The sequence below is a fragment of the Mastacembelus armatus genome, chromosome 23 (genome assembly GCF_900324485.2).
Source record: "Mastacembelus armatus chromosome 23, fMasArm1.2, whole genome shotgun sequence".
Taxonomy (NCBI): Eukaryota; Metazoa; Chordata; class Actinopteri; order Synbranchiformes; family Mastacembelidae; genus Mastacembelus; species Mastacembelus armatus.
In genome coordinates this window covers 5,120,050-5,259,297 of record NC_046655.1, presented here as the reverse complement: position 1 = coordinate 5,259,297, position 139,248 = coordinate 5,120,050, and the positions used below count along the sequence as shown (strand labels likewise).

Genomic DNA, 139,248 nt, shown 5'->3' with positions numbered 1-139,248 from the left:
CCCCATCTTTTCATGCTGCTACATACACTACACTGTACGTATACTTCCTCCACCCGTTTCCATCTCTATTTTTAAAGTGATTTGCCATCTTTTAAAGTCAAATATTGCAACAGCTATGTTACTAAAAGCCTCCATGTAGCGAAAGAACGCTTGCGGCGTGGTTCTCAATTTAATAACAATACATCACTTCCCTTTGTCAAAACAGAGGAGACACAGGAGGAAATGGGGGGAGAGAAGATGGGGTGGGGGTCCTCCTGATGAATTTTAATCCTGACCTCAAAGAAAAAAAGAAAAAAAAAGACAACAGCGATGAAGGGGGTTGGTATGTTGGTTTCATTCTATTTTTTATCCTCTGTGTATTCTCCTAAGCTTCTATATGACTGTGTTGGAGCAAGACAATGTCAGGACAAGCCACTTAAGCCCATTAGTCTAATAATTCATACGTCTTGGCAGTGCAATCCTCAGGCTCAGCCAAAGTCGGCAGAAAGACTCAGAGGAAGAGGAAAATATAGATCATTAGATAAATGCTTAGAGAGAGGAGAGAAGAAGTTAGGGATAAAGACTAAAAAAAACTGAAAGACAAGGAGACCCAATGTACTTAGCACATTGTGTGTACAAAGTGTGCACTTTGTACTAAGTACGTACTTAAGCTTTTATGAAGTACAGTGATGGAGTGAATCCTGGTAAAAACTTAACTGGTACTGGTGTTCCTCTGAATTTATATCAATCCTTTTAACAAGCTTGGGGTGGGCTAAACAAAACAGGCTGCAAATCTGTGAGTGTAGGTGTCTAAAAACAGGATTCTACAATTTTATTATAACAAAACATAATCCAATTATCACAATATTATTTTCTGAAAAGTCAAACACCAAGTGCTGCCCCTCACGGATCAGCCCTTGATCAATTATGCATTTACACTACACTTCACAGAGGTCATATTGGATTTAAATATTTTTTCACAACAGCCAACTGTTTAGCAGGTGGATTGTGTAAAATCCTCTAAAATGATTCAACCAATGTAGTTTTGACAGCTGTTTATTGCTTCTTCTCCGCTTACCACTTCAAGTGTACCAGCACCTCTGCAGCACCGGAGAACTGTTTCAATTTTCACTCAGCTGTTAGATTTCATTACGCCATAAGTCAAGCATACATACTTTGATAGAGAGAGAAGAAGAGAGGGATATGCTCCAGCAAGCCGCCACATGTTGGGGGATTTGTTTACTGCTTCCTTTCTTGTATGAGATCAACACCCTGTTAAAGCAGTCACACTCACAGAGGTACAGCTTTCTCACCTGAGCCCTCCCCTATGTGTGTGTGTGTGTGAGTGAAAGAGAGAGAGAGAGAGAGAGAAAGCACCTCATCAGTCGCATTGAGAAGACACCACTCAGAGACTGACAGATGTCTCTCTCTGTCTCACTCTTACCTGCATCTAACAATCCGCCTCGCTCTGTGGGCCCCGGTACATGCGTAGGAGCACTGCATACACACGCCCATGTAACAAACAAACCTTGTGCGTTTGTTGTGTGTACAGTACATGTTTGTGTTTTCATCACTGTCTAAAACAGGGCGGAAACCAATCCCTGATGTTACGGCCTGATAACAATACCCACCGCTGCCAAGCTCGTCCAGCCACAATAACAAACAGAGGGGAGCAGAAAGTGATACAGTCTGACTGTAAATGTCACGCTTCACATTCAGTGTAAATACAGCAGGACTCAGCAATGACCACATCTCTTCAAATACAGAACAGAAATACTAAAAAAGAGCAGGGAAAGAATAAAATCCATAGTGATATGTCAGAAATAGATAATGGATTTGACCAAATTGGTCAAATTGCAGAACATTATAACCACACTAGTCCACACACTAGTCCAGACCCTCTTGGGAAACCCCTGGTACTGTCATATAGCTAATCTGGATAAAACTAACAGTGATTAACCAGTTTATTTAGGTTTTACCAGAATGACCAGTTGCTGTACAGCAGAGATCTATGACTCTGAAAACAGTATCAGACTGTCCAAGTCAGATAACAACACTTCCCAAGTAAGTTGTGGTTTTGAACAGGTAACATTAGGAAACATAACTTGACCTAACATGGTTTTGTAAAATCTTAAAGTAACAGTGTGAGTGGCTTTGATTTAAGGATATACTATTCAAACTAACATCACAAAAACTAACATGCATGACTGAGGATTTCACAAACTTCAGAACTTCCAAATGTGACAAGTGTTGGAACAAACAATCAGTTTGTGCGCCACAGTCAAACAGTAACTTTAAAACGACTCAGTGGTCTAAAACCTGCAATTACTCTTATAGTCCTTTAATCAGTTAGGCATACGGCACTGTACCACACACAAAGTTCCTATATGACTATTAAAGAGACATTTATGTCATGTCTCACAGAGAACTATCTTTCCACTGCCTCTCCATATCTCTCTCTCCTTTAGTCTCTCCTGCTTTCTGAGAGGCAGGCTGGTGATTGGCGGAAAAAAGCTTCCCTCAATCCAATCCCTAATCCCCTGCAGGCTTTAAAACATATGAATGAAGGACGGCTGGAGGCGGCTCTCTCGCTGTCCTGTTCTGTGCTGAGCCTTATTTTTTCTTTGCTGCAGCAGCGGTGACAGCAGCAGGAGCGGAGAGGAGCTGGTGTACTAGGAAAGCAGAAAAAGGCACTCAGCCACGACTGTCTGCCCTGCTCTGTGCGCCGTGCGCCTTGGAGAGCCGAGTCACACTGCCAACGCGCCCTTTGCTGTCATCGCTTCCACAACTTGAGTATGGTGGGAGGCATTTGTATCTCTATAACGACTTACCAGATGCCGCTTGGTCGAGGAGATTGTTTTTCTTCCCTGTGACTCTTGTCTCTGTCGGTCTCTCCCAAGGAAAGGCAGAGGGGTGATGGAGGTCGGGGGAGGCTGCTGCTGCTGCTGCTGCTGTTGCTGGTGATGGTGGTTTGGGTGCTCACATTGATTTGTGTCACTTCTCTGTCTCTCTCGCCACTCCACCTCTTTCCTGCTCTCTCTTCACTTCACTTCACTTCACATTACACACGCACGCACGCAGACGAACACAGACACACGCACATACACCAAGGTTTGGACAAATTACACAAGGTTGAGGCACAAAGGGGAGGAAACGTCAATTTGTTTCCTTTCCAGACCAGGCATCGCCACTGAGCCAGAACAGCAGGCCAGGAAAGATCTCCAAACTCCCCAAAACTTCTTGGTCAACTTCTAACCCACAGTGTATCACATGATGGCTTCAACATAAATCTAACACATTTTCTTTGTGAGGGATAATAATGACAAGAATTAACATTACAGCCTATAGCAGCCCTGCTGGCTCTGTAACACAGCTGGGCAGCCTTATTCTTTTGAAAAAATAGTGGGCGAATTGTGCCCTGAAGCAAGATGCAGCTGGAGTCTGTCAACTTATAATGTGCTAATATAAGGAGCTGTCATGCATGTCAGCTCCACACAAAGCTTATTATTATCCATTTAACACAGCTGCCTAAGCCAGCCAGGTTGGAGCTGGTCACAGTGACGGACTGAGCCTTTACAGCCGCACTAATCAATATTCATATTAGCAGTGGGTCAAATGGTATAGGGCTCCTCTGCAGTAACACACTCACAGTCAATCAAGCTTAGCAATTAGCACCAGCTTGCTACATAACCAACATGTGTTTTCAGGGTCAGGGTTGGCACATTAAAGTGCAATGAGCACAACGTGGCTGAGCTGCAGCTTGTACTTTTAGCTATTAGTGCAACTGCAGTTTAATGGTAAAATATTCAGTTTTCACACAGAATAACCATCGTTTATAAAATGGTTGGTGCTAAAATTGAATTTGAACTTGATAACCAGTCACTGTTAACTAATTGGGGAATCAGTGAAGTGTTTACAATCCAGCGCAGTGGACATTTTAGGTCCAACCCGGTTGGTAATGGACTGTTTTCAACACATTTACTGGTAAGTTTAAAAACATGCACTCACCCGTCTGTTTGCAGGCCTGTCTAACTTGTTTAATTCAAACCGCAGAGCCCGCCTCCTGCTTCTCCATTGGTCCTTTCTTCTCCCTCCGAGCTCCCTCATTGGCTGACCTAAGCCTGCACTTAAAGTAGTAAAATTGATTGAACAGAATTATATTCAAAGTCTGTTTTGACTATGGTGTTTTGTTTAATGAGTCATTTGCCACAGTCACAGTAAAAAAGTGTCTATAAATGGGACACAAACATTTGTAGTGCATGTCCTAGAATTTAAAAAAATGGTTCCTGTAATCTAAACCAAGCCAAATACAAAACACTGATTTATCTGGCCAAGTTATCAAAAATCTGCCTTCCTATAGCTGCTGGTTATAATGGCAGTAATCTAAACTCTTCTGCTGCTTTCTCACTAAACCAGCACACACATCGTGTCTTAACAGCCCCCTATCACAGTCTAATTGTTTGATATACTGTGTAATAAGTTATAGTCCTCAGCTGAACAAAAGTCTAACACGCCAGTGGTGAAACTATTCTAGGGGATCACCAGTTCTCAAATCTCACACCTAATGGGGATTTTGGACTCGCCATTATCAATAAATGAAATGAAGGGATATATTTAGGAGTTTAGCCATACAAGAAACACCAAAAGAAGGAATAGGCTATACAGCACTTGTTACGTCTCTTGAAATACTACCATTCAGGTCTGTTCACAGACATTATTATTCTTGCATTTTTGTCAATAGCACCAGTATGCTGACACTCAGGGTCTTGTTGGTCTGCTTTTTGCACTACAACTTTTAACTCTTGCTGGCTGTTGTTGTCTTTCATTAAAACAGAAAATATCAGAATGGAAAAAGAAATTTTGTGAATTCTTACCCCCCTTATTTGTGAGTTCCAGTGAGTCGTACAAGGAGCACTAACGCTACTGTGAATGTACAGCATCTTAAGGAGGCACATTCTGTTAGATTTTACTTTCTCAGCCATCATTTTATGTAAAAGTAAAAATCCTGACTGAGATTCTATTATCTTAGATTTAGGAATAGAGAGTGAATAACATGAAATACATTTTTATGGTAGTATTAGAGTAATGCCATGTATACAAATAGGACTTTATTCATTGTACTCACTGATGTTTTCCTTACCATCTACAAATTATTGTTTATGAAGCCTTTAATTTAAACTACAGTTTTTATCAGTTTTTCTTTAACCAAATAAAATGATTCACCCATCCCTCACCCCGTACCCCTCTCTTTTCCTCTCTGTCCATGTGTGCTTACTTGTTTCTAATGTGTGTTTTGCTGCCCACTGTACCTTGTAAATGCCACAGTATGCCCGTGCAGAGGAGAAAAAGGGCTCAGGGGCAATCAGCAAACGTGCGGGGGCAAAGCGGATGCGCTTCAGAGGCTGTCAAAACTATATTATATGGTTGATCCCTGTCCAATTCAGTTTCACAGTTCAACAGTTACTGTATGTTAAAGCTGGAGAAACAAAGGCACTCACTGGAGTATCTTCATTCTAAAGTTAGATCATACAAGAGGCTTTGTCTTCTTGTGTTTGTGTGTGTGTGTGCGTGTGTGCGTGTGTGCGTGTGTGTGTGTGTGTGTGTGTGTGTGTGTGTGTGTGTGTGTGTGTGTGTGTGTGTGTGTGTGTGTGTGTGTGTGTGTGTGTGTGTGTGTGTGTGTGTACGTGTGTGAAATGAAGGGGAGGATGGGACGGTCGGTCAAACAAGGGAACGTCTAAATAGAGTGACCACATAGGTCAGGTTTGACACACTTCATTATTCATTCACTGTCTGTCCTCAGCTGTGCTTAGCTCATCAGCGCACACACTCACACACACACACACACACACACAGACAACCTCCCCTAGGTGCAGCTTTTACTGCGCATATGCGCCTGGACGATGCACAAATGTCAAGAGCAGTAACTGGGATGTCACTCCAAATTCATTCGCCTCTCTTCAGTGTTTAGCAGCTAGGTAGCTGAGGGAACAAACTCTATCCATCTATCTATGTTAGTCTTTTCTCTATCTTTCAATATTCTTGTTAGACTGTGTAATATCTGGACTGTAAACACGGATGCTTGTGAGAGAGAAGGTTTGATACATCAACTGATATACCTTGATCCACCACTTGTTTCGTGTTTTCCTCATCTTAGGATATATGTTTTGTGTACTGTTTTATGAGTTATAAAGTCATTTACTCTTTATTCTGCTATTTGACTTTATTATTATTAATGATAGTGTCACTTTAGCTGAGTCTGTGATGTAAACAGGAAGACTTTCCCCCCATGAAACATTGGGATCAACATTGAATATGAAACAAATATGTTGCCAATACAAAAATAAAACAGACTTTGCCATAAAACTGTTTAAAAAAACTGTACTGATGCCTCGACATTTAGACTCTGTATTTTAATTTGGTAACTCAGGCCAACAAATAAAAAATACATTAATAATTAATAATTCAGTATTTATCCACCACTGAAACAAGCATTTAGTTTTAAAATAGAACAATAAAATGTTATTTTAAGGGTGTGTAATTTCCTACTAAATTCCCATGTAATCAGATTTTTAACTTTACTATACTAGAAAATTAAAAACAAAATTTAGAGTGTTCTGTTTAAGGGAACACAAAAAAATGACCTCTGTATTCTTATATCCTAACTTCAGCCCTGTTTCTTGTCAGACTGTGCAACAAAGACATGCATATGTCACTTCATGCTAATATGACATACTAATATGTTTGAAGTTTTCATGTTTGGTTTTGGGAATGTTTCTAAAATCAGCATTTTTTTTTTGGTCTTTTGTAATCTGGGCATTGGAAATGGCCTAATTTGTTTGAAGCTGCTCCAAATCAAAATCAAGTCTAGCCCTCTTTCTGTCTCTCCTTCTCCATACAGCTTCATGGACATTGCCATGTGTGTGGGAGAGATGGGAAACAGGAAGCCGGGACTATAACATGAGCATAACCTTCAAGGCTCAGCCTGAGAAGGATCTTACTGCCAATTTCTTCTCTTTTCTCGGAGCTCAAAGTTGTCTTTGACCTCTCAGTCAATTTCACAGATTTTTTTAAAGTTATGTGATACCATATAACTCTTATCATCCATTTCAAATCAGGAACAAAAGGTTTGTCCCTTTGAGACAAATTGACATTACATATATAACCATTAATTATTGTTCCATATTAGAGAAAAAATGCTGTTGTATTCAGTCTTAAGGGCTAAGCATGATTTTCTCGAGCAAATATGTGGCATAATAAATGACTGTCTGTGATAATAATGTGATCAATAAGAACCAAGGGAGCAGACATACACAAACACCCTGAGCACACTTTGCCTGTAACACACTTTGAGAAGCCTGCAGTATGGCTACCTTCTCCGAATTTGGCAGCCTGTGCCAGACCCCTGGGGCCTGACACGTACGAGCCTGGCCAAATGACACCCCACTGAGGCAACAAAAAAAAGGTCCTCCCCCACCCTCATGGAACAGTAGCACCCCCCCCCTATAAACAACTTTTTTTTTAAACAAGACAGGGCACCCATGATCAAACCAATAGCACTAGGTGGCCTGTGATAGCTCACATCAGTCCTCTGTTGGCAGTCTGTCGGTTCATTACCAAAACCTTTTTTCTCACAAAGTCTGTCCATTTCTTGCTTGATTTTCCATCTTCCACCTTATGTTTACTATGCTTAAGCAATATTGTCTGTGTAGTTGATACTTGAGTACAACAAACCCTGTTATATAACAACTGCTGATTACTGTGGTTGTTGCTCTGATATTATCTGAAGCCAACCTCTGTCATCTAAAAGCACTACAAATTAACTCAGCATCACTGTTCTGTTGGTCTCATAGATCTGATCATGACATAATTACAATTTAAACACAACATTTAGAGGTTTTCTGTATGCTTTGATTTACTTATTAATTCATTCAATATTGTGGTTGATCATTCTAGACTGATATTCTGTGAGAATATCTCACGGTGACCCTCACAAGTGGATTTATGTCACTTCAAGTACCTGCAGAGACACTGAACTCTTTCTCTTACTTCAAGTCTAATATTACAGGATGTCTGTTAATTAACCTGTAGAGATGGTAAAGATATTTATCATAAGCTCTGCTTCGTACCCGCTGCTCTTTCTGGAACGTCAGGATGTCAAGATGACAACACATTTGTTGGCACATATACACACAATCATGCAAATGCCATTCGTATTGTAGGCTGTTTAATTAATATCATCTTCAGTTTTCTATGATTCATAAGCAAACTTAAAATGTGCTGAATAGAAATATAACATTACAAAAATGTAATAGCAGATTGCTGTTAAAGATATTTAAATGATGAAATATTTTGAATGTGTTGTCATATGTACAAACATGTATATATCCAATCATCTATATTTCAGAAAATGCTAAGCTGGAATGCACGTATAGTTCATACAGAGGAGAGAAACATCAGTAATCTTACCTCCTGTCATTTACTGGATCTCCACAGTGGTCTTGCTCACATAGCTCAAGCTTAACCACCCTCTAGTGACTGGAAACCAACATTACAATTACACCAATGCCAATCTCCAGTTATTAGGAAGCAGCTCTCCTTTCAGCTTACATTGCTATTTCTACACGTACATGCTCTGCCAGACAAATATATCATGGTATATCCATCCTCCAGCCGTGCTATTCCAAGCCTGAGAAATGACAGAGAAATGCAGGAAGTCGTTGGAACATAAACAAGGCGCAATGAAGGAAGCAAGGGTCAAGGCAGCACTTCCTGTTCCAAAACCACCCCTGTGAGCCTTCAAGCAGTCACCAGGCAGCAGGGACACGGACGTACTAAACTCCAGTTGTTATTTCTTCAGGCTCCTTCATCTAAATAAGATACAATATACAGTACTTTTTTTTTCTCAAGTTCAAACCGAAAACTAGCATTTTGTATAGTTAAATAACAATCTCTTTATCAGACTTCGGTTTGAGTAAGTGAATTATTTTATTAAGTTTCAATTTAACAAAATAAAACAATGAAAAATACCAACAATGATTGTAAAAAAAAAAGCAAGTACATTTTTAAGGGTGTAACCACAATATTATTCTTAATACATGATCTCTTTTTTGCTTTTTTGTTTGTTTTTTTTTGCACTACCTCCCGTCTGACATAGCTTTATATATTATTTTCAAAAACATGGTACAAATTATGAACATCTAGTGGCAAACAGTGAACACCTAAGATATGATAGTTACTAAAACACAGAAATAACCTGTAATTGGGGTTTCTTTTTTTCACCTGTAATCATGCAGCAGCCATCTTTGATTTCCTGTGTTATTTCAGCACCTACTTAGTATTTTTGCAAGTGAATACAACCTAAAACCTTTTCAAAGTCATTTGGGGGTTATGGAACCGTCCATTGTCAGATGTCCAGTTTGGATTAGATTCATTTGCAGGCCACACAAAACAGCAGCATCTGGCCAGCATTATTAGAGAATACCATAATGAATTCATAATCTGGCTTTATTAAAGCATTTGGTATTATTCTCAGACTCAATTACAGTAATAGGAGAATACTGATTTTAGAGAGTTTACATTTTGGGCGGCAGAGAGGATGTAACCTCTCTGGTTCCCATTCTCACATGCTGACAGATTACCCCCACAACTCCAAAAGTTCACCTCACTTTCCATTTTGATGGCAAATCACTACTCAAAATAATCTTTTTCTTTTTCTTTTTAAAATGGACTCGCTCAGTCTGTTTCTTTCATTTCGCTTTTTCTTTGCAGTCAGTCCAGCGCTGCAGCCCACACAAGGCTTTGGACCACAATGCTTTGCTATATTCCACTCAAATGTCTTATCAGTACTTCAGAGAAAAAGCAGTGTATCAAATTTTTAAGGGAAGACATATGGTGTACATAAGAATTATCTCAACCGACTTAGTGTAGTGTGTACAGCAATAGCATCTGTATCTTAATAGTCTATCAGCAGTGGTGAAGGGAGAATGTGAAAGCTCTGAGGGATTTGGGAGAAAGGATATGATTGCATTTATGTCCCATCAAGCAGCTTGCTCGATCCAGGGGAATGCCTAATATATGTCTGTATTTGGTCGCCAGCTTACATCTGTCTGCTTATGGATTTATGACTTCAAAACTATTTGGGAAAAAAAAAGGCGCCTCTCGACAAAGCCAGTGACTAATAACTAAAGCTGACAGGGATGGCAGGCAAACACACACACACACACACACACACACACACACACACACGGATAGACGTAACGACAAGGCTCGGCGACAGGGAACAAAGGAGTCGAAATCTGACACATTCTCTCTGACAGTGGGATAAAACTCACTCACCCCTCGAGCCACGCTTACACACGCGCACACATTCACACACGCACACGCAATTTACTTCTTTTTCTGTCACACAGAGTTTTGCTCACAAACATGCACATTATGTTTTCACACATAAAAATGGTCCCATCCGCATACTACTAAACCTCTAAAAACGAAACCTCTCACAGTAAGTACTTTTTTTTTTTTTTCAATTTAATCTCATCACAAATACAGTACATAACACCATAACTTATATCTGGAAAACTTAAGTACTGCAATGTATTGAGTAGATGAATGTCAATATTTGAGTTATTAATGACTTATTGTATGGTGTTTATTAAAGCTGTTGAAAGCTAATCTCACTAATGGATTTGCAAGGATTTGGGTTTGATAGTGGCTGTGGATTTTGTCACATATTGAACCCAAGCGCATAGTCAGACATAATCGGTAAAAGACCAGAAAGTGTGCAAATTGTGCAAAAAAGTGTGCAAAAAAATTTAAATTAAATCGGTAGTAGTAGTTTTGTCACAGCTGTCTTACTGCTGGCCACATCTGAGAAGGGGGTAAATGAGAGTGAACCAAAGAGTGAACTCAAAGATGTTGAGAAGAAGATGTAAATTCATAGTCAGGTGATAGTCACAGTCATGGGCAAGTTATGCATCACACATCTGACCCACTGATAAATGCACCTTTAAAGCTCTAATCCTCAGGCCCACATCTGCAATAATTGTGGACTGGGACTTTAAAGTATGAGGGAGGAGGCAAATGAGAGGGTCGGCACTGGAAACAAGATGAATAAAAGGAGATAAAGTGAAAATTAGAGGGAAGAATGGAAGGAGGTGGAAAGGTGAAGAAGATGTGAATGGGCACAAGGGGAAGGGAGGCTGCGTTTAATCCCCAGAAGCATCCTGATGGCAGCTGCTCTGTACAGATGGGGATGAAGGGATGCTGTGAACACACATACACTGTGTCACTAAGGAAAAAAAAAAGTTATATTTTGAAGCCCTTTCCTACTGTAATTCCCTTGAGGATCATGCGAAACATAAGGTGAGGGAGCTTGGTTGTGTTCCATTATTTCTGGCTCTGGTATGACCACTGAGGCTGTGTCATCAGCTGATTAATGAACACAGTCCTGTTTCGGTCTCTGTCCCTCTCTCAATATGTTACCTAAAGTTTTTCTATCTATTTTATGCCACAGCACAGAAGTATGTCTGGGGAAGCAAATGTTACGTCTGGTTCATTCCTTCAGTGTGTCTACATGTACGCAGGCTCCATATGAACGCGCTACATCACGATCATATTCCTGAAACCTGGAGATTGTGACTAGTCCGGCAGGGAAACGCCAGATGGTTTCTGCTGCTGTTAGGGTTCACACCGTTTTTTTATGCAGACAAATTTGACCTTCGCTGTTAAGACACATAATCAGCCAATGCTGATATGACTTCTTCTACATTCTTCTACCATAGGTACCTCACATGTTGTTCTGCAGAGCTGCCCAGAAGGCTAGTACCAGAGGTTGTACAACACCGGAAACATAATCACTCATGTCCCGTTTACTAGGAAACACTGCACACATGCCCAATATCAGCATAATACTAACCAATCAGGTTCACTCTAATTTCCAGACCTGATTCCCTGTAAAGAAACAAACTAGTCTTCAGGGGGTGCAAACTACAGACTTAAAAGATTTGGGTAAAACAGCAGATTAAGCTATAAAAGTCACTGCTCAGCCTGTTTAGCACTTGGTAGCTACTGTAGCTCATGCAAACACGCAAATATCCTAAATATTCCAAGAAATAATTAATCTTAAATCCTCAAATATTGATAAGAGCATGAATGAAGTATGAATCTCAAAATCACAAAATGTAATAAAACAAACTCATGAAATCAGATGTGGGAAAAAAATGCATCTCTGCTTGCATGTTTGCCCCAATCTTACATATCTGACCAAATTTAACCCTGCTGCTGTTCTTTCTGCATTCGGCGCCATTACCTTGTTAATCTATCATCACTTGTTCCGGTTAAAGGTGGAGGATTTATTCTCAGCCTAGACGTGGAGGTGAGGTCACGGCATATCAGAGTGGCGCGACCTGCGACAATACTCATTGTTCCTGGGACCAGTAGGAAGTGTCTGCATGGGACTTCCTGCTGCAGATAGTGTACCTCTGGAGGGCAGAGAGGTGTGTGATTGTGCATGGGTTCATGTGCGTGTCACTCTGATGATTATGTCTTTGTTTCTTTAGCTGAGGTCATCTATTGTTTTGTCTCTGACATATCTTCATCTGAGTCCCACCTCTGCATAATGGTGCTCTTTCAGTTATTCCCTCATTGTTAATTGAAAAATAAAATTAGGTGCTTTCACGGTTAACACGATCAGGAATTGGCCTTTTTATTATTTTAACCTCCATTCATCCCCAACTTAGTTTGAAACACCAGTTCGAGTACATCTAAAGGAAAACAGGATGGAGGAATTTATAGACAACCATTGTTTGAATAGCATTTAAATGACTATATTTCAACATGGAGAAGGTGAATATGCATATTTGCAAACCTCAAAGTAGGAAAGTGCAACATACTCACATAAAGGAGGATTTATGTGACCGTGATCAGGTCCATGAGTCCCCTCCACCGGCTGAAGTCACTAAAAAAGCACAGAAATTGCATCACTTTGCAAGAAAAACAAATCTGCTTGCACCCAACAAAATTGCCACTTAACTGCTACAATATCACAGTGTTTGATATGTGCGGACTCAACAATAGGACCTTTCGTACTTCTTTCTTTCTCAGTGTTTCCCTCTGTAAAATTATAGGCACGATCAATTTTGATAATGCAAGGGAGCAGCGGTATCTGCCGGAAAAATAACCATCTTGATTATTCCTCCTCACTGAGAATATTTTTTTTCCTATTCTGTACTCTTTTTGCCTTTCCAAGGTAATGGTAACAATTTTCTCTTTTCACTCTCACTCGAGGCCTCTTTCTCTCACTCATCGGTGAAATGTGGCGCCGTTGTTTTTTTTTGTTTTTTTTTCCTCTCTCTCTGTATTTTGCTGCAATGCTGAAAGCCTTTTGACCTACAAAGTAGGGTTTTGTTGACAGATTGATGCTTTCACACAGTGACATTAACTGAATCGTCGGTGTTCAGAGGCCCGCAGTGCCACTCTGGAACAAATGCCCTGGAATTTTCCCAAATAATCCCCCTGTGTTCCTGTCTGTGTGTGGTACAGCGTTGATCTCTGGGGAAAATGGAAAGCATCTATCTATATACTGTATCTGTCTCTTTGTCAGTCTCTGGCTGCCTTTTACTAATCGTTGTCTTTATCGAAGGGGATGGAGGGATAGTAACCTTTGACGTGAGCAGCTGAAGGGAGATATAGATGAGTATAGGTAGGAGGGAGAGGGGCAGGAGACATGGGATTTTGTGATGACAGCTCAGGTATTAACACTTGGTGACACTAGTGAAACCTGGCATTACACCTTGACAGCAAGAGGAGAGCAGGAGAGAGGGAAACGGAGCGAGACGTGACAAAAGAACAAATGGAGAAAAGATGGAGACATTTTTTTTTCATGCCTTAGGAATAAGTCATTCATACATTGACTCCTCCTCAGCGCTCAGCAGAGTTCACCAGCCTGATGCTAACTTTATCCATCTGCAGTTTAAGGTTGGGCACAAAAAATAAAACAATAAAAACAGCTGCCTGAGAGCATGAAGCGTAAAACAATCTGCAAGTGGTCGTGTTTCATAATACACATAGTCACGTTATAAAGTAATATAAAATGTTGATTGGTGCAGCTTTAGTGGTCTGGTAATTTAAACAGAATGTGCCTCTCATTTGGTCTTGCAAGTTACACAATTCTACACTTTCAGCACTACCTTCTAATTTACTTTGTATGTCTCAAACCACTTTATTGGCTTTTCTTTGTCCCTAATGATAACACACCGCCTCATACAGTAAATGTTTATGGCATATGAGTCCTGTTTTTACTCCATTTATCATTATTGTTCCTGGCTTCTAACTCAACGTGAAAACCTCAGTGCTGAAATTCAATATGTTCTTGAAATTTTAGTTATGTTTTTCAGAGTTGTTGAATCGGGATTTTGGGAAATGGATTAAAATACTACCTCAAGAGGAATCAGGCTTCTGCAACACACTCAAACACACTGAACTCGTGTCATCATTATGTTGTTAAAGTAGCATGAAGACAGAGATTTTAGTGTCTTTAGTGGTGGACCATGGCCAGTGGCCAGTAATGTTGTCTCTACATACACATACAAGCACTGTCAGGCCTTAGTAGCAGTGGGTCACAGCTGAGGGGAGTTCAGAGGGTCCAAGACTAGCACCTCCAACCCCCCTCTGCCCAAACACACACACACACACACACACACACACACACACACACACACACACACACACACACACACACACATTACCTTGTCAAAGGATCTTTTGTGCACAGTTGTTTTTTCAGTTGAAATAGTCTCTTTATTTGTCTGTGGGGAATATAAAGCAGTGATCAACTAATCACACTCGCTGAGAAACCCAGTCAAACCTACTACACACACACTCAGACACACACTAACAAAACCTGCACCAAAGTCACACATAATGCAGAAACATATACTGTGTGCATACACATTTGTAAATGACCACACATTTGTTACACAGTTAGAGACGTGAGTACGAGCAAACACACACACACACACACACACACAAACTCACAATAGGTCGTTTATGTCCCTCTGTGCACTCCACATCCATACTTGGCAGTTGGGTGAGGCCTCTGTTGTTTCAGTGACCTGAAGGAGAAATTATATGTGGTTAATTTATACATCAGGAAACACACCTCGCTCCCTCTCTGTCCCAATCACACACACACACACACACACACAAACACACACACATTACTCTCTTTTAGTTAAAACTGTGTTATACACTATTACAAACAATTAAAGATTAACATAAAAACTGATTTTGGCAAAACAAATGAGAATAAACTTTATTTTGAGAAGAAACAAAAAGAGAAAAACTGAGCAAGGGTTGAACTAACCCAGAAACCTTCAGCTGCCTTCAGGGCAGACTGTAATATTGATGATGGTTGCAAGACCTCAGCTCCGGAAACACACACACAGACAGACTTGTGTGGCAGTACCACATATATTCTGGATTAAACCTTAAAAAAATAACAAGACAGAAGAGGTACTGTTGAAAATGAAATCAACAAAATAAGATGTGAATGTATGCGTTTGTCTGTGTGTGTGTGTGTGTGTGTGTGTGTGTGTGTGTGTGTGTGTGTGTGCATGTGTGTGTGGAAGGGGGTACCCGTTGAGCGCAGCGCTCTCCCGTGGGAATGCCAGCACAGCTGAGAGTAAATGGCAATTACTGTGTTTAAGTGTTTTATCTGCGCTCAGAGGCAACCATACATCGACAATTCCACAGAACATCATTAAAACACACTTATACACACACACACACTGCCACGTTATGTCTGGTGGGTTAGCCATGCCTGTCACATCGTCATTTACTCAACCATGATGAAGTGATACAAATACCGGCAGACATTTTTCAATATTCTGCTGGAGCAAATTGCGATATCTGATTAGCAAATGATGGAAAAGGGCATCTCTCGCTCTTTCTCTCTCTCTCACACACACACACTCTCTCTTTCTCTCTCTCTCAGACACATTTATATAGCTCATACTAAATGCAGGACGTATTGTGCAATTGACAGCTAGACTCATGGTTTAACTGTGTGATGATGTGGCACTATGATGATCTGTGCCGTTGATGAGGAGGTTCCTGTGGAATGATACAGTGTTGCCTGCAAGAATTCAGTTTTAATTCTTTTTATCATGAACCTAATTTGGTTTACACGCTGGCATTAGATCAAGAATCTAAACCTTTGTTTTAATAAACTATTTTAAAAAATAAAGAGGCTTCCTCTAAAATGCATTTATGACTTTTGCAGCCAGATCTCTAAATGTCCTATAAACAGCCTGTGATTAGTACACTGTATTTACCATTTAGTACACTGACAAATGTTGTAGATGAATGCCCATCCTTCCTTAAAAAAAGTAAGAAATTTAACTGCTTAACAAATAAAAAAATCCTACAGCTGCATTGCTTGTGGCCACAGATGACAAATATATATATTAAATATGTATTACTCTATTACCGTAGATGTAAATATATGTTTTCACTGTTGTGTAATAGCAACATTGCCTTGATTTGATACTGTTTACCTCTAATATTTCTACAGTAAAGCATGAATTTGAATTTTGAGAGACTGCATACACACATAGAGAGAGAAAGGTACCTTCTCTCCACCTTAATGTGTGTTGGCATGTGACAGGGATGTGTCAGACTTGTGTGAGTAATGAGAGAGAATGGGTATGTTTGTGTGTGTGTGTGTGTGTGTGTGTTAGATCCAGAGAGAGCACAAGCAGATTCAGAGGGAACCTCACTCTAGCTGCTGTGGTGGTATGTGCTGCTGCTCTACACACAGACAGACCGACAGACAGACAGACAGACAGTTGTTTACTGGCCAGTTGGCTGCCATGGTCACTGGGCTGGCACTTGGAGGTGGTCAGCACGAAATGGGTGGCACTGCCTGTGTGTGTGTGTGTGTGTGTGTGTGTGTGTGTGTGTGTGTGTGTGTGTGTGTGTGTGTGTGTGTGTGTGTGTGTGTGTGTGTGTGTGTGTGTGTGTGTGCGTGTGTGACTCACTCCCACCTGCAGGGAGACAGAGCAGTGCCAGCCAGCCGCCAGGCCTGGAGAACATTACTCACCGTCAGGGCCGACATCTCCTTTTGGTACACACACACACACACACACACACACACACACACACACACACACACACAAATATTCAGCATGCCACTGAATAATAAGTAGGTGTTCTGCATTCTAACACAAAATGTGCCCACCTGTGAAAAAAGTACACACTTCACCCGTAGATACTGAAAAGGCAAAAGCACAGAGAGATTTGAATGCTAACTGTTTGAAATTTCAAGTTTTGAGACATTGTCACAATGACCAGAAATGGATGACAGCATTGGCAAGACGATTGGCAGCATTTTATGTTGTGAGTCATTGTGTCTAATTTTACAAAATATCTGTTCGGTTGCTTTATGGCACAGAATAATAGGATGCTAATCTTGTGCAGCAAGGGCATATCAGGAAATTTCATGTTTCACTTTCTTTTAAAAAAGTAATGTCCTCCCCAACATTATTAATATTCTTTGAGGAATATTACAAGGAAACTTGCAACATGATTCCAAAGACCAAACCATCAACTAAAGCAGCCAGCATTCAATGTCCAAAGATTTGCCCACCGGAAGAAGGATGCATGATACAATCAGATGCAGTTGGGAATGGGGGAATGAAGTGAAAACCGGAGCAGGAAAATGGCATCTCTTTTTTCTTCTCCTGCACAAAATGAGACTTCAAGTGCTGTGACAGAGGACCTACTCCATTACAACGCTGATGAGAAATAAAACAGTTTTTTACCACAAAGCAAATCAGGCTTTGGCGCCAAAGCCGTGAGAGTGACACTGATCTGTCTGTGCATGTGTGTGTGTGCGTGCCTGATCTTCATCCATCCATCTATCCATCCATCCGTCCATTTACTCTAAGCTTTTAAGCAGTGCTGCTGTTAAAAAGTCCCCTAAAACTCTAAGCCAAGAGCGATAACATGAGCGGCAGGAGGATAATGTTGATGTAATGTCAGACGTGCACAACTGACACCCAGTGTTACTCTCGTGTTAACAAAACCCATCACAGTCTGTCTGTCCGTCTGAAGGCATGCACTAATCTGCTCTTAATCATCAGCTCTTATTTACAAAAAATACATTTTTTGTATTAATACAGCGGAGGGGGAGGGGAGGATGATGGTGATCGTGGTGATGGTGGTGATGATGATGATGATTTTGTGATTAAATGATGCCATCGTTGTGTTGGTGGATTAGGACAGGCATGGAAATAGATTAGTTCTGCAGTGGTTTTTCATCATGATTGGCAGGCCTCCAAAAACTCACTCCATGCAATCCCCTCTCCCTTTCTGCTTCTCCCTTTCTCCAGCAGAGCCATGGAAAGGTTTACTGTTTGTAGGCTGCTAGCACCACCCGCTGGTACAGACAGAAACAACATCACATTTCTCCCTCCAATCCACATCACTCCACTTTAAACCAAAACCAAGATTGTGCAGTGGTTAGGCAGGAGAGGTCACTAATTATTAATGAATCTAGAGCCTTCACACCTGAAACTCTGACTGACTTGTCAACATTATTCCAAACATAAGTGATCACCACATGGCACTGTAGTTTCCACATTGCCTGCATTTCCGAAGCTCTATGCAGTGCTTGTATTGCACTAGTCTCTATGCTTCTTGTGTTTCTGCTTGTGTAGCAGATGAACATCCGTGTGCATCTCAAAGAAAACGCTCGATGACTTTACCACCACTGTGACCTGAAGTGACCGTCAATATGTTATTGTGCAAGTGTGAACTCACGTGTTGCACCTTCAGCCACTGGAAAAGCAAGGTGTAAAGTGTTAAAGTATAAAGTGTTAAAGATGGGCTTTTCTGAGTGAGAAGTAAATGTGTGAAGTTCTGGAAAAACAGGCTGACCACTCCTCTGCCCTTCAGCATCAGCTCTCAGCAGCCATTGCTCCTCTTTCTGCTTCCTCATTAGGAATCTGAGAATAGAGACAGGCAGACATACACACATGTATGAATGTATTTACAGAACACACACACACACACACACACACACACACACACACACACACATACACATTTGACTGTAATTGGGTGACCCAAAGCCACCGATATCATCTGCTATGGTGTGAGACGACAATCTCACCCAAAGCGATCTGCGGCCTCTGCAGTCACACTGCCTCCGAAGAAGACTGGGGGAGTGAGGGAAGTAGGAAGAGTAAAGAAAAGACGAATAGAAGACAAACTGGCCTAAGAAGAGAAAAGAGAAGAAGAAGCAGTGCACAACAACAAAAATACAAAGTGGCGCTGAGTTCATTAATTAGAATTTTAAATTGGACAAACTCAAGATGACAGTGTTGCGCTTGTCAAATCAGATCATGCCCCGGTGAGGTGAGAGAGAGGGAAGGGAGTAAAGGAGGCACACTGCTCAGAGCCAAACACCACTCTTAGTAGCTGAATGGGTGCCATCTCTCTCTCTCGCTCTCTTTCCTCTCTCTGTCTTTCTCTCCATTTCCTCTGATTACACCGACCTCCTCCCCTCTGTCCCTGCGTGAATGTCATGGCCGCCTTAACAAGAAGTGACAATTAAAGCATCATCTGTGTCTCGGGGCTGAGCGGGAGCGGCCTGCCGGGGTCCCTGCTCTCTGTGAGGGAGGGAGAAAAGGAAGGAGAAGGAGAGAGAATAAAGGAGATAGTAGAGCTGGAGGGATGAGATGAGAGGAACAGAGAGTGAGATACTCTGGAAACATGTCTGAACTCTTAATGCCAACAAGCTCAATAAATTGAACTGGGAGGAGTGATATATGGAGATTTGGATGCGTATGCATAAAGGATGAAACAAAGATATCAATGATCTGATATATTGAGATGTTTAATGTTTTTGTTTCCTTTACTCTACTTACAAAACCACGGCTCTGTGATAAATCTGTTCTCTATGAAGCATATAATAGTGTAATGGGTTTTACTGATGCTGTGTTAGTGGTTTCCAAAGTAGATGTTGCTAATGTTGCACCCTCTCTTATGCATGCAAATAGATATACCAGTCTGAAATCAGTCTGTGTTAAATCAGCCCCTTGCTCATGTTATACCATCAGTTTAACACTTTTACAAACTAACTGCTGCCTCAAGAGAGTCAACGGCTCTCTGACCTGACTGTCCGATCATCACCTGTCAACTCGCAGTAAATTTCAAAAAAGTAAGAACTCTAATTGGATCTGTACTTTTCTTCTGAAACCACTCTGAGTGTGTTCTCACCCTTCCAGATGTCATTTAGATTAGATATAATTTTAATAATCCGTAGGGGCAAATAATGAAGCAAAGGGCCTGAGAAACCAATTTAAAATCATTATTACCAATTCATAATGATTGAACCATGTGAGTGTTTTAGTGCAAAGGAAGATAAACAATAGAAATGAAGGAAAACGGGGATTCACTCAAGGGTAAGACACTGAGATATGAGCTGTGGTAATTTCACCAGTGGCCTACATTAAGCAGGCTAGATGGTCTTTGGCATTTTGAAGCACATGATGTGTGTGTATGTGTGTATATACAAGTACACTCGGGCTCTACACCAGCTGTGCCACTGCACACAAGAAAAGAAATGCCGCCAAATGAGCAAAGGCACACACACACACACACACACACACACTATATGTCCATCTGTGGCAGATATACAGACGAGATCGTAGTTAACAAGGTAAGAATTTGGTAGTGACACAACTTACATCTTGAGTTTTCATTTTTCATTTATATCCTAAATATGTTGTGTGTGTGTGTGTGTGTGTGTGTGTGTGTGTGTGTAAAGCCAAACAGCCAAGTGCTCTCCAGTTTGATGGCTTTCTGTTATGTCTCCATTATGCTGATGGCTTTGGTTCTGTTCCAGGATCTCTGTGCCTCTCTCTCAGTGTGTGTTTGTGTGTATGTGTGCAAGATGGCAGAAATACTGCACAGCAGCATCAACAAGGATTGTGGAACCTGGCTCTGACTCCTGAGAACACTCCAGACACTTCCTTCTCCTGTCCAGAATTCCACTTTGCTTCCCCTCTCTGTCTCATCTACAGAAGAAAGTGGACGGCACCAGACTACTGGTAAATAAAGGTAGGCAAGGGTGGGCATGAAAGCCATATAGGACATAATTAAAACTACACATATCAGAACAAAACATCCCACTATTCATAAAAAGTTGACAAGGCCCATTTTAAAGGAACAATTCATCATTTAGGTAAATGCATTTCTTCCCAATACAATAGAAAAACAGGGAGAGATTGGACAAACCTGATCAAGAGAGCCAGCTCTGTACTGGGAAGTCTCCTAGACCCAGTGCAGGCAGTGAGAGACAGGAGGATGTTGGCCAAGTTAACATCCCTGCTGGAGAATGACTCTCACCCGATGCATGAGACTCTGGCAGCACTGGGCTGCTCTGTTAGTGACAGACTGATCCATCCCAAGTGTGTGACAAAGCCGTTCCGCGGGTCCTTCCTTCCTGTTGCTGTCAGACTGTACGACAGGCCCTGCTACTAATGGACCCCCAGCTGACCTCATCACCTATAGACTTTAAAAACCTGTACAATACAATATACCAGAGTGCAATATTGTCTTATTTTGCTTTGTATATTTTCTTTCATTTTTAATATATTTTTATTAATACCTTGTTTTTTTTCCTATTCTGCTCTTATTTTTTATTCTGGAGTTTACTTGTTGCTCCGACGATGTAAATTTCCCCACTGTGGGACCAAGAAAGGTTCTTCTTCTCTTATCTTAAAAGACTGATATCACTCTCTTTTTTGTAGATTGAAGCTTTTAAACCAGCACATTCCACAAAAAGTGTTATTACCATGTCTTTCAGGCATTTGAAACTAGTACTTTTTATGTTAATCAATCAAATATATAAACACCCATACTTGATCATCCAAGAATGTGGACCAAAGTGTAGTTTTACAGATCAAGTATATTTTCCTGCATTTTACAGTCTGAGCACTTCCAAATGTGTGTGATGTACAACTTTAGGTCATTTCACAGCTCAACTTGTCTTTTAATAATACCAGGACTGTGAATACTATTTTGTCCAGAATAACTGCCTTAATATGATGGTAAAATATACAGCATCTCCATTATACTTAGACATGGCTGACTATATGTAACAAAATGAGAAATTACCATGAACTTAAAAAAAAACTTAAGAAAACTTAAAAAAGTAATTTCAAGATATGAGATAGTTGGAAAAGAAGCAGGACAGTGGCCCTTGAGGACTGGAGTTAGAGACCCCTGACGTATAATATACTGTACAGAACAAACTAAAACCACAGTAAAAAAAAAAAAAAGCCTTTATATAACATTAAAAAAACTTTGAGAAAGCAAAATAGCTGCTTTGTAACTCACATAACAAGTAGCAGAACAAGCGATGGTGGGGTAGAATAGTAAGTTATTGTGCAGTATTGCATGGGACGTTAGCCCACTTCTGATAATTATCTTGGACAGTTGTGTGTTTTTCATTAATAGAAGTTTTGAAGTGGTATGACACTTGCAGCAAAGCCATTCTGGCATATTGCACTTAGATTCAAAATATTGCACATTACTGTACATATAGAGCATGTCTTTGGCTTTACCTACACTGGTCATTCTGTGCATGTGTGTGTTGCTGTGTGTGCATCCATACTGTAAGAGAACAAAGGTCAAAAATAGGTCAAACGACAGCGTTTGGTCCTCCGGGGCCCGAGCAGTGAAAAAAAAAAACCAACCCTCATGTCACGAAGCACAAAACTTCTCTCGTTTGCAACTGGTTAATTGGGAGCAAAGCACAAATCAAAACATGAAATCAAATATCCGTAAGCAAATCTGCAAACGCAGACACCAAGAGAACACAACACAACAGAGAAAAGGAACTATAATAAAAATCAAAACAAAATGTTCCCCAATCCGTGACAGCCGAGGAGACAAATCCAATTATTTGTGTCTCATGTTGCAAATTTGTTCTAATGGTCGAAGTGAGAAAGTAAATAAACGCCTGCGAAGGGGAAACAAAAGAATGTGATTTCTAATTAACGTGAAAGAGGAACAGCAGGGCGACTTAGTAAGCCCATCTTTCATCTGCTGCCTCAGACCACTCGTTTGTTTGTTGCACAGTGTTGTCTTGAAGAGGGGCGGGAGGAGGAGTGTGTGGAAGGGATAACACTGTACTGCGTCCCTCCAAATGAAATGTCAACAGATTTAACGGCGCTGCAAAAGGAGTGCAACGATTTCCAGCTTTTTTGTCGATTTTATTGTTCATTAAGCTTTGCTGCCGCCCATTCCCCTCCTCTAAATGGTCTTCCTCCTCTCACACTTGTTCGAGGCTTTATTTGCAGCCTCTTGGCTTTGAAGATCACAAAGGGCTGAGGCAATAATTGGGTTTGTGCAATTACAGCAAGCTTAACGAGAGAACGCAGGAGTTTGTCTTGTCCCTATCTCCAACTCGCCACACTCAGCCTTTGGGACAGCAACTGGTTTTCCCTTTCGCGATCTTTCTACGAAGGAAGATGCTATCACACAGAAGATGTGGTCAACACGTTCATTACACACTTGATGTATGCATCCGAGGTCTAATAACTATTAACTGGAAAGACAAACAACACAAACACGGAAATTAAAAAGAAGAAGTAAAAATGGAAGCCAAGCCATGCAACATCCTGCAAGTAGAAATTACAGCTGATTTTACTGATTCAAATCATTCAGGCCAGTCTAGTTCAAAGATTCAATGAGTACTGAGATTAAACAAAGCTGTAAATTGGGTTCTTGATATGTCTTCCCATTTTTATAGTCACACCTTTCTCCTGGCTGCTGTCCACACAACAGACATCCATATTTTCCCCCCTGACAATGGCTTTTGCACAAAATGTGTCCTGTACCATGCTTCTCATTTCTGAGATGAAGATTTGATCTGTGCTGTACCAAGAACCATCTTAGTCTAATACTGATCTCAACCATGTTGGATCCAGTAAAAGTGAGCCAGTCAATCTACTAACTTTTAGTAGCAATAACTAACTACTAACTATAGCCTCATTACATAGCACAACTACAGAAAGTCAGCGATATATAACACACTCATTAACACAAATCAGGCAAAGAACATTATGAATCTGTTTAAACCTGCAGGGCTGCATAGACTGTAGAGGTGGTGTGCTTGTAGGCCATATTACCACATCATTAGTCATTACCCAATAAGATATCTCACTTATTGTGCACTTACAGGCAAAATAGGGCATGCAACGGGCGTACAACGAATAAGGGCCAATGGGAGTTGACTAAAAAAATAACTGGTAATTTTATCTCAGTTACATAATAACCACTTAGTAACAGTCCTGCAGTGCAATTATGGAGATGCAAGATAAGTTAATATTTGGATAGAATATTTGTTTTGTTAGATTTTGCCTTTCATCACCACATATTGTGTCAGTGAGAACCAATTACTTTTTTCAGTTTAACAGCTTTCTTGTTGATTACTCAGTATGAGAGCACTAACAAGCATGACAGGAGACACCAAGCTTTTATTTGTAGGATGCTGGTTTTCCACAAACCTTTCTGCTACATTTAAATCACTGAAGGCTACATGAAAACACAGTCCTGGGGGTGACAGGGGTCTGAAGAACACAGACCTTCAACCAGCTGTTACTGAGCTAGAGGAAACATCTGCGGGATGTGTGTGTATCCACCAACTTGTATATCTGTGAGGTCCTTGGCTAGCTGTGATGTCAACTTGATAGTGGATGTCCAAACTCTAAAAAAAACACCCATTTTTAATAAGTTAATCAGCTCTGTTAGGTGAACATACAGAATATTACAAATTTTCTTACAAGCAGCCACAGACTGCTTTCATTTTTTTCTTCATATATAAAAAAACTAAGAAAAAAAGACAGTATGTTTTTTATTTGTGTTAGCATAAAGCAGGAGATTAGAGGGCCAGATGGAAAGACTTCAAATTTTGACATTTTTGGAAATTTGCTATACCGCTCTTATGTCTGTCCCTTCAATAAAGGTCACATTCAGCAGCTGGTTCGCTCAGCTTAGCATAAAGACTATATACATGGGGAAACAACAAGTCTGGCTCCATCTGAAAATAATATCTGCTTCCCAGCATCTCTGAAACATTGATTCTCCCCAAATATAATACAAAAGAGGCTTAATTACATCAAAGGCAAATAATCTTGAAACCCAAAATAACTGATAAGAACATACAGATCCTGCTGTACTCCATTCTGACAGTCACTGTTTTGTGATCATGTAGATGTCGGTGGTAACCCATACCCAGTTTTTATTTTCATTTAAATGTGATAGAATTAAATATAATTGGCTGCTCTGCTCTTCTTTCTTACCTCTCCTTGTTATATGTGGCAGATCATGCATCTCTTTGATCAGCTGCTTCTTCAGAGCAGAGCACAGCTGGCCCATGGTCAGGTCACGCTCTGTCACCTTAAACTCACCCTGGTAGAAGGAAGCGACAGAGAGGCCATTGTAAAGCCAAATGTAAAATCCATGAATGTTGATCTTTAAGGTTTTGTCACTAGCATTAATTTATCACTGTATTACTATTACAAAAAGTGAGTTTTACTTCACATCACAAACAAAAATAATAACAGCTATATTTTTTTGTCCAGTCATTTGTAAAAAAGGCTCATGTTTATTTCTGACTAAGAGAGACTATTGTCAATCATCTCTAGTAAAGTCGGTCAAATGTCAACTAAACTTCTATGTAAGACTGTTTGGACGTTATTAAAAACAACACTTTCTTTTCAATTGTAACAACTTATACAGGTGAGCCTGGCTCTGTCTGTGTGGATCTTATTCACCCATTTCCTAGTTAGATACACCTGGCAGGAAGATCCCATCCAGAGGATGAAACATATGAAACAATAGGACAATTTAAAGGAAAATAGAAATGAGATCCATTATGTCCTGAAATTGTAATGAAGTTGTTCTGCCAGTAGAGGGCATATGTACAATGCTTTATGGCCCAATGTAGTAACACAGAGATACTTATATTGACATTGGATAGTTGCATTAAACACAGAAAAAAATTATTGTACATCTACATCCTACACATACTGTAGAAATCTACTCAAACCACACATTCAGGTAATTTGACTAAACTCCATCCTCATTGATCCAGTGGAGGAAGACATTCATCGTCCCTGCCGCATGCAGCAACAGAACCTGACACCCATAATCCACTGCTTCGTACTGGGCAAACAAAGCACATTCATAATTCCTTAAAAAATCTAAAGCAACAATTGCAATTACTTTTGTTACTTTACTCAAAAGGTTCCTTTAGATCTTACAGTGCTGCATGAAACTATAATGCTGCAGTTAGATTAGTTTTATGCAGCAATACTTGGTGTTTTTATTAGGTGCAAAACTGCACACCTACCATGATGATTAAGTATTTGCTGTAAAGCTAAGCAGTGAGTAAAAGTGGCCAAAAACCAAAAAATGGATACAATGTGTGCCCACACATCATCACATCTTGCAGTCTGCAGTTCCTCCTTTCCAGACTTGTGTGTATTTTGAGTCGGGCCACGAAGAGAAGGCCTCTGTCTTACTGTTGAAGTAAGAGCCTGCTTGACACAAGATCACATACGGCAAAGCACAGGCAAACTTCTTTACTCCCAGAGAGGACTGTGTCACATACACACAGGGACATTTTTTTATTAAGAACTTTCTTCACTTTTCCAATCTGATCAAATGTGAAAACAAGTCATTATTTTGCACATAACTTTATGTCCCTGTTAGACAAAGCATAATAAAACAAAAACAGTTATATTCATCTGCTGTCTCTCTCATCTGGTCCATTTAGAGATCAAAGTCCAGGATTAGATACCGAATTAAAAAGCATCACATTAGCACTGAAGGGGTTTGCATCCAGCCTGAAACTCCACTGTGTCCCCATACCACCAACAGCAGGTTGAGAGAGATGTGTCACATTTCTCAAAAATGGCGAGAAGAAGGACAGTTGGTAGTGCTGTTCTTTCCTGCTGTTCTGCAAGACTGAGTTATCTGATACTTTTTTAAAGAGACACCCCTTCTTGGCTCGCCGTTCAGTTAGTTATCAGTTCCAACTGGCTGGGATTAGACTTCCCCTCTCATCCCCTTCCTCGTGGTGCACAAGGCCACTAAGGCTACTTGTACCATAATCCCAGATTACAGGGACATGGCAAGTAACCACAGCACATCACTGTGTGAAAGTGGTCTTAGTATTCAATGTTATTTTTATTCAAATACACACTGCTTGATTTATTTCGTTTTCCTTTTTAACACTTCATCTTCTCTGCTCCTGCTTATTTGTATTTCTCCTTTAAAAGAACCAAACATAAGGATTTCTACCCTATCTTTAGGCAGCTATTTAGACATCTCACGAGAGAACACCATCCCTCAGTTCACACACGTCATAGTCTAGCCAGTGTTTGCTCAGGATTAAGTGGCTATCAGCTGTGCACTGTGTAAGAGACCAGTGAAGGGAAGAAATAGGAAGCACAGGGTTTCAGACTATTCAAATATAATTTTTCAGTGATCAGTCTATCTGACATAATACACCTGTCAGAGTACAAAAAAAAATGCAAAAATACAAACCAAATATGGTAAATTTACAGTTTCACTTTCTTTCAAAGTAAAAGTTGGCACACATCGAAGCCAACAGTAAATCCTTGCGAGTGTGTGTGCTTGTGTGTGTCTGCACATGTCCACCCTAATCTCTACCTGAGCCTGCCTGCCATCTACTGCTCAGGTGTCCAGGGTCAGAAAACAAGCAAAGCCTCAGCTACTTAGCATGAGCTGTGAAAGTGGATTCTGCTGAGCTGCACTGGGAGAGAAAGCACAGAAATGAACACATTGTCCTTCTCTCAAAAAATGGAGACAACATGGACATTACTCTGTTTTTATGGAAGCTGAGAGCTCACTACAGTGGCCTTAGGAAAGTGAGACTTTTGTAGGATTTGTTGTTTATACTTTCACTGCTGGAAAGAGGATGCTGTTGAATGACTGGGGCTCTCAAGGCCATTGACTGCTGCTCTCAGCAACATGATTACAAGAAGCAGTGCTGTAACACCTTCCATGGGAGATCTTTAAGTGTCAGGAAGCCAAGGAATCATCAAGATGCTGCAGCTGGAGCAGCTGCTGAGGGTAGGTGTAATTACATCAAAGTCATCTTTGAATCAATACGGTCTATTAGAACCAGTCAACACATGCAAATGTTCAACACACCTGAAAGCTTGGGATGCTGTTGTCAGCCATTAGAGCAGTACACATGTAGCTGCTTCCTGTAAACAATCTAAACAATACAAAAATAGGACAAAATCATCTTGCAATGTGCAGTTCTACTTGGGTTTGTACAGCCTGGGTTGTAGTAATGGTATGGAAACATCAAACTTTTATGTTCATCATTACATTGTATAATGAATACTGAAATGTAGAGTTGATCAAATACCTTTTTAAATGCAAGTGTCAGCTGATAGAATGAATGTATATCCTTGGCCTTCACAAACTACTACAGTGTATTTACACTCATCAGTACAAACTGCACCAACAGTAAAACATTCAGGCCGGCTGTGGAGCAGTCAGCACTGTCAGATAGTTTACCAGCAGAGCAGCAAAGATGACTGACAAAATGAAACACATTTACATTCTCCCTGCTAAACGGCTTACTGCCTGTTCAGGTTGACACCAGTACCATTATCATGGTGCAGTGACTCCAGACGTCCAGAGTCGTACCCTTGAACTTGAGTGGCACAATTTAACATTAGATAATTTAACAGATATTTGCGTTTTGCCTAAAATGATAAGTAATTGCATTAGGCTATGTAAGACATATGTACATGAACGTTTTCTCGTGGTGATTAAATAGTAAAGTGTACTATTGAGTTGGTGGTGCAGCGTGTTGTGCCGGGTGCTGTGTGGCCGTCACGCCGCGGGGAGGAGGTGCTGCCTCGCTTTTACACCCACTCCGTTTGAACTCTCTCTGTGTCTCGAGCGCTCAGCTTCAAACTACCTGCGCGCGTGCTCTCGGTGAGCACCTGGACTTTTAGCGAGACGTTTCGTCGTGGACACCGACTCTACCGACCACTGCAAGGTAATAAATCCGTCTGTTCTGCTGTTTGAGAGGGTGTCACAAGGCGGTGAGGACTGTAGCCTTTAGGCGCTCAGGTGCAACGTCATATGTCGGACATATAGATTAGTGCTAAATATGAAACTGTCCTGTAGCTTTGCTGTCGCTGCCGGACACTTCTGTCGAGGCCTACCTTTGTCTTGTTTGTTCAGTAATATATTATTTATTTAGATTTTTTCTGTCAATACGACCATTTTATTTTAATAAAAAATAACCAGTTTTAAAATGTTTTTTTTCAGCAGGTGAGAGCTGTATTAGAGTAAATTGAGTGAATGCTGTCGTTAAATGTTGCTACGGAAGCTGCTGAATTAATGAGCTCGTTTGCACACCTGGAGCTAATGATGCTTCGAATGAATTTGCTTTCATATTCCCATAGTTGGATGCTAAAATGACGGTGGCTGAGTGGTTAGCACTGTTGCCTCACAGATACTGTCCACAACAAGAAGGTCCTGGGTTCGCAACCAATGTCTGTGTGGAGTCTGCATGTTCTCCCTGTGCTTGTGTGGGTTTTCTCCAGGTACTCTGGTTTCCTCCCACAGTCCAAAAACATGTATGTCAGGTTGATTGGTGACTCTAAATTGCCCATAGGAGTGAGTGTGAGTGTGTGAGGTTGTTTGTCTCTATGTGGCCCTGTGATGGACTGGTGACCTGTCCAGGGTGGACCCCTGCCTTTCACCCAAAGAGAGCTGGGATAGGCTCCAGCAGATCCCTGGGACTCTGGTTAGGAATAAGAGGATATAGATAATGGATGCATGGAAGCTAAAATATAAACCCTGAAAGCTTGTGGACTAGGTTGTACGTACAGTAACTTCTGTGTGGACCCTCAATTTGTTTGCATTGCTGTCTATCCCTTTCTTTCCTAATTTCACCTACTTGTCCACAAGAGCTCTGTGATCAGAGATATGTATTGTATGCCAGGGGTGTGTTGTATTTTCCAAACTGCAGCCGTAGCTGTAGCTGTAGCTGTAGCTGACCTTGGAGGTAATCTAACTAGGGAAAAATAGCCATTTGCAGACTGCATGTTCCACTTATCTAGTTCTGCTGCACAGTGTTGGTCAATTAACAGGATAATCCTGTTTTTTACTGTTTTAATATTGTTGTGTTGCCTTGTTTCCCTTTTACCAACTCCCCACAACAAATGAATTTTCCTGCTCATCTCCCCCCAGCCTTCAGCACTACAGCCTTGCCACCAGCAGCATGGACTATTATACACCCCAGGCAAATCGTCGCCACAACCCCGTGGATAGTATCTGTCGGAAACTGCAGACTATTCAGTGGCGAGGTGACCGAGAGCCCAATTCACCTTTCCAGATTCCTAAGCTTTCCTCGAGCAGTTACGACAGCCCCCAGTGTGGCCTCAGGCACAACCTGGAAGCCATCCTGAAGAAAAGAGCCGTGCACACAGACGAGGGGGAGAGGGGGGAGGAGACGGGGAGAAGGATGGGGATGCCAAGCTCTGCAGCTTCCCAGAGGAACAACCTCAGTACCTCTGTCGCCCCGTCCACCCCTTCCACCCCATACAGCTCCTCTATGCCAAGTAATGTCACATACACCATCACTAGCACTTTGGGAGAGAGGAGAGGTGCTGAGGGGAGTGATTTAAGGCAAGTGAAGACATGGCAGTGGAATTGTTCGACACCCACATGCCAGTCCAAGGACACCCCTTACTTTACATTCACACGAGAACCTCAGTCGTTGCTCCCTGAGAGCAAGAGGCCAAGCAGGAGCTCACCTTTGTCCCGTACCTTCACCCCGAGCCACAACACCCTCTCCTACAACCTCAACTTCTGCTCCACCGACACGACAAACATGACGGAGTGTGAGCTGCCCTACCCAGCTCTGGTGGTGAAAAGACTGTCCATGGGAGATAGAGGTAGGGATTTCATTATTTCATTATTTTCAGCTTTGTGCTTTTATAATTAAATACTCCTGAATTAAAACTTGTTAGCAATAGCAGTCCTGGGCTGAGGTTGAATTCCAGAAAAAGAAAAATTTGCGTATTGCACAGGAAAGTAGTTGCTTTATCCAACTTTGAAAGGGTAATTTGTCTGTTAATAGTTGTTGCTGTGCCTGAAGACAGAAATATCATGTGCTTGCTTTGCTACGCAGCTCAATAATGTTTGTGTGTGTGTGTGTGTGTGTGTGTGTGTGTGTGTGTGTGTGTGTGTGTGTGTGTGTGTGTGTGTGTGTGTGTGTGTGTGTGTGTGTGTGTGTGTGTGTTGGATATTCATGCTCAGGTACCCCAGTCGCCTCTGAAAACAGAAAGGAAAACATGGCAGAAATCAGCCTCATCTGTGAGGAGAATCTGCTTGATACCATCTTCCATGCCTGTGACACTCAGCGTCGAGGTACATACACACCCACACACACTCACACACATATACACACATGCACACACATACACATACAGTCGTTAATGCTTGGGTCATGCATTAGAGTCTAGCAGCAAGTTGAATACAACAGCCTAAAGATAAATTCTAACTTGACATCGAGTAAACTGTTTTCCTGCGTTGAAGGTGGAAGTCACACACTGTTAGTTGTCTGATTCTTCTTTTGCCTGCTGGCTTTGGCAGTCAGGGCCACTGTGTTTTCTCTGTATTTTTAAACCTTGTGTACATTTAAACATTGTGTGGAGTGTGAAATCTTAGTTGATGTTCAGGACTTATCTTCCCCATCATGTGTGAAGGGGCAAAATTACCTAAATTCTTTTTTTTTTTTTTTTAACCTCTGGCTTTCATTGTGTCCTGCGTCACTGACTCTTTTGTTGTTTGTGCTAGTTGTGTATCTGTATGAAGTCCACACTGAGAAAGACATGAAACCAAAAAATAAGTTAACTGTGATTCTTACTGTTGCTATGGTTACTACTTCTGCTGCCTACACCTCTAACCCACTTCTGAAGTTATGGCATATTAAAACTTTCTGGGTGTCTAAGTATTAAAATGGGGGGGAAACAAATCAGTAGTAGAGGCAGAAAAGGAGCTTGTGGAAAAGTGTGTATCCTGCAAAAGTTCATTACAACAAAAAGTCAAAATCTGTACAGAATGTTGCAGTTGATGTTTTAACAGCATATCCAGAGATGCATTTTTCTGAAATGTCCAATTCTCATCTTCCAGGTAAGGTCTACGTGTCACACATTGTGGACTACTTGCGGCACACCACCAGTCGCAGCTTAGAAGACAGTGGATTGGAGGAGCTTTGCAACATGCTTGACCCAGAACACAAAGATGTCTCCATCGACCTGGACACCTACCACGCCGTCATGAGGGAGTGGATTGATGACTGCCGCAACAACGGGTACAAGACATCAGTCATGGATTTTAACCCCAGGACGTTCATTGTTTATGCACTTAACATAATTTAATTTGATCTTTCTAAAATTTTCCAATCCAGATCATTACTGATCCTGTGCTTTTATAGAGACAGACATATATTCTCTGAGTTCTGCAAGTAGATGGAGCCATGTGGGCGGTTTGTGTATCAGATGAGAGATTACTGATAATAGTTTCCACATAGATTGAGCTGTGTGTGCCTTTTGTCTCTGAGGCAGTTTCACAATGTCAGTGCCAGGTCTACACAGAATGTGTATTTACACCTCTGGTTTGGTTTGACACAACAATAATTCAATACAACATGCCTTCCTTGTTTCACTGCAGTAAGGCCAGGGTCTGTTTGTACAGAGTTCAGGCGGCCTTTCAAACTGAGCGGACTGCTACATTTCAAACATGTTTTCATTTCTGCAAACTGTGCAGATTGTTGCATGACTGCTTCTTAGAATCTTAGAAAAAAATTATATAAATATCTAAATGTTTTGATGTTTGGTGTTTTGGGGTTTCAGGGAAGACCCAACTGATGATGTCAGTCAGGACAATGTTAAACTCAGAGACAGCCTGTCTGGTGAGTGTGTATGTAAACTTTGTTTGCTTTTTATTTCCTTTTGTTGTACTCACATTCAATTTTAATGATACCTGGTTCTTTAATAATTAATTTTGTGTGTTTTGAATCTGTGTGTGCTTTAGCCAAAAGGTCCATGCTTTTCAATATGACCTCAGGAAGCCTGGAGGCCTTTGGAGGGGAGGCATCCAGAGCAGAATTGTAAGTGATGTGTGTGTGCACGTGTGTGAATTAGTGATACTATTTGTTTGTGTAAAAGGCAACACCATGCCTTTATTTTGTGTGTATGACCACCCACACATGCGTTAAAGCTTAGTTACATTATGTGTGTTTGCACGTTTCCTCTCTCAGTGAGACATCGGAGCTGGTTTATTGTGTTGCTGACCTTCAGATGAGCAACCAAAAACTCCAGGAGGAGGTGAAGAAGCTGAAGCAGGTGGTGGAGGCCATGGAGGACAGCAACCAGAAGCTGGCAGAGGAGAACGAGGACCTACGCAACCAGGCCAGAATGTAATATACTGTTGTGTATATATGCACATACTGTACACTGGACATATTTACTGTAGATGGGGGTTAATTGACTGTTGCTCCTCCACAGTAACCAGCAGCTGGCCCAGAAGGAGAAAATGCTGAAGGAGGAGGTGGAGGAGATGAAGGCCACTCTGAGCTGTACGGAGGAAGGCAGAGCTCGCGCCTCCGCACACAGCAAACATGTGGTCAGTCAAACTCAGGCGGTGCATGGAGGATCTATAAAAAGAACATTGTGTTTGAATTCTAGGAGATGACAAATCCTTTGTGCGGATATAAGGGGTTGATTCTTACTCTGTGTGCAGACATTTGCAGCTTCAATGCATTACAGACCACAAATCACAGCATGAGCTGTTGTTGGCCCTATTTAGAATAAAAATATTAATGTTTGGCATGCTGCTCTCCCTTGTGATGTTCTGATTGCTCATTTTGTGTTTCATTGTGGCATTTCTAAGACAATTACACCACCTTCTAAACCAGACCATGCATTTGAAATCCATGAATTTTTGTGACAGGTGTACAGTTTGCATATGTTTGCAACATGCAAAATTGAAGACTAAGCATGTTTTCATAGTTCTTATTTTTTTCCTACTTTTTAGGAGAAAGAAAACCAGGCTCTCATTGCCAAGATTGCTTCTCTTCAGGAAGAGGTACTTCACTATAAATTCCTTTTGTCAAAGTAGTTAAAGGGTAAATTAGTGGCCTGGTTTTATAGGGCCCCCATTCATAGAGAACTTACAGAGAATATAGTTTGTTCATGAAAGGATATGAGCAGCTGCTCTGTCTCCACTCTCATGGCTCCCCAGAACTTTAAGGTCACCATGGAGACAGATGAGCTTCAGAGGAGAATAGCAGAGCTGTGTGACATTAACGCTGACCTTCAGGTACCTTTGTAATCCATCCAAAATGATTTTTATGATGCCTGCAGGCCTTAGCTCGCCTTCCCTCACAAAATGACCAGTGAAATGTAAATCTGGTTCATGCACATTAAAAAGCTGTTGTACTGCCACTCCAAGTTGTACTGTGCATCCTTTTATACAGCTGTCCTTTCTCTATACACAGGTGCAAATTCACTCTTTTGATGCTGTTGTTAGTGATAAGGAAGCAGTGATTCTGGAGGTCAGTGCTTTAACTTGTTTTATTATCCACTTTGACCATTCTGGTCAGCCTTAACCTAAAATTGCTTGAATCCACTCAGCAAACTCTGGTTCAGGCAAAAACCTCTAAAATCCGAATCACTATAGCTGCAAATTTTAGAGCTGATAAGTGAAAATAATCTAATTTCAAGGCCAAAGCAGTGTTGTTGTTGTTGTGTTGTCCTTTCTTCAAAGCCCAAACTGATCCTGTGACATTTCACAGAAAAGCAGACAGATAGATGAGCTGAAGGCAGCTGTGGAAGAATACTCCTCCATCACAGAGGTCAGTCATCATCATATTGTTTTTTCAGCTTCTGTGCACTGACAACTCCCACTAGTTTCTTGAAGATTACTTTCACTTGTTCCTGATCTCTTGGTGTGTTTTTGCTTCATTCCTAAAACAATTGCTCAGTATTTTTACTATGCAGAGAGGTTTTTATGTCCTGTGTGATGGTACAGCTATCAACAGTGTCTATAGCAGGTAGTGGCCAGCTGTGGGATTTAAGTGACTTCTTCATGGGTCTTGTAGTTGACAGATTTGTTGCTGTGCAGAAAGAGTAGGTTCATGTTTGTAACTGACCTCTTAATGTCTTAATGGGATGGACTGAGTCATGGTTGGTTCTTCTGTTGTTGACTCAAGTTGCTGAGGGCAGATAAGAGCAAGCTGGAGAACCAGATGCAGATGATGCACCCAGACCTGGTTGGGTAAGTGAACCAAGAAATGGTTGTGAATGGAACATTTCGACATGTTGATACTGAGCATCAAGGCAGTTAGGAGCTTTTCTTTTAAAGAAACAAAAAGTTTTAGTGTTTGCACTAGGAAAATGTGTCCTGTCCTACCTTTTTTTTTTTTTTTAAATTAATATCTCTGTTTGTAACGTGTTTGCACACCATGTCTTCACCTCCATGCTCTTGTCTCACACAGGGCTGGTCTGTCCCTGTCAGTGGCCTACAGGTTGAACCAGAGCACCTCAGGATCCCTACAGACAGAACTTGCTCTGGCACAGTCACCACTGGAGGTCAGCACTCCCCTATTCAGGCTGCCTCTCACGTTTGCTCTGTTTTTTTTTTTTTCTCTATATATTCTGACATGCATTATAGTTTGCTACACAATGTTTTCAGTCTCTTGTTGTTTTATTTCTGACAGAATTCATGGCTATTGCATTTCCTGGATATGCTCTTTGCAACAGCCAAAATGTGACACACACAAACTTGAATGCAAGCCTAAACACCACATTTACACCGAACAACTACTACAGACAAAGCCAGTATTGGTGATGTTATAAGCTGCTGTTCTGAGAAGTTTTCTGCCTACGGCTGTGTGATTAATCTCTGAAGATTTTTCTTCTACCAAAAATGGAGCTTTTCACATATTCTTCACACAATACAAAGCATGGTCTCAGTGTTAATGCTTTTCTTCACATACCACAAACTTGGCATGATACAGCCTTTTCAGCAATAAATACCACTTGCTCCTTCATATAACAGTATTGCTGTCTTTCCCAGACTCCCCATGGAGTTGATCATTTGTCCACCACTATGAGTTTTGCAACCCCTCTGGATGAGACACTGGACAGGGAGGTGTTGCTCTTGCTGCAGGGTCCCAATCCTGAACACATGGCTCTGGAGTTCAAGAGTCTCCTGAACAAACTGGTAACTGAGTATAATTGATCCATGTGTGACTAAGTAAAGGCATTGCCTGTTTGAATCAGTTATTCAATGTAATGTTTGCAATGTTATGTGTTTGTAAATTTTACTTGTTCTTTTTTAGTGCATCTCTTTCACAATATGCTTCCCCTTTATGTCTCTCAGAAAAAGGATTTCAGAGAAGAAACCGACGCTGTCTTGTCTAGAGTTAGAGGCTTGTTGGACGCACAGGCAGGGGGAAACGTGGATGCTGGTCTTCAGGTTGGATACACTGACACACTTCTACACACCCATAAAGATTAAAATAAACAAAAGCGTACACTAATGGAAAAAGTTACAGACTGAGTTTCTGCGTGCATTGCTGTGTTTTTGCATATGCATGCAGGTTGATGTAAGGCTGGAAAGGACTGTCTCATTACTTTCCTTTTTGTATGAATCATAAAGTTATATAATGTGATCTTTAGCTTCCTCTCCCTCCACCTGTTGTACTCATCTATCACTGCCTATCTGCTCTTTCTCTCCTTCCCACCCACTCTCTCTCCTCTAGAGATCTCTCACTTATATAACTCTCCAACAGGCCCCATCCAAGCAGTGCTATTTAGTCAGTGTGTTGTACCGTGAACACAGCCCACTCCCCTCCTCCCTCACTCTGACTCTCTGTATCCGTCTCTCGTTCTCTCTCTTTCCCCCATCTTTCTGCATTGTTGCCATTCTGCATTCATTAGCCATGTACTGCCTTACAGCAGTAAATATTCCAAATGAGACAGAAATCATTAGTAGAGTACAGTTATACTAGATGAAGTCTGTCTTCTGTCAGTGTGCTGGCGTTAGGTGTCAGAACGTTTTGGAGGTGTAAAAGACGCCCAGCTATTTAGGCTGTGTGACAGCCTGCGGCCTTTCACCCACACCCCTCGGCCTCATCTTCCCATAGGCGGTGCAGGGCGACCTGGATGTGAGGAGGGCAGAGTGGGCCCTTAGCCTGGACCAGCTGGCCCAGTACACAGAATCGCTGGAGAAGGAGCTGGTCAAAATGGCCAGTAACATGAGGAGATCCCGCACAGAGATCCTCCACCTTTCAGTCAGGTGAGTACATTTTTGTTGTTTTGTGTGACTGTGTGTGAGGAGGTGGGTGATGTGAGCTGCTGAATGCAGTGTGTCTATTTGAGAATTTGTCATGAAAGCAGAGAAAAATGAAGGTGAAATACCCGAGGATCATGGAAGGCAACAGAATTGCAGTGATGCCTGTGCTGGCTAATAAAGTCATCTTGACTTGTCATAGTTGCTCGTAGCAGCAGTGATCTCATCAAATGAGTTAAAACTTGTAGGCATCGCTAAGAAATTCATTTTTTTGGCTAAATAAGGCAATACTGATCCACTGAAGAAGACACTAGCAAGAGAGCGTGAGGCTGATTAAATCTAGCAGCGCAGTTAGAGTAAAAACGTTAACTGACAAAAAGCTTGTCTGTACATAATGAGATATAAAAGTTAGCTGGTTAGCCTAGCTCACCTTTCCAAGTCAGTACAAGCCTATAGCTGCCTTCATAAACTTGTTAGGTAAGGTTTTAAAATAACCAGCCAGTCAAATCTGTAAAGACATTTGGAAACCCTTCTCAACAAACTTCCTTCACATGAACAAGACCACATATACTACTTAATGCCAGATGCCTACTGGTGTCTCTGGGTTGGTTATCTCTACACTGTCTCAGTTGGCCAGTCACTTCTACTGAATGGGGGAAAAGACCTGTCAATCATCCTGACCTCAATGACCTCCAAGGGTCTGCCTCACTAGGTCTGGGTCTGAGCCATTTCTGGACTTCAGTCTCACTGTGCTGTGTGTGTATCCGTTTGTCTGTGTGTTCATGGAGATGGCCATCCCCTTCAGATATATAACAGAGCTAGCGTGGTATCAGAGCAGAGAGGGGGAGCTGGACAGGCTGGAATTTACTGGTGCTAGGTTGTCAGGGTGAACTCAAAAACATAAATTTTGTTTGAGAGGAGAAAAACTGAAGAGTGTTTGCTGTAAATATAGCTCTACCTGCTGCTCTGGACTGTTTTTGTATCAGAGTTGGGGCTTGGCCTGTAGGACAGTGCCAGATTTAGGACTTTTCATGAGGCATTTTAAATTTTTTTTGCATTAGCTGGGACTGGATCTAAGAAACCGTGAAGTGAAGTTAGCATTACTGGGCCAGTTAGAGCACCGGCTCTGGTCACCCTGGGCAACAGAATGGGACACTGCATGGGCCTGCGGATTGGGTACAGTATGTCCACTGTACTATCTTCTAGGATCTCTGAGCATGTGCTCCTCCAACTCTGTGGACAGTTAAGAAATAGCTTGTCTCATGCACATTTTTTTTTTTTTCAAGTAATGCCTCAGTTGTTTTGTGTGATGGCCACACAGGGTACAGGAGCAGGAGAACCACAAGCGGCAGCTGTGTGAGGAGCTGGAGCAGCTGAAGACACCCCAGGACAGCAGAGAGGCCTCATGCCAGACACCTGCACCAGAGGAGGAGGTTAGAAAAAGAATGTCATCAATCAGTAAACCTGTATTTATTAAATGACAGCAACCATTTCCTCCAACCATTTTCAGAAGCAGTCTTTTCATCTTAATGTGTAGTTAGTTGGTACTGTTTTTACGGTAAACCTCAACAGGTGTCACCTGCAGTGTTTTAATGTTCACTGGCATGAAAGTCAAATTTGGGTTGGAATAGCTTCAGCTTTATTAATTTACATGTTTTTGTTTTTGTGATTAACATCCAGTTACCACAGTAGAAGGATGTTTGCTTGGAGGGTAGTGACAGAGCTCATTTTGCATTCAGACAGATGGAGCAGCTGAAAGATGAGAGCTGAGTGTGAGTTGGTGGACATGTGCGCCCCCTCCTCTCACTCACAAACACACACACACACACACACTTAATCAGTTGCAGCCAAACACCCACACGCCACTCTTAGGTGACGCATGCTTGTACATTTCCATCACAGTGGCAATGTTTTTACTGCAAAACATAATGAGCTTGGTTTGGAGGTGCACAGATTTACATAGAGTAACCATGTTGTCCTTTATACATAATGCAGTTCTCAGCTTGATAGGATTTACTAAATGTAGTTCTGCAATAGGGAAAATCCAAACCTACAAAAGTTAATGAAAGAGTGGTTTGAGGAAGTGTATTTTTTATAATAGTGGTCTCTACAGTTTTTGTGACAAAATATAATGATACAGTACTAACGTACCTTCACAAACAGATTTTCCCACAGTGGACTTTCTTGCAGTAAAGCTTTGTCAAAGTATTTCCTTCTCACCTGTGTCTTAATGTTGTTGGTCCTTTTCTTTCTATGTTTATTTTTTTAAAGCCTGAAGATGATTTGGACTGGGATGAGGAGTTTGCCCTCCAAGACTTCCTGAAGAACGAGCTGGCGGAGAGGAACTGCCGGCTTCAGGGAGGGCGAACAGAGATCAGGCCTGGGGGCATAACAGATAAATTAACAGACAGAGGTGAAGAGGAGGAGGGAGAGGAGAGGTGGATGGTTGTGGACACAGGGGGAGAGGGGGAGGTCAGGGACACATCAACTCCTCTGCCAGCCCTTTCTGGGGAGGCCCAACCTGGACAGGGCACAGAAGAAGAGGGTGATGGTGAGTAGGAACCGAGAAACACACATAACAACCATCATCTCAACACTTCAGCCGTTACTTGACAAATATAATAAATCTTTCTGATAATATATACAGTGCATTCAGAAAGTATTCAAGTGATATTTCAGTTTTTCTTTTAGTAAATTTACAAACATTCCTATAATTCTGTTTTCACTTTGTCATTATGTGGTATTGAATGTAGCTTAATGAGAAAAAGTGAACGGGGTCTGAATGCTTTCTGAATGCACTGTAATACATGGCAGCAAGTCATACTATATATGGTAATACAGTTTTTGACTTAGAAGCACTAGATGTAAAAAGACTGGTATGTTTCAGTGTAGCAATTGATGTTGAATTGCCTTTCAACACCAAATAGTACTAAACATATTGTAATATTTGTAGCCATGTTGTGAATCCTCACTAGGGTTAACAGTAAAAATATACGTTGAGCTGCTGTCATACAACAAGAATATGAGCTAATTTGTCCTGTGTTCAGCAGGAGAATATGAAAGTGTTGTTTCAAATTTAATCATTATTAAAACACATTTAGCTGTACCCTCATGAAAATATTTTTTGTGCTTAGGGAATTTTAGCTCCAGCTGGTGCATCTTCCTGCACATTTCACAGTCCTACAGTAAAAGCTGTTAAGTCCTTGACAAGAAACTGTTGAACGGTGAACAAGGGCTTGCTGACTCTGTCATTGTCTGACTGTTAATGTGTGCATGCCTGGCATTACATTATCATTTACACACAATGTAGGGACCAGATGGTGATCCCCTCCGTTTACCACTTGGATAAATGTTAGAGAAAGGTTTGCTTTATGTTACGGTTAGGCTGAGTCTCCAGGAAATGAATGTAAATCAATTTAAACACTCATGAGGAGTACAACATAAACCATTGTGTGTATAAGAGCGTGCGTAAATGAATTACTCTTCTGTAATCCATGGGAGTCACAGGGCCACTCAGCCACCCTTGAAGCACCAGTATAGTACACATTCTCACACTGTAAGAATACACACCATCTGAGGCTGCTGGAAGTAGACCCCTGCCTTCTATGGTTGTTGTAGCTCTGGGCTTCTAAAGGTTGTGTGTGTGCTGACACAGTATGCGAGATCCTCTCTAACTCAAGGTCCTTCTATGGCCAGGTGGAAGGCCGGTCGGAGGCCATGAAGTGAGCTCAGTAATCCCCTATTCATCTGCCTGCATGAACGGCTGGCAGGCAGAGACAGAAAACGAGAGTGCGGATGTGGTCATTAAGGCCACTTTAGCCATGCATGGTATTTTATCCCCTCTGCCCCTCCCTCTGCTCAGTGCCTTGCATAATAGACAGTTTAACCTTATATGGTAAAAGGTGGGGTTGCTTTTTTTGGGTTTCTGTAAAGGGTTTTTAATAAACGGCTTCTTTGTCTTTGCCATTTTTTTCTGGGCCTCTTTGGAATATTTTATTATTCTCTTCTTCCTCCCTGTCTGCTACACAGACTCTGCAGCCTGCACTGAGTTACCTGTAGAGCTAGAGGTCTCCTGTCAACCCTTGCAGGTAAATTGATTTGTTATGGGATCAGGTGTATGTAAAATATAAGTTTGCGATTCTTACGAGATTATTAGGATCCCTTCCCACTGTTTTCTGTAGTCATTAGCCTCCTTCATATAGGGATGTTGCTTATATAGGTTGTATAACTGTGTAATGTGATATGGAGCTAAAAATGACGTTTTTTTTTATTTCTTTGAAACAAATTTTTAGCCAAACTGAAAATAACATCCAAACTTGGAAGGATTTTCAATAACTTGCCCAAATTAATTTGCAATCCCTCCCATGTGATTATCACATAATTAAAATTCTTTGTGGAAATCCATGCGCTTGGAGCTTAGTGCAGTGTTTTCAGGAATGACACTGACTCATCAGCTCCTCATAGTCCAACAGTAGATGACTGTAGAGATGTCTGGCGGGTGTTGCAGGTGTGTCAGCAGGAAGCAGGATGGTGCTAGAACATATTTGATGCTCAACTTACCTTCCTTGATTAAATAAAGTTTACAAAGCTTTCATTTGGCTTGCGGATATGAGCTGTTTTGGGAATGTAATCACAAACTTCCTGTATAGTTGTGGTAAAGAAGTAGAAAGTCCCTAAAGTTATTATCACACTACTTTCTTATTCATACTAATACATGGTAATGTATTTACAAGCAAATTCTCAGTTTGAAACATCAGCATACTCTTAACTGCACAAAGTCTTCGATTTGAAATGTCAGAGCAATGTCCTTGAATGCACCATCAGAGAGGAGAGCTTGAACATTTACTGCCACTGTCTTAAATCTCCACAAATTGATTTTCACACAAATTGCAAAGGAATGCAGGAATACTTAAAGCATATAGTGCTGCATTAAAGAACAGTATCCAATTTAGCCTTGATTTTTCATAAAATTGTAATGCAACTTGAATTTCCCTTCAGGGATTAATAAATCTTATCTTATCAAGTCTTATCTACAGTATAATTTAATATTGCAAAAATACTCTTAATACTGTCCTCCTTGAGCTTCTGTATGTCCTCTTTCTATTTCTGCAATTTGCCTACCAAATAGTACTTCACATATCATTATTCAGTCTGCTCAGACAGCAGACCGCGTACAGTATGTGCACTGAAGCTGTCTACTTCCTTATACAGAATGGTAGTGATGAAACCATAAGAACACACTGAGGTGACAGGGAAATGGGCTTGTTTTTATTTTGCACCTACAAGAAGACAAATATATTCCACATATTTCTTGCGCTAAATAACAGCACATTCACCTTTTTATCAAGTTTTTATTTCATATTTTCTCATCTTGGATGTTCTTCATCGTCAGTGTTTCATTTAATAAAATTTCCATGCCTGCAAGGTTTATAAAATGGATTTTCACAGTCCATCATTTCTGCATTCAGAATGAAAGCGTTTGTTTTTGAATTTCCATGAAAATGGCAGTAATTGGGGCTCTTTCCAACAATCCATCGCTGATGGGACAGATGCCGTCTGTCAGCTGTTAGGTTTTATTGGCATTTTATACAATGCCTTCTCATCTGAGATGTGTTTCTATTGACTGACTGTGGGCCTGCTGTTTGATACATGGTTAATGCGTATTGCTTATTTGATCTCTTCACCCCTTTCTTTTTTTGAATATTTATCATTGTTGTCCAGGATGTGGCAGCGGTGCCATTGAGTGCCCACTCACAAGCTGTCAGCAATAGAAACCCAGAGGTGGATGGTCTCCCTGGTCTGTCCGGCTCGGAGAACAACAGTAAGACTTCACCCCCCTCTGTAACTCACTCTCTATGGGAATAATTTACCATGTGTTTTACTTTCCTCTCCCCCCTGCTGGCAGCTGGTCAAAGTAGACCTAAAGGTCTACTTTGTCTTTATAACATAACCAGAGAGTGAGTCATTTCCTGACTCGCTTGGCATGCTATTTGTTTAGAAGAACACTTTAAATCTTTCAAGATAAAGGTCAAACTCATAGAATAACACATAAACCTAATTTTCCTTTCTGATAATGTAGAACTGTGTGAGCACAGTATGCAGTTAAGGGAAAAATGCATAACCTTTAGTGATTATTAGTGATAATTATGTTTGTAGCATCACATAGTGTCCTGAAGACAGACACACTTTTTTTTTTTTTTAAATGGATAAGTCATGTACTGATATCCTTTAAGTTTGGTAATTATTGTTTTTTTTTTTTTTTCCTTTAATCTGGGCTACATAAAGAAATCTTGTCAGTCATTAGAAAATATATATTTTTTTCTTTTTCTGCATGTAAGCCACACTGAGCTGTTTGATTCTGGTGTTGTCAAAGTGCTTCCTGGGAAATGTATACCAACTAATACGTTTAACATCACTGTATTTTTTTTTTTTCTTTTTTTTTTTTTAAATCTCACCAGATGCAGAGGTGTGTGAGGCTACTGTGTCCCACTCTGATGGGCCAATGCAAAATATGAGTAACTCACCTAAAGAGGACCGAGCCATCATTCCCGCCAACAACCTTCAGGTGGGGGCTGAGATGGTTCCTCAGGACAGCACAGCACTTGGACCAGATGAGACCATTACCCACAGTCCCAGGTATTTGGAAAAAATAAATATTATATTTGATATACTGTAATCACACTAACTACATTATTGGATTGTTGAAATTCAAACCAATATACAATACTGTTGAGTAGAATGTGCATGTTCTCTCTGCCACAGCCATTGATGAATATATAGGCTTTTTAATAATGAGTGTTATTTTATATCTGTATTGGAAAAGTTTATGTATGAGCATGCACAATCAGTCTTTTTGTGTTCTTGGTTCATACGTGGCAGCACAGCACTGCATTGGATAACACTGTTGCCTCACAACAAGAAGGTTCTGAAGGTTTCTGTGCGGAATTTGCATGTTTTCCCCAAGACTGTGTGGGCTTTCCCTGGGTACTTCGGCTTCCTCCCACACTGCAAAGACATGCAGATTGTGGTTAGGTTAAGTGGTGGCTCTAAATCGCCCATAGGTATGAATGTGAGTGTGAGTGTTTCTATCTCTCTCTGTAAGCCCTGTGATCTGTCCAGGGTGTACCCTTCCCCTCGCCCAGCCCATGGTGACCCTGAATTGGACTAAGTGGTATAGAGAATACATAAATGGGTGGTTCATTAGTACAGACAGAAACTTGCATCTTTACTCAGTGTCCTGATTGATTTTCATAACTGTATGAACCATCCTTGCTAGATTTGCAGTAGATGATGCACCAAGCATTTTCAATTTCGCCGCACTTGTGCAATGACAATAAAGATTCTATCTATTTATGACTCTCTAAGTAGCCACACTGATCACAGCTGAAGTCACCATTTTGCTGAGTTTTGTCATTTCCCTATGACTTGGTCCATATTTGCTAGTCAAATAAGTTTTTTTTTTTTTTTTTTTTTTTTTTCTCCTCACTGTGGAGGAGTGTGCAGGCTAATTACTATGTCAGCTGCCATGCTTTGCATAGGCACAGTCCACCTACAAAGAGATGAAGGCTGTTTCTAATCTGTTTCTGTTTCACTTTGGGCTATTAGCTTGTAAGACTGTCAGCAAGAATGAATCAAGAATGAGAAAAAGCACTTGACAATTGACATTTGACCTTTCACCTGTGGTCAGCACCCAGCCAACTAGTGAGGAGCACAAGGGAGCAGAAGAGAAAGAAGAAAAGGTGGACTCGAGCATAGGAGACATGAGCCAAACGAAGGTTAGTACCAAAGAAATGTTTCAATGCATGGGGGAATACAGCTTCCTCTTCAGCACCAGCTGGCCACTGCTTCCTCTTCCCCTTCCCCTTTTCTTTTCTTTGTTTTTATAACCCCTCTCTTTCTGCTTCTCTCTGTTACTTCACATAACGTCTTGACTAACTGAGGGTAGGTGTGGTCTCACTTTCAGAAAGACTGACGGTGAGACCACACCCTGGGCAAGGAGGAGAGGGCAGGGATGTAAAAATCAAGGGACAATCTGTGAATCATGTGGCCATCGTAGCAGGATTGACTATCCTCTCTGATCTCTGTTTCCAAAGGAGGCAAGTACTGTATACGTCATATGGCTAACTAAAGGGTCAGTCTGAGTGTTTTTGGCATTGAAATAATTTAGAATCAAAACTTACATTAGTATAAGTTGAAATGGTTCAGATTTGTTCAGTTCACCATATATTATTGAAGACATCAGGCTGAAATGGGGAAGTAAAGGCTGCATTAGTGATAATTATTTGTATGTTTAAGATGTTTGATTTTTAATTGATTAAAATGTTTAGTTAATTCAACGTCTGAAACGTGGCGTTGAAAATACCCAGAGGACAAATTTAAGCTTCAACTTAGTTTAACGCTCAAAAAGAAAAGAGATTCAATTAAGGATGATAGCAAACCCAGACATTTGAGATTGTTTTCTGTCCCTGGTATATAAAAGCAGAGAAATTTATCAAAAAGACAATTTAATGTTCCTAGAGCCTGGACGCATGTCAGTGGTTTGATACGCTCAACCCTTTGGTTGTTTCATGATACAGTAACTGTGCCCAGTCTCAGATGGCCTAGTTGTTTCTACGTTGTAACCAAGGGAGGTTTTTGTTGGCCTGCTTGTGTTCAGATGCAGTTGGCTCTGTGTCCTGCTGAGGGATCGATCAGTTTGTTTTATATGTGATGCTGTTGGTGCACAACAGAATGTGCTTTTACACTTATAAGAGTCTGGTCACACAAGGTTTTTAAGCCTAATGAAAAGGTTTTTTCTGATTCAGAATAAACTCCTGGTTTTAATCTCTTGACAAGGACAAGGAATTGAGTTTCTTACAAACATAATCATTTGGATACGTCCAAATTGTAGTTTTTACTTGCAAATAAAAGATATTTTCATAGGAATTCTATCCAATTATCTCACTATTTACATTTTAATTTTCAAATTATAATCTCCATGTAGTATTAACCCATGTTTGATAACTCAGCAGCAGCCAGTTTAATTTGGCTTGACATTGACATCTGCTTCCACTTTGTGTCTGTGAAATAAGTCAGATATTTACTATTTTTGAGCAGACCCAAACGGATATTTTGTACACTCATTACACAATATCCTATTTCATCGTTGTGACGCTCACCTTACTCCATCGTGTGTGCGTGTGCACGCACGCATGTGTGCTCACACTTCTGTGTATGCATGCAGTCCGCCTCCACTAGCACTTAGCGCTGTGCCAGTGTTAACGTGTTATCTGAGCACCCTTCTCAGCAACACACACACATACTCAGAGAGCTGCAGGGCTCTCCATGAAGCTCCATGTTATATAAGAAATCAGCCCAGTCTTTCTCTTCCACACTGTGTACAGCTTAGATAGCATTTGACTGCCATGGGACAGGTACAGTACATGTATATGAATATATGTGTGCATGAGCCTTTTAATCATTGACCATTTGGACAGATAATGTGCTACCAGGCCACCTGTTTTTTTTCTCACCCCCCTCCTTCTCTTGCCTTTTTTCTTTTCTTTTCTTTTTTTTTTTTTTTTTTTGTCCATCTCAGAGCCTGAGCCAGGACCAGTCGGCAGACAGATCAGCAGCGGACGACAGGTGAGCGCTTTAATGTCAACAGTTAGCTCTGGAAACGCACATCCAACAGCAGCAGCAACTCCTGATAGCACAACTGCATGTTCTTTGACTCAACTCTAAAAGCACCAACAGCTTTCTTTATAAGTAGATACATTAAGATTTTTTTTTTTTAATGCTTGCGCATCGTGTAGAAGTGAATTCTGTGTGTGTTCCAGCACGAGTCTGCTACCAGTGTTGGTGGAAGAGGAGGAGGAGAGTGTGCAGGACAGTACAGCAGAGGCTCCAACAACAGCTGCCAGCATGCCAGGTTGGAAGAACAATTCTCAAATTCGTGTATGACGGAGATAAAGTGAGAATCTGATATTTCCAAGCTGACTTGTCTGTGTGTAACCCTGACCACCCACACACCAACTCTTCTTTCCAGGGACAGACCGGCTCAACAGCAACAGAGCAGCCACCTCCTCTAACAGCGGCTCTCCTCAGTCAGGATCGTCCCTCACACACACAAGCCAATCAGGGAGTGGCAAGGGGGGTGTGACCTCTGACCCCAGCCAATTGGAAGACAGTAGAACCAAAAAGGACTCGTTCCTCCAGCATGGCAAAAATAAGAGGGAACTGGTAAGGCCTGCTCACACCCATCTCTACTGATGTTATTCTATGTGTAAAATATGATATATAGTGTCTGACAAGTTTCATAAACCATTGTAGTTTAAATTGAATTCATGGTAGTTTATATAGTGTATATATTTTTTTATGTTGCTTTACTCACTTTGCAATTCCAGTTTTAATATTTGTCAATATATGTATTCAATAGTTTATTATTTGGCAGGACAGGATATACAATATACCAATCTTAAAACATAAAATTTCATTCAATGATGTAATTGTGCCATTGGTATCCTCATATGACATTTGACCTGAAAGAGAAATGCTGCCTTTCCAGTTGTGTGAGTGTGTGTGAGTGTGTGTGAGTGTGTGTGAGTGTGTGTGAGTGTGTGTGAGTGTGTGTGAGTGTGTGTGAGTGTGTGTGAGTGTGTGTGAGTGAGTGTGAGTGTGTGTGAGAGAGAGAGAGAGAGAGAGAATAGGGTTCATTTGTTGTAGTTTCACTCGAGATCAAATCATTCAGAATGAAGAACCAGCTACATCGCTGCTGCTGTCTTGAATCTTTGTGATTCATGTTTATGTGAAGACTGTTGAAGGAGGAGTGAGGGAGCTGGTAAAGGGAGCAGTATGGATGTTGAGATGAATGTGGGAATGGGGGAATTAGAGTTAAGAGAGCAGAAGGGTAAGGAGGGGCAGAAAGGGGCAGTAATAGTTGTCCGGACTGTGCAGGAGCTGACGTGCAGCATGGAGGCCATCGTGGAGCAAGATGTTCAGGAGGGCCAAAGTGACACCAGCATAACCAGTGAGAAGGAATATATGTCATATCTTTGCTAACTACTACTACATACATAACATTTACAGCCTTCCAATTTCAGTTTTATTGCAATTATTTGTTTACTCTAAAACTAAATTGTTTAATCTTTTTCAGTATTTTACCTTTCTGTGTTTCATCTGCTCATCATTTGTCTTTTTAGGTGAGACATCAATGACCTATGACACCAGTGACAACTTCAAAGAGGACAGGAACAAGTAAGACAGGAAATTATAGTATTCCAACTTTAAATCCCTAATTATCTATGTGTTTATGTGACAGGACATGTCCTATTTCTTGTCTCTTTATCTGCAGCCTGTCGCCTAGTGACAAGGAGATTGAGGTGTGTATACCATTAGATCTAAAAGCTCATGAACTATCTTAACTTTTCCAGCAGCAAAGTAAAACTGATCAGGGAATCTTCACAAAATGTTACAAAGGATCATCTTGTTTCCCAGATTACATTGCCACATTGCCATTTTTTCAGCATTTTGCTTGTGCAGAATTTTAAAAAGGCAAATATGGATTTTTATGTTTTCAGGCAGAGTTCCAGCGTCTGGCACTGGGCTTCAAGTGTGACATGTTCACCCTGGAGAAGAGACTCAAGCTGGAGGAGAGATCACGTCAGCTGGCTGAGGAGAACTTCCGCAGAGAGGTGTTCAGCTGCCAGGAGTTATTGCAGGTCAGCTGCTAATAGTAAACTAAAGCACAAAAGATACATTGCTATGATAGGATAACAGTTGCCTTAGATGAACAAGCTTAAATTAATTAAACTATAAGTGAATAAGTGTGAGCAAATGAGTACATTTATTTAGGTATCAGGTGTAGTCAGTAATTTTGTCTTCTCTCTCTTTCATTTTTCCGTCTACCTCATCTTTCCTCCCAGGCCCTGATTCCTCTGTGTAAGGACGATAACCAGTCCATGGGGATCATCTTAAGACTCCAGGAGAACCTTGAAGTCCTCAACAAGTGCATGACCAGGGTATCCAGTCGCTCTGAGATGCTAGGAGCCATTCACCAGGTGCACATATAAGAATTAGTTTTCACTGTCATAAAACTATCAACCATACTCAGTTTGTGTCCCTGGCTGATAATTCAATAGAGTTATGTGTATGTGAATGTCAGGAGAGTCGTATTGGTAAAGCAGTGGAGGTGATGATCCAGCACGTGGAGAACCTGAGGAGGATGTACACCAAGGAGCACGCCGAACTGCTGGAGCTGAGAGAGACGCTCATGCAGAACGAGAGGTCGTTTGGATCTCAAACTGAAAAAGGTTGGAAGTGCTATAAGGCAGAGACGCATGCTGTTTGTCTTGTTCCAACATACAGTACTGTGTACTGTATGATGAATGTTAGCCAACTGTATACAACTGATGAGTATATATGTGTTAATATGTAATATGCATGCATTGCACCCACAGACGACTTCCGAGGCAAGAAGCAGTCGTCATCGCAGTTCTACAAGGTCAGCATATTGTCTTTCTCCGTTATTCAGGATTTATAGTGTAGGAATATGTGTTCATGAAGTGTTTATCGTCCCCCCAGTCATCAGCCCGACGGGTCAGCATAGCAGCAATCCCCCGCTCTGGTGGGAGCAACATGCATTTTGACACAGTAAGGACGACATTACCCTCAATCATAGCTCATCCATTTTACTAGGTTTTATTAATAAACATTTTTTCTGAAACATCCTTCACTTTAGAGTTTACTTGCAATAGTGCCAGAGCTGAGTCATGGAGACTTTAGTCAGTGTTGACTGTAATAAAATATGGATCCAAGCTAAAAAGGACTGGTAGTTTAGCTTTACATTGCACAAAGGAGCTTTTTTGTTCACATGATAATAACTGAGACTGTTTCCCCATACAGGCTAAAACACACGATGACTCAGAGGCTGAAAAAGAGAGACTGACCAGGCGCTCTACATGGTAGGTATTTGTACTGTATGTGGGTTAATTTAGCTTTTTCTTTATATCATGTATTTTAAAAAAATCAAAGATTTGGTCTTTATGTGAAGTGGAGTGTAGTTAGAATCAAAAAAGGATTTTTTTTTTTTTTTATTTTAAAAATTCACCGGCATTGTTTCTGGTGTGGAAGGAATTAGCTGTGGTTGTTTTTATTCATGCCACAGAGGCGTTTGCTGTGGCATATGAGGGTTGTTCTTGTGCACCTATGTGATACTGGTGGTTTTCAGGAATGTAGCAGGGAAGAGCATGGCGCGTCCCCCACTAAAGCGCTTTGTTAGCTCTGCGGCCTGGGTTGACACTGAAGAGCCCTCACTCATGATGAAGGGGTAAGAAATGTCAAAGAAGAGGATGCTACGCTGGCTGCATCGCACAAATTCTTTCACAGGGGACACAGATGCATAAAGATAGCAGCTTTCTGGTGTGACATTATTGAGCAGCTCACAGTGGAGAATACAGGGATCTTTTAGGATAAAAGTTCACTCGCTTCCATAGTGGTCAGGCTTAAATTTCTCCAAATCACTTTCCAGTGGGTGTATATGAGGTTTTGTAATTTTTCATATACAGACTTGTCAAAAAGAGCTTGAAATTGGCTTCTTCCTGAAATAAGATGCCCTTGGAAGAGGAAATGGATATATTTTTCTTTTCCTCATCGGAGTGTCACATGATTGACAGTAATAGTTCAAGAAAACATGAGCTGAGTGAAATACCAGAACAAAAAAGATTAAAACAAGCCCTGATAATGGCTTATGCTGTGTGGACAATAGCATATTATAAAGAAATGGGTGATATTTAGACATATGGAACAAACTCAGTGCATTTTTGTGTTATTGTTTGAGACCAGGAAAAAGTAGTGATGATGACATCAAACCATGTTAGCCATCTTTCATGCATCTGGTTTATCTTTGCATGGGGAAGATTTTATCTTTGTGTGATGTTTTTCAAGTCCTGCACATCTTTTTTGTCTTTGTAAAGTAAGTGATGATATAGTTTTTTTTAATTTTTAATTCTATCCTGTTTTTAAAAAAATTTGCCCTGTTTCGCAAGCCAAGTTTCCAAATATCAGAAAAGCTGTGAAATTGGTTTTATGGGTTCATGATGTGAAACTGGAGCATGTAATTTCTATTAGTGGGCTTGCATTGTTATATTGCAGAAAACTAATGTAAACATGGATCTCTTTAAAACTTTTTTTTGCACTCGGTAAATATTCAAGGTGTCTGCACTTGCCTGCCTGTGTTGTTTGCATATGCATGAAATGCGCACGTGTATATGTGCACAGACAGAATCACTGTGTTTATGTAGCCATGCTTCTATCTGAATGTACAACTGAACGCTGTGTTTGTGATTGCCTGACCCACGCATGCCCACAGGACTGCCTTTGACAACACTGACTGCCAGTTGGAGGCCGAGCAGAAGAAGGAGCCGGTGGCAGAGAGGAGGAGGTCTAGTCTCAGTGATCTGGGCAACAAACTTACCTCCCTCATTCTGCCCCTCAAGACGTTAGTCCAATACCCACCACTGGACTTCTCAGTGCCACTTTCTGCCAGCAAAGCTAAGAGGCCAGCTCCATAGTGGAAGAGTTTGTCATTTAGCTGTACTGAGGTTCCAGTAGCTGCAAACCTAATGTTTTTTGGCATCAGACATTTATGACACACTCTCCTGTTGAATTGAACAGGAAGGTGTGTCCAGACTTCCGCTTGGCTAAAACTTAAGTAAACATGTGGAACCTCCATAAGTGATGAAACGCTTTCATTACATGGGTCTGTGCTGGACTAGTGTGTTCTTTTCTCCAGGGGCTCAGTAGCTTTTAATCAGAGCAGTTTTACTGTAAGAATCAGAGATGAACCTTTCCTTCAAATGTTAACTGGCTTGAGATCAGTGTATGTCAGCAGATCTTATCAGAAGCTTTGGGATTTGTGTTTCATGCATGGATCTCAAGTTGTGACTTGCAATGGGCAAAGCAACTAACTGGTAACAATCCAACTCTACTGGGCTTCATCTACTGTCATTACTAACATGTTGAGCTGTCTTAACATTTTTATGTGCAAACTACTACATCTGGACAATTTTCTTCTTTTTTTGTGGGGCAACTGATTGTTTTGTGCAAGCAGATCATGTGTCTCTCTGAAACTGTTCTTTCCCCTTTCCCCCCTCCACCTTACTCAGGAGTCAAGAAGAACTGTTTGTAATGCTGTAAGTGTGCAGGGAGGAGAGTTCAAAGTGGGAAGTGCTTGTGGATTCTGTCTCTGTCAAGAAAAAATAAATTTAAAATAAATGCATGCAAAGGGCCATGTATTTATCAGGTACAAGTGCCAATCAAAGGCCACTTAAACTCTTATACTGACTCATAATGGCTGCAAAGTGACTTGAAGCAGCACTCCTACTGCTGACAGAGCCAAAAGCCAAAATTGTCTGTTTCCTTTGCCTAACCTGTCATTGCTCAAATGCAACTTCATGCCAACTGCCATTTACTGTGCTGCTGATGGCTTTTTCATTATGCTGATGAAGATGATGTGAATGGTTTTGCTTCTTCAACAGACAGGTGGAAAATGCGCTTAATTAAAATCTACTTTAAATTGCAACAAGCAACAGCTCATTCACTGCTCGCCATCCACTGCATAAGTAACCATAAATGTCACTGTTTTGCGATTACTCAGTCCCATCCCAGTGTATCATTTTGGTGACTTATTCACACTCTTGCTTTATGTGGGATCATTTGTCACTTTCTCCATATCCGTTAATGTCTCATCTCTTTTCTGTTCAGCTTGTAGTAACATTTCATTCTTTCCTTGCCCTCCAACAGTCCAAGTCCTTCCTCCAGCCCCGTCTCTACAGACCCAGGAATGACCCACTCTGTGTCCCAAAGTGTGACATCCTCTCGGGCAGCTACAGCCTCAGCTGTAGCTAGAGGTGGCAGGGGGCTCTGGCTTTGGCTGGCCATGGTGGTGGTGCTGGCAGGTACACTTTTCAATAGAAATGGTTTTATGATTCATTTGTTTCTGTTTATATAGGTACAAATTAGCACTTTCACATTAAAATTCAGACAATTTCTTATACAGCTTGAATGTGTATTGCTGACAAAAGTAGTCTGAATTCCCTTGTTTTGAGAAATGACATTACTGTTTAAAACCTTTTGTAAATGTCTTGCGAGTTGTGTTAACTCTGACACAACTGCTCGGCATCCAAACCCAAGTACCTGCATTGTGTTTTCAACAGAAGGGATAATTAGATCCATATCTTGTCATTTTCTGCAGGTCTCCTGGCACTGCTGGCCAGCCTGGTGATGCAGCCAGCAGTAGATGCTGCCCCTGTAGGGACTGGGGATTCATGGATGACCATACAGCAGCTGCTGTGGCCCTATACAGGGCTCCGGCACAACGGACAGCCGCCCGTCTAACCCCTGAGACCCGGGGTGGATGGTACTATCGCCCATCAGCCTTCTGCAGATTGTCTGTGCAGTGGGGTGGTGAAGCAGAAAGACAGTGTTCCACTCCTGAACGAAGGCTGTTTGAATGTTTACTGGTGCCTGAAGATTCCTAAAACAAGACTTTCTGACAGCACAGGACAGGCCTCAGGGGATAGTTAACCCTATGGAGGATATTATGCATCACATCACGTTTGCTATATAAGTTAGTCTGTGTGCGTGTGTCTGTGTTTAAGAGAAGCACTTACAAGGGGCAGCCAGTGGTATTTATGGTGGGCTGCACCACATCCTTGGCACATTATAATGTAGTTTTACTATCAATGCTGTTGAAACTGTTTACCTGGACCCAGAACTATCTGTTAATTGGACTAGATCAGTCATCAAACCTGGCAACTATGACCAATCATGTCAGTGCCTCACTAGAATGATCCCTAAGTGATAAAATCAGCCACAGCATAATGTTCCATTGGCAAACATCATGGACGATGGCTTAGATTATACCACATGGCTTTTTACACACATTTGATGCATTGAGGATACAGGGGACTGCCAGCCTTTTATAATGGAGGACATTTTATACCTTAAAAGGCTGTAAACACTGGTAATAAAACTTTGTGTTTTTAAAATGTATATTTATGAATTTATTAGGTTTGACTGGGAAGATGTGAATTTATTTAACTTATAATTCTACATTGTTACAGTTTTAACACCAAAGGGTTTTTTTTTTAATTTCCTCTTAAGTTTTTGCTGTGGTTCACCAACTTCATACAGTTTTGTATGTTCCAAAGAAGATGCGTGAAACTTTGCACAAATAAAGTAGCCAATTCTACAACAGAAGACATGTGTTTATATGTGCATCCAAATGTACATTTAAAATATTTATAACTTAGTCAACAAAAAATTAGTTTTAGAATTAAAAAAAAAAATGATTCAACAAAGTTCATGGCAAACATGTTTAGGAAAACCTCAGGGGTCTGGTGGCACAGAGTAGACCCTGTACTGTGTTGACAAACAGATAATTGGATGTTCTGGTCTTAGCTATGGCATCAGTGCTCATGTTGACCTGGAGCATGTGGATAAAGGTGGAGTGAAACTCACTGCCAGGATAATGGTCTGTAGAAAAAGCTTCACTCTTCTCTGTAATTTCCAGCTTCAGACTCCTCTGAGCAGCCAGCAGGTAAAGACTCCATGAGTCCTTAGGCACAGGGGCAGGCCCATGGTGTTCACATACCTTGTTGAGAGGAAAAGGGAAAAACAAGTAAAATCTGCTTTTGTGTGGGGTTGGGGGGGGGGTTGTCATTCTGCTGAAATCGCCTAATTGTTGGTCATATTGCCACAGCTTGGAAATGAATCCTTGGCGTGTGCCTGGTGACTCCATGTCTCCAAGAAAATGGGGTAAAATGTGTTTTATCTGTGTAAAAGCAAGAATACCTGGATGACTAGATGCTCAGTGCCACATTTGGCATTCCACTTGCTCCATGAGAAAGCGCAGGCAGAGGCGAAGAGGGCCATCTGTTCGTAGGCAGCATGTTCTATAAGTGGGTCCTGAACAGCACAGAATCCACAGAGCATGTTGTATAATACTGCATGGCTGCAGACTTCCAAACTTATTTCTTTGCACTCAAAAAGACTGCTCCAAATGTTGCATAATATGATCTGGAAGGGTAAATGAACTGGCACTTTGATAATACTGTGTTGCCAGACTAAACAATGCACACTTTAAAAATAATGGTTGGAAGGCAATGGGCTTCATTATCTCCTGTTTCTTAATAGCTTTACACTCAGGTGCTGGTTTGTCCATGCAACACAACACATAACCAAATAAAGGCAATGCTGGCTCAGATGTGAAACCTTGCTCCTGTTTGTCTATTCTAAAAGCCAACAGGTAGAAGGTGCAGACCTTGAAGCAGGTGCTGACATATTTGTCTGTGTACTCATTCACAAAGATGTTGACCCCTGCATTGAGCATGGCTTTCTGCAGGGTAGATCTGCTCATCCACTTCCCTGTCAGGTGAGAGAGACCTGTTTCTTGCTCCGCCTCCAACATACACTGGTCACCCTGTTGTTAAAATTCACATAAACCTAAATTAATATCAGGTGGGTTTCTAATGTTTAGAAGCATGCTGAACTTTCCTGAACTTTCCTACCTGGATGGTGATGCTGAGATCGATGAGTGCTCCGTTGACAGTAAAAACAGCAGAGTCTTGACCTAGTGGCCTTAGCTCCCAGCTCTGGAAGGGAAAGTTGGCATAGGTTTCCTGCATTAGCACAAAAGCTTGGAAGGAGCTCATCTTGAAGGATATCTTGGCCTCTTCCTTCTCAATAGACACATCAGTGATACCGTCCATCCTCCACTGTTTACCTACCAGAAGGACCAAATGTCATGTCCATGGCTATTAGGTGACTATCAAATGTATTTCAGGACATGATGTGACATGTCCACTTTTTAAATTTCACTACTGCATGTTTTGCCGTACCTACCTGCAGCATCCCAGCGAGCCACTAGAGGAGTTTCCAAAAAGACAACAGTGTCGGGCAGCATCACAGACACCCCAATAAGAGGATAACTGAGTGCTGCACCATCATCCAAACTGGACATCTCTGTCGGGTAAGGAAACACCTGTAGCCCTGTGTTCAATATCTATGGGGGTGTTGTGTGAAAGAAAGTGGGGTCAACATTAGGGACCAACAGCTGGGCCATATGTAAGCCGCAGAAGCAAACACAGAAACTTTTCTCTGGTCACCTGTCTGATTTCCCAGCCATTTGCCTGCTGGGCTTGTGGCGGGAGGTGAAACACGTCATAGTAGAAGACCCCACCTAGAGGCGTGTACTGCATCAAGTCCACCACCTGGACTTGTTCACCCTGGTCCATAATTGTGAGCTGCACTGAGGGAGAGGTCAAGTCCCCCTCAGCTGAGAGAGAAAACAAAATCAAGGATTTTTGTCTTTTTAAACTTAGTTTACTATGATTACAGTTGAAGTGTCCTACCACCTAGTGCATCCATCTGTGTCTGTATCTTGCTTGCTCGGCCTTCTGTGGACTGCGGGCTGCTTTTCCTTGACTGCAGACTTGCAGCACTCTATGAGGAACATACAGAGTAAGAATGAAAAGGGAAGTAATTAGGAGCCCATATTAGTAGCTCATTCTTTCTTCATACCTTTCGCCCTTCTAAGCCTTGAATGGACTGCACCTCCTCATCCACTCTTTGCTGCTGTGCTTCATTGTCTTCCTTCACGTCCATGTCTACTTTTGTCTCTCCCTGCTCAGGTAAATCTGTGTCTGCTGGAATCCCATCACTACCTGCTAGAGACCTGACACCAAACAAAGAGAAAAGGCAAAAAAAACAAAACAAAACAGAAAGAACATGCTCAGCGGTACCAACATTATTATTACTGTAAAAGTATTACCAGGAGTAAGAGCACTACCAGACCTCTGGCTGGGTGTGTGTGTTGTTGGATGAGCCATCCTGGCCAGCAAAGACAGGTGGTCATAGCGTGTGTGGAGGATCCTTACAGCGATGTCACTCACAGCCAGCTGCTTGGGAATCTCAAAGCCCATGCTGGTCTCATGGAAGGTTAAACCTTTAAACCTGGATGCATCCATTAGAGTGACTACTGAGATAGATGCATTTTGTTGTAAATATAAATGTTCCAGCTATAATAAGAGACACTATATAACCTATTTCATCTCTTTCTTTCACAAACCTTGGATTTTTCTTGAGGTTGGCCCAGAGACACAGTGTAATGTTGTCGTCTTTGACCACAGTCTGCATGTTGCCCGTCTCGGTGTCGATGTTTGAACTGGCTCCCTGTGACCAGGAAGACACACAATCCATAAAAAAGGAGCCATCACACCAATGTTTGCACATTCTGTCCTTTCTCACAGTCCCAAAGTGCTTCTCAATGTGCAAACACAATTATGAATTCTGTACCTTAAGGATCTCTTCAGTAGTGAGGTTGTGCTTAGAATGAATTAATTCCTGTAAATCTATGAGAGTGTCCTGGTACTTCTGGCTTTCTTGAGGATCTGTAACATCTATGAGCAGACCTTCCAGCTCTTCAACCAGCTACAAGGAACAAAATGTATTTATTTTCAGATTTTATAAAACTAGGATGCATAAGATAATACATTTCTTTCATTAGGATCAGTTCTGATAGCCCAGTTTTAATAGGCTGTCTTGTTTTGAGTAGGAGGTACAATGGTAAATATTCATGTGTACCTTTTCCACCAGTGGCTCTGGGCACTAAAAATTTTTGTTTCTCATATTCATACATTTATATTAGGTTTGCATCTTAAACTAAACTTTGGGAAGATATGACAAGAAACTATTTGATATTTATATCCGATAGTTAATGTATTTATTGATAATCAAAACTGTTCAACTAACTAAAAGACATGTATGTCTACACGTAAAATACAGACCTGCACAGCGAGGTTACATTGCTTGAGAACAGGTGTAATGTTGACCTCTGGGTCGTCTCTCCATAAGCTTATATATGTGTTCCTCTCCTGCTGTACTGTGGGGTCTGGGGTGCCATCACAAAGCATGTACTTTTCCCACTGAACACAAAGAACGTACAGTACTGCATGTTATCAGCTAGATGAAATCTGTAAGGGAAGCTTTGCAGGGAATATATTAACACTTAATGAGGATATTTCATCTCATGTGATTATACAACACGTGTCAGGCATCCTGCTTGCTTTTTGACAAGTCTCACTTTCACTGAATAACTCAAAGTAATAGGACCACAAACCTTGGCTTTCTCCACAGCATCAGTTTTCCATTTGGCTAATGCAGTATGAGTCTCCTCCAGTAGATGGCAGAGTTCATTCAGCTCATCCTCTCTGCGCTCTCTGTCCTGTTGGCAACAGACACACACCAACACTGTCAGTACAGTCAAACCCACATTAACTGTGGGTTTGTCTATTATAGGTTTTACAGGCCTGGTTTCCAGTAAGCATGATTAGTATGAGACTGAATGTATCTTTAAAAAAAAACCCATAGCTTAATGCATATCACAGTTATGGGACATGACAAATATGGTATGATATTTCATAGGGACATCTTACCTTTAATTCAAGTCTTTCTAGCTCCTTCTCCTTTATCTCTCTTTTCAGTCTTTCCTGTTCTTCTTTTTCTGTTTGCAGCTGTGCTTCCTCTATAAGTCAAAAGCATATAATACATGCAGTACCTATATACATATCCTCCAGTAAGACAACAGCAATCTCTCTTATTCCTGAATAGAAGCTTAAGCAGAAGTGCCAAACAGATGACTTTATTTTACTTTAATAGAGACAGATCTCTGATCAACTTTTTACCTTCTTCTTTCAGCCGTCTCTCTTCTTCCTCTTGCCTTAACCTCTGAGCCTTGGACAGTTTAGCGTTAGCTCCCTTTTTGGTTGACTTCAAACGAGAGAAAAAAGGTTACACATGAGTTTCAACAGGGTAAAAGGGCTGAGGGATGGCTAGGTGGGTACTATGCACTCTATGGCTGACTGTTTTGTCTGCATAACTATGATTATAAGATCAAAATGTAGCTAACTAAAGAGAGTGTACTGACTTCGCTTGCTCATACCTGTGTTTTCTTCGGCGGCTATCATTCACAGGAGAAAATAGAGAGAAGGTTAAAAATGACATGGTTTAAACCATAATTAAAGACACAAGAGCACGAATTGAACTGTAGTATAAAGAGGAAAGAGAAGAGGAAGAGAAATGAGAGGTTCTCATTGTTTGCGTTAACTCACGCTATAACTAAACTGCGTAGCGACCTAATTGAAATGCTGGTTGTGAAATGATTCATTCTGTCGTTTAAAGCCTTTGAATGTGATGTTTAAGGCCAAACTGTGGCATTTTAATCGAAATTAAGACTGCTAAGCTAAAAACTCACCATGCTGAAACGGAAAACTCTCCAGCGTCCGAGTCACCATAGAAACAAGCACGCATGCGTAGTTATCTGTTTTTATTTGCGACATAACAAAACGACATACGATTGTGCGTACAACCGCGCGGTCCACTGTAGTCAAAGGAAGGACGAGCTGAAAAGGACAAATAACTTCATTAGCCTGACTAAATGTACCCAGCAAAATAACACAGGTAAATATGAATACAGTGTTTAATGTGGCTGTTGGTCGCGTTTGAGATAAATGTAGGATGGTAAAAGTTAGCGAGGAAGCTAACTATTCATTTAAAACTGACTAAGCAGCTAATTGTGCTGTTTGACTTGTTTTCTTTAATGTTAACGTAACTGTGTCCACTTCGGATCGCCTTTAGCTAACGTTTTATTAAATGTTTTCTTTAAATACTAATATATTTGATCACAGAATGTTTCCAAACAACGAACAGTTTCTCTTTCCTTTGTTCCAGAAGCGTGAAAGGGGACCTCGTTTCTGACATGGCCAACCCGTTAAGGGGTGAGGTCATCAGACTTTACAAAAATGTAAGTAAATGTATATAAGTCCGTGTCTGTTTATTGTGTTTTGTGTTGCGCAAAGGCTTTTAGTGTGTTTTTCATCCCGCTAAAGCTGCTGTACCTTGGCCGTGAGTATCCCCAGGGATCAGCTTATTTCAGACAGCGCCTCAAGTCAGCCTTCATGAAGAACAAGGACGTGACTGACCCCGACAAGATCAAGAAGCTGGTGGCTCGGGGCGATTTTGTCATCAAGGAACTAGAGGCTCTCTACTTCCTCAGGAAATACAGAGCCATGAAGAAGAGATATTATGAACCAGATAAATAATAATACACAACACCACAATATTCTTCTGATGCTGAAATTATATACTTGTACAGAAAGTGTATAAAGGTGCAATCTGTGTGATTATTTGATCACATTATGTCATAGTTTACTGTTACACACCTTTGTTGATGAGTTACAGTACACATAACACTTTAAAAACAACAGGTAACCTTATATAAAAGAAACACAATGCCTCTGTAAGTGCCAGGACATGACAATGATCATTCCAAGTGTTTTTAATTACAAAAACTTTATGTGTGTCCATATTATAGGTTTCATCAGGTGATTTAATTCACCATCAAATTTGAAATGGATGTTCAGATCATGACTATTAAGTTATAAATAATCCAACTGCAGACACCCCCCGATCTGTATTAAACCACCCAGGTAGCAGACGGACCTAAATGTCAGGGCTTTCAGTGTACGTATTTGTAGACGCATCCCGGTCAACTTTCTTAAACAGCAGGTGTGCATGGATATGTATTAATGTGCTGTTACAAATAAATGTTGCAACAATGTACAGATATTTTTAAACAATGATGTCCTGTGTTATTATAAAATCTAGGAAAGAAAATCATCTCAAGTTTTCTGAAAAGGTTATTTGAAATTATCATAATAACACTGCCTTTGCTTGGATTATTTTTCATTTTTGACGAGGTGCTCAATTACATTAAAATATATTTCAAGTATAATATTCAACCCTGAACACAGTATTTTTACAATTCTCTTTCGATGTCACTGTAAAATTATGCTGCTGTTTTGCATCTTAAGCTTTTTTTTCTTCCTGGTAAACTTTCTCTTTCAATTGCAGATGTCATCTGTTACAAAGTAACTCCCTAGTAACCAGGCAATAGCATTTGTATTATTTCAGGCTCTTTGTGTACCCATTAGAAATCACAGTTAACCTTCTATATGTATATTTGTGTCCTTGTTTCAGCATTCCAGACTCTTACAAGTGGACAAGCCAAGAACAAGTAGAACATCAAGTACACACATGCAGACACACAGATTAGATAATAAAAAGATTAACCCAGAGTTATTTCAGAAAAAGAAGAGTAGCAGTACACCTAGAGAGCAGGTGTCATTTAAGTTCACAAAGTTTTCCATGAAATGGCCAAACACAAAGTAAGCACACAGTGAGTGAAAATAAACATGCAAATGCCATAACTAAATAGTCATAATTAAGTTGGTGAAAATTTAGTGCTATTTTTGCCTTTTCAAAGCAGGGGGATGCAAACTAACATAATGTTTAATACATAGTGAGGTAGTACAAATGTACTAGCCATCATCAGAAGTAAAAAAAAAAAAGGCAGAGTATTAAAGGAAAGTTATAGTAAAATAATAAAAAATATCAGTGCAAACATTCATTTCACAGTTTGGAGATGCAAACCTTTTCACTCAGCTGTAAATTGGATTGGTACTTTAAATATAAATCCATTTTTTGTTTTTTTATAATTGATTTTGGTTGTTGATTTGTTACAACTCATGAGCCTAAAGTGAAACTTGCATTGGCTCAAACAGCTACACTGTCTTTTCTCCAGATGTCTCACAGTCTTCAGATATTGCAGACTTCTAAATGTCTCTGATGTTAATGACACATATACCTCTTTGCTGTTTTAGCACCCTTTAGATTTGGACATATGTACAGTAAATGTAAGTTAAGATATACTTTATTAATCCCTGAAGGGAAATTCAGAATGTGACACTTCAATCATGAACGAGGGAAGTGCAGTAAGCCACTGTACCTCAGCTGGTTTGAACAGCAGCGTGACGGATGACATATAGCTGGCTGTCAGGGACATGGAGACGGGCAGGGATGTCAGTGTGCGTCCACTAGTTAAGAATTCCTTGGAGTTCCCTTGGCCCCCTACTGACCCAGGTGTAGTAGAGTCCAATGCCCACGGACACGACCAGCATGAGAGCTAATACAGCATAGTCTGCTGCCCCGAGGGAGCTGTCCGCCTGAGAGTTGGTTGACATCCTTGACTGAAGTCAGAGTAGAGAACTCTCCAGAGAATGATTTAGACTGTTCAGTGAGCTGTTCAGCACTCAGATGCCCCTGTCCTGGTGCCTCACCTTCTAACTTGACACTAGACTTCAGGAAAATAAACAAAAGCTTTTTCTCCACAACGTGTGTGTTCTCAGAATTTTCACAGCAGTACATCGAGTGAACATGCTGCACACACACACGCTCACACACATTAGGTACTTTTTCTCCAAACAGTATGCACAAATGCCAGGTTTAATATTTTATCAGGAGAGTTCATGTAGTGCTCATTTTCAAAGGGTGTGTCAGAACATGTACACTTAACTTAAGACAGACTATTCATTGACGCTACAGACCATAGAAAAAACCCTTCAGTTTAATCAAGAATAATACAACACATACAAGTTGCATTTCACGTAGGAATGTTGCTTTTTGCAAATTCCAGCTCAACATCATAGAAATCAGGATTTGTGTTGCCAAAGTTATTCTCTCTGTCCTTTGTTAGGTCAAGCTTTCCTGTTCTGATGACCTGAAGAAGGAAGAGCATAAAGCAGATGTCAGTAGCTGTTATTAGTGTTATTATAGCATTTAACACCAGGTCACTGCTGGCAGAGCACTTACTCTGTCTTTAAAAAACCTGAATAGGTGATAAACAGTTGTGTCCTCTTTCATTAGAGTAAGCCTCGATTCCACCCCCAGCCTACAGCCTCCTGAGAAGGGCATCATATAGCATTATAATCACTGAAAATTAAAATAATCTCTGATATATTTCTTTATAATATGTACCTGTGCACAGGCTGACCATCAGTCCCACACTGATAGATATTACAGTTCCAATAGGACTGAAGTAGAGGTACGACAAAGAGTACCAGCTCTCTGCCAGCAGAGGTCTACTGGTGGGAGAAAATAGTTTTTTTTATTTCTCCTCCCCAATGTCACTACTTTATTTCAATGCAACACTTAACTTACAAAAGTTCTCATGCTGCCTCTCCTTAGTCCACATGGGAATATATAATAGTATCAAACCAGTCAGTCAGATACTTACCCGTGTACTGTGGTGATGCTGCTTGGTTGTGGTGGCAGAGTAGTGGAGGTCCAGTTGAGGCTGTCTACAGTGGTGAGGTTACAGCCCTCTGTGGTCAACGACAGAGGTCGGCTCATTTCAGGAGAGGGAGGGTATATCTGGGCTGTGATGCCCACCCACAGTGACACGACCAACCCTGACAACAAACCTGACACAGCTCCCTACAAAGACATTTTATTCTCTTTTCAAATGTCCTTTTCTTAACAGTTTCAAAAGTGCTGGTAAACAAGCAAATGCTACATGTTATTTGGAAAAATACCTGGTACTTTAAGATTACTCAAAATGTTATAGGATACATCGTTTAACTTTATCCTGATATAGCCAGTAAGATGTGAAAATGATATCCCTAAATTGAGCATCAGAGGAAAATACTTTTACAGTGCTGGATCGATGACGGTTTAAATAGGGCCAGACTTACTTTGGAGTTGGCGAATGGACAGAGGATACCCAGTGTAAACAGACCAAGTAAAGGTCCTCCAGTGACCCCAAATATACTGACAGCTGCCTGTATAAAGAGGTATATATCACTCATCCAGGGTTCATACCTGTAATAAATCATAAACCTCTGCTTCCAGTGAAAGCTTGACAAACCTAGTATAATTATTAACAATTATATACATTCCTCAGTATTTCTGTCTTTGTTTAACCAGGCTCTATGGTGCTCATGTGCTAACAGCTCCACTCTACCTGCAAAATCCCTCCCATGAGTGAAGCCAGTGCAGCCATTCCAATGCATAAAGCCCCATACAGTAGACCTGCAAACACACAGAGAATCCTTATATCTTATCTTCCATCTAATTGTACTAGTGATCACATGACAATGTAATCAGCTGAAGTATGGTTGGACAATCTGTTTACTGAGTCCTTTTGAGGTCCAGGAAAGGTGTTTCTCAGACATGTTAGTGCACGGTTTGATCAGGTCCTCCACTGTCACTGCTGCCAGCGCATTGATGCTGGAAGACACCGTGCTACACAAAACAAAACCACAAACCAGCAATTTATTCAAAGAAGAACCATTGTCCAGACACTTTGCACATGGGTACACAAAACTACAACTGTGCGTTAAATATCTGTCACAGTTCCTGTGTCAGAACTCTTTCCTTTTTATTGTTAATGGAGATTCCCTCATCCAGCCACCAGATGTCCCCACACTCCTTCTCTTGCCCTTTGCCCTCAGTGACCTGACCCTCCTTACCTCCACACCTGTTTCCACTCAACCCCATCAGCTCCTCAGACTGTGCTGTTTTGCTTGTTTCTGGCCTCTGGCTTTTGCATGCTATAGATGCGTGTTTATAGATTTACCTAAATGTTTCTGACTCAGCATGTTTCTTGGACTTTGTCTTCTCCTCTGACGCACCTGGAGTCAGGTTTACAGCACATTCTCCAGTTGGTAATCCACTTTGTTTTGGACTCTGACCATACCTCCTGTTCTTGCCTAGATTTCCTCACAGCGACTATGAGTAGGCCTGTTTCTGTAACAGTAAGCTACATCCTCCACTTTTCATCTTGCTAGTCTCTTGTTTCTGCAATAACTGATAATATATGTAATTTAAATAATACATTGTCATAAGTTGAGCCCAATGTTTGAGCTTACCTCACTTTAAATATTGGATACTTTTAAATGAAAGGATAGTTAATGATGGTGAAAGTGGAGCTTTACATTAATATACTTCATACCTAAAGGTAAGCCTTTAGTATAAGTTAGATAAATGCAATATTGTGTAATCACCTTAGAGATCCACTATAGGCTGCTGCAACAAACAGTCCAGGAAGGCCAGGATAGTCTCCCAAGATATCCATCACCAGATAAGGCATCAACTACAGAGAGGGTGTGACAGTATACTGCAGATATCGTTAGGAGGACTGGGGTCACACAATGTATAAATCTGACTAGTTTGTTTAAAAAGAGGCAGTAGGTGAATTCTGTTTGGGGCCACTTGCATCTGAGCTTTATGTTGGATCACTCACAAAACTAACATTTGGCTCATATGATGAAAACTTCCAGAAAAATCTTAATTATTGGATTTTTTCCCTAATGACTCTTTTTTTAGGCTGTCCAGGCGTTTTGTTAAAGCACTGATCGCAGCAACTGCTCTGCTATGCTGCTCTCCATCATACCTGATCAGGAGCAGAAACTAGACCAGCTGTCCATGGGTCACACTTCTTATAGACTGAGTAAAGGCACATTCCTGCAAACACGGAGCACAGCAAGATGGACCACAGGCCTAACAGGTTGGTGTACAGTGATCTGGGAAAAGGAAGATCCACAGACACACATTCAAACAAACATTAAAACATGGGAGAATATTAAACAAAATGAAAAGCTAAAAATCATACATGTTGTAATAGGAAACTAGTAGGGCTACTGTGACATTTCCCTTTGAGATCACAAAGATTTGTTACACCTGTCATGTGGTCTGGCAGTAAAAAGGACTCACAGTTTAGCATGGATGAGGCTCTTGCAGGAGTTATATCTCTGAACCTGGGCCTGGTTGATCCCATAGATGCTGACCCAAATAAATGTCCCCCCAATGGTTATGGTCCAAAAAGTGTGTCTCCTCAGGGGGTTTATATCGAAACTGGTGGAAAAGAAAATGAGGACTGTTTGTTCAGCAGTAAAACTTATCATTCATCAAATAATAAATCTTTTGCCTTCCTTTAATTCAATAATAAACTGCTGCATTGCTTGGTTGCATTTCAAGAACCTTTATATGAGGCGGTCATGTGACCTTATATGATGCGATCGGTGTAGAGTTGTTGCTTTAAATTTAGGACACAATTTGGGATGAGATGTTTCAGCACCGTGGAGAGAGACAAGGTGCAAGTCTGAACGTTTCAATGCATATGCAGCTTGACTGTTGCCCCACAGTGGCCAAATGCAGGAATGACAGAATCAAATCATTCGCATTTAGTCACGTTGATTTATGCAGTATCACGATATATACTCACTCCCAAATATTGAGTCTCCCTCCTTGCTGTGTGTCTGAAATGATGGGGAAGACTCCACCTTGTAAAACCACAGATCTGATGATGACAGACAGGAAGCCTCCAAGCATGACACCAAGCTGGAGGGGAGATGTAAATAATTTCAGGATTGGTTTCTCAATTAATTTCATGTATTGTTTATTATTCTAAAACATGAACCAAGACGTTGCTGTTTTGAGTAAAATTTGGGTAATATGTCGTGGTGATCGGTACACCACAAAACCACTGGTGTACTGTAACCACAAAAAGGTGTGATGCATGCACAGAGATACATGACTTCATCATTTGTTTCCACTGTAAGATCCTTTACAATTCTGACAGATTAGTATTTGTGGCATCATACTGACCACTCATTATGTTGTTTCTTTATCCAGAAGCCTACCTGAAAGACATCAGTCCACACCACTGCCTTCAGACCACCCTGTGATAACATAGCCCAGGAATAATCCAGGAGTTCAAAGACAAAAACAGTGAAGTAAGTACTTGCCATAAACAAGTAAGAAATGTATTCTGTTCTGATTATGTGCACAGCAGAACTCATTTAAGCATGTTTACGTACCATAGTGCAGTAAAAGGTACAGACCACACCTGTGGAAATGACTGCACCCCACAGATCCATACCAGTCACTGGGAAGAGAGGGGAGGACAGCACAGTCAGTCAACAGGAATGTCATGCAGCTTTAAGTGCCCTTGTGTAACCCGAGTCCGTGGACTGAAACCAACATACCTTGGTTTAAAGCCAGGGCTGGGGCATAAATGACGATTCCAGTGTAGAGGATCTTTGAACAAAGAGAGAAATAACATCAAAATAACTGACCACAGTTTGTCAGATTTGTGGTTTGAAAAACAGAGGTTTAAAACATGGTATTATGTGTTGACTGGCTTCTTACTCACTGTCTGCACAATGAAAAGCAGAGTTCCCATCAGACGCGTTGCTCTGTTGAAACGCAGCTCCAGATACTTGGTGAAGGGATGACCCAGACAGATAACAGACAATATAAATACTGTATATTACCCTTGTACCATTTCTCATGTCTGCTCCAAAACTACTGTTTGTCATTTCAAAATCACATTAACTCTTTGCAGAAAATATTTAATGTGTTACAGACAACCCAACATACCACTACTAGGACAGCGCTTTCAATAACAAATTAACAGATGTTACAATAGAGCGATACCCACTGCTGTGCACTAAGCTCCTGGTGTTGTGTGCAGAAAGCTGCAGACCTGCAGGCCCTTACAACCCACACCAACAAATGCTGTTTAAAGAAGAAACGTTTGCTGTAGAGCAACAGCTCTGACCTACACTTCCCAAAACACCTCACCTTTACCTGACTCAGTAAAGATGTTTTGTTTTTTTTGTTTTTTAATTCTGCAGTCAAATACAACAAACCTTTGCTACTGAAATCAGATTTTCTTTGCAACCAAAAAGACTCTTTGAGATCAAGTATTATTCAACTGAGACCTAAAATGATAATGAATGGATGGATCTGTAAGTGCTATGTATTGAGCAATCACAAATTTTTGGTAGGAGGGGTGTAATATCACATCTCTGTTGGCCAGGGGACACTGGAAACACCGCTGATGATTTTGGGATTTACCCTTTAATTCAATCCTGGGCCAATTTACACTGATGTCAGGAGAAAATTATTTTAGTTGAGTAGACACAGGCGAACATTTGGTTACTCTTTAGTTAGCACTTTGGTTATGCTTAGCTACACATTCAGACATCTAGATTAGCCTTCTCAGTTAATAACAACAGAGGTGTCAGCTCAGTGCTCATGTTAACAGCTAGTATCTATCTATGTAAAGACAAACAACATGCTTTATGAATACAGTCAAACATTGCACAACCACAGCACTGCAAAACATCTGAAATCCATTAAACACTGAGATGACAGAAAACAATAAGAAGACTGTAAAATGACAAATCCTAATCTGAACACTCACCTCATATGTACTGGTTATGGTCAGCCTGTAAAAGACTGGCATAAAGACCTCAGATGTGACTAGCACTGCCATTGCAAAGGCGATAATATAAAATCCAATACTGGCACCGTAGCGATACACCTAAGGGATAGTGAGAGTTAGTAATATTTTCTATGATTTTAGAAAAGCTGTCAGAGCATAATATTTGACCAAAATAAAAATAGCATACAAATTACAATATGGACAGTAGAGTAGCAAGCCAACATTGTAAAGCCATAAAAGCTCGAAGCTCTTTTTGCATTTAAAACATACATCCTGCAGGCTGAACTGGACACAAAGTGACATTTTAGGAGATGGTTTTCACATTTCACCCTTGGGACTCTGCCATAACCTTACCTCGGCTGGGTTGGACAGCACTGTGATGGCTGACATGAAGCTGGCTGTCAGGGACAGGGAGACAGGCAGGGCCGTCATTCTGCGACCCCCTATTAGAAAGTTCCCAGAGCTCCTCTGGTCCCTGTCTGTCCAGGCATAGTAGACCCCGACAGCAGCGGACACTAACAGCATGAGAGCAAACACCAAATAGTCTGCTGTCACAAAGGAGCCACTTAGCAGAGCGTACCCTGGCATTTTGGTGGAAGTTAGACCAAAAGCTGGAATTTAAAACTATCCAGAAAGTTACTCAAACTCATGTGCACTCAGAAACAGTCCCCTGTGAATAGATGGAAGTCCTGGCACTTCACCTGCTCACTCAGTACTGAGCCAACAAGACTGAAGGCTTGTGTGAGTGTGTGAGTGTGTGAGTGCGCGTGAGTGCGTGAGTGTGTGAGTGAGAGAGAGAGAGAGAGAGAGAAGGAAGAGTATATGGTTCATTTGTTGTAGTTTCACTCAAGATCAAATCATTCAGAATGAAGAACCAGCTACATCGCTGCTACTGCCTTGAATCTTTGTGATTCATGTTTATGTGAAGACTGTTGAAGGAGGAGTGAGGGAGCTGGTAAAGGGAGCAGTATGGATGTTGAGATGAATGTGGGAATGGTGAGAGAGACCAGGAGAATAAATTGCTTCCCCGTCACAGGATGAAAACTATCAGTTCAGTTCTGAACACACAGACATTTGTTTTTATTTTCAGGAAAGTGAGTTACATTTTACTCCACCACTGCTTGTCTAACCCCAACCTTGACCCTAATCCTAAACCATGTTGTCACCTTGACAAAAACGTGTCATGTATATTATTTTGCTTAAAACACATAAATACTTTTTGTACTCATGTACCAACAAGTACTCCATTCCTTTCATATTTGTGATATTGGCTTCCCACTCTGTGACCACATTTTAAATATTTTCATTAACCTGTTTATTTGAGTTCTTATCTTGTACTTGCACAGTACAGTATGCAATCATTTGCAATAATTACAGTTTTTGAATGTACACAAACGTTTTACAGTTCTTTGGAGTTATGTGAAGTTGGTGCCAAGGACGCAAAGACCTCTGAAATCTACCAAGGTAACAAAGTATCTTTTGTACTTGTCCCCCATTGACACTATAATCAGTTCAACAAAGCTAAATAGTAGCAGTAACATTACTCTGAACAGGGTCTAGCTTGGTGGCTAACATTAGCTAACGCTATATCTTGTCTAAGTGTGTTACTCAGCTAACTAACTACATATTAGCTAACAGTCACATACTAAAACTAAAGGTGTATATTGTGTTTTATTTTAAGTCACTTCACCTTATTCATACAAAGTACTGTTTTTAGTCTAACCTTAACATGTACCTGAACCAACAGGTTGGAGCGAAGGCGGAAGTGAAGGACGGATCCCTCTCTCGCCTCCTCGTTTCTCTTCGTCCGCCATGCGGAGAGAAAAATATCCCATGATGCTTTGGCCATCATGGCTGCCTCCTGATGTCGGCGTGTGTGTAAATATTTCCCGAGGAGAGAAACAACAGATCGTAGTTTTCATGAGTCGCTTTAATCTCTGTGCGGATCTTTGGGAGACGGTCTGTATTTTATGAAACGCCGAATCAAAGATGAAGATCAAATCCAAGTCTTCGTATCACAAGTCTGAGAACACCTACAGGGTGAGAGTCTGCAAACACACGACCGGATGTTATCAGAGCAGCTGAGTAGATAAAACTGTTTAAATTCAAGCGATAGTGGACACGAGGAGTTTATTGTTCATTTCACTCAGATGGGACAGTTTTAAAAAGTTATAGTGGAGATGTAATTTACTCTAAACTCTTTGTCATACATCGTCACTAGATTATTAGATCACAGCTACATTTCATCCCAGCAGCCCTAGAAACGGTGATGATAATGAATCATTAGGTCTAGTAGTGACTAATGTCAGATTTCACACACACATTATTCCACCACACACACGATTGAGATTAAATCCACAGGTTGAACAGCAAATACAGCTGCTGCCTGTTCTGACTGTGAGCACTGTGACTTTAGAAAGTGTGTGGTTACAGCTCCATGGTGTGAATATTGTCAAACAAGGTTAGCTGAGTTAGCTGCACACTTGGCAGGAAACTGATGCACTTCATTATGTTAGTTTAAGTGGAAAGAAACAACCAGGTTCTGGTGAGAATGTGACACATTACCCACAACCCCCCAGTGTTGAGTTAGTGATATAAACCTGTATGGATCAACTTATGCCTTTTAGAAGATTATAGATTCTGTGATTGGATGCTAAGTTTGGTTGACAGCACAGACAAGGACAGAGGAGCACAGTGATGGAGACAGACAGACCCCTGGGCATAAGGCCCTGTATAAATTCATGGGGCCTATGTCTGATCCTAGAATGGCCCCTGGTCTCAGCTGCAGCAGGTTATAACCTCTACCTGGTCTCTTTCAGTTTCTCACCTTTGCAGAAAGGCTTGCTAACGTTAGCATTGATGTCATCCATCGCATTGACAGGACTGGATCTTACTCTGAGGTACAGTCAGTAATCATGGCTCTATAGTTATTCCTCTCATTCATACATACACAACATATTACCCTGTTTGGTGATGATGTTTTTTGCCTTTAATGCAGGACGTAGAAACATATTTTTTTGAAGGGCTGACAAAATGGAGAGACCTCAACTTGACCCAGCATTTCAGTATGTATTAAAATGAAGGAAGTGCTGCACCATCTGCTGTCACCAGGTTTTTGTAACCCTGAGGAAAGATGTCTGTGCAGCTACTGTAATCTGTAAAACCTTCCTCTCCTCCACAGCTACGTTTCTGAAAGAGGTATCCAGCAGGAGCCAGTCATTCAACATGCTGGTTTTCCATCAGAAGTCAATAGTGGAGAGTCTGAAAACACACCTGGCTGTGAAGAACAGTCTGGCCTACCAGCCACTCCTGGAGTAAGCCCTCTGATCTTCTGTGTGTGGTTCATGTTTAAATGTTGTTGAGTTTGTATGCTAGCTATATATTTTTCCTCCAGCCTGGTGGTGCAGCTGGCCAGAGACCTCCAGACCGACTTCTACCCTCACTTCCCCGACTTCTTCGTCCTGATTATGTCACTGTTGGACACAAAGGACACAGAGGTCCTGGAGTGGGCTTTCACATGTCTCTCCTACCTCTACAAGTACCTGTGGAGGCTCATGGTGAAGGACATGACCAACATCTACAGGTGAGAAATAGATTTAGCCTCTTTGGACACTTTTTGGGCGAATTAGTATTTTAGTGGTGTGTTGATTGGGATTGTATTTATAGTTTGATGTGCAATATAACTGCCTGTGTTTGTGTGGAGTGATGTGGACATACTGAATATCTGCAAAGGAAAGTGCGGAGCAGCCGTCTGCTCGAAAGAAGTAATATCACTTTCCACCCCACAGTTTGTACAGCACACTGTTGGCACACAAGAAGGATCACATCCGTAAATTTGCAGCCGAGAGCTTCTCTTTCTTGATGAGAAAGGTAAGTTCTTTTCACCTGAGCCTACGCCAAACAGGAAGTTTTGCCTTTTTATGGTTTTTAACAATTTTAATATATTTAATTTTAAAACTGGGTGCCTTGTATTTTTCCCATATTTCTTATAGGCTCCAGATCTTGACGCGCTGCTGACTCATGTGTTCTCAGACCTGCAGCAGCACCCCGACAAGGCGGAGGGAACGGGTCAGCTGCTGTTCGAGATGTGCAAAGGAGTGCGAAACATGTTCCACTCCTGTGCTGCAACTGTGAGTTTCTTATCCAAGTAGCTGGGCACATTGAACATGTGCTAGATGCTGGGCTGAATTCCTGCTGCATTTCTAAGTGAAGTCTTGTTGGTGCCTGACTTATTGTGTTTGATGTGATGCAGCTGTAATATGTCAGCAGCAAAGTTTAATTCTGAGATTTTAAACCTGATGTGTGCACCAATCTCTCCAGGCTCTACCTGTCGTTCTGCATAAGCTCGGTCCCACGACCAACCTTGGGCCCCCTCTCCCCTGGGACACCGTCAGGGATGCTCTGGATCACATGGCACAGGCTGCAGCCAATCACATTGACAGAGAACACCTCCTGGTATTGTGGGAGTCCCTACAGGTTCGGATGAATGCGCACAACATTTCTGGCTACTTTAAAGACGAAAATGTACACACAAGCATTGTCCCCAGTTATTCAGACAGCTTTCCTGGGTGGAGATAAATACACAGTGTATCATGATTCTTTGTTGGCCTTGGTCTGAGGGTGTGTGTCCCTACATACAGGCCAGTGTAGGGGAGGTGCTCGATGTCATGGAGGCAAAGGGAAAGGAGGCGGAAGAAGCTGCAGAGCAGCTGGAGAGGCTACTCTTCATTCTCCACACCCTGGTGTCACACAGGGACGGAGCCAAGGTCACCAAGCCGGAGGCCGTCTGCCAGGTGAGACGAGGGCGCCATTTGAGGCGTTTAGGTCCATCTGTGTCATTTAGGCTGGTATATTTTTGTCATTTGATTTTCTTGTGCATACAGACGCTGCTGCGGTTGATTCAGAGCTCGGCTCTGTCAACATCCTGTTCCCGTCTCGTCCTCCAGATCATCTCCTCTCTGCTCCTCGGGGAGAACATCAGCCTGGCCGCAGCGCTCATCCAGGAGGTGGTTCAAAAGGTGCCTGTGTGTTTGTGTTGAAGTAGTTTGACTGTGAATTGTTTGTGACCACTGACAGTTTGTGTTTACACATGCCTTTCCATTTTTCACCAGGTGTTTGTCAGTACGATGGGACAAGACCTGATACTGGAGTTCACTAAGGAGATGTTCACCATGAAACAGTTTGAACAGGTGACTTGTAAACAGAGTGATACATCAGGCTTTTTTTCTGTTTTTCTTTGTCTCCTCTCTTCTTCTTTTCTGACGCTACCTTTGGTTTTGTCTCCTCTCCTTCAGCTTTTCCTCCCCAGCCTGCTACGTTTCACTGCTGGGTTGTTCAGCTGCAGCGATGCCGTATCTCGCAGCTGTGGCCTGGATGTTCTGGTCAGGCTGATCCTCGCCAAGGCCCCACCCCCCACAGATGGCTCCATGGCCTTCGAAACCTACCCTCTGCTGTTCACAGGGTGATGTCTCACACTATGCCTCAAATAACTGACCAAAATTCGTCTTTGTTTGTCGGGTTCACTTTCTGATGGATTTTACATTTGTCCATGTGTGTGAGCAGTATGACGTCAGAGCAGCCAGCCGTGCCAGAGCTGGTGTTGTCACTGATCAAGTCCCCTGAGGAGCAGAACCTGTCTCTGCCTTGGGCCGCCCTGATGCTGCTGCCACACCTCAGGTAATACACACACAGATATGTTCAGTCTCACATTCGCTCCTTGTATTTCAGACAGGGAGACTCAAAGAATATGTTTTCTCAGTGGAAGTGAAAAAATGTTTGTGAACATTTATTTATTTTATATAGTTTTTTCCCCCCAGACCTCTGTCTTCAGCGAGTGTGGTTCCTGCTGTCACCACCTTCTTAAACCGCCTGCTGTGTGACATCGAGAGTGAGAAACTGGGGAAAGGTTTGTGTTGGAATTGTTTTGGTGAAATGCAGCCTTTTTTTTTTTTTTTTTTTTAGCCTGCCCAAACAATGCTTTTGATTCGCACAAAAGGTTTTGATCTGACTGAAACTCTTCTCCCTGTTCCTGTGTCCTTCAGCGGGTCTGTTTATAGCCAGACAGGCCCTGAGCTGCCTCCTCAGTCTGGACGGATCTGCCCAGCTCCTCTCGTTGGTCACTGTGGACAAGATCACTTCACTCCTAAGGTCTGTGCTTTTTTATGTGTCAGCTCGCCTCTCATTGCAAAACATTTGTTGTTGTTGCAGGAATCCGTGTCTTTACTAAAGGTTTACATTTTTTGTTTGATTCTTACAGGAAGTTTCCCACAGATCTATCAGCTCTGTTGCTAGGAGACCTGTACTACACCCGCCTGTCACTCAGCGGTGTTTCTGAGCATCTGTCCCACAGTGCACTGCTGGAGCTCTACCACATCCTGCATGCCAACCTCTCCTCCAACATCTCGATGGTAGGTCACAGCAGCAGCATGATTCAAGAGCTACAAACAGTTTTAAGTGTTAAGAAGATTTTTGATTGTACAGAATATCTAAGGAGTAAAATGAATGTTTCCCTTTTTACCACCACTCCTATCTTTGGTCTCTTAGATTCGCCTGCTGACTCTGAGGATTCTGTCTCAGTTTGAGGCAGAGCTCCCTCCACAGCCTGAGGTATGACTGTCAGTCCAGACTCATATTAAACTATGTATGTTCCATTATTTATGTGAGCGTCTGTGCCCAGGGTGAGGAGAACGTGGAGGTTCAGCCGGTGTTTGCAGTCTGCCTGCAGGCCGAGCTGGTGCCGGCTTCAGTTCAGGACTACAGGGACAAGCTGCTTCACCTCCGGAAGCTGAGACATGACCTGGTGCAGCGCAGCCTGCCACAGGGGCCACCCGCCACCTTCCAGCAGGTAGAGAGAACCCTCATGATGAAAATATGTTGTTCAAAACGCCAGAGGTCCATTTTCCCACTGATCACAGCCAAAGTCTGCAGCCTGTGAATGAATGAATGGAGTTTCACTTATAACAAGCTGATCTTAGATGAATGTTTTGCATGACTGATCCAACCTTAACCTGCACCTGCTGTCAGTCTTTCAGGAAAACGAACATGTAATTAGAGTGAATATATTAGTATATCACAGTAAAGACGTCACAGTCTCACTTCTTCCCCCTCAGGTGCCTCTGCGTTACCTCATTGCAATGCTGTTCGTCAACTTCAGGCCACTGTGGGATGCAGTCATTGAACTTCTTGTGTAAGTATAAAGAATATGAAGATTCATCTGAAATGAACACAGTTACAATGTTTTGATTTGCTGAGTGAGTTATGTTTATGTCCATGCGTAGATTTGAGGTGCCCACTCCACAGTAACCTGTCTCTTTCCTCCTCACAGGAGCCATGCCAGAGGGATGGACAACAAGGACTTCTGGAAGGTCTACTATGAACATCTGGAGATGGTGGCAGGGCTTGCTGGTAAGAGTCTGGTGCATCATAGTTTCATTAGTTAAATTGTTACTTACTGCTGCTCAGGGCTACATACAAGGGAAACGTGGTTGATGTTCCTCCTTGCATGTCATAGAAAACGAATTGCAGGAGGACACCGAAGATGATACTGATACTGAAGAGGCTGAGTGCAGTCTTCAGGGTGAGCCTGGGTGTGATGTCATCGAGAGCGGGGACGTGGGGGTGCTGTTCCTAGAGCAGTTAAAGTTGACCTCTGACCCCATCGAGAGGACAGACTTCCCCAACTTCCGCAGCCTGCTGTGGCGCGCTATGGCCCAGTTCCCCGACAGGGTGGAACCACGCAGCCGGGAACTGAGTCCTCTGCTGCTTAGGTTTATCAGGTCTGAAGAATACAGGTTGATTATTTAAAAGGAAAAAGGTAGATTTGTACCATTGGAGTGCACCAATCCAGTCTTGATGATTTTCTTATTGGCAGGAACGAGTTCTACACCACTGACTTGCTGGTGGCACCCACTCAGGACCTGAGGAAGAATGACGCCACCATCGAAGAGTCTGGAGTGGCTGCGGAAGAAGAAGAGGTGGTGAGAGAGGAAGAGGAGGGGCAGGAGGCGGAGGAGGGAAGCAGGCAACAGAGCAAGGCGCTTCCAAGGAGAGCTGCTGCCAAGTAAGAGATCCAAAACACATACTGCTATATCTACCTGCTGTCTGCTAGTCGCCACAAGCACTGCACAATCTCTTTTAAATGCCCCTTCAAGAGGGAACAACACTCATGAATGCTCCGTCCCCCTGTGACCTTCATGCACTCACTGTCAGGTTTTCTGTGTTTGTTGACAGTGAGACTGTAAAAGTGTAGTGACCCTTTTGTTTTTGAAAGCAGGAAGTGGATGCTCAGTGTGTGTGACAACCTGAATGTGTTCATTTTTCCTCTGGATGGGTCTTTTCTCTCGCAGGCATCTTATTGCTCATCTGAAGGTGTTTGCCAAATTCACCAATCCTCGGGCTCTGTACCTGGAGGCTAGTCTCAGTGAGCTGTATAACCAGGTAAACCCAAAACTACACACACTGTCTTCAAACAAGCTATACTGGCATATGACTGTGTATAGTCCGGACATTTGTAAGCAAAGCCACAATGGGATGGAGATGTCTCTGAACCTTTCCAGTCGTCTGTGATTAGATGAAGGGTGAGTGCTTTCTGTCTGTTTTCAGTTGCTCTGCCATCAGGATCAGCAGATCCAACGAGCGGCGCTGGAATGTGTTCTCACATACAAAGACTCCAACATAGTGCCGTACAAGTAAGAAAACAATGCAGCACTTTCTTTCTCTTCCTCACTGGGCTCATTGTGCAATTTTTTTTTTTTTGAGCTCTTGTCATCAACCATCTATGGTTACAGACGGAGGAATGTTAACTTCCACCTGCTGACTGTTATCAGACTACCTGCAATTACATGTGATGTTCTGGAGCAGTTTTGCATTACAGATAGTTTTGTGTGTTGTGTGTGTGTGTGTGTGTGTGTGTGTGTGTGTGTGTGTGTGTGTGTGTGTGTGTGTGTGTGTGTGTGTGTGTGTGTGTGTGTGTGTGTGTGTGTGTGTGTGTCAGTCACACTGACCTGCATCCAAGACAGACTGTACAGACTTTGGTCTGTGAAGACAACATGGCCTTTTAGTTTAATTTCTAAAATACATACAAGGCAAATAGAAGTTAGTTTCACCAAAATCTTAAGAATCTGCTGATGTGACACTGAGCTGACACAAATCCACAGAGGTGACTGACCTTTGTGTATATTTGTGTTTGCTCAGAGAGAATCTCGAGAGGCTACTGGATGACAAACACTTTAAAGAGGAGATTGTCCATTTTAACATTTCTGAGGAGACAGGAGTGGTTGATGCTTCGCACAGAGCTGGACTCATCCCGCTGCTCATGAGGTACTGTACCTGCTGTATGTTTGTGATTATGGGCCCTCCATGGCCAGAGGTTCAGGTTGTTCTTCTCTGTATGTGAGGACATTTAGATTTGTTTTTCTTTGTGCTTCCCTGATGATAATGTGCTTTAGCTGAAATATTTGTGTGTGCTGATTATGATACAGGATCCTGTTTGGGCGTCTGCGCAGTAAAGCGGGCAGTAAGTTCCAGGGGAAGGCCAGTGCTGCATCCCGGTCCTCCATCATTCTGCGTTTCCTGGCAGGCTGTCAGGCTGAGGAGCTGGAAATGTTCATAGACCTGCTGCTCGAGCCTGTCAGCCATCACAGCCAAGGTAGGAAAATAGAACCAGAAGAAAGCTCTGGTAAAGCTTGAGTTTGATATAAAACTAACCAGCACTCCCTTGATACCCCAGTGTAAATGTCTGCATTTTAGCAGCATAAGGTCCCATGTTGGTCTCTTCCTCTGTGTGCAACCTAAGGCTCCTGTCTGGCAGCGGTAGAGAGGTCGGTAGTGGAGACGGATCTGGGTGCCGTCCTGCCGTTGGGCCGTCAACACGGTCTGCTCAACATTATCAATGTGGTGATCCAGAAACTGGGCCACCTCATCCACACCTACCTGCCCAGAGTGCTGCAGATCCTGCTGTGTGTCACTGCCTCTGTGTCCTCTGTCCTGGAGAAACGGGACCAGGTGATCAGGATAGGGACTGATAAAATAGTTTCTGCATCTTTCTTTTTTTTTTTTTAATCATGTTTCTAATGATCAGAAAACTCTTCTTGTCTGCAGCTGCGGCCAGGGTGCATCAATCCTCTGAAGAACCTGAGGCGCCTTGGCATCCTGAGGATCCAGGACTTTTTTTCCAGCTTCGACACCTACAGCTTCAGTGCAGATGAGCTGGATGCTGTTGTCCTGGCTGTGGTCTGGCCTCAGGTGCATGTTGTTTTTTGGAGTTTTGTTGTTTGTTGTTGATGTCCACACAATTCTGGTTTATGGAGATTTTGTGTGTGTATGTGCGCGCGCAGGTGTGTCGTCTCCCCACAGAAAGTCCCTACTCCCCAACCCCTCTGTTGAAACTCATCCACGTGTGGTGCAAAAATGCCAGGTCAGTCTGTCACTTCTGTCTTAGTCCATCGCTCATCTCTGAACCAGAACAAATTTACCAGCCAACTTATCTGTCTACCTCAGATATTTCCCCCTGCTGGCAAAGCAGAGGCCAAACCACCCGGAGTTTGATATCCTTCGAAATGTCTTCGCCCTCCTCTCTGCCAAGAATGTCTCCCCAGCAACCATCGCCATGGTAATGGACATAACTGAGTCCCTAGCAACCACCGAAGACTTTGTCGCCTCAGAGACCGAGACGGAGCTAAGCATCAATGGCTCCGTGTTCCCACAGACTGAAGAGGGCGCTCTCATTACTGCAGGTTATTAGAATTTCACTCCCACTATAAGTTTCTACTAATGTTGGTGTGAGGGTTGTTGCTGCTGCTGGATGAAGGTAAATGTTCATGTTGTTGTACTTGTTCCAGACTCATTGAGTCAAGGCTCCAGACTGCTGCTGCCTCACATCTCCACCCTGCTGCAGTACCTCAGCGGAGTCGTACGCAACACCGACAGGCTCAAGAAGAAGAAGTTCAGGGCGCAGGTGGCCAAAGAGCTCAGCATCCTCTCCAGGTTAGTGTTGTGTTTGGATCAGAGCCTACAGAAGGTTTTTTTTTTTTTTTTATTTGTTGTGGTGTTTCCTCTCATTTAAAAATATCTCTCTTGCAGTTTACTTCTCATTTAAAAGAATTTTTTGGTGTCTTACTTTTTTCCATCAGGATCAGCCAATTTGTGAGTGACAAGGAGCAGAGCTCGGTGCTCATCAGCTTGTTGCTCCCCTACCTACAGAAAGGCAACAACCCTCAAGTAAGTCTTACAACTTAATATTTATTACTTTAACATTAGGGGGTCAGGAGAAGGTCCAGAGAAGGTGGTGTCCTTTGGTGGCTCAACTCAGAGCAGACTGGTTGTTCAGGCCAAGTTAGAGGCACTTGTAGTGGATGGCTTATCTTCATGCAACCAGTCAATGACCTGACATCGTGTTTGTTTCAGGAGACAGAAATCAACATCCTGGCCACCGTGCAGAACCTGCTGCGTCAGTGTGTGCGGCCCTCTGCCTTCCTGCAGCCGCTCAGCAAGCTCTTCTCTGTCATCCACAACAAGCTGCCCAGACAGGCCCTCACCAGCGTCTTCCAGGTGTGGCAGCAAACCTAAAAATATGTTTTTTATGCGCTCACAGTAATTAAAGATTGGTGGACCTGTGCAACAACTTGATCCATTAATAATAGTAATAGATGAATGAATGAATTTAGTTTATATACAATATAATTTACCGTGTTATCTCAGTGGTTCCAAGAGGATCCAAAGGTTAATCTTTGACAAATAGATCCATAATCTGTCCTCTGCTGCTCCTCTTTCAGACCCTGTCAGACCTGGAGCCTTCACTCAGGTACATCACCGATTTAGCAACAAAGGTAAGATCATTTATCACATTCACACAATACACTTGTATCATCAGAGGTGCTTTGACTTGGAGTCTTAACATGAACCTCTGGTGTCAGACTGACCCAGTAACAGCAGCCACACTGTTTCCTGCTCACTCTCTCCAGCTTAACGCGTTTGACAGTCGACACCTGGACGAGATCTACTTTGACGTGCGTCTGACGGCTTTCCAAGAAGCTACAAGGCGCATCAAAGATATGCAAGCTCTGGACCTGGACTACATCACCACCATCATACACAACTGTTTCCACACCTATGAGGTCCGTCGAGCTGTGATGTGCGTGTGCTTTCTAAAATAACAGCTGCAGCGCCGCAAGACTTTCACTTTCTGTCTCTGTTCTGATGCAGATCGGCGACATGTCGCTGGCAGACAACGCCACTCTGTGTCTGTCTGCAGTCATAACCCAGCTGGCAACAGTCGGAGCAGGAGAACAGATCTACAGGGACATCGTACAACACACAATCCTGGACGCCATACACAAGGGGCTCCGCAGCAAGACAAAGGTACGAACACACACTTACTCTAATGAATATGAATCCACTAAACTCACTGTGTGGAGTATGTTTAAAAATGTCATCTCTACTTTCTCTTCTTCTGCTTTGTCTCTTTGCCATCCCATTAGAGTGTACAGCATGAATACACCACTGTACTGGCCTGCCTGGTGAAGACCTTTCCCTCCAAGAAAGAGTTCAGAGACCTGGTGCAGCTCACCGACTACAACGACCCTGAGTCTGACTTCTTTGAGCACATGAAGCACATCCAGGTAAGAAAGAAACTGTGGTAAGACACTTCTATCTTTCTTCCTACACACATCACACTACAAACCCTGGTGTGTCTGTTTTATTTTTTTATTGCTGCTCAGATCCATCGTCAGGCTCGTGCCCTGAGGAAGTTAGCCAAGCAGCTGAGCGAGGGCGCCGTGGTGATGACACCCCGTTCTCTCCAGAATTACATCATGCCGTATGCCATGACTGCCCTGCTAGATGAAAAGATGCTAAAGGTGACACACACACGAATCTGAATAGATTATTTGGAGATTGATTCTGAGCTTGGTAAGAAGAATGTGTGCATCTGACACCTCCTCTCCTTCCATGCTGCAGCATGAGAACATGATGTCAGCGTCGGTGGAGGTGGTGGGCGCCGTGTGTCGCAGGCTGACCTGGTCCAAATATCTGTACTACCTAAAACACTTCATCCACATCCTGCAGACCGCACAGGCTGAGCAGAAATTGGCTGTCAGGTAGGGCGTGTGTGTGTGTGTGTGTGTGTGTGTGTGTGTGTGTGTCCTATAGTCTTTTTTTTTTTATTATTGAATTTCTTTTAATGTCATAGTTTTCCTTTTTTTTTTTATGCTCTTACATCTTTCAGTTTTAATTAATGTTAACCCATGCCTCTCCCTGTCCTCCTCTTCTTTCTCCTTCGTCCTCCCTCCTGAACTCCAGCCTGCTTATCACAGTCCTCGAGGCTTTCCATTTTGACCATCAAACCCTCAGCAAAGAGATGGAGGCTGCTAAGGCCAGAGAAGGTGAGTGACTAATCACATCTTTGTCCTTTACACACATTTAGAGAAATATTCCATCTGTTTTATCTGCATTTACAAGTTAGGGTTTCTAAACAAAAACATGTCTTTGAAAAGCTGCGAGTGTCAACGCAGACGACGAGGAAGAAACTGCAGGCGATGGGACAGACGTAAGCGACGACGAGGAGGCGGCAATGGAGATCGACAGCAAAACTGCTCCTTCTGATCCTCCTATGGAAACGGACAATGGTGATGGAGGAAAGGATGGTGTCTCAGCGGAAGCTGCCACCACAGAAGCCAAGGGGCCAGCGGCTCCTAAACCAGCTGTGGTGGCCATTGGGCTGCCGCAGAGCAAGGAGGAGCTGGAGTCTCTGATCAGCGCCATCCACCAGACTGTTAATGCCAGCGTGCTGCCACGCCTGCACAAGTGCCTCACTGCAAAAGTACAGTGCAAACATACACACACACACACACATTTGTAATCTGCTGTGAAAACTCTAAGTAGTACTGTGATAGTGAAAGCGTGTGTCCTCTAGGTGAAGCGTGACGAGGAGCACAAAGCAGTAAAGTCAAAGGATGTAAAGGACGATGAGGTGGTCAGGATACCGATAGCCTTTGCTATGGTCAAACTGATGCAGACCCTGCCTCTGCACATCTTGGAGGCCAACCTTCCGGGGTACGCAGCTGTGTGTGTGTTTGTGTGTATATGTATGTGAGTTTAAATCTCCAGCTATTGGCTGTTAAAGGTGTATGTAAAGAAACACACTCCCAGCACTCTCTCCTGTTATCCAGGATACTCATCAAGGTGTGTGTGCTGCTGAGGAACCGGTTCCAGGAGATCCGTGACGTGGCGAGAGGAACGCTCGTCAAAATCATCGAGGCGCTGGGGTGCAGGTACCTGCAGTACCTGCTTAAAGAGATGCAGGGCATCCTGGTCAAGGGCTACCAGGTAGTTAACAAGACACAGCGACAGCACGTCTGCAGGCTCACACAAGTAATCACTGAAGTCCTGATAACATCTGTCTGTTTCTGCCTTTCTCCTCTCAGGTCCACGTACTAACATTTACAGTGTACCAGCTGCTGTCAGTCCTCAGACCAACCCTGAAAAGTGGTGACCTGGACCCCTGCATGGACATGCTCATTGATGTAAGACTCTCAAAAACACAAAAACTACTGTAAAATATAAAACCCTGGCCAATATGACTTCCCAAGAACACTACAGTCATTTTCTGAATCTTAGATAACCTAAAATTCTTTCTTCATTTTTTTATGTTCTTCTGTGTCGGTCAGATCTTCAACAACGAGCTGTTCGGGGCTGTGGCTGAAGAGAAGGAGGTGAAGGGGATCGTCTCTAAGCTGATGGAGGCTCGGCACAGCAAGAGCATGGACTCCTATGAGCTGTTGGCCCAGTTCTGCAGCAAGGAGAGCGTCATCAAGCTCATACTGCCAATGAAAGAGGTGATGGAGTCATTTGATTTTTGGCAGTGCACATACTGACAGGACACTGAATAACATGATGTTGAAAAACTGACAGCATGATGTGACATGATGTGAACAGAGGATGAATTAATCCCCTTGTCCTGTTTTCCTTTTGTCTTATCCTCCCACTAGATTTTGGAGGCTTCATCCAAGCTGAAGGTGTGTAACCGGGTGGGCGCTGTGCTTCGGCGACTGGTCCTGGGTCTGCTGGTCAATGGGGGCATGGCTTCCCAGGACATCCTGCTGCTGAGCCACAGCCTGATCAGCCAGAGTCTGCCGCTGCTCACCAAGAGAGAGCGGTAACATGTCTGCTCAGATCAAAATGCAGTAAATCACTTTGATTCTTATTTTCCTGTGTCATTTATTTGACTCCTGGGCATGTGTGTGTATTTGTAGAGAGAAAGCCTTGGCTAAGCCTCCTCCAGACCCCAGACTGCCTCCCCCCAGCTGCCTGCTCCTGCCTCCAACTCCTAAGAGAGGGGGTCAGAAAGCTGCAGTCAGCAGCAGAACCAATATGCACATCCTGGTGGACGCAGGCCTCAAGGTACACTCTGAAACACCCTCCAAGCTCGATGTCACCAATCACATATATTCCATTGGTTTGTAGTAATACAGAGCAGTTCAAGTAGATGCTAATCCTCTGATTCTCAGCTGCTGCACCTGAGTCTGAAAAGATCCAAAGTGACGTCATCTGAGGCCTCAGCTCTAGAGATGCTGGATCCCTTTGTACATTTGCTGCTCGACTGCCTCAACTCCATGCATGTCAAGGTACTTATCCGTACATATTGATCACCCTAAATATGAGCGCATGTTTATCATTCACCTCATAAACATTACGGCTTGCACTCCCTCCCAGGTGATCACAGAAGCTCTGGTGGCGTTTACGTGGCTGCTGAAGTTCCCTCTGCCAGCAGTGGAGCAGAACTCCAGCCAGCTGACCAAGCAGCTCTTTGTCCTGCTGAAGGATTACTCTAAGGCCGGAGCCGCCCGCGGGGAGAACTACCACCTGGTCCAGAGCTGCTTCAAGGTACAAATAAATAAATGTATAATGTCCCTTTAGTTTTGTAGATAAAAAGACAACAGAGGTGCTAATGATTCTGCTCCTGGAAATGTTCTGGAATATTGTGAAACTGCTTCAACTGTGTTATGTAAAATTTGAAAAGTCACCCTGAATTGGAGAAATCCCATCAAATAAACTGACCGGACATTGGAATAATTTCTCTTTATGTGTCAGGCTATCACCATACTCGTGAAGAATGTGCAGTGCAACACGATTTCTGAGATACAGCTGCAGGTGCTGCTGGGATACGCCGAGGAAGACATCTATGACCAGTCCCGCCAGGCCACCGCCTTCGGCCTCCTGAAGGTAACCAGCTTCATCATGATTTTCAAGTAAAGTCCCCGTCCCCTGAGATATAAATATATATGTGAGTGTGTCTGTCTCTTCCAGGCAATTCTGTCCAGGAAGCTCATCGTCCCAGAGATGGAGCAGCTGTTGCAAAAAGTGGCCAAGCTCTCCATCACAGGCAGCAACGCTATGATTAGAATCCACTGTCGACAGGTGCACTCACACAAACGCGTGAAAAAAAGACAAGCAACATTTTAGTCCTCAGGTGTGCAATGAAATGCTTATAAAAGTTGAGTTTTTTTTTTGTGGGTCAGATCTACCTGAAGTACCTGCTGGACTACCCCCTGGGGAGGAAGCTGAAAGGCCACCTGGATTTTGTGGTGGCCCAGCTGCAGTATGAGCACGACACAGGCAGGGAGTCTGCGCTGGAGATGCTGGCATTCATCTTCCAGACCTTCCCTCAGGTAAACATCCCTTTACAAGTGTATCTACAGCCCAACTACTTATACAGAAACACACACATATAACAAGTAATATCCATGGTCTCTCATGTCCATAAGCTCCAATATCAAAATCAGCACTTTACCGATGCATATTACAACCTGAGTAGAGTAGAGTTTTTTTTTTTTTTTAAATTTCAGAACTTGCTGTTGCGGCACAGCGGCCTCTTCTTCGCTCCGCTCGCCCTGGTCGTGGTCAACGATGACTCAACACGCTGTAAAAAAATGGCTTCCATGGCCATCAAGACATTGTTGAAGCAGCTGGACCTCAACCACCAGAATAATCTCTTTTCTCTTGTTAGCACCTGGCTGAATGCAGAAAAGGTACACGCAGATTCACACACATCTGGATGAAGGTCTGTTTGATGCCTCACAGTAACTGTTGTGCCTTTGGTGTGTTTGAAAGTCCTAAATTATTTTGATTCTGGTTCGATTCTGCTCCCCCACGCCCTCTTAGCCCAACCTGCGGCGTCTCGGGGCTCAGATCTGTGGTCTGTTTGTGGAGGTGGAAGAGGAGAAGTTTGCCCGCCGCCTGGACGACCTGCTCCCTCTCCTGGAGAGAGAGATCAATCCTGACAACTATGAAGATGTAAATGTCGACGTAGCCACACCATCTTTGACCACAAATTCAAAACACTGTGTCTGCCTTAGTAACTCTGTGTCTCTTTTAGATTGAGGAGGAGCAGGAGGAGAAAGGAGCGGACCGGTTGTTGTTCAGTTATCTGACGCTCATCACCAAACTGATTAAACACTGTGGCCTGTTGGAGCTCAGCAATCCTCCCGACACACTCGGCCGAATCTGGGGTGAAAGATCCAACACATTTTATCTCTGTAAGTCACACACATATATACCACACAGTTAATGTTTTTTATCTTCTTCCTGTCATGTTGTGGACCCCTGTAGTCCACATTGAAGCACACCTGCGGTACCCTCACTGCTGGGTGTGGCTGACGGCCTCGCAGCTCTTTGGTCAGCTGTTTGCTGCCCAAAAAGCAGAGCAGCTGGTCGCTGTTTGGAGAGGAGAGAGTGGAGATGCTTCGTCTCAGCACGTGGCCACAGCCTTCATCACAAGCAACCTGGACAAGAAGGTGAGACCCAGAACTACTCAGTCCATCTGCAGCGAACTCATTTCTGCATCTTATTCTCACTGAGCAAAATTTCTCCTTTCACTCCTTCCTCTAGATGAGGGAGCTGGCGTTGTCTTTCTGCCATCAGCTACTGTCCAAGTTCCTGGACACAGCGTCAGGAGATCAGGTGGGTAAACGACAGGCAAACACATCTGCCTTTACTGCATTACAAACCCAGTTCAAGCCATTCAACAAAGATGCTATTTACAGCCATGTTCCGCTCCCTCCACAGGTGATCAAGAACCTGCTGTTTGTCGGCAAGGTCATCTACCTCATTTCCCCTGAGTGTGATGTCACTTCCCCTCAGGAGGAAATGAAAGAGGAGGAGGAGCAGCAGCAGGAGAATGGAGTTGGAGAGGAGAAAGAAGAGGAAGAAGAGGGAGAAGAGGATGAAGATGACAAGCAGGACCGGCCTCCATCACTGCTGTGGCTAATGAAGAAACTGTCACTCATGGCCAAGAGAGAGGCAGCGTACACTCCCAAAGTTCCCCTCAAGGTAATTGTAGAAACCAGGACTAACATGTCTGCTATGCTGCACAAACATTTAACATCTCTTCTAAAAGCGTTGCTTTATTTAAAATGGTCTGTCTTTCTGTTGTCTAAGTTGAAATTGTGTTTCCTGTAACTCTCTCCCACAGAGAACGTGTGTGTTTAAGTTCCTGGGAGCAATAGCCATGGACCTGGGAAAGGAAAGGCTCGGCCCCTACCTGACCACAATCATCACTCCTCTATACAGAGAACTGGACAGCACGTATGCAGAGCAAGGTAACCTCTCCTACCTGTCCAAAAAGTCCTGACAGGAATACACTCTCTGCCCAAGGTCTTAACAATGAATTCATCTTGACGTTTTACTCCAGACCCCACACTTAAGAACCTGGCACAGGAGCTGATCGAGCTGCTGAAGAGACAAGTGGGACTGGAGAGATTCTCACTGGCCTTCTCTGCTGTCCAGAAAGAGTTTTCGCAGAGGCGAGCTGCACGCAAGCGGCACAGAGCTATGCAGGTATGGTGGAGGCCAGAGCTGAAAACATAATGAATTCTCTTGCTCACACACAGTGGCAGTAACCTTCCATTTGTTCTCATCTGTCTCCTACAGGCGGTGGCTAACCCTGACATTGCTGCCAAGAAGAAGCTCAAGAAGCACAAGAACAAAATCGAAGCCAAGAAGAGGAAGATCGAGTTCCTCCGGCCTGGGTACAAAGCCAAGAAACACCGGAGTCATGCGCTCAAGGACCTGGCCATGGTGCAGTGAACTGCTTATCAAGGACACCAGGTAACCTGACTTTACTCGTCGTAACATCCTTTTCATATATGCCATTTGTGAAAGAGACAGAAACAGATGTTTCAGAGTGTGTGTGAGGAAAAATGTAATCCATCTTTTCTCATCTATGTGAAAGGAATTAGGAGACTTTATCAAACAGAGTCTGTATCACCAGTGACATTAATCCAGAGCTGAAATGTATTTTTTTGTTTATTGTAGGACTGTCTCAGATTTATATCCTGTGTGGGTAGATGTACATATTAACTAAAATAGACATGATCATTAGTGGTATTTATATAATATTACAATTTGAAAATTAAAGAGTCTGAACACAATAATGGTACAATCACTGACAGCAATGTTTACTGAGTCATTTTCACTGTACAAGCAGCTATAAATACACCACCATGAAACTTTGAGCATACAGTTAGTGTTCAGTAACTCAATGACTAATATGCCAAAGCTGCATTCAAGGAATTCAATGGAAAAAAAAAACATTTTAACCCCTACTCTATTTATGTATTTATTTATTTGTACAAATTGGTTAACTGAAAAAAGCAGAAATCCAAGACATTGCATCTGCCTGACTATAGTACAAAAACCAGCACAGGCTGCAGCAACACAGGACAAACAGCAGATGTAGAGAGATACCTGTCACAGTTTGAAGCCAAATTGTTTTCCCTTAGCCATTTCATACAGGGCATCAGTTTTTATCCATGTTGTAGTTTATACTGTATATACTGCATTTAACATGGAATTCAATGCTATATTACTGTAATTAGTCCATATTATAAACATTGTTTAATAACTTTCTTGTCAAGCAGTTTCTTTGCAAGTGACCATGTCTCTTTGTCTCAGGACCAGGACCAGCATTTTCACTGTCAAAGCTGAGGCTGTGTGTCTATGGGGCAAACACTACCTTCCAGTGGATCTGCCTTGCATCTTTTTGCTGATGTTGGTGTCCATCAGATACTACCCATCCTCTGGCTTTACGGCATGCAAAGACTTAATCCCTCTGGGAAAAGATGCAGTGTCCAGCAAGGACCTCGGACTACAGGGATGCTAAAGTGCCTGGTTTATTCATTATGGAATTCGAGAACGACTGTGTAGTTTTTTTTTTTTTAATGCAGTTATCTCCAGATCAAAAGCTAAAGGATAACTTTTTTTTCTCCTGCTGTATTTCCCCTAAAAGTCAGTGTAGGGACTCAATAGCTGTTGCTAATTTTGCATTCACTGTCTCTAGTCTAGAGTAACAAGATGTACTGAAATCGTGTTTACTCAGAGGCCAACACTATTGACCCAAAGGCTGCCATTTAATAGTTCTTGTAGTTCCGACGTGGTGATAGCATCATCAGCACAAGCTACAGTCACCCCACTGACTTTTAAGGGAAATGCAACTGAAACAAAACACCAGGGTTACCCTTTAAATTGTTCAGATACAAGAAGACATTTTCTTGTGCTAATGGGTTAATCTCTCTCTTCAGCACAAGAAAAACAAATGGCTGGTTTCTTGAGACAGTTTATCATGAGAAAATGGCTTCTGTGTTCTCGAGGTCACGGTATGATTATGGAGACCTCCAATGCCAGGGTCAGGTTTGTTTGATCATACCCGATTTCAGCCTTTAGGATAACCACCCTGACTGGGGGGAGGATCCATAACAGAGGTAAAGCTCATCTCTGGCTTTCTAACAGGCTTTATTTGATTAGCTGTTGTCTAAAGCATCTTTGGCTACTGTAAAACAATGGTGTCTAATGATGTAAATGCAGCAAAAAAATGACTTGATGCACAGTTATGGATCCATATCTGAACATCAAGTCATTTTCTGCTGCATTAGACACTATCATTTTACAGTAGCCAAAGATGAACGCTTGACCAACTCCCATCTCTGCTGCAGGCAGCAGCTCCTCAAATAAGGCCTGTTAAAAAGTCATGGGTAAGCTTACCTCCGTTATGGATCCTCCCCAACTGTCAGGGTGGTGAGCTCAAAGGCTGAAGTCAGGCGTGATCAAACAAACCTGACACTCACTTTGGAGGTCTCTATAGTCATACTGTGACTTCAAGAACACAAAAGTCATTTCCTCATGATTGTCTTGTTACTGAAACAAGAAAATTAACCCATCATCATGAGAAAATGGGTTTTATCTCAAGCTAACACCATTAAAACAGATAATTGCAACTGTGACAATTCTTGGCTTCTGCAGTTAATTTCTTAGTCCATGCTAATTTATCAGAGCAGACATGTTTACAAATTGATAATAAACTTGCAACATTTGTTTAAGAATTATTTGAACAATCGACTGATGCATTTTCAAAACATGCAAGAAACATCCTGCAACTCCTACAGCTCTCTAAAACCTTCCATTGGGATTAGTGTCTGTGTGGTGTCCATACGTTACTGCAGCCTTCGCTTCTCAGTCCCAGGCTTGAAAGGCATTGGAAGGACTTGGCCAAGGCTTCAGGTGAGGGCAGGAGTGTCATCACTGATCCAAAGGATGGGATGTGGGGAAGGGCAAGTCACACGGTTTCATACAGAAGGGTCAAAGGTCAGGAGTATATACAGACTGGGTGGGAGCCTTTACTGCCGACTCTTCAGCGAATCCACCAACCTAAGATAACAGACAGCAAATATAATTCAGCTTTAGTAAACAGAGTCGATATGTTGTGTAACATGAACTAACAGTGAAGAATAATTAGACTTTCATGAACCCTCCACTTAGTCTTTCACTGTTTCAAAAATGACTTTTCTGTCTGACGAATCCTACTCTATGACCAACTCAAATATACAATACATATGATACAGTACAGGAGGAAACACTTACCATTCCATTGCCTCATCCAGACCTGTGCCCTTTGTGGCTGAGGTCTTGAAGATCTGCCATTTTCTGTCTTTGAGTGCAGGAAGGCCCAAAGAATTGGCCACCTCTGTGGGTGTCATTGCCTGGTCCATGTCCTGTTTGTTTGCAAATACCACCAGGATTGCCTTCTTCAACTCTTCCTCCTGGATAAAGTACAAACTTTAAGATTATAATAAAAACACAAACATTATGAAACATCACCTCATTTCCCCTAAATAATAATAATATACTCAAAGCTGGAAATTTGTCTACTGGTGGCTCCAAATATTCAATTTCAATTCAATTCAATTTTATTTGTATAGCGCCAAATCACAATACAAATCATCTCAAGGCACTTTACAAAAACTAAAACTAAAAACCCAACAATTCCCTTATGAGCAAGCACTTGGCGACAGTGGAGAGGAAAAAACTCCCTTTAACGGAAGAAAAAAACCTCCAGCAGAACCGGGCTCAGTTTGGGCGGCCATCTGCCTCGACCGGTTGGGGTGAGTGGATAGAGCAGAGAGAAAAGAACAGCAACAATAAACAACAAATAGACACTGCAAGTTGGTGGGGCCAGTAACTGCACATCAGCGATAAACAGCTCCAGGACCAGGGACACCTGCAGAAGGTACAGAGAGAGAGAGAGAGAGAGAGAGGGAGGGAGAGAGCACAAACTAGGGGAGAGAGAGAGCACAAGGTTAGTAACATTCAATGGTGGAATATACATGAGGTCGGAGAGAAGGGGGAGGGGGGGGCGGGTAGGGTAGGGGAGCTCAGTGCACCAATGGTCCTTGGGCAGTCTAGGCCTATAGCAGCATAACTAACTAAGGGATGGTTCAGGGTTGCCTGAAGCCAGCCCTAACTATATGCTTTGTCAAAGAGGAAGGTTTTAAGTCTAGCCTTAAAAGTACAGAGAGTGTCTGCCTCCTGAACCCAGGCTGAGAGCTGGTTCCACAGGAGAGGAGCTTGATAGCTAAAGGCTCTGCCTCCCATTCTGCTTTTGAGAACTCTGGGAACCACAAGTAGGCCTGCACTCTGAGAGCGAAGTGGTCTATTGGGATAATATGGTACTATGAGGTCTTTAAGGTATGAAGGAGCTTGATTATGAAGGGATTTGTATGTGAGAAGAAGGATTTTAAATTCTATTCTATATTTTACAGGGAGCCAATGAAGAGAAGCCAATATAGGAGAAATATGATCTCTCCTGCTAGTTCCTGTCAGGACTCTGGCTGCGGCATTCTGGATTAATTGGAGGCTTTTTATTAAGATATTAGGACATCCAGATAGTAATGAGTTACAGTAATCTAGCCTTGAGGAAACAAACGCATGGACTAGTTTTTCTGCATCATTTTGAGACAGGATGTTCCTAATTTTGGAAATGTTGCGCAGGTGAAAGAATGCAGTTCTAGAAATTTGTTTTATGTGTGAGTTAAAGGACATGTCCTGGTCAAAAATAACTCCAAGGTTTTTTACAGTAGTGCTGGAGGCCAGGGCTATGCCATCTAGAGTAGCTATAATTTTAGAAAAGTTATTTCTGAGATTTTTAGGCCCAAATATAATGACTTCTGTTTTCTCCGAGTTTAAAAGTAAAAAGTTACTGGTCATCCAAGCCTTTATGTCAGTTAGACAGGCTTGAAGTCTGGTTAACTGGTTTGTGTTAACAGGTTTAATAGATTGATATAACTGAGTGTCATCCGCATAGCAGTGGTAATTAATAGAGTGCTTCCTAATGATATATCCTAAAGGAAGCATGTACAGGGTGAACAGAATCGGTCCTAGCACAGAACCTTGTGGAACTCCATAACTAACTTTTGTTCGTGTGGAAGGTTCATCATGGACATGAACAAACTGGAATCTGTCCGATAAATAGGATTGGAACCACTTTAACGCTGTTCCTCTGATACCAATCACATGCTCCAGTCTCTGTAATAAGATGTTGTGGTCAATGGTGTCGAATGCTGCACTAAGGTCTAGGAGGACAAGTATCGAAACAAGTCCATTATCTGAGGCTAAGAGAAGATCGTTGGTAACTTTCAACAGTGCTGTTTCTGTACTATGATGTGCTCTAAATCCTGATTGGAAATCTTCAAATAGTTCATTCCTGTGTAAGTGGTCTGATAGCTGCTTAGCAACAGCTTTTTCTAGGATTTTAGAAATAAATGGCAGGTTGGATATTGGTCTATAATTAGCCAAGACACCTGGATCAAGACTAGGCTTTTTGAGTAAAGGTTTGATTACTGCAGTCTTAAAGGCCTGTGGTACGTAGCCTGATACTAGAGATAAATTTACCAAGTCCAATAAAGATGAGTTCATTAATGGCAGGGTGCCTTTAAGCAGTCTAGTCGGGATGGGGTCCAAGAGACACGTTGATGATTTCGATGAAGCAACTACTGATGTAAATTCAGAGAGATCTATAGGAGAGAAGCAGTCTAAACATAACTGAGGTCCTACAGATGATTCAAGAGCTACTGTAGTAAAAGATTCATTTATTGCAGGTATAGGAAGCATCTGCTGAATTTTATCTCTAATAGTTGTGATTTTATTTGTAAAGAAACTCATAAATTCATCACTGCTGAGAGCTAAGGGAACACTGGGCTCAACGGAGCTGTGACTTTTTGTCAGCCTGGCTACAGTGCTGAAAAGAAACCTGGGATTGTTCTTATTTTCCTCTATTAGTGATGAATAGTATGCAGTTCTGGCTTTACGGAGAGCTTTTTTATATGTTAGTAGACTGTTTTTCCAGGCTAGAAAAATTTCCTCTAAGTTTGTGGAACGCCACTTCCTTTCCAGCCTTCGTGATGCCTGCTTTAAGGTACGAACATGTAAATTATACCATGGGGCTAGTCTTCTCTGAATCACTAACTTCTTTTTCAGAGGGGCTACAGAATCAAGCGTTTCACGCAGTGAGGTTACAGCGCTGTCAACAACATGATCAATTTGGTAGGGAGTAGGATTAAGGCAGCTGCCCTCCATTATGTTTATACTTGGCATAGATGTAAATAAAGATGGAATCATTTTCTTAAATTTATTAACAGCGTTGTCAGATAAACATCTGCTGTAGTGGAATTTTCTTCCAGACGCTGCATGATCCATCATTTTAAATTCGAAAGTTATCAGTGTTCTATTGTGCTAACTGCGAATAAAAACTACATTAGATGTTTTGAATCCCCATATTCATTTGGTAACAGTACAAAGATAAGCTATCTAAAGTGAAGTCCTGCTTAATTCAGCAACAAAAATGCCAAACTATACTCTGCACTTATTTCAACAGCATTTAGTAAAGCAGTCCAGCCAAACTAGCCCACCTGTAGTTCACAAAAAAGAACACAAATAGGGATGTAGCTCTGAATTAGCCCACTAACCTCCAGCATGGCAACCAGTTCAGACTTTGAGATGCCCATCCTGTCGCGGTCACTGCTGTCAACAACATAGATGACTGCATCAGTATTTGAATAGTAACACCGCCAGTAGGGTCTGTAAGGGAGAGGAGGGGAGGGTGGAGAAGTTAGAGAGAGAAAAAACACTGTTGTGACAGGAGTAAGATGGTTAAGACAATACAAAGACGTGCTTTAAAACAGAAAATGTATTTGAAACGAAAAAAAGAGGATAAAATAAATGGACCAAAACACATAGGAGGTCCACCACATGCCCACCGACGCCTACCTGATACTTGTCTGTCCTCCAAGATCCCACACCTGGAACTTCAGGTTCTTATATGTGACTGTCTCAACATTGAAGCCGATTGCTGCACAGAAATACAAATGGGTAAAGTAAGCATGAGCCTGATCATTATCTTCCTTTATGGCTGTGTAAAGTTTTTTTTTTTTTTTTTAAACTCAATTTTTTTAAACTACAATTATTGTCTGAACAACACTATAATAAAATGCTACTTTTGCTATCTGAGTCATAGTAACATGAATTAGACAATAGGGTTTGCTGCTGTTTTAAAAAGTGCGAGTTAACTTTACATCTATAGTGTTCTGTCTTAAATAAATATGTTAGTGATTCTCAAACAAACTACACAGACAGCAAACACCACAGACAACATCCATAATCAAAATTTTGTGTTGTGTTGAACTACATGCAAGGTATGACAAGCAGCATGTGCATATTCAAATAGACAGTGAAATGGAAAACACTGCTTAAGTCAATGGAACTCTTTCATAATGGGCTACACAGATTCAGAGAAGATTTGGTGAAAAACACATTTCTACATAATGACAACTAATGAAATTAAATCAACTTGTGTTGATAGATTTTGCTAACAGATAACCAGAAAATCTTCAGAACATCTTTCATTTTCATGAAGTTAAAGTCCTGCTCTAATATAGCTAATCGCTAATATTGATTATTTTTTTACCGATTACCTAAAGTCTTTGTCTTTCTCACTGTCAGTCGAAGCAGCCAGATGCACATGTGTATCAGTGTGTTGACACTACTTGTATGTGTCTGCCAAGTGTGTAAAAGCCTCCACCTGCAGCTCTACAGATCCATGCAGGTTTACAGTGCACAGAGTAATTATATTAAATAAATGTTTAACTATTGTACAGTGGAACTAAAGCTAACACATGATGACCAACAAGAGAAAAGCACAGAGGTAAAGAAACAGAGCCATCCAGTACTTACTGGGGATTGTAGTGACTACCTCTCCAACCTGCAGCCGGTACAGAATGGTGGTTTTTCCAGCACCGTCCAAACCAAGGATCAAAATCCTCATTTCTCTGGTGCCAAACAAGCCAGAGAATAGACTAGAGAAGAAACCACCTGGAGATAAACACAAACATGCATTTTTTTTGGGGGCTATTTATCAATTAAAGCAGAAAAATGTACCTTAATAATGTATGTCGTAGTAGTATGTGATGGAAAACATGCCTGGTTATAATACGTATATAGTATGTCATGCAGTTGTGCCTTTGTACAGTATGGGAAGAAGTAGGTGCCTCAGTATACTATGTACCTTAATACACAGTATGTGACCAAAAATATGCCTTAAAATATCACAATAATCTTCCTTAGTGTATAATGCCAGAAAAGAAGAATTAGAAAAGTGTAAGTTAAAAATACGTTGTGTTTATTGCCATACATCACTTTGGGCACTAATAACTAATGGTGTCTGTTGAAGAACAATTAGAGGATAGAAATCCTAGAAACACAGGCTGTGAAGTGACAAACAGCTTGTGTAGCATTAACCAGCCAGCACTGTCCAAAGTGGCCTCACTGGTTAGCCGAGATTAGCTTAGCTACAGTAAACACGGCATGCTGAAACTAACACCGCAACCTGTCCTGTCCTTTTTGACTTATGTCGTTGAAGCCAATGTATACTAAACTAAATACTATATACTGTAACACAAGAATAAACACGTTTGCACATTGTGCGCTCCAACACATCCTAACTCAAACACGGCGTTCACTGTAGCTAAGCTAAGCTAGCAAGCTAACAACAGTCGCAATGAGCGTTCAGTGAAGCAGGCAGAAAGAAAACAGAGACGTGCCTTTTACTTATTTCTACCCTACAAACACATTCACATTGACATAGACATATACATATGACTGACTAATGATGAATTTACTCACCCATTTCGACAAAACCACGTTCCTAATTAGAGAAACACGGGGCAGCTTGGTTGGACTGGGAGTCCTTCTTCTTCTTCCGTGTGGCTGACGTGTCCCTGAACACGTCACCACCTCGCCAATGGATTTTACTTCGCCACTTTCGTCACGTCTAAACTGATCAGCTGCGGCTAATAGTTCACGCTTAAAATCGATACTACACAGTCACAACCTTTTAGATTTTCTACAAGCGGATGCGGGTTGCAATAGCTTATAAAAACAGAACTCCTGTCCTCGAAAGTGCGGCTGACAGAGAGAGGTCTGAGTCCGACGCTCCGGGACAGGGTGCATTCAAGATCCGTGTTTCCAAATGTTCAAAAGCTGTATTTACTGAAGGGGATGTGGCAGTCACTGGTGGATTGTCTTGAATGCAGCTCAGACTATACGAAAAGGAGTTGCCCTGTCAACAGCATCAAAATTTATGATCACCTCAGAGTAGAAAGATATCAAAGCTCGATGTGACAGCTGCTCTGCAAATAACTGATTTTTGATGCAAAGTGCAGCCGCTCCGAGCCGCACGGAGTCACTTCACGATGCGGACACTGCTCTGAGTTGTCATTGTCCACGGATGGACCTGGTGCCTGTCGGCTGAGACATCATTTACAATCCGCGGTGAGACTGACGACGCGGGACCGCCGACAGGATGGTGGAGCGGTCGGACCGTGCCCCTCTGCTGGACTGGGAGGAGGTTCCGTCCGCGGAGCAGCCCGGCGGTGCAGCACCGGCAGAGGCTCACGCTAAGGACCGTCTGTCGAGCCCCTCCAACAGCCGTGCCTTATCAGCGTGCCCCGCGCCGGGGTTTGGGTGGAGTAGCGGTCCGGGGGGTCCTACTCCCAGCAGGTCCGTCTCTAACGTAGACGGCTGCAGCGCCCCGCCCGCGACCTGCAGCACCCAGGCGGGCACGGATGAAGGGCTGCGTTTTGACAAGGAGGAGCATCCTTCGGATTCAGGACCGAGGGAAGTGTCGCTGGAAGACAGGATGGTGAAATGGGAGGAAAGGGACCAGATTGTGTCGGTCTTTGTGGTTACATTCAACACCAGATCAGGTGGGACATAAAATATGAAACATGTAATTATCATTGTGATATGACATCAAATACAAAATGTTCACAGAAAATGGGAAAAAAGATGATGCGATTAAATAGGAAAGAATCAAAACAGCCGTCAACCAAGCCCTGTGTCTGACGCCCACAGTGAACCGCGCATGTTTCTGCAGACCTTTCTCCTACAGGTGTGGCTTTTTCTGACCTGGACACCAGACTACAGACATTATTAAAAGCCTGGTCATCTTCTGTGGATACAGAGCAGACAAAGCCCCTGTGAAATAGTCTACTTACCCAATCAATTTGAGAACCATAGGATTAAATATTTGAAATTTTAAATGAGCAGAATTTAGCATAGACACAGAAATATGAGTCTGTGCAGTTATGTTAATAACTCATGTTAATGGTAAAGTGGTAATATATTTCTGCTGTAGCACCACAACAAAACACATCTTCATTTTGGTGCAAATGCATGCATACAAGATGTTCACTGAAAGGAATAATCTGCACCCCGAAGCCCAGTGTTTCTATTTTGGAAGCTATCTAAATGAGATTTAAATGTCGACTCTGCAGTATGCATGGTAGACTGGAAGAATTAGAGAATTCATTAGAATAGAATTAGGACTAATTACAATTACAAAAAAAAAAAAAAAAAAAAAATCACAAATCAAAGCATTTTGATTTGCTACCTCCTTTTTTTTTACCTGGTTGTGACCTTTAATAATGGTTCGTCTGTACAGGGAATGGCTTTGACTGGTATGTTGACTTTAAGCACAAATCTTAAAGTCAACAATGGCTCTCTAAGAGTCAAGACAGCATCTTCAGCTGCCAGTGTTCTCTAGGCCCAGTCAGTGACACAGACCTGCAGGCTCTGGAGACTGACGACCAAGCAACTCCCATTTTCTGCAGAAACTACTGACTGACACATGTATCTAATGATTAGATTAAAAAAACCACAGTGGCTGAGTCACCTCCTCTGTTTTTCTGCTCCTATCAGACCATATTTGCTCAGCTGCTGCTCGAGCGTCAGCCCTCACCCGACACTTTATGAATTCCAAAGAATCCGGCCGGCCTTTGTCACTGCTGTTTCATGTACAGAAAATGAAATGATGATGATGATAATACAGTATTTTTACCACCTGTGCCTGCATGTGAGCTTTATTTTCATCTCTATGTTGTGTGGGTGTTATAGGAAACATGCTGGAGTGGTGCCTGCCCAAAGACATGGACCTGGAGGGAGTGGAGTTCAAAGCCATTGCCAGCGGGTCCCACCGAGTCACCACAGACTTCATGTAAGTGTGTGCATGGTTCAGTGTAAGCAAGCAACAATACCCAAATATCTTTATAACCTAAAGGACACAACCAAGCAGATGAAGCTCGTTTTGATGATTAGGGTGTCTTTCTCCTGGGAGGACAGAACGACAAAGTGTTGACTGGCAAGAAAAAAAAAAAAAAAAAAAGGCACAGCCATCTGGCAGCGCTTTTGCTTTTCATGACTCATGGCTTCGACTGTCTCCTTACCTACTCTATCCGCAGCTACTTCCGGAAGGGATGCTACTTCGGCCTTGCCTGCTTTGCTAACATGGCGGTGGAGAGCATGGTGGAGAGGGGGGCGAGGATGAAGTCGGTAGGGATCCTGTCTCCTTCCTACACCCTGCTCTACCGCTACATGAGCTTTCTGGAACACCAGGTCAGGTAAGAGGTACTTGTTTGTACAACAGAGTGGCCTGTCGCTGGATTGTTAAGACTTACTGAAAGTCTGTCTACACATTCTCGTCTTGTTAACCTACTTCCAATTCTTCTTTCCTATCCCTCAATTCAAAAGACCAGTTTTACACTTTGTATCACTCTTGTTTTCTCTAACACTCTTCCAGCAACACTTTGCATCCATTACCTAACTGTGCTGGTGTGCACAGGCCTGTGTGCTTCAGTGTTACATCCTGGTGCACTTCCTCTTCATTGGTTGTCACTTCCTCTTTCTCTCTGCTTTCCCTGATCCTCCTCTCTTCCCCCTCCACAGTTCCCACACTCTGACCTCTCCTGACCCTGCGATCATGCAATGGTCATGCTCCTTACTCATCAATCTCAACTTAGCTCGCTCCAGATTTGTCATCTGCTGACTGCTACGGCACTCGTCTGATTCTTATATAAAGGGCTCATTGTTGGTCATAAGGCGATTAAGAAATGTAGAAACTGATAGGCGCCTTTCACTCTTTTCTCATACTCTCTTTTGCCTTCTCACGACATAATTTTTGCCCTCGTCTTTTCTTGGCACTTGTAGCTAGTGGAACTCATTAGTTTTACAGGGAAACGCTAATTATGCTTGATGGATATGGAAGATAAATGGCAATGTGTTTTATCACAGAAAAACTGCAGCATAACATTTGTTTATAACTCTCAGTTCAACAGAACAGTTGACTGAAAAATTAACTTACAGTCCTACCACCTGTCAATGTAACAGTCAGTTCTAGATGGCTGAGGCTTTAACACCAAGGTACCATGAAACCCACATATCCAGTCTTGATTATTTTGACTGAGAATAATTAACAAAGCCTTAATATAAATAACTTCCTGTTCTGTAGCTGTAGTCAGGATCTGGCTATGTTGAGCAGCTCTTTTTCTTCTGTGCTTTGGTGAAACAGTGGCAGTGGTTCAGGGTGGTCTAGACTTGGTGTTACTGAATCATTTTCCAGGTCACAGGCATTAATTTGTGTAACAAAAGGCTGCATCTGGTCATTTGTTTCACAAGACTGCATCTGCATTCATTAGTAACAGCTAAGCAAATGCATTCAGTGTTTTATTAGTCACATTTAAAATCAATATATCTATGTGATAGAGGCGCTAACTTATCATTTTGAGCAAGGTAAGCCTACATCGGCTCCACTAAGTATTCAGACCCCTTTACTCTTTGCACACATTGGTATGTTGTAGAATTGGTTTTAAAAAGATAGAATTCTTTCCATCTACATTTATTAATCAATGAGGATGAAGTTTGGAGAATTTTTAGCAAATTAATCAGAAGTTGCTCAGTTGCTGGAGAGAGACGATCAGTACGTATATACGCTGATCAAAGAATTCCTTTGCAGGCCATGTTGTAATTATTAATGTGTTTAATGCATGCAGCAATACATTTTGCCAAATCCTTTGCCCTCATTTCAAATGAAGTGTGTCTGTGAAATACCATCTGTAGTGTGTAGCATTGCTGGCAGGCTTGTGGTTCAGCTGAAGCCTAATTGCTGCGGTGATGTTTCTACTGTGTGTGTGTGTGTGTGTGTGTGTGTGTGTGTGTGTGTAAAGAGCACCATGTGCCTTTTGCATCCTCATTCCCCCCTTTTTTAATTTTATTGTGATTTACTGGAATGATTTCGGCTGGTTTGGTTGGGATGATTTTGCTTGGTCTTTGATAAGATTTGAACTGGCCCAGTATCATTATATCACAAACCCTTATTCGCTGATGGTCAGTACAACCTTTTTATGTGTAAATCATGTAATTTTTTTGGATTAGAATTCCCACTTTTAATGCCTGTATTCTACTTTGTCACCTGACCAAGGCTTCAGCTTCAGTCCCCGGGCCACTACTCCCCCCTGGAGGCCTTCTATGAGGACAAGAGGGCACTCCTGCCCCCCAGTGGTGATGGTGTTGTTACTGCATTTCCTGCCAACACCTGGGGAGCTGCAATTAACCACAGCATGCACCCTGAGATGAAGGTAGGACAAACTTTTTCTATCTTCATTTCCACAGATGTGCAGCCGGTGTCTGTGGCTTCTGCCACTGTATTTACTCACTAACCCTGTGTGTTTCTGTGTGTGAATACCTGTGGGTCAGATCACACACCCTGCAGGCTGTATGTCCCAGTTCATCCGCTTCTTTGGGGAGCAGATCATGGTGCTGTGGAAACTGGCGCTTCTCCGCAGACGCATCCTAATCTTCTCCCCTCCGCCTGTGGGCGTGGTGTGCTACAGGGGTGAGAAACAGCTGGACTCATTCACTTTGAATAGAAGTTTGACATTTGCTCATATTTGCCTTATTTTTATGTTTTTACTCCAATATGGGTTTTCACAGTATTTACAGTGAAAGCGCTGAAGCCCGTTAATCAGAATTTAGTCTTCCATCATCTATACCCACTTATTCCTAAACAGGGCCACATAGAGACAAACAACCTCACACACTCACACTCACTCCTATGGGCAATTTGGAGTCACCAATCAACCTGACATATATGTTTTTGGACTGTGGGAGGAAACCAGAGAACCTGGAGAGAACCCACACAAGCACAGGGAGAACATGCAGACTCCACACAGAAAGGCCCCTGATGGGTTGCGTGCTGCAAAATTTTTGTCTTTTTCCTAATAATTACAAGTGCACTGACTGAACAATTCGTCAGCGTACATGCACTTCCTTTCCAGCTCTAGCAGTGTTGGACAGCCCACACGTCATGCACATGTTCACATCCTGTGTTCCTTTTTGTCTCCCACACTCATATCATTTTTATGCCCTCCACCCCCACTTCCCTTGTAGTGTATTGCTGTTGTTGCCTGGCAAATATCTCCATCCCCGGGGTCGGTGTGACCGTGCCTGAGTTCCGCCCCTTCTTCTATGTTAATGTGGCTGACATCAGCGCCCTGGAGAATGAGCTCTCCTACGTTGCATGTAAGTGGATGCTAGAAAATGTTAACCTTTGCAAAAGGGCCCACAGAAAAAGGCCTAGGCTGGTTAGTTCATTAAACATATCTGTCACAAATATGACTAGTATCTCCAGTGCCTCACATTTTAGAGATGGGGTGTGTGTGTGTGTGTGTTTGTTTGTATGTTTAGGTACTACTGAGAAGATCTTTGAGGAGAAGAAGGACCTGTATGATGTGTATGTAGACAATCAGAATGTAAAGACCTACAGAGACGGCCTGAAGCCTCTGCTCCGCCTCAGCACCTCAGACAGGGAGAAGTATTCCAAACTCACTGAACAGAGGTAGCTACAGCAACAGAAAGAATTACCAGGGTGGGAATTCAAAGGCCAACACTGATATTCCGAATTTTTTTTTTATCTACAAACAGTTACTGTCTGTGTTTCCACTGACTGATGTCACAGAACTCCAGTGTTGTCTTAAAAAAATATTAAAAATACATCCTTATGCTGGAAATGTGTATTACTCTGCAGATAAAACTAGTGCCTCACAAATGCACCATTTACTCCTGTTTAATTAACATCCGGAAAAATCTACAAGGCTAAGTTGTTTTGGGAAATTCAACTTTTTGAAATCAAACAGTATATACACATCTCTATCAACTTGTCTCTGAAACCAACCACTCTAGGAACCAATGAGGATGCAAAATAAGCAACTACAAATATACATTATACATCTTGTAAATCTTATCTTCAAAGGGACTGTTAGAAATACAGTGTGTGTGTGTGTAGGCAGATGTTGCTGTACTCCCAGGAGGAGAATGGAGACTGTGTGTCTAGTGAAGAGGATCTTTTTATTCTGTAAGTGCATGATTCACTTAAACAGCCAGCCAGAAATGGTACATTAATATCAAGAACTTACCCAATAGAGAAATAAGTACAGTAACTGTCTCACCTGCCTTTTCATTTTTAACAGTTTCTTTCTGGAGCAGAACAACCGAATTTTCCAGACGCTGAATGAAGTGGCGGAAGGCCCAGATCCCACTCTGACCCAGGAGAGCGTGAGGGCCATGGGTCTGGATCCCCACGGAGACAGGCTCTTCCTGCTCCATCTGCTGGAGATCTACGGCTATGACAACCTGCTGGTGTCAGAGCAGCTCTGCTGCAGCTGAGAGACAGTGGACGTCTTTCATCGCTGTGGTATTAAAAAAAAAAAAAAAAAAGAGGGGTTGATTTGCCTTGAGTCAACTCTGAGTGCTACACTACTGTCTTCTTGGAGTCCTCAGGGCTGTTTTACTATTATTTTTTGTTGTGTATCTTCCTGTGCTACATTGGTTCACCATTGTTCTACCCTTTCACAACCTGGCAGCAAAAGCAAAAATAAGTCAGTTCTTATGTGTTTAAAAACAAGAGCGATATGGTTAATTCTGCTTGATACAACCTCATGGAGATAAACATGAGATGGATTACTCACCCTTTGCTGACTGAAAGCGATTTTCTGGAATGGATGAAGCGTTTTGCCAATACTGAGCTGTCTGTGAATGCAGCTGATGGCAGATCCAAACCCACCTATAGGAAAACTTCTTCCAATTCAGTGGTTTAGAGACTTACCATGGACAAAAGGTATATTAATGATTAATTTATGAAAGTGATAGAGAGGTATCTTTCCTGTAAATAATCCTTTTTTTATGTACAATGCATAGGGGTATGTGTGATATGAGTACCAGCTTTCTGCCCAAGATGCTGTTCTTATATCAAGTGCTGGATTTAAACATCACATTCTTCAGCCTCTTGTCCAAATCGGGGCCTTCTTTCATGAATTGTGTCATTAACAGGAGGTCAAACTGCCTTTGTATTCAAGAGCCATGTCTTTAACTTCTGCTGTTTAGTGGAAAACGACCAGTTGGTAGTTGTGGCCTGTTCAGTATTTAAATTTAATGTCAAGTCTTGAAATATGGACTGAGCTCAAACCAAATCACGTGAAGGTGTATAGAAATGGCTTATATGCACTGACTGGCACCTGGGCTTACAGTTCAGACAGATAAGCTGTTAGAACATTGTTTGCTTTTCTTAAATTTCAGGCACTGGTATTAAGAAAAGACAGATGTGCAACAGGTGACCTTAAAACTTCTGTTTGTTCTTTTGGTACAGACAAACTTTAAAATGGTTTTTAGAAGAAATCTCATAGGAAATGGGTTTAGACAACCATGCACTGGATAAGTTCTGTATTTTTTTCAAGCACACACTTGCAGCATCTGAGATATTTTTAGCTTTGTCTTCAGCAAAGCAACACTTTTGCATCAGGCCATCATGTGTTATTGATATGGGAAGTAACACATAAATGACATGAAACCCACAGGGTTCTTTATTACTCTGAAGCAAGTTCATTTTGGTCACTTGCAGTGCTGAACTTTTGTAGAATTACCACCTCTCCTCAGCTTCATTAAGCCGTATAAAGAGTCCATGTTCATATTTATAGGATGAATATTACAAAGTTTACAAAAACAAAACTTTCCTCTTGGTGGAACATATTCAATTTTAGTCTGCATAGCTCTAGATGAGGTACAGTTTAGTGGTTCATCTGAAACAACAGGGCTGGGAGTTTGGGGGGGGAGGGGGGTGTTTTGAAAGTAGGCATCACTATATCATTGCTACACAAAAATGCAGTCAGAAAATGGAAAAAAAACAAAACAAACATAACATCCGGTTAAGTAGGTCATGGTGTTAATCAGCTTTCTGTTAGAAACATACCATACATTAAGCAAACCTGGCACTTTTTCTGAGTCCATGTGCTATGTATGTGACAGAAATGAAACCAGGTGGACTTTTACCACAAACTACGTACATTGGCACAAGTACATTTATATTTCATGGTTATCAATTTCATTTATTCTTTATTTCATGTTTAACTGTAAATCGTTTTGACTGTAAATATTCAATTGCTGTAATTATCTGTGAAGAAATGGGATCAGTTGAATGTTTTTTCTAAGGATATTAAGATCCCATTGAGCCTGTGTGTTTATGTCATTGAAGCCTTTGTTATGTGGTCAAGTGTCTGCTGAGAGAAAACACCTTTATAAGCATATTTTCACACATCACATAGCACCTTAGACAACCTGTACAGATTGAAGTTAACATCTTTGTAGGGATAGTCCAATTCATGTTAAAACATCTTTATTTATTTTACTGTAAACCATTTCAGAAATAAAGTGCATAGCCACTTCTAAGGAAAACTGTTAAATATTGTGTATTAATAGTTTATTCATGAATTTCAGTGGTAGATTTTAAATTTCTCACATACATAGTTTAGAGATACTTTCTTTAACATTGACAGACTTGTTTGAGCTGTTGGGTGTTTACATAAGTAATTCTCATAGTGCCTAAACATGAGTGGGTTTCTTGATTATATACATTGATGATAAATTCCTTACCACTAGAGATAATGCCACATCTGGAGCATTGGCGGTGATATGAAAGCCAGTCAGTATGTATGCTGGCATCCGGCCTGTCAATAACTTTGAAAAAGAGGCAGCCAGTGCTGGCTGTGGTGCAGGCCATCACAGGACACAGTGCAGGTGGTCTTGGATTGACAGACCAAAACAGGGGAATCCTTCACACTGCAGCCAAGCACAGGAATACTTGACAGGCGTCACATCCTGGAAATGTGAGTGATGGATACAAAGGATAAACTATGTATAACAACCTGTTCAGATGAGCATGCTCTCCTTCTTAATAGAGGGCATTCAGTAATGTCACTTTATCTACAGTTATACCATCACTGAGTAGCAGAACAAGCCTAAAGGTAGGTCATATGAATGGTTAGAACTGCAATATGAAATTGAGTTTCCTGACAGTACACTCACCCAAATATGATATACAAAAAGACGTATGTGGCAATGATTACAAAAAGCCTTAAAACTAAAATACACTTGTATGGTTAGAAAATTAATTCAAAGATCATGTCGCAGATCACATAATCACACAGAACCTTACCTCTGGAGCAGTGTGTAAGAAGAGCAGTGGGGGCTCACTCTTGGTTGCAGACTGCACTCGTCAGCAGGTCTTGGGTTTGTCAACGTATCGTAAAAACCACTCATTACATTGTCAGTGGACACTGAAGATGCTTCCAACTGGAACAACAAGAAAATATGAATCATTTTATCATTTTTAATCCCTGACATTGATATTGTCAGTTTTATGGTCCTGAAAAGACAGACACTGCATTGTCTATGCAGAATATACAGTATCATACCTTAACTCTTCAGCTTTACAATGTCTATTTAGTTGGTTTTACCCATCACTTCTGTTCAATCCAAAAGGTTGTTTTTTGTATAATTAAATTCAAATGTGCTGTGTATGTCAAGTCCACGTAACAGAAATGACCTGTACCTAAGGGTATAATTCTTATGTACTAATGTAAAAGCTAAATTCTTGCATTGACCTTTAGATAATAAGGGTCACCTCTGTTCTTTTGTTCTTGTCCTCCACTCTGTCCCCTCTCTGCCCAGTCAGGATGGAGTAGCAAGCTTTACACACTTTGTTCATCTTGTTACCATCATATTCTAGAGCCAGCTTATTATCTAAACACTTCCAACACACCACCTGGGGAACAGAAACCATTACTGTGATACTGTCCTAAAGTGATGCTTTGTCTGTATTGGTAGTCAGCATGTCATGTCACTTACACAGCCACAGGCTCGGCAGTGATGTCGTCGCCTTGTGAGTGCATTGAAAGGCTCCTGGCATTTCATACATATGGTCACTTCATTGTCCCTGATCCAACGAGGGGCTCGGCGACCAAGTTCCTCTGCCTGTAAAAACACATGCAGGCTACAGCTGGGATGTTTCATAATCTTGTAGTACTTTCTGAGCAGCTTATTAATACACATAACTCCTTTCTGATTCTATTTTGCTCGAATTAATATAATCAAACTTACTCGTTCCTCTACATTTAGCTCCTTGGAAGCCATTTTGAAGGTTTCATTTTTCTTTTGAGACACATCAATAGCATCTTGAATCGCCTAGAGATAGAAAAAGAAAAAAACAAAACAAAAAAAAAACACTAGCTTTAAATAGAGGATTTAAACATACATGTAATATTTAATGTGCTTCACCAAACGCTAAATAAATCTACCCTGATACCTTTATCCACTCATCTCGGTCTTGTTCAGAGCTAAAAAGTAAATACATTTAAAGGGAAAATTAGGTTAATGCATTGACCGTGAACTACTATACTAAAAGTCTGCTAACACAAGATAGTTATGTTAACAAGTTACAGTTATTTAAAATAAACTATATATACACACTTCTTAACTGAAAGGCAACAAATTCATCAAATGCCTCCTACAAGGCTCCACAGAAAAAGTTGTGGTGTCGATTTGCATCACAATGTACATGGCCACCAAGACCAGAATTCTATATATAACAATACAATCCAGTGTAAAGTGCACACACCTGGTTTGCAGCTCAAGGATCCGCTCCTTTCCAGACACCTGGAAGGTGTAAGGGTGGTCTTCGTTGGTGGTCTGCTGCACATGCATGCCTTCCACTCCGATCCTACACCGCACAGTAAAACGCTGCCCAACCAGGCTGAACTTAGGAGTGCAGCACAGTAGAAAGTTGTTGAACTGTGAAAGAAAATGTATACACCATAACTCATAAGAATTAATAAACGATGATCCATGTGACATTTGCATTATAGAGTGCCCTTAACTAGAGTCACTCAGGAAAAGTGCAGTTTAAAATAATCCTCAGACTTTTTCTAGGAGTGGAAACTTATACTATATTTATACTGAAATGGCTTTTCACAAATTATAGCTCAGTATGTTCTAACCAAAAACAGGTGTCTCTCCATAGCAGACGTGTTCCTGGCAGCAAGTTTGAGCAGACGACCTTCTCTGAGAAACTCATTGGTTGGGTTGACCACATCCTCATCTCCAACCATCTCATAGATCTCCAACAGCCGCTTCAACCTCTCCTAAGGGGCAAAGAAAGATGGTGACAACGCATTGAAACTAACCTGTATGGACATCAGACCTGTATGTGACAGTTACTGTTCCTGATAGATATTTTTTGACAAAATAATACAACTAAAGTGTTAAAAGAAAAAATCTTATTTAAAACAATGGTAGATAATGTGGTGCATTATGGTAACATACAGCTTTGTGGATTGCGCTGTTGGAGTGAGTGGCTGCCATGGAAATTGTTTGCAAGGATTCTGTAAGAGAAGAAGCTCAATAAAGACATAATGACCTACAAGGGACAGACAGGCACTTTATGACAGAGCGGAAACGCACACGATAGACACGACAGACAAAGAGACTAGTACAGTGGCCTTACTGTGAGCAAGCTCATAGTCTGGGTTGTCCTCAGGCAGTTTCTTTAAGTAATCCCTCAGCAGCATCTCATAACGTGGGATCCTCTGTACCGGTTCCAACATATGGTGCTGCAGGGTAAGGCTGCCACACACCTTCTGACTCTAAACAAGACAGTAAATGCATTCTGCTCAGACATTTGGAGTTCAATGTGCATAGAAATAAGCACGGATGTATATTCAGCTGAACCCGCCTCTCGCCCAATGTCAGCTGGGATTGGCTTCAGCCCATTGCGACCCTGGATGTTTCCGGATGGATGGATACATTCAGCTGATGTGTGTGATATGTCTTGCCTGGATGTCCTGGATGATGTTTCTGAAGAGTGAGGAGCGATCAGTCCAGGTCCTCACCAGCGCAACGGCCTGGTCAAAGTTCCTGACGTAGTCAGCATACATCCTCATGAAAGGTGCATGTTGCAGCAGAACCTTACCTAGGCCCGGGTTCTTGTTCCTAGATTTATTGAAAATTAGGAAAGTATAAGGTGTGAGAGCCTGCTGTAATAGACAGTAAAACTGCTAAGGATGTCTTGAATGTTGTCTGTGTTAGGGACATAGACACCCACCAGTGGCTGATGCAGTTTTCAAGGTCAGGCAGTAGAAACTGGCTGTGGAAGGAGTAGATAGAGGAAATGTTGGAGAAGATATTTCTAATCACCTCAGGGGGAAACGAGCCTCGTCCCGCCTCTGTGGTTAGTCGGGAGCAGAACACCTGTTTTGAGAGTCAGAAGCAGGGAATTATAGCTCATTAGTTTTCTGTGCCTAGAAATTCTGATGAGAATGACAAAATATTTATATTACAATTAAAAAAATAAAAAATGAAAAAACAGGCTTGGGCCTTATATCATTTAGAACTGCGCTACACAAAAAATCCTAGCAAACTAGATCTGGCAGTAACACTGACCTGGTCTAGCAGGTGGAGACGGGCCACGTAGGCCCTCTCTGTCTGGAGAAGTTCACTGGCGATCATGTATAATTTCAGCTCTGTGTTCTCTTCATCTTTTGGCTCGTTTCCTCCTCTCTCCTCATCATCATCCTTCTCTTTCTGTTCACCTCCAGACTCCTCATGAAGCCGCTCCATTTCTGTAGTTGCCTGATTCCAGTGGCAGGAATATTTGGAGCCATATCTTCTGGATGTCTTGCCTTCTCCTACTTTGTCATTTAGTCCCATCTCATTTACTACTGACCATTCATTCCCCTGCATGATTCCATTCATTTTTCCTGAGGAATGTTCTTTGCCATTGCTTGGTAAATAGCTTTCATTTGTGATATGACTAGGTCTTGGGTCCAGGTCAGCTGGTGTTTTGATGATGGTGGGATGCTCATTGTAGTTGAATGACTCTATTAGTTTCACTGAAGAGGTTTCAGCTTTTTCAGTGGGAACTCTGTAAAAACAAAGTGTATTCATGACTAACAATCAGCAATGATTGAATTCTTTTTAGTTCTATACATGCTCTGATAAGGTAATCAGAAAATTAAAGTGTTGAAATGGACCAACTTTAAAATACTACCTGCTCTCATCCAGGTAAACTATCAGGTCAGGCACACTCAAAGATTTCCCCACTCTTTTCTCTTGCCCTTCCATCTTCCTGCTTGGGATTCTGTGCAGCCGGAGCCAGGATTTAGAGTTCCTTGCAGGACTGTAGCTGCCCATCTTCCCCTGAACAGGACTTGGGGTGCGCAGTTTTCCTGTGAGAGGGCTACGCTGTCTTGGTGACAACTTGGCAGGGCTATGCCCTGCTTCTCTCGAGGGGCTACAGTTCTGAAAGCCTCTTTTGCCCGGACTCGGGGATCCTAAAACTGGACTGGTTGCAAGACTGGGAATTCCCTGAGCACACCTGGCAGGACTTATATGTGCTCCTGACACTCCATTCAAAAAACTGGCCCCTCCTCCTCTGCCAGGACTGGGGGAGTCTCTACAATCTTGTGCTGAGTTGACAGAGGAAACAGAAACTCCATGACCTTTGTTATGACTCTGGTCTTCCTCTGTGCCATTTTCTGCCTGAAGTAATTTCCCTGTGATGGGCCCACGGGTTTGATCTTCTTCTGCTCTCAGAGGGGTCTGGAGGTGAGCACCTTCAGGAAGCACCACAAAGGGCAGTTGGTTAATTTCTGATTTACGTACAAGGTACGATGCTTTGCAGGTACAGTATTAACTACAACACACTGAGCAAACACAAGCTATGATCTCAAAGAATTAGAAGAGACTACTTGCACTTCTCAATAACGTAGCATGGGAAATATTTAATGCTCAGGTTATGGATGCAGCTTACTTGATATCAGCCTGCCCTGTGGTTGAAAGAGATGGCATTTAGCTAGTGATCTATCATTTCATAAAGTTTGCACACTCATTTTATACATTTTTTTAAAATTACAATTTAAAGTTAAAGCTGAATCTGTTGTGTTAATCTAAAACCATATATAATATTTCCTAAATTAGGACCATTTTTGAGGGCATGATTCAGAGGTCCCATCCCTTTGACTGTTGGCAAACACTGTGGTCATATGGAAAAATCTCATGACCATGTTTTATTGTGGTGTTCCTGGTCTAAACATCACACCAATATACATCCATTTTGCCAGACTGCTTTATTAGAAGAATGTCAAACAAACAAAATACAACTCTCTAATCTCTCTCAGTTCATGCACGTTTAAACTTGAACCACTGATTAAAATATTACTTTTGGCTATTAGGAGTCACATTATTCTTGGTTTTCACTGTTTTATATTGCACATCTAAAAACAGACACTCATAAGACACTAAACAACAATCCACATATTTCACACACCACAGTTTTTATTCCTGTTTTATTACTCCTAGAAATCAGCACTGACAGTACAACTGGCATCCTCACTAATTTCAAATTGTGTAACTGGATGTTTTCTTACCTGGAGTTATTTTTCAAACATATCCAAGATTATCCCTTACTTGTATAAGAAGGCAAAGCTTTCCAGTTCACTCCTGGCTTTGCTGAAATATGACAGATTTGATGGTCATGTGGCCACTTTCTCAACAGCATAATACTTCTGCTTTCTCACATGCCATGTCAGTCTCAGACAGGCAACCCTCAACACACTAAACTAATGGTATACAATAACTCCTACATAGTTTTAGACATACATTTACAGGTTTTCTGCTACTACATCAAAACCCTCAATTATTTTGAAATACTTATTTTGAAATGGATGTCTCCAAGTTCTAACATCCCTATGGCAAAAATGTAGTTTCACACTTTTGCCAGTATACTTGATTTTTAGCAAGCTGAAGAATAATTTGCTTTCTATAGGTCAGAGTGATGAGTGGTACTTTATCTGACAGTACCATTGGAGTAAACATACTTGTAGAATATAAAAGATAGCTCTGCTTCAGTGGGGAACAGAAAAGCTTTGTGTGTGAGGGACTGACAAATGTTGATCTCATATAGGAAAAGTCCAGGCTGAATTAGGGGAATGAGATTTCACTGCCAAAGTTCAACAAGCTAAAACTAACAGGCACCAATTATACCGAACAAAACTCGATATGTAAGTGCATACAAAGCCACTGCAATTGGTGTGTGCCAAAAAGAAAACTTAGCTAAAATAGGATTTACTGATTTAAGCCATGACCAATGAGGGGTGCTAATGCCCTTACCCATTGCCCTGGTCACCCTTTTCTGCAAAGCTTGAACAAAAAGCCTGAGCTATTACTTCAGAAGGTAAAAACTGTAAATATTGTTTTTCAGTCCTGCATCATTATTATAAAAGGATGAATGTGACCACAGTTGTGCTAAATCTCTAAACTCACCCAATAAAAACTGTAACATTCATAAAAGAGGATTTACAGCAAGGATGGATTAGAGTATTTTAGTAGTTAGTAGTAGTTTTACCTATGTGTGCCCAATAAACTGGCAATTGTCCTGAGATAGTGTTTCCCAGGCAATGACCACTTAAAAAGTCAACATACACTATGCAACCTACATTAAAGTTAAAACAACTAGCATGCTAAAAGTAGGTTTTAAAATGCCTGTAGCGTTCAAAGGCTGTGCTTCATACTTGTATAATGAGCTCTTAAGAGGCACAAAAGCGTCTAACACACAAAATGTGGAACAGAGGTTTAAGCTAGCAGCACACCTGTATGAGAGGCGGGGCAGCCCACCACAGAACCTTTCACCTTCCGTCGGACTGCCGCTCGTCTGAACTGGTCCAGTTCCCCGTCGCAGCTCAGGGTCAAGCTGTTCCTCTTTTTCAGGTCAAACATTGTCACAAAGTAGACCCCAACCCGCCTTCAGCCCAAAACACAGAACGGCACCACAAGCTCTGAGTGACAAACACATGGGAGGCTATGGGAAACCCAATATCTTCACGTGCTCAATTACTGCCGCTAAAACCCCTGCAGCTGTTTACTAAGCCCCGCCCCCAACTACAGCCCCGCCCCTTGATCAGAGAACTAATGACCCAGAGCCTTGGATGGATCACGTGACTCACATAGCTTCAAATATTCAAATAATTACATTTATGTAGACTAAAAATATGTGTTATACTCTTTAGTCTTTCATGTCGACTATATCGTAATATATATATACTTAGAAAGATCACATGACATGACGAGCGTTGATATGTCACGTCATCGTCTCATGAGATATCACAGATCTTTCGTGCACGGATGTTCCATGGTGTAATGGTTAGCACTCTGGACTCTGAATCCAGCGATCCGAGTTCAAATCTCGGTGGGACCTGCCAACTTCCTTTAGTAATAGGAATATGACATGAACATATGAAATGCTTTTTTCATTTCTTGATGGACCAATCACAGAGCGAGAGACAGACTTGTCCAGGGGGCGCGTTAAAAAAAAATCTTTTGGCGACAAAATCACATCGTGCTACAAGGTCCCACCGAGATTTGAACTCGGATCGCTGGATTCAAAGTCCAGAGTGCTCACCATTACACCATGGAACCTCTGACACCCAGGTATTAGTCACTGTTTTTGTCAATAGCAATAGACCAAAGTGCTTTGTCCATGTGCTGTATTATTACTGATTATCACACAGTCGCTTTATATTACTCTAAGCTGCAGTGATGGAAGCGTGTAAAACGCTATCAAAGTCAGGAATTTGTCCGGCTCTTAAGGGCTTTGACTTCATCCTGTTAAATTCACCTGTCAGGTGAGCATAAAGGTTAACGTGATCTAGTCTGATTACAAAAAGAGCTGTGCTTCCCGAGAACATATCCCAGATCTCACGTTCAAAACAGGACAAGAGCCTCACAATGATTCACTTCAATTTTCTACTGCCACACTCTATACTGATAATACCTTGTTCTACTTTTGTTTGACATTAGACTGTATTGTATTTTCTCTGCTGGTGCATCTTGCCTCAGGTGAACAAGGCCTTCTGTGTGCTGATGTGAGTGGAAAGACCTGGAAAACATAAAACCAACAAAAGCTGAAAAACTTACCATTAACACCAAACAACACATCTGTATCTCATCGGCTCAGCTGTATCTAATTTACATATGAGCATCTACTTATATATTACCTTCGATGCATGTCTGTCACGGTACTCTGCCCCTTAGTGGCCAAACGCGTGGTGCTGCTTCAATTAAAAGCATATATATAGCCCACTAGTACATATAAACATAATATAATATATTGTGTGTTGTGATAATTACATCATTCATGATAGTCAGTCGTTTCAACTTTTTGACAGTGTAGCCAGAGGAAGAGGGGGGAGGGAGGGAGAGAGAGAGAGAGAGAGAGAGAGAGAGAGAGACTGTCACTGGTCGGCGCGGAGTGTGCAGCAGCCCCAGCAGCTCCCTCAGCAGACGGCGGCCCGCGCCTCCGGTTCCATCTGCCGTTTTCCTCCCTTCATCCCCATTCTCCCATTCTCCCACTTTATCTTTCTTGCGCACTCCTTTCTTTTTTGTTTACAGTCTTTTTTGCTCGGAGACATGTCCGCCAGACCTGGATTTTACCGGCAGGAGCTAAACAAGACTGTATGGGAGGTTCCGGAGCGTTACCAGAACCTGACGCCGGTGGGCTCCGGAGCCTACGGCTCGGTGTGGTGAGTATTTGTCTGCGTGTGTGCGTGTGTGTATGTGTGTGTGTGTGTGTGTGTGTGTGCAGGGGCGAGGCTGCACGGACACAACATTTACCGTACATTGGTGATGATGCATCATTATAGTGAACGTCCGCTGTGACAGGATGGAGCTGCTTCTGGAAACTGATTCTCGGGATTTATTGTTGTCCTTGTCATCACTGGCCTATTGGGCTCCGGTCATCTCATTCCTTATCTACGGACTCAATATTTGGAAACAAATAGAAAAACATGAGTATCGTTTCTGCGTGTCAGTGTGAGATTTCTTTATGTGCACTGTTGTCAGCCATATAGAAAGACAGCAAATCTGTAGGGCCTGTGTTTAACTAGCAGCTCACTGTCTGCTGCCCTTAATATTGGCAGCAGCGAATTAAAGAATGAGGCAACGTCAGTATAGGAATTTCCCAAATAACCCCCTAACCCACCTCTGTCTCTCTCACACACACACAGTCTCTGCACTGTGAGGAGAAACTGCAGAGGCTGGGGCAGTGGGACCCTAAAGATGTATGTCACATCTGGAAAAGCAAAAACCTGGGCACAGCTGCATTAGAGGACACAGTGCAGTCTGAAGCCCACAATAGGTGAACGCTTCTCCATTTTCCAGACATGGATGCAGACATTTCCCACTCTTGCAACATGTATTTGCTTCAATTGTGGTCCAATCTGTATCAGCTGGTGGGATACCGTTGCCATGGTGATGTCTCAGGGTGATAACCACCTCTGACAGTCAATATTAATTAAGCTCTGAAAGCAGGCTAATGGTTACTTGAGTAAATGTAGAGAATGGTCTGTGCGTTCATGTGACAGATCTCAGTGGGACACCTATGTTTCCAAGACATGAATAAGATGTTTAAGCTGCTTTATGCAACGTTTAACTGTCTCCAGCTCCATAACGGCAGTGAGAAAGAAGTGTTAAGCTTGAGGATTGATCCTGGCAGCTGTGCCGAGAAATACAGCATGGACAGAAAAGTCTAAAACCTACTAAAGAATGATCTTTACAAAGCTGTGGAGTATCTTCCTGCAATCATTTTTGTACAGTTGAAATTGAAGAGAACTTTCTGCTGATTCAGTCATCTGTGCAGTAAAGTCAGTCTTTGTCCATCATCAACACCCCTGACTCAATCATACGCCCACTATGTGCCATTCCAGACAACAAAGAGAAAACTCAGCATTTTTGGGCCTACTTTGCAAGGCTGTAAGTTACCAAATCCTGCAATGTTTTTCCCAAAAACAGAAGAGAGGCTGAGGATTTAATGATGGAGAATTGCCTATAAGTTTTAAATCATTGTTTTTTCTGTGCAGGCAAATAAGTGTCCAAGACTGACACTTTTAATATGAGCTGCTTGCCTCAGTTGAATGCATCTTATTCTCACTGTCAGACCTTTCTGTCACAGCACTGAAGGAGAGTGGCTCCTGTCGTGGAAAAGGATCACTCTCTCAGCACTGCGATAACATCAGGAGCCCATACACTGGCCTGTTTTGCCACACCCCTCACTCTCATTCCCTGTATCCTCAGAAAGGAGGTTTTATCCCAACAGCTGACTTCCTGTCAAGTCAAACGTTAATGAAGACACTGTCTGAATTAGCAGGAGATTGGATGTGCTGCTCTGTGGGCGCTCCGCTTGATGACTCAGGCGCTTACAGATGTATTTTGTTCATAAAAGTCTTGCCTGTATTGCAGCTTCATCACTGCTCAGAATAGCACAAGAGGAAAAATGTCACTTCTCAGATTTCATAATAGGATTATCAGTAGGGCTGTACTGAGCATGGAGTCAGGGCTGGAGTTATGAGGGGAGTCTCTTTATTCCCCCTTGATGACACATGAGTGCTGAGCGTATTTGAGCTCCAGTATCCCTGCATCGGTACCATCTGTTTATCCCTTACATTGAGCCAACTATTTCATCTGTTTCCTTTCTTTGAACTGTTTATTCATAGCTCTTTTCTAGCTTGTGTATAACCGGTATACTTCTCTGTTTTCTTTGTACTAGTTTGCACAGTCAAACTAGAATTCTACTGTTTCCTGCCTCACAAGAACTAATGTGTTTAATGTGTCTGGTTTGTTTGTAATCATCAGACAGAACGTGAAGCAGGAGACAAAGACTTTGGTGATATTGATGAAATTTGGCACATGGTATTAACACTGCTCAGAGAATCATATCTATGAATAAGCCAAAACCAATTCTACACACACACAAAGGACATTCCTTCACATGCCACCCATCATTGCCCTATATTGTTAGTGTTGATCCCCAGCCATTGTCAGAGACTTTCTCATGGTAAGACCTAGCAAACGGGTGGGGGATGGGATTATGACATCTGTACGTGTGTGTCAGGATGGTGGGGGTTAGGATAGTCTCAAAGTCTACTTTTTGGTAATACACAGTAAAACAGCTCTCATCATTTCTCTCAAGCAGCTGCCCGTTCTCTTGGCAAACCCTTTTGACAGTGCAGGTCTGAGGTCAAGGATCTGACATATAATCCATTATAGAGAGAGATGAGGCATTTACACCCCCATCACCCATGGGAGAGAAGGAACCAAAAGGTACAGAGTTTAGAAAGGAAATATTACATTTGGTGTAAGGGTATATGTGTAAGGAATGACTATGGAGAGATTTTAGAGCTGCAAACCACAGACACGAGAGAATGAGGCATCATACAATACGCAATATTACAAGACAAAGCTTATTTAATAATTTAACCTGCAGCGCCTCTTGAATTTTGAAGTCTTGACACTAAAACCTTGTAGGAGTGAAAGATACCATATCTCTATCCTAATCCGCTCACTGTCTTCTCTGCTTCCTGTTGCCAAACCCTAATCCAATAGAATATTCAGATCTGGGCCAGATTTGGATCAGTCGAGACAGAACCCAGAGAGAACCAAGTACATCAAAGCTGCTTTCATCTTACATCAGCATCTGTCACATCTGTTCACTAAACCAGAACTTTGGCATGAAGCCTCTAATTTGGGTAATGATGAATAAAATATGAGTGCTGCATAGATATCCATGCATGCTGGATTTGCAGTTTTGGTGCATGCTGCTTAGAGAAATAGACCAACATTTTCTGTTGCACAACTATTTTACAATATATTATGTCATTTTGCAACCAAAATTGCCAGAAATCCACTGGTTCCAGCCTTATATCACAGTAAATTCAAAATTTGGGGATTTTGGACTGTCAGATAAAACAAGCAATCTGAAGATGTTGTCTTGGACTTTAATCATTTGCAATGGACATTTTTCATCACACAATTAATCGATTAAGATTAATCAATAATGAAAAAAGCCCAAATTTTGTGAAATTGTCTTTCTCACTGGGTTAATGGGCTGCCGGCTGTGTTTTAGCATAACTAGTAGAAACAGCTCACTTAACTTTGTCCCTGTGCTAACAAAATCTAATCAAATAAGATAACATTGATTTGTGTGCTTCAGTGCTAGCAGCCAGATTTTGTTACTTTGCAGTAGAACCAGTTTCTCCATTTTAGGTCTTTATACTTAGATAAGCTACAGCCAGCATTATTCTGTTGCATAATATTCAGAATACAGACCCATCTAACTCTCCACAGCAGGGTTAGTGTATTTCTTAAAATGTCAAACTATTCTTCTAAATGCAGAAAATTGAATGCAGTGTTTGCAGGAATGGCACCCCATGGATAACAATCTGTACAACAAATTATAAATAATTTCCTCTCTGTAACTGGAAGAGTCAATATTCTCACCACATTCCAGATATATGCAAATGACACAATGATTCCCTTGATTAAATTAACTGTTAAAACCAAAAAATGTACAAACAATTTACATGTCTAGACAAACTGTGTAGATACATTAGATAGTAACTACTCCTTTTTGAAAGTAGGGGCGTATTATGAGTTGGAGTATAAAACAACTACTGAGACTAACGAAAAGGAGAGAAATTGATGTCTTGGCTTGGCTGTGTGTGCTGAGAGTACAGCCAGACCCATGTATGGAGGATGACAGGGAGGGAATATGTGTGAGGCAGTGCGGCCTGGCTCATGTCACCGGCAGAGGAGACTTTCCTGCCTGAAGCCCTTTGGGTGCATCCGGACAGGCAGTGGGTGGTTATAAGAGCCACATGGATGCATTCAACTGTGCAAGAGATGCAAGTTTACTCAGGCATGTAAGCATTATATGTGGCTGTGAAATTATGTATTAACAGTGAGTTTCACACTGTGGAAAAAACAGGGTCTGCATTTTAGTCTTTTTTGACAATAAACATAATCACTATAGTCCATTTAATACACTGTCACTGTCTCCACCTTCACGTAAAACTGAAAAGTGAATATAACAGGTTACGTCTTCTGCAGCAGACTTTGCTGCAAAAACAGTCAAATAAGATATTTCATGACACAGAAAATCACATTTTTGTAAACTAAAAAGAGGCAGGTTGTGATTTCACCAAAGGTATACCTCATGACTGAGAAATTGCTAAAACCAACAGACCTTCCCTTTAAGCTATCATAAATCTGTCTGTGAAACTAATAGTGTATCTAACATAATTGTGTTTTCTGCCGGAGACTGTTGGTTCTAAACGTACATCATAAATCTTGTCATGTATACTTTTGCTCTATTTTAAATGTGAACTTTTTCCAGTCAGTGTTTCACTTCTCGCTTCTTCTGTTTCTTCAGTGCACTACTTCATTTCTCCTTTCTCAGCCATGTTTCCTTCCTATTTTACTGTTCCGCTATCTCAAGGCTGTAACATTATTATTACTGCAAGCGCTGGAAACCTGGAGGGGCTGAAAAGATATTGGCATCACAAAGGGAGCAGAAGCAGGGCTCAGTGTTCGACATGGAATGACATTTACATTTCAAAAGAGGCAGATGAAATGAAACCGCCACACTTTTACAATACCTGACATCCTCACTCATCTTTTCAACCACATCCTCTATCTCTCTCTCACAATATCTCTGTCGGTCTGTCTGCATCTTTTGTCACGCTGATCACATATATTTAGACATCCGCTCAATGTTTTTTCCAGGTTTGAAGGAATCATTTTAAAATTTTGACAAATAAAATTGTATAAAGTGGGAATACTCACCTTTGGGAAGTCATATCATGTCAACCTATTAATGCCACTGGACTTTAGGAACTTCTTAATGTTTGATTTCTCTCTGTTCTCTCTCTCCAGCTCAGCGTATGATGTTGTTTTAAGGCAGAAGGTTGCGGTGAAGAAGCTGTCCAGGCCTTTTCAGTCTCTGATCCACAGCCGCCGCTCGTACCGGGAACTCAGGCTGTTAAAGCACATGAAACACGAGAATGTTAGTGTTGCTCATAGAAATACACAGAGACAGACGGACGCAGCTCTCGTCATGTTTCTGCTCTGTTATTGATCAGCTCTGTCTGTCTCCGTCTCTGCAGGTAATAGGACTGCTAGACGTCTTCACACCTGCTGCAACATTAGAAGACTTCAATGAACTGTAGGTCTCTTATTGTTTAATGTTTACTACAAGCTCTAAAGCTGTCGGCCTTTCACCAGAAATGCAATGATTCTGTTATTATTAAAGGGTATGTGATAGTGGTGAAGGTGATCCTGGGGGGATTCTAGGCTTGTAGAGGTGTCTTACTGTTTCCATGGCAGCATCTGCATCTTTACTTCTAACTGAATCTCCTCCTATCCCTCAATTCATTCTCACACCGTCTCCCTTTGCAGCTACCTGGTAACTAACCTGATGGGTGCAGACCTCAATAACATCGTTAAATTTCAGAGGCTGTCAGACGAGCATGTGCAGTTCTTAATATACCAGTTGCTTCGCGGCCTCAAGGTAATTTACTGCATCATGATAGTAAATTACAAACTTTGCCTTTGTACTACTTTATCCCTTACTTCTAGCTAACTATTTTCAATACTCTACATTTCTGCTATAACAAACTGGACATTGTTATTTATTTTTATTTTTTTTTTTTCAGTCATTCAGCAGGCTGGTTGTTCAGCATGCCCTGTTACCATGGGGTAGACAAAAAGCAGTCTCCCTTTAGATAGAGGCTAATATGGTGAACTGCATTGTTGACCCCTGTTTCACTTTATGTCCTCTCTCTCTCTCCTCCCCCATCCTTCTGCCACACCCCTTCGCCTGTCGAACAGTACATCCATTCAGCAGGATTGATCCATAGAGTGAGTGCCTTCTCCTTTTTTCCGCATCACATTTTCACCCTCGAGTATGAGGAACTGTTGCAGCACTTGCATGTTTTAAAATTCAAAACAAACCATTTTTAACTTATTAACATGCACCGTTCCCTTTTTATTCCCCCTTAAAGTCACTTTAAGGTTGGACAAAATCATCTTAATACATTATTATCCTTATTCCTGACAGTATTATCAGCTTGCTTCTGACTCTTCATTGAAGATACATATCTAGACTGGGAGAAATGCTCATAGTTTCCATGAATATGCTCTGTATAACAGAGGCTGATCAGTTTATACAGTTTTGTATTCGTATCAATCTCTCTTTCTTCAGACATATCTTCATTCAAATCTTGTTTACTGTCTTTCCCAGGACCTCAAGCCAAGTAATGTGGCAGTGAATGAGGACTGTGAGCTGAGGGTAAGACTAAACTTGCAAATCTCTCACTCTGATCTACAGTGTAAACCTTATTCCTTAATGGATACTTGTCCTACAGATCCTTGACTTTGGATTAGCCAGGCAGACAGATGATGAGATGACAGGGTATGTGGCGACTCGCTGGTATCGAGCGCCAGAAATAATGCTGAACTGGATGCACTACAATCAGAATGGTACGATCAAACTGCACTAAGCTTTTATTTTAATAACTTATTAAATCTTATCTGAATGATTAAACCTCTGGTGTTTCTGTTCCAGTTGATATTTGGTCTGTGGGATGCATTATGGGAGAGCTGCTGAAGGGAAAAGTCCTTTTTCCTGGCACTGACTGTATCCTTTCTCAGCATGGCAAGAGTCCACTGCAATTTGCAGCTTTACCCCCTTAGCATCAACCTTCCATTACCATTAAAGTGGCCTGTGGACACAGACGTCTTGTGAATTTGCATTATAATCCCTGGCCTTTCTGAAGGGGAGGCACATTAACAGAGAGAAACGGTGAATGAATAGCAGCCCTAACAAAAGGCTGAATTATCTTGGTTGTTGTATTCAGTGTCTGTGAGCAGTAAGAGCAGAGCTAAAACAAATTTGATTTACTGATCTTTGTGTTTTGTCAGAACAGTTGACTTTAAAGAGTGTTAGTTTCAGACATTTACACTGTTAAAACAAGACTCTGCATTGGTGGGGGTGTGTTGTTTAGTGTACTGCTGAAAACAGTGATCTTCGAAATCCAGTTGGAGAAAAGGACTTATGTTTTTAAAAGCTAATCAGACACCTCAATACAGCACAGTGTGTTTCATACTCACACAGGATTGCAAAGCTCTGGAAAGTTATCATGGTGGTAACTTTCCATCTTTCAGTGGCAACTTGAGGTAATTAGCAGAAATACGATGTTCGTGTTACAGAGTTATCTGCCAGGGTGCGACACGGCCTTGGGCCTGATAACATCATTTTACAGAAAAGAAAAAAAAACCCTCAAAAACATTAAACCAGACTCAAAGTGTGTCTCAACTTGGCCTTAGTCAATCGATTTCCTTCCTTAATGTGACGAGCTAAACGTCAAAAGTTAGAGTTTGCACAGATTTTAAAGGACCTTAACTGCTCCTGCACCAAGATATTGACCAGCTGAAGAGAATCATGGAGGTAGTTGGGACTCCGACACCTGAGCTGTTAAAGAAGATTTGCTCTGAACATGTAAGTGCAGGAAGAATGAACAGGGCATGTAAAAAAAATACAAAAACAAACAAAAAAAAAAACAAAACACTAACATTTGCACAAGCAACCTGTTTAGTCATTGCACTGACACAGCTGTTGAGTGAACAGCCAGTATGTGTGAGTGTTTGATCACTAACTGTCTGACACCACATATTTTTCTCTATTTTCAGGCACAGAAGTACATTCAGTCTCTGCCCTTCATGCCCCCGCAGGACCTGGAAAAGATCTTTAGAGGGGCAAATCCACTAGGTGGGTGCTGTACCTGCAAATGAGATTATCAGCCTCTGAAATTCAACTGAAAAGCTTTCAGCGGCTGCTAAAGCTCTAGTTGTTATACAGGATTGGTGCTTTAGGGTTCAAATTGTCTGTGTCTGTGTTAGCTGTTGACCTATTGAAGCGCATGCTGGTTCTGGACTGTGATGGGAGGATCTCTGCCAGCGAGGCTCTGTCCCACCCGTACTTCTCACAGTACCATGATCCAGATGATGAGCCAGAAGCCCCCCCTTACGATCAAACACTGGAGAGCAAAGACCGAACTCTTGAAGAATGGAAAGGTGAAGCTTTAATTTGAAAGTAGCACAATATGAAGTTTGAAACAGCTTACAACAGATATCACAACGGAACAAATCTTTCTGCTATGTGTACTTATGTGTACACTAATTTTGCAGTGTTGCTGTTTAAATGGACAGTTCCAACCCTTAACATGCCTATTTTCTCTTATTTTTCTCTTATGTACGCACGTAGAATTGGTATTCGAAGAGGTGAACAGCTTTAAAGCATCCAGCAGCAAGACTGATAGCCTTCAGGTGGAGCAGTAAGCTTCATCCTGCTCTGCCTCATCCTCTATCTCGAGAGGGACCACGTGGTCAGTGAGCGGGAGACGGGCTGTGGCAGGAAAACGTTGCGTCCTCCCTGCTCACTGTGTTTGACTGAAGCCTCCAGAAGATCAGATGCACACATTACAATTCCAGGGAGAGTTTTAGAATCAGAGAGTAGGATCTCTCCCAAGCACAGAAAGTTGCTTCCTCTTATGTGCTATGTCCGTTTGGTGAGAGTAAAATGAGGAACAGTTCAACATGTCCATGTCAGGGATCGCTGAGGACATGGTGATTCATATGAGGGAGCAACTTTAAGAAAGTGGACTGTGTTTACAGACTGATAGCAGGGTGTCAAAGGAAGAAAACAAAAACACACACTATGATTTCTGAAGCAATGACAGGAACGCCGCCTGACCCCCCATCATGACAAATGCCATAAGCAGTCACTGCTTACATATATGGGATCCCTGTTTAACAGCTTGCAGTAATGCCATGTCATGTCACAGAAGAGCTTTAGCTTGCCCACTACTGCATGATTTGAGTCCATTTATTATTACAGCATATTACTGGTACTGTATTATAACCATTCAGACTGCTTAATGCATCTGCCATGCAGGTATTAAACCAGCTGGAGGGTCAGAGAGAGGCATAAACAGGAACCTGTCCAACTTTCCGCCTTTTTTAGCTTTATGATTTCCACACAAAACAAACAAAAGGCTGCTGTTCTTTGTCAGATGACAAACTGTCCTCTCCTGCTTACAGAAGAGTAAACACCAACTGTGCTATTAATTAGCAAGGTAATTAATATATGCCAAAGCTGGAACAGAGCGCCTGTGGTGCAGTTCTGTGTTTACTGTGCAACCTCGCTTCTCATATACAATTTCCGCTGATGGCTCATTTCTGATTTCAGATCACCTGTTGGCTTTGGCGCAGTGCCATCAGGTTTCCGTAGTTCTCTGCTGTGTCTTTTACAGCTCTGGTTTGTGTTTACAATAATTAGGATTGCAGGCATTTTGTAAACTGTTATAACCAGTTCCCAGAAGGTATGTAACAGTGTTGGATAATAATATATCATGTAACGTGCAGCTCCATCCAAGCAGGTTCAAGACTGGTCAGACACTGCAGACTGACCCATATTTGGCTGCTTGATGCAACCAAGCGAGCTCAGTAGTGATCTTTTGTTTTTCCTCACTTTCTGTTCACGTTTCATGATGCTTGACTATTAAAAACAAAGTTATTCAGATTGTACACATTCATGAGCACATATAATATTATAGCACTGGGGATATTCTTTACCTCATTGTGAGTATTTTAATGTTGCTGCAGTCTGAGGCCTATTGGCACATTATTATATCCATCATCACTTCAAGGAATGTTTTCACTGATAGCATTTGTACAAGCAGCATGAGCTGAATGCATAGCCAGATTACTCAAATAAATGGCTGACTTACTGCATCATTCACCTTGCAGCAGAATGGAGTTTTACTTCTACAGACTTTTTCCTGAGATATACAATAATTTAGTTGTGTTAAACCACAACCTGCAGAGCCAATGAACCACAAGTTTTATAAGCATTAAAGGTCAAGGATATGTAAAGCAGTAAAATATCATAATAGTACACATGACACTAGACCTCATGTCTGTCCAGTTGACCTTCAACAGGTCTAGTACCGTATTTTCTGGACTATAAGTCACACCAGAAAATAAGTCACTTCCAAAAAAAAGCTTTTTCGGCAGTACAGTATTATTTTCAATTGAGTCAAGAGTGCGTTCTAATGCTAGTGACTACTCGACAAAATTAAATAAATGTACACATATAAGTTGCTTTGCTATATAAGTCGTAGGACAAGCCTGAGGAGTAAAAAAAAGTGTGACTTATAGTCTGGAAAATACGGTATACACAAAATAATAATACACATTTTACAACAAAGACTTACACAAATCTTTCTAAAGTATTAATAGACAAATGCCTGCTTACCGTATATAGTTGTCCAGTACACCTGACACCACAGCCTGCCTTCTACCAATATCACCTTGTCAAGAGTGTTAGTTGATGCTAGCATTACCACTGGAACCGCCACCACCCTGAATTGTTGAGAAACATAATGAGGCTCTTTTATTTTGAAAAAGGATACCAAAGTAACTGTCTTTTCACATTTTACTTTACAGTTGCACACATTTGACTTAATCTACTACAGGTTTTGGCATTATTTCAATTACCCAGTGAGCTTTTCACTTAAGCTCCCTACATGTTAAACTTAAATCTGAACTAATAAAATACATGAAATAAGATAGTATTGTTTTTTTGTTTTGTTTTACTATTTTTGATTTTAAGCAGAGGTACCATCAAGGCCACCGTAGGTACCTGATCCTATAAACTATAGTTCTTTGGCTCAACCCACGCAAGCTGAACTCAACCAATGAGATTATTCCCGCCTCCATATTATTACCACCAAGACATTCATTTACCTCTGAGGAATCATTTTAAGGAACACAAGAAAGGAAACCTACTCCAAACCGTTTTTTGTGAAAGGGTTCACACTCGAGTGCTACATGTAGCCTTTTGTGCAAGTTGTCCATTAACATTGGATGCAAAATGTTGGATTTACAGTCCAAATGAATCGAATCTGTCTCAGTCAAAGTGTGTTAGAGCTCTGAATGTTAAGTGTTACGTGCTTTTATGTACATGTGATACGTTTGAATAGCAAACTGCAAACTGAATGTATATGTAAAGTGTATGTATGTTACAAGTTAGATGTGTCTTTGGAATACATGGTGGCATGTGATTCAACTGTAACCCTGAGTTTCAAATCAGCTCTCAGTTCTTGAGTAATTCAGATGATTTACTCATTCATGAGTAACATGACTTGGCAAATCTTCAACAGAATAAACATCATAATTTCTATTTGTCTGTATGTTTTTATTGTACATTTTCAGTCATTCTTATATAGACTCTGTAGTAAAAGATATGTGCACAGCAATATCTATGTCTTTGTCCATTTTAGGTCTACTTGAGGAAAACCTCTATGTTGTAACACAGTGATCTTTTAGACAATAGTGTGCTTTCAGTTTTGTGGCAAGACTGTGGGGAAGTCCCTTTATCTGCTTCAACATGACAGTATCCCCATGCACAAAGTGAGGTCTACAGAGGAATGATTAGCCTGCAGAGAGCCCTAATCCCAGCCCTATGAACTGGAATGCTGACTGTGATCCAGGCCCACTGCCCATGTTCTGGGAGGAATCCCTGCTGCAGCATTATAGCAACATAGCAGTGCCTATGTTTTTAGTCTTAATAATCACTTAACATAACCTCAGTAACTGTGTGTCAGACATGAATTTAGGTGACAAAACCATACATGAAAAACAACTATAGTATAGTTCAGCCTACTCTATATTATACTATAATATAGTACAGGAAGCATAGTATGTAGTATGGAATATTACTGTATCACTCAGCATAGAATAAGATAGCAGAGCACTACAGAGTACTGTATATACTATTGTATAACATAGCATAGTAGCATACAGCATGGTATTGTACCTTATAGTTTAATATAAAGTTATAGCTAACTGTAGTAAAATATAGTATACTATAGCATATTATAGCAGTATAGGATAGTATATGGTATAGTATGCAGCATATTATAGTATTGTAAACTAAATGCGATTAGGCCATATTATAGTACTATAGTATAATATACTAAAAACCAAAGTGATGTATAGTGCAAAATATACTATGTTCCTACTCTGCAGGAATAACATCATATTCAGAGTATTATAGAGTACTAGAGTAGCACAGGGCAGATGTTTTGTTTTTTTCTCCCACATTGTAGACACACCCACAGACTGCCCTGGGCGACCAGGACCCATGACTAACAACGTGTGTGTGTGTGTGTGTGAGAGAGAGAGAGAGAGAGAGACGGTGGTGTAACTGGCAACCCTGCAAAGTGCTGGCTCATCTGGAGGAATCTGCCCCTCATCAAACTGCACTGCGGAGCGGAGTCTGAACAGTTTTACTGATTCTTCATATGCGAGTACGGAGCGCCCCGTAGCTAAAGGCGAGTGGTTCGGACTCACATCCAGACCTCAGCCTTGCGCAGTGGGTAGGCTATGGCTGTTCGGTCCAGGACGGGATTCTACCGGCAGGAGGTAAACAGAACCGTGTGGGAGGTTCCGGAGAGGTACCGGGACTTGAAGCAGGTTGGCACAGGCGCTTACGGGACAGTGTGGTAAGACAACACCGTTTATGTGTATTTTACACAGTCCCAAAATGAAAGACAAAAGTCCCACCCGCACCTGTTTTTATTGACTTTGCTATTACTGTGACTTACTCAGTAGGTTTTTTTTTGTTTTTTTTTTTACATCTACTTCAGAGCACTAGAATATCCCTACAGCATCACCTCTGCTTGCTGCTTGTGTGTATGATATTTTGGTCAGTGGTCTCTCCACAGCTGGCTCTGTGGGGCCTCCCTTGGCATTGTGTAGTGTGGATGAGGGTCAACAAAGAAAACCAACCCCCAGTTTTATTGTTGGGAGAAGTCAAAGACCTCTAGTGAAGTGCACAGAACGCACCACTACTTTGTCTTTAGTCACAAATAGACGTTTCTTCACAGCAGACAAGGCAACTATGTTATAAATAACATTAATGAAGCAGTCATCCGTTGTAGAAACTCTAATGTTATTAATCTATTCAGCCTTTATCACTGTGTTTCAGTTCAGCATGGGACCGCCGGGCTGGGACACAGGTGGCCATCAAGAAACTTCTCCGGCCCTTCCAGTCCAAACTTTTTGCTAAAAGAGCCTACAGAGAGCTGCGACTCCTCAAGCACATGAAGCATGAAAATGTAGGACACAAACTGCCAATTTTTTAAAAGCTGTACAATGCATCTTCAGTCTGCACTTATATGGAAACATATTAGAAGGTGCTTTCACAATATTTGAAGACAAAAGAACAGTTTGCTAAATGTAGGAGTAACTACTTTCCTGATCATATTTGTTTTTGATTCTATTTCTCCTGATTGTTTGTCTGATCAGGTAATTGGGCTGCTGGATGTTTTCACTTCTGAAATCTTACTGGACCGGTTTCATGACTTGTGAGTTCCTGTGCATTTTTGAATCCAGATTACAAAATAAGAAGTATTTTTCTCCTTTAAATGATCTGACATCTGTCCCGTCCACAGTTACCTGGTGATGCCATTCATGGGCACTGATCTCGGCAAGCTGATGAAGCTGGAGAGGTTAACAGAGGACAGAGTGCAGTTTCTCGTCTATCAGATGCTAAAAGGACTTAAGGTAATACTTTCAGCAACAAATATATACATGCACATTACTTATCACTTCTACTGGCATTGATACAATATCTGTTAGATCAGTATAAATACATGGAAATACTGTCACAGTTATGTGGCATGACTCCCCTACCATTAATAATGATGTGAAAAAAGAGGGTTCAGAGCTGAAGTTGCTGCTGATGATGTCTGTGTCTCCTCTCTCCTCAGTATATCCACTCTGCAGGGATCATCCACAGGGTGCGTGAACTTTACCCTTTGTGATTACAAGCTTTGGGGGAGGGCTCTTCGTCTTTTTCACACCTAATCCCATTAATGCTGATTCCCACACAGGGACATTTACTCTGTGTGTGTGTGTGTGTGTGCCTTTCTCAAGACGGAATAACATTTTGTTAAATATTTTTTTTACTGAAATGTCCCTAGTGTCTTTCCGTCTCTCTTTGACTGTACCTCTCACTAAATACCAGTAGAGACTGCTACAATGAATTTGGGACATTTGAATTGGAAGATAAGATAAGACACATAATAATTATATACCCAATTTAAAACTATAAAATTCAGACAGCGCACATATATCAAATTCAGTTGATGGGATCTGTCACTCACTGTATAAAATACTGTAGTGATTTCCTGTCCCACACCACAGGACCTTAAACCTGGAAACTTGGCCGTTAACCCAGACTGTGAGTTAAAGGTACTCCACCTTCACTTTCACCTTCACCTTTTTTTCCACACAGTCCTCACTGACATTATTAGAAGATTTGACAAACACTTTCATAATATCACCCACCTCAGATATTATCTGCTACAATCTAATATAATATATAAGAATATGACTTACAACCATGCCATGTTCTTCTTTTCCATGTTGTAAGAATATTCTTCCTAAACTCAGCCCAGTATTTGATCACAGGCCATATATGAGACTAAATCCTTGAATCACATAGTGCTGGAGAGTGAAACATAATTTATCCAAATGGTACATTTATTGCCAGCAGTTAAGGTCATGTTAATAAATCAAGAGCAAGATAAGTCTGGGCAAACAATGTACTGTACACCAGCTGCTGTGATGTTCTTGATTGCATCCACAGCAGTGGTTCAGTTTCTACGAATATACAGTGGGTACGGAAAGTATTCAGACCCCTTTAAATTTTTCACTCTTTGTGTCATTGCAGCCATTTGCCAAAATCCAAAAAGTTCATTTTATTTCTCATTAATGTACACTCAGCACCCCATCTTGACAGAAAAAAACAGAAATGTAGAAATTTTTGCAAATTTATTAAAAAAGAAAAACTGAAATATCACATGGTCATAAGTATTCAGACCCTGTGCTCAGTATTGAGTAGAAGCACCCTTTTGAGCTAGTACAGCCATGAGTCTTCTTGGGAATGATGCAACAAGTTTTTCACACCTGGATTTGGGGATCCTCTGCCATTCTTCCTTGCAGATCCTCTCCAGTTCTGTCAGGTTGGATGGTGAACGTTGGTGGACAGCCATTTTCAGGTCTCTCCAGAGATGCTCAATTGGGTTTAGGTCAGGGCTCTGGCTGAGCCAGTCAAGAACGGTCACAGAGTTGTTCCGAAGCCACTCCTTTGTTATTTTAGCTGTGTGCTTAGGGTCATTGTCCTGTTGAAAGGTGAACCTTCGGCCCAGTCTGAGGTCCTGAGCACTCTGGAAGAGGTTTTCTTCCAGGATATCTCTGTACTTGGCCGCATTCATCTTTCCTTCAATTGCAACCAGTCGTCCTGTCCCTGCAGCTGAAAAACACCCCCACAACATGATGCTCCCACCACCATGTTTCACTGTAGGGATTGTATTGGCAGCGCCTGGTTTTCTCCACACATACCGCTTAGAATTAACGCCAAAAAGTTCAATCTTGGTCTCATCAGACCAGAGAATCTTATTTCTCATAGTCTGGGAGTCCTTCATGTGTTTTTTGGCAAACTCTATGCAGGCTTTCATGTGTCTTGCACTGAGGAGAGGCTTCCGTCGGGCCACTCTGCCATAAAGCCCCGACTGGTGGAGGGCTGCAGTGATAGTTGACTTTGTGGAACTTTCTCCCATCTCCCTACTGCATCTCTGGAGCTCAGCCACAGTGATCTTTGGGTTCTTCTTTACCTCTCTCACCAAGGCTCTTCTCCCACGATTGCTCAGTTTGGCTGGACGGCCAGGTCTAGGAAGAGTTCTGGTCGTCCCAAACTTTTTCCGTTTGAGGATTATGGAGGCCACTGTGCTCTTAGGAACCTTGAGTGCTGCAGAAATTCTTTTGTAACCTTGGCCAGATCTGTGCCTTGCCACAAGTCTGTCTCTGAGCTCCTTGGGCAGTTCCATCAACCTCATGATTCTCATTTGCTCTGACATGCACTGTGAGCTGTAAGGTCTTATATAGACAGGTGTGTGCCTTTCCTAATCAAGTCCAATCAGTTTAATTAAACACAGCTGGACTCCAATGAAGGAGCAGAACCATCTCAAGGAGGATCAGAAGAAATGGACAGCATGTGAGTTAAATATGAGTGTCACTGCAAAGGGTCTGAATACTTATGACCATGTGATATTTCAGTTTTTCTTTTTTAATAAATTTGCAAAAATTTCTACATTTCTGTTTTTTTCTGTCAAGATGCGGTGCTGAGTGTACATTAATGAGAAATAAAATGAACTTTTTTGATTTTGGCAAATGGCTGCAATGACACAAAGAGTGAAAAATTTAAAGGGGTCTGAATACTTTCCGTACCCACTGTATATGTGACTTTCCATGTCTCTGTTTTACGTCCAGGACACATTATACTGGTGATGGGGGAGAGTTTTAAATAAATGTACCTTTTTCAAATGTTACTGTTTTATTTCTGCTTCAGATTCTTGACTTTGGTCTGGCGAGGCAGGCGGACGCAGAAATGACCGGCTATGTTGTGACGCGCTGGTACAGAGCGCCTGAGGTCATCCTTAACTGGATGCACTACACACAAACCGGTAAACCTTCATTCAGTGCACCGATAAGAGTGCGCAGAGCTGCAATGAGACCTATGTCATAACTCAGTGAGTTGATGCATGCTGTCTGTTGCAGTGGACATCTGGTCAGCAGGTTGTATCATGGCGGAGATGCTTCTGGGAAAGCCGCTGTTCAAAGGAAACGATCGTATCCTTAACGGTCCTGAAATCCAGCTTGATTCCATATAGGTGCAGTGAAGCTGCTCTTAGATCTGGTGTATTTGGGTAAAAATGTTTCTAGGCCTGGCCAATTGACCAAATCACACTAACACCTTACAGCATAGCAAGAACGCAAGGAGACAATACTTAACTGTAGCTGCTGCCAGACCTGGACCAGCTGAGAGAAATCATGAAGATTACAGGAACCCCAACTCCTGACTTTGTCATGAAACTGCAGAGCCAAGATGTGAGTCCTTTGAGCATGAAACACTCACTGGTTGTAAACAGGAAAGGTGGATGTAAAATGTCTGCAGTTTTCTCGCTCACAGCATTTTCACAGTTTTCCTCACACATATTTCTCAAACCACTTTAGCACAATAACTCTCCAATTATGGTTCTCAAAATGTCTGAACTAACATTTTCAAAATAACTCAGCACAGAACAGTCAAGCTGAGTGTGGTTTCTGCTGTGCCAGTGTTATACATTATTACAGCTACAGAAATAATGCCTGGAAAAGTCATGTTTGATTTCCCAAAAATGTATCAGTACAATTTTATTAATTTACATTTATTTTCAGTTTAAGTATTTCTTTAAAACTAGTCAACATTCTTTCCCCAATTCTTCTCTTAACAGGCCAAAAACTACATCAGAAGTCTACCAAAAGTGGCAAAAAAAGACCTTCACATTGTTTTCTCCAAAGCTAGCTCGAACGGTATGTGACAATATCTGCTCTCCAGCTCACCTACCTGCCAGCTATCTGTGCCACACTGACTGAGATGTGTCCCTCTGCAGCTGTGAGTGTCCTGGAAAAGATGCTGCTTTTGGATCCTGAGCAAAGGGTGAGCGCCTCAGAGGCGCTGGGCCTGCCTTTCTTCAGCGAGTTCAGAGACGTAGAAGAGGAGACTGAGGCGCTGCCGTACGATCAGACCATGGACAACACAGACCTGCCCCTGGACCAGTGGAAACGTAAGAGAGAGAGGAGAGAGGCTGATTTAGATTCATAGCTGCATCTGGCAATATTTTTCTACAGTGTGTCAAAAGCCTACGTGTAATATCAGAGGTGTGGCTCAAAGTGACAAAAGCAGAGATGAGAACGGTGTTACAGTGCCTGATGTTGGCCAGAGGAGGTCACTGACAAGCTTAAATTGTAAGTCAGGTTTACTAGAAGTACAACAGGGAACAGGTAGGGCACAGGTATGATTTAGAATAGCTGGTGCCTAACCATCCTCCTTTGTGTTTGTGCAGGTCACACATTCACAGAGATACTGACCTTCAGGCCGCCCAGGGACTCAAAGGAGACCTCACTTTAAGAACACACACGCATACTGTGCACTCATAGGTCTGCACAAATGCACACATCCTTAAGCTTAAAATTGTATACCCTCATACCTCCACCCAAAAATATTCCATTCTTGTTTTTTGAGATTTTCTGTATTTTTGTAGGAGTTGTTGATGTTATCAATTTGATGAACTCTGCTTTCAATAAACATGGTTTGCTCAATGGCTAAATAGCCATATTTGCATGCCAGATTATGTCTATAGACATGTTTAAATTAACTGCACCTGATTCCCGAAACTCAGACTGGTTTGTTTGCATTTTGATAATTTCTTCTGACAATGTATGTTATATTATAACCAAAGGGTGAGGTCACCTATTGTACAATACAATGGAGAATAATGGTAGGACAGAAGTGATTAATGTGGTCTCATTCTGTCACACACACACACACACACACACAGACATCACTTCAACCTGTGCAGTTGCCACAGAAAATTTGTCTTCATATAAGTATGGTTTCTCTGATTGACATGTACTGTACATCCTTAATGGAGCTAAGACTACCTCTCTAGTTTTATTTTAGGTTTTGCCTCTGTAGCTGACACTTGTTATAGTCCATTTTTGACATGTCAAAAAGGTGGTCAGGGACAGATCAGGGCTGGATCAGGTGTCAGACTCTGACCATATATGTAGTCTGCTGCAATGAACCATGGGATAGGGCGAGGGCAGATATCATACTTTTACAATATATATAGTCTAGAGCAATGTGCAGCAAGGGACTATAACAAAATGTTCCTTTTGCTGTTTGTACTCAGTTTTTCCCACAGGAGAGTATATTTGCATTTCTGCAGATTCCATATATGGTTAAGAGTCTGACATCTGACGCAGCCTACATCTCCTCATTCCATGTTCTACAGCCAGAGGTTTCTAGGTTAGTACAAGCCCAGAGCCAGAAACACAAAGAAACGATAAGAGCTGTTTACCTGCCCTTACCTGTAACTACGCAGTGCCAGTCATCCATTTCCTGGTAGCCATACACTTCAGATTCCAATGGGACAATGGATAATACCTGCATGTCCAAAGAAAACGAAGGATGGTCATTTCTCAGGAAATTTTTGTTGCTGCTATTTCTGGCAGGTAACACAAAGATTTTCCTTTCGACACACACCAACGTGGGACTCAAGTTTTACCCAATATAACATCGTCCTGTGGAATAGGGTCAGGGTGTTGTCATACCGACTTTTAGCGTCAGTTCATAAAACTTTATTTTTTAAAAAAAGGTTCATCTTACATCTTATTTAAACTGATTTTCATTTGAGTTTTTCCATTTTAAGTGATGCAGCGATTAGTCTTCTTGAGTTTTCTAAATAATTATCGTACTTTTTACTCCTCTACATTGACAGAAAGCTACAGTTACTTTGTACATTAGTTTTGTTTGTTAGTATCTTTGCCTGATAATACTTAGAGAGATGTATATAATACAATTGTTGCTACTAAAATATACATAAATAAGGCAACGCTCTAGGATGACTCACAGATGAAGCAACTAACGGTTAGCAAATGTCAAGGTTCACAGTAAATGAACAGCTGGTTCTTGTAAACAGCACCACATTTTTCTTGAACACATTCACCCTTTCTGCTAAATATTTATGATGTGTTCTCGCTGCTGGTTAGGCCTTCAGCCAGTACTGTCCTCGAGTGGAGAGCAGCCTGAACTAAATTACAGTACAAATGGTAAGTGAGTTAACCTTAAGGCAAACAGAAAATCTTATCCTGAAGGTGTTGTATGTATCAAAACTGATTTTTAAATTTTGGCACAGTTCTTGTTAAGATATATGTTTATTATTCTCCCTCTGAATTGCACTGGTAATTGTGACTTGGCATTTTCAGAAGGATTGAAAGTATCAATCGTTAGTCCAGACTATGTGACTGTGGGTGTGCCAAGCAGCATTGAGTGTGATGCCAACTGCCCTGCGTGCACCTATTCTATGTCTTTGGATGGTCAGACAGCCCAGGGTCAGGGCAATGTGCTGCTCTTCACTGTGAACAGCTGGGTGGAGGCTTTGACAGTGACATGTACGGTCACAGACGACATGAGTCTGACGTCCACTGCAACAAAGCAGGTGCAGGTGCTAGGTATGTGACTGTTGAATTCTCTACTCAAAACACAGTTATTGCCTTATAATTCCTTTCCCAACTCATAACTCCTGTCTTTTTCACTTTAGCCGGACCTGCCAATGTTTCCATCACAGGCCCTGATTTGATGAATCCTACAATAAGCTACACCTACAGCTGCCATGCCTACTGTCGGCCATCTTGCACCTATGCCTGGAGGACAGATAACAGCCCATGGATTGGTGGTCAGGGGAACGTGATTTCCATCACTCCTCAGGAGATGGACAACTCCAGAGTTCTCATCTGCAAAGCCATCAATAGTGTGTCTAAGATGTTTGTCACTGCAGTTCGAAACATAACTGTAGCATGTAAGTCAAGATATTCACTAGGTTTTTTGGTGTAGCAAAAGGTCCCAAAGCTGGAGACCTTTTTAGTTAGCCACCTAAAATATCACCTATACAAAAAAATCAGATTAGTCAGTGAAGAAACAAACAAAAAAAAAAAAAATCAGATTAGCCAGTTAAGAAACTCGGTACTGATGGATCTTCACTATTTATTTTTCAGTTGGTCCATCAGAGGTCAAGATCAATGGCCCCGACGTTATAGAAATCGCTCACAAGTATACATTTACATGCACTGCTATATGTCTGCCTCTATGTCGCTACGTGTCGTCTGTGGGCAGTCAGACTGTGATGGGCAATGTGGTTGAGATGATAGTGGATCATCCGCTTAAATCGGTCACTCTCAAGTGTGAGGCACAAAATACTGCTTCAAAGAAGACAGCCACAGCCTTAAAAACAGTACGAATAAAAGGTAGATAAATAATAAAAGTCTCAAATGGTTTACTGTACATAATGCTCTGTATATAATAGTACCGGTCATCATCTTTCCTTTTCCCCTATGTTCAGGGTCGCCTCGCAGCCTGTCCACTCGTCCTGAGGAGACTTCAGCTGTGCTGCTGTTGGCCTTCATCATTTCTGCTGCCTTTACACTGTGATATAAAGCAAACAGGGGAGGTGTTACTGTTTCTTTATTGTATGTATCGTTTTGTGCTCAATTTGAATGGGGCTCATCAAATAGCTTCACTATGATTACGATTTATTTTTTTTACCAGTTGTAGTAGTTCCATGTTTCATTAACATTTTAAGTCTTGTTTTTAATCATTTTTGCTGTTCCTACTGTCTTAAATAATTCTTTCTTTGATGAACTTTGTCAGATATTTCTAGGGTCTGTGAATGAATTTGTAAGGAAGGAAAGTAGTTGAATTATGGGGAATGAATGACTGCACTGGTAATCTCACTGTGTATTATTCTTTTCCATTTGTTTCACATGTTGACAGGTGGCTGAACCCTGTTCACCGGTAAATGTCATGGAAGTGAGCATATGTACTGTCACAATTTGTTGAATTGCGAGGAAACAGAATGCACTGACGACTTTTAATACAGGACTCAAACCTTAAATAAATTCAATATATACTACTTCAGGACCCCGACATACGTGTTTTCAGTTAGATTTCTGCTCAGGTTTGAACACACCCACACAATCCACAGAAGAGATGGGATCAGGTAAAACAAATAAAAACACCCTTGTGTGTGTGTGTGTGTGTGTGTGTGTGTGTGTGTGTGTGTGTGTGCGCGCGCAGGGGCCTGTGAGGAAATCAAACTGGCCTGGGTTAACTTTGGCTCCCCTGCAGGCTATATGATAATGGTACACCACCGTGACATGCAGATTCAGAAATCATCTTCAAACTTTTAAAACTTTATTTTTATTCAAATAACATTAAAAGCAAAAGTTTGTTCAAAATCACACAAAACTGTCCATTTTAGGGGGCATGTTTTCCATGATCTCATACTGGCAAATAGCAATGACAGTTAAAGGACACACCCAAGGTTCATATCAGTCCAGTGACGAATTACTGCACTATGGAATGTACTTGTATTTGCAATACTTACAGTACAAATCCCATTTCAAGCAACTGACTGCTCTTATATCTCAGAGGGATTGTGTGATTATTTCAACTTGTGTCATCTCCCAAATTAAATCATGTCAGTAAAACTTTAAATGACATTTTCACTATCTTAAAGGGCAAACCTTTTATAAAAACTGTAAAACTCTCATGTCGATGAACACAAATTGCATTCAGACACAGACAATACAAACTTTTATTTGTTGTGATATCTGAAAATTAAATGTAACGAGGAAGAAGGAAGAGTGCTTTTTACTGCTTTTGAATTTGACAACACACTTGAGTTTTTACACAACAATCACCAGTAGCGCAGGTTTGATTGCGCAGCGGCAATATCCAACAGGAGCATTACTGAGAAGTAAATTAATACACAGAAGCACAAAGAAAACACTAAAACGTATCAGATCTAGCTGAGGGTATGAAGCTGTACTCCGTCAAGATGCTGTGATAATCTATCTGCAGCCACAGACACGTATTAAAAGAAGTAGGAGCCACATTATCAGAACTAGATAAATCTGCACATACAAAAAAACAAAACACAACCCACAAGACAAGACCGCAAACTGCATGTTAGTTGTCTGAATGCACGCCCTCTGCAGAGAATAATGACAGCTGATAACCAACATGTCGCACTGCCTTGCCAGGAACTTTAACTTCAACCTTTGTTGATGGGCAGGTGATAATAGTGGGCATGGCCTTTTCCCTGTGCATTATAAGAGTGTTACAGTTTGTGGAAAAATATTCTGACCACCTGCAGGCACCATGGTTCATCACTCAGGCTGTGTACTGCTGCTGCTGCTCATCTGCCTGGCAGGTAATAAGCTGCACTGCTGCTACATCGCCTGTCCTCCTCAGTCAGCAATGTACTGCCATTGTCAAATATGGACTATTTATCATACTGACTCATTGAATTATGGGATTTTTTATCTTCATATTTATTTTATCTTTTATTTGCAGTCCTGTATGAGCTGTGATCAAACTAAATATGGTAAATTATTTTTCATATCAAAGGTTTTTCTGCTAGTGAAACTGAGCAAAGTGGAAGCATGGTGGACACCTCATGTAAGACCCTTTTAATTCTGATTCCTAGCTTTATTATTATTATCTTCATCTGTTCGAAAATTGTATGATGCAAACTTTCTTTTCTCTCCTCTGCTTCTCATATTGTGCTGAAAGAATTTTTGGACATGCATCATATAATAAATCTCTGATGGTCTTCTCTTCTTCCAACAGACGGGCCGTCATCAGTGGAGATCAGTGGCGTGGACATAGTGACGGTGGGGGTCCCATACAGCTTCCTGTGTACAGCCAATTGCTATCCAGGCTGCCAGTTCAGCTGGACCAGGGGTAACGTGACATCTCAGGGGCCGGAGCTGACCCTGCAGCTCCTGCATAAAGAGCCACCTCAGACCCTGACCTGCATGGTGGTCAACCCTACTACAGGGAAGTGGATCACTGTCCAAAAGAAGCTGCAAGTGACAGGTATGAATGACCAAAACAGAAGATGGAAGATCATGAGTTTTCCCAGCAACACTTCCTCCAACCACGTCTTTGTCTGAACCTTTCAGTTGGCCCGTCAAACATACAGATCAGTGGTCCGCCCATGCTGACCATCGGCACTGCCACTGTCTTTACTTGCTCCGCTGACTGCTACCCCTCCTGTACTTACTCGTGGAATGTTATCCTGCAAGGTGAGCCGTACAGTACTGCACAGGGCAGCACCATTTCAGTCACTCCAGCTGCCAGTACCATTGACTCTGAAACTCTGGTCTGTGAGGCTGAAGACACCGTCTCCCATCTCTACATTTCTACGACTCTCAAGCTTTGGGTGACAAGTATGTGAAAAAGTCAAATATGACGGTATGATGATGGTTTAGTTAGTCTGGTATAACCAGTGCTACTTTTACTGTATTTGTAGGTGCCACTTTGATTGGATTTATTTTCAAATGCAAACTGGAAACACAGTACACATCTTTTTTTTTCTTTGCCTTTAGGCGTAACAGATATCAACATTCAAGGTCCCAGTACAGTGACAATGGGAAAACAGTATATGTTCATATGCTGGGTGGCGTGCGTCCCATCCTGCACTGTAACATGGAAGTACATGGGGAAAATATTCCAGGGTAAACAAATCCAATTACCCATCATGCACCAGGGAGACAAGCCGAAGTACAAAAATTACCTGAAGATGACTTTTAGTGACTACTCGAAAACTGAACCTCTAACCTGTGAGGCCACAAACGATGTGTCTCACGTCGCTATCAATACCACAACAACCCTCACTGTTTTTGGTTAGTCTGCAATATTGCTCCCACCTGATATTTGTATTCAAATTGTATGAGATTCATGTTTAATCATGACTTTCTTGTTGATTTTTTTGGTGTTTGGAATATTCTCTCTGCACAGACCCCATCTCAGTGAAGCCCACTTCTCAGGCCCCACCGGTGGCGGGCAAGACATTCTCTCTGCAGTGTACTGGTTCTCAGAACCCAGCCTCCATCACGTGGTTCAAAAACAATGAATCAATTCTGCCATCTGAAAGAGTCCATATCTCCCCTGACAACATTGAGATGACCTTCAGTCCTCTCCTGCAGACAGATGATGGTTTATACAAATGTGT

General features: G+C 41.8%; 11 protein-coding genes, 1 long non-coding RNA gene and 2 other non-coding genes across 20 annotated transcripts; 7 read left to right on the top strand and 7 right to left on the bottom strand.

The window, feature by feature from the left end:
• Positions 1-18,935: 18,935 nt before the first annotated feature.
• bcat1 (branched chain amino-acid transaminase 1, cytosolic) lies at positions 18,936-26,923 on the bottom strand. Its single transcript, XM_026327373.1, has 7 exons — positions 26,855-26,923; positions 26,498-26,652; positions 26,128-26,245; positions 25,827-25,847; positions 25,353-25,461; positions 19,151-19,254; positions 18,936-18,983 (listed from the first exon to the last, which is right to left on the bottom strand). The coding sequence occupies exons 1-7, from the start codon at positions 26,921-26,923 to the stop codon at positions 18,936-18,938; spliced, it is 624 nt and encodes a 207-aa protein (XP_026183158.1).
• A 3,408-nt stretch (positions 26,924-30,331) lies between these two features.
• lrmp (lymphoid-restricted membrane protein) lies at positions 30,332-54,651 on the top strand. The gene is made up of 40 exons (XM_026327317.1): positions 30,332-31,007; positions 31,372-31,482; positions 32,248-32,428; positions 32,970-33,028; positions 33,151-33,226; positions 33,377-33,535; positions 33,624-33,741; positions 34,153-34,203; positions 34,360-34,437; positions 34,616-34,672; positions 34,913-34,972; positions 35,330-35,394; positions 35,615-35,708; positions 36,196-36,342; positions 36,502-36,597; positions 37,268-37,419; positions 38,735-38,846; positions 39,685-39,964; positions 41,443-41,501; positions 43,135-43,234; positions 43,319-43,321; positions 43,872-44,049; positions 45,101-45,188; positions 46,991-47,037; positions 47,232-47,323; positions 47,441-47,634; positions 48,349-48,421; positions 48,594-48,648; positions 48,746-48,773; positions 48,972-49,112; positions 49,317-49,451; positions 49,556-49,703; positions 49,851-49,894; positions 49,975-50,043; positions 50,296-50,354; positions 50,621-50,719; positions 51,761-51,889; positions 52,557-52,583; positions 53,194-53,348; positions 53,645-54,651. The coding sequence occupies exons 1-40, from the start codon at positions 30,332-30,334 to the stop codon at positions 53,785-53,787; spliced, it is 4,638 nt and encodes a 1,545-aa protein (XP_026183102.1). The 3' UTR covers positions 53,788-54,651.
• Positions 54,652-54,688: 37 nt separating this feature from the next.
• On the bottom strand, positions 54,689-59,857 carry dnai7 (dynein axonemal intermediate chain 7). Of its 3 annotated transcripts, none has more exons than XM_026327298.2 (17): positions 59,705-59,857; positions 59,393-59,410; positions 59,136-59,220; positions 58,887-58,975; positions 58,571-58,675; positions 58,239-58,376; positions 57,748-57,882; positions 57,521-57,624; positions 57,247-57,405; positions 56,974-57,127; positions 56,805-56,895; positions 56,559-56,728; positions 56,296-56,455; positions 55,962-56,176; positions 55,715-55,873; positions 55,246-55,359; positions 54,689-55,045 (listed from the first exon to the last, which is right to left on the bottom strand). In XM_026327298.2, exons 1-17 carry the CDS (start codon positions 59,705-59,707, stop codon positions 54,770-54,772), a joined length of 2,175 nt encoding a protein of 724 aa, XP_026183083.1. In that variant the 5' UTR covers positions 59,708-59,857; the 3' UTR covers positions 54,689-54,769. The 3 variants fall into 3 exon arrangements, with proteins under 3 accessions (XP_026183083.1, XP_026183084.1, XP_026183085.1); XM_026327299.2 differs by having other exon boundaries at positions 56,808-56,895; XM_026327300.1 differs by lacking the exon at positions 59,393-59,410 and having other exon boundaries at positions 59,705-59,743.
• lyrm5a (LYR motif containing 5a) lies at positions 59,778-61,128 on the top strand. The gene is made up of 3 exons (XM_026327316.2): positions 59,778-59,910; positions 60,181-60,253; positions 60,339-61,128. Exons 2-3 carry the CDS (start codon positions 60,209-60,211, stop codon positions 60,549-60,551), a joined length of 258 nt encoding a protein of 85 aa, XP_026183101.1. The 5' UTR covers positions 59,778-59,910; positions 60,181-60,208; the 3' UTR covers positions 60,552-61,128.
• A 1,221-nt stretch (positions 61,129-62,349) lies between these two features.
• On the bottom strand, positions 62,350-69,314 carry slc5a8 (solute carrier family 5 member 8). Of its 3 annotated transcripts, none has more exons than XM_026327303.1 (17): positions 68,933-69,314; positions 68,558-68,677; positions 67,502-67,567; positions 67,335-67,386; positions 67,167-67,234; positions 66,990-67,028; positions 66,572-66,687; positions 66,061-66,201; positions 65,741-65,870; positions 65,352-65,440; positions 64,481-64,590; positions 64,310-64,377; positions 64,041-64,127; positions 63,584-63,783; positions 63,325-63,431; positions 63,160-63,248; positions 62,899-63,067 (listed from the first exon to the last, which is right to left on the bottom strand). In XM_026327303.1, the coding sequence occupies exons 1-17, from the start codon at positions 69,164-69,166 to the stop codon at positions 62,951-62,953; spliced, it is 1,833 nt and encodes a 610-aa protein (XP_026183088.1). In that variant the 5' UTR covers positions 69,167-69,314; the 3' UTR covers positions 62,899-62,950. The 3 variants fall into 3 exon arrangements, with proteins under 3 accessions (XP_026183090.1, XP_026183088.1, XP_026183089.1); XM_026327304.1 differs by having other exon boundaries at positions 63,325-63,428; XM_026327305.1 differs by lacking the exons at positions 63,160-63,248; positions 63,325-63,431 and having other exon boundaries at positions 62,350-63,067.
• Positions 69,315-70,431: 1,117 nt separating this feature from the next.
• On the top strand, positions 70,432-89,429 carry utp20 (UTP20 small subunit processome component). The gene is made up of 62 exons (XM_026327295.2): positions 70,432-70,618; positions 71,398-71,478; positions 71,577-71,643; positions 71,760-71,892; positions 71,973-72,161; positions 72,367-72,448; positions 72,571-72,708; positions 72,899-73,054; positions 73,219-73,371; positions 73,462-73,596; positions 73,690-73,767; positions 73,873-74,039; positions 74,141-74,254; positions 74,395-74,483; positions 74,620-74,725; positions 74,835-74,985; positions 75,122-75,184; positions 75,255-75,422; positions 75,688-75,764; positions 75,903-75,982; positions 76,089-76,353; positions 76,449-76,637; positions 76,924-77,014; positions 77,180-77,265; positions 77,771-77,896; positions 78,058-78,224; positions 78,372-78,580; positions 78,677-78,820; positions 78,913-78,992; positions 79,076-79,311; positions 79,417-79,561; positions 79,708-79,795; positions 79,982-80,125; positions 80,350-80,403; positions 80,539-80,691; positions 80,780-80,935; positions 81,055-81,195; positions 81,295-81,432; positions 81,533-81,672; positions 81,875-81,957; positions 82,069-82,394; positions 82,488-82,627; positions 82,744-82,900; positions 82,999-83,097; positions 83,242-83,409; positions 83,563-83,729; positions 83,827-83,974; positions 84,082-84,198; positions 84,287-84,457; positions 84,665-84,796; positions 84,881-84,991; positions 85,093-85,242; positions 85,420-85,602; positions 85,736-85,867; positions 85,950-86,082; positions 86,183-86,367; positions 86,462-86,533; positions 86,639-86,902; positions 87,045-87,171; positions 87,264-87,409; positions 87,503-87,679; positions 88,526-89,429. The coding sequence occupies exons 1-61, from the start codon at positions 70,568-70,570 to the stop codon at positions 87,656-87,658; spliced, it is 8,397 nt and encodes a 2,798-aa protein (XP_026183080.1). The 5' UTR covers positions 70,432-70,567; the 3' UTR covers positions 87,659-87,679; positions 88,526-89,429.
• A 276-nt stretch (positions 89,430-89,705) lies between these two features.
• On the bottom strand, positions 89,706-96,228 carry arl1 (ADP-ribosylation factor-like 1). The gene is made up of 6 exons (XM_026327315.2): positions 96,080-96,228; positions 95,132-95,269; positions 94,169-94,250; positions 93,868-93,979; positions 90,488-90,666; positions 89,706-90,274 (listed from the first exon to the last, which is right to left on the bottom strand). Exons 1-6 carry the CDS (start codon positions 96,081-96,083, stop codon positions 90,244-90,246), a joined length of 546 nt encoding a protein of 181 aa, XP_026183100.1. The 5' UTR covers positions 96,084-96,228; the 3' UTR covers positions 89,706-90,243.
• Positions 96,229-96,368: 140 nt separating this feature from the next.
• LOC113142320 (DENN domain-containing protein 11-like) lies at positions 96,369-103,345 on the top strand. Of its 3 annotated transcripts, XM_026327307.2 has the most exons (9): positions 96,369-97,161; positions 98,351-98,450; positions 98,695-98,853; positions 100,710-100,866; positions 100,985-101,123; positions 101,678-101,809; positions 101,975-102,125; positions 102,573-102,641; positions 102,757-103,345. In XM_026327307.2, exons 1-9 carry the CDS (start codon positions 96,759-96,761, stop codon positions 102,950-102,952), a joined length of 1,506 nt encoding a protein of 501 aa, XP_026183092.1. In that variant the 5' UTR covers positions 96,369-96,758; the 3' UTR covers positions 102,953-103,345. The 3 variants fall into 3 exon arrangements, with proteins under 3 accessions (XP_026183092.1, XP_026183093.1, XP_026183094.1); XM_026327308.2 differs by lacking the exon at positions 98,695-98,853; XM_026327309.2 differs by lacking the exon at positions 102,573-102,641 and having other exon boundaries at positions 102,773-102,946.
• Positions 103,346-105,021: 1,676 nt separating this feature from the next.
• Positions 105,022-112,387, bottom strand: LOC113142367 (FYVE, RhoGEF and PH domain-containing protein 4-like). The gene is made up of 15 exons (XM_026327372.1): positions 112,261-112,387; positions 109,662-110,226; positions 109,055-109,535; positions 108,717-108,862; positions 108,448-108,604; positions 108,120-108,258; positions 107,939-107,997; positions 107,614-107,757; positions 107,235-107,407; positions 106,923-106,953; positions 106,718-106,801; positions 106,466-106,591; positions 106,242-106,382; positions 105,774-105,910; positions 105,022-105,436 (listed from the first exon to the last, which is right to left on the bottom strand). Exons 1-15 carry the CDS (start codon positions 112,385-112,387, stop codon positions 105,430-105,432), a joined length of 2,517 nt encoding a protein of 838 aa, XP_026183157.1. The 3' UTR covers positions 105,022-105,429.
• A 406-nt stretch (positions 112,388-112,793) lies between these two features.
• On the top strand, positions 112,794-112,865 carry trnaq-cug (transfer RNA glutamine (anticodon CUG)). Its single transcript has one exon. It is a non-coding gene; the product is annotated as a tRNA-Gln (tRNA).
• Positions 112,866-113,014: 149 nt separating this feature from the next.
• trnaq-uug (transfer RNA glutamine (anticodon UUG)) lies at positions 113,015-113,086 on the bottom strand. Its single transcript has one exon. It is a non-coding gene; the product is annotated as a tRNA-Gln (tRNA).
• Positions 113,087-113,887: 801 nt separating this feature from the next.
• Positions 113,888-124,298, top strand: mapk11 (mitogen-activated protein kinase 11). The gene is made up of 12 exons (XM_026327311.1): positions 113,888-114,189; positions 119,375-119,504; positions 119,605-119,663; positions 119,897-120,008; positions 120,329-120,358; positions 120,741-120,788; positions 120,865-120,979; positions 121,065-121,136; positions 121,918-121,997; positions 122,189-122,267; positions 122,399-122,572; positions 122,763-124,298. The coding sequence occupies exons 1-12, from the start codon at positions 114,077-114,079 to the stop codon at positions 122,834-122,836; spliced, it is 1,086 nt and encodes a 361-aa protein (XP_026183096.1). The 5' UTR covers positions 113,888-114,076; the 3' UTR covers positions 122,837-124,298.
• LOC117152628 (uncharacterized) lies at positions 114,357-124,905 on the bottom strand. Its single transcript, XR_004463032.1, has 3 exons — positions 124,815-124,905; positions 119,285-119,477; positions 114,357-114,425 (listed from the first exon to the last, which is right to left on the bottom strand). It is a non-coding gene; the product is annotated as an uncharacterized LOC117152628 (long non-coding RNA).
• Positions 124,906-126,706: 1,801 nt separating this feature from the next.
• mapk12b (mitogen-activated protein kinase 12b) lies at positions 126,707-132,771 on the top strand. The gene is made up of 12 exons (XM_026327312.1): positions 126,707-127,065; positions 127,551-127,680; positions 127,871-127,929; positions 128,017-128,128; positions 128,335-128,364; positions 128,771-128,818; positions 130,977-131,091; positions 131,186-131,257; positions 131,436-131,515; positions 131,902-131,980; positions 132,061-132,234; positions 132,514-132,771. The coding sequence occupies exons 1-12, from the start codon at positions 126,947-126,949 to the stop codon at positions 132,576-132,578; spliced, it is 1,083 nt and encodes a 360-aa protein (XP_026183097.1). The 5' UTR covers positions 126,707-126,946; the 3' UTR covers positions 132,579-132,771.
• The last annotated feature ends 6,477 nt before the right edge of the window (positions 132,772-139,248 follow it).

What these genes read in the sequence shown, in the direction of transcription:
- bcat1 (XM_026327373.1), bottom strand. Translation starts at nt 26,923, where the DNA reads ATGGGGACACAGTGGAGTTTCAGGCTGGATGCAAACCCCTTCAGTGCT. An exon ending in ATGTGATGCTTTTTAATTCG is followed by an intron (nt 26,653 to 26,854) that starts GTATCTAATCCT and finishes TATGTGACACAG; the next exon opens with TCCTCTCTGGGAGTAAAGAA. An exon ending in GCCACATATAACAAGGAGAG is followed by an intron (nt 19,255 to 25,352) that starts GTAAGAAAGAAG and finishes TTCTCTTCTTAG; the next exon opens with GCCAGTTTGTCTTCTATTCG.
- lrmp (XM_026327317.1), top strand. Translation starts at nt 30,332, where the DNA reads ATGGACTATTATACACCCCAGGCAAATCGTCGCCACAACCCCGTGGAT. An exon ending in CACCTGCACCAGAGGAGGAG is followed by an intron (nt 38,847 to 39,684) that starts GTTAGAAAAAGA and finishes ATTTTTTTAAAG; the next exon opens with CCTGAAGATGATTTGGACTG. An exon ending in AAGTGACACCAGCATAACCA is followed by an intron (nt 48,422 to 48,593) that starts GTGAGAAGGAAT and finishes TTGTCTTTTTAG; the next exon opens with GTGAGACATCAATGACCTAT.
- dnai7 (XM_026327298.2), bottom strand. An exon ending in CTACTGAAGAGATCCTTAAG is followed by an intron (nt 57,625 to 57,747) that starts GTACAGAATTCA and finishes TCCTGGTCACAG; the next exon opens with GGAGCCAGTTCAAACATCGA. An exon ending in ATGGCTGGGAAATCAGACAG is followed by an intron (nt 56,456 to 56,558) that starts GTGACCAGAGAA and finishes ACACCCCCATAG; the next exon opens with ATATTGAACACAGGGCTACA.
- lyrm5a (XM_026327316.2), top strand. Translation starts at nt 60,209, where the DNA reads ATGGCCAACCCGTTAAGGGGTGAGGTCATCAGACTTTACAAAAAT. An exon ending in TCATCAGACTTTACAAAAAT is followed by an intron (nt 60,254 to 60,338) that starts GTAAGTAAATGT and finishes ATCCCGCTAAAG; the next exon opens with CTGCTGTACCTTGGCCGTGA.
- slc5a8 (XM_026327303.1), bottom strand. Translation starts at nt 69,166, where the DNA reads ATGCCAGGGTACGCTCTGCTAAGTGGCTCCTTTGTGACAGCAGACTAT. An exon ending in TGTGGACTGATGTCTTTCAG is followed by an intron (nt 66,688 to 66,989) that starts GTAGGCTTCTGG and finishes TCTCCCCTCCAG; the next exon opens with CTTGGTGTCATGCTTGGAGG. An exon ending in TCAGGTTTTTTAAAGACAGA is followed by an intron (nt 63,068 to 63,159) that starts GTAAGTGCTCTG and finishes TTCCTTCTTCAG; the next exon opens with GTCATCAGAACAGGAAAGCT.
- utp20 (XM_026327295.2), top strand. Translation starts at nt 70,568, where the DNA reads ATGAAGATCAAATCCAAGTCTTCGTATCACAAGTCTGAGAACACCTAC. An exon ending in TCCTGGAGAAACGGGACCAG is followed by an intron (nt 78,581 to 78,676) that starts GTGATCAGGATA and finishes TCTTGTCTGCAG; the next exon opens with CTGCGGCCAGGGTGCATCAA. An exon ending in CTGCTCACCAAGAGAGAGCG is followed by an intron (nt 83,730 to 83,826) that starts GTAACATGTCTG and finishes GTGTATTTGTAG; the next exon opens with AGAGAAAGCCTTGGCTAAGC.
- arl1 (XM_026327315.2), bottom strand. An exon ending in GGAGGACAGACAAGTATCAG is followed by an intron (nt 93,980 to 94,168) that starts GTAGGCGTCGGT and finishes TCTCCCTTACAG; the next exon opens with ACCCTACTGGCGGTGTTACT. An exon ending in AACTGGTTGCCATGCTGGAG is followed by an intron (nt 90,667 to 93,867) that starts GTTAGTGGGCTA and finishes TACTTTATCCAG; the next exon opens with GAGGAAGAGTTGAAGAAGGC.
- LOC113142320 (XM_026327307.2), top strand. Translation starts at nt 96,759, where the DNA reads ATGGTGGAGCGGTCGGACCGTGCCCCTCTGCTGGACTGGGAGGAGGTT. An exon ending in TACATTCAACACCAGATCAG is followed by an intron (nt 97,162 to 98,350) that starts GTGGGACATAAA and finishes TGGGTGTTATAG; the next exon opens with GAAACATGCTGGAGTGGTGC. An exon ending in TTTCTGGAACACCAGGTCAG is followed by an intron (nt 98,854 to 100,709) that starts GTAAGAGGTACT and finishes CACCTGACCAAG; the next exon opens with GCTTCAGCTTCAGTCCCCGG.
- LOC113142367 (XM_026327372.1), bottom strand. Translation starts at nt 112,387, where the DNA reads ATGTTTGACCTGAAAAAGAGGAACAGCTTGACCCTGAGCTGCGACGGG. An exon ending in GAAAACTGCATCAGCCACTG is followed by an intron (nt 108,605 to 108,716) that starts GTGGGTGTCTAT and finishes CAATAAATCTAG; the next exon opens with GAACAAGAACCCGGGCCTAG. An exon ending in AGACTATGAGCTTGCTCACA is followed by an intron (nt 107,998 to 108,119) that starts GTAAGGCCACTG and finishes CTTCTCTTACAG; the next exon opens with AATCCTTGCAAACAATTTCC.
- mapk11 (XM_026327311.1), top strand. Translation starts at nt 114,077, where the DNA reads ATGTCCGCCAGACCTGGATTTTACCGGCAGGAGCTAAACAAGACTGTA. An exon ending in TTAGAAGACTTCAATGAACT is followed by an intron (nt 119,664 to 119,896) that starts GTAGGTCTCTTA and finishes CTCCCTTTGCAG; the next exon opens with CTACCTGGTAACTAACCTGA. An exon ending in CCTTTTTCCTGGCACTGACT is followed by an intron (nt 121,137 to 121,917) that starts GTATCCTTTCTC and finishes TCCTGCACCAAG; the next exon opens with ATATTGACCAGCTGAAGAGA.
- mapk12b (XM_026327312.1), top strand. Translation starts at nt 126,947, where the DNA reads ATGGCTGTTCGGTCCAGGACGGGATTCTACCGGCAGGAGGTAAACAGA. An exon ending in GGCGCTTACGGGACAGTGTG is followed by an intron (nt 127,066 to 127,550) that starts GTAAGACAACAC and finishes ACTGTGTTTCAG; the next exon opens with TTCAGCATGGGACCGCCGGG. An exon ending in AGCACATGAAGCATGAAAAT is followed by an intron (nt 127,681 to 127,870) that starts GTAGGACACAAA and finishes TTGTCTGATCAG; the next exon opens with GTAATTGGGCTGCTGGATGT.